Source organism: Miniopterus schreibersii, assembly GCF_964146895.1.
Source record: "Miniopterus schreibersii genome assembly, chromosome: 3".
NCBI classification, from domain to species: domain Eukaryota; kingdom Metazoa; phylum Chordata; class Mammalia; order Chiroptera; family Miniopteridae; genus Miniopterus; species Miniopterus schreibersii.
The window spans coordinates 70240740-70384918 of NC_138103.1; the positions used below are offsets into that span (position 1 = coordinate 70240740).

At 39.2% G+C, this 144179-nt stretch overlaps 6 protein-coding genes across 12 annotated transcripts in view; 1 reads left to right on the forward strand and 5 right to left on the reverse strand.

Moving 5' to 3' along the window:
* Positions 1-22209, forward strand: part of CCDC125 (coiled-coil domain containing 125) — a 23240-nt gene extending 1031 nt beyond the window's left edge. Inside the window, exons 2-12 of one of the 3 annotated variants that reach the window (XM_081131196.1) lie at positions 5565-5890; positions 8673-8731; positions 9911-9997; positions 10784-10861; positions 11559-11644; positions 13781-13863; positions 15077-15192; positions 15958-16065; positions 17162-17336; positions 19670-19800; positions 20489-22209. In XM_081131196.1, coding sequence (XP_080987322.1) covers positions 5605-5890; positions 8673-8731; positions 9911-9997; positions 10784-10861; positions 11559-11644; positions 13781-13863; positions 15077-15192; positions 15958-16065; positions 17162-17336; positions 19670-19800; positions 20489-20797 — 1518 coding nt within the window. In that variant the 5' untranslated portion in view covers positions 5565-5604 and the 3' untranslated portion in view covers positions 20798-22209. Of the gene's footprint in view, positions 1-5564; positions 5891-8672; positions 8732-9910; positions 9998-10783; positions 10862-11558; positions 11645-13780; positions 13864-15076; positions 15193-15957; positions 16066-17161; positions 17337-18696; positions 18790-19669; positions 19801-20488 lie in introns of those variants that run through there. The other 2 variants (XM_081131197.1, XM_081131198.1) reach the window with 2 other exon arrangements.
* A 2209-nt stretch (positions 22210-24418) lies between these two features.
* On the reverse strand, positions 24419-43141 carry CDK7 (cyclin dependent kinase 7). 2 transcript variants are annotated; one of them, XM_081131202.1, is made up of 12 exons: positions 42947-43141; positions 42557-42616; positions 39345-39378; positions 37998-38065; positions 37184-37252; positions 35336-35446; positions 33622-33740; positions 31420-31519; positions 28988-29074; positions 27456-27605; positions 25196-25343; positions 24419-24871 (listed from the first exon to the last, which is right to left on the reverse strand). In XM_081131202.1, the coding sequence occupies exons 1-12, from the start codon at positions 43010-43012 to the stop codon at positions 24843-24845; spliced, it is 1041 nt and encodes a 346-aa protein (XP_080987328.1). In that variant the 5' UTR covers positions 43013-43141; the 3' UTR covers positions 24419-24842. The 2 variants fall into 2 exon arrangements, with proteins under 2 accessions (XP_080987328.1, XP_080987329.1); XM_081131203.1 differs by lacking the exon at positions 27456-27605.
* A 4848-nt stretch (positions 43142-47989) lies between these two features.
* KGD4 (alpha-ketoglutarate dehydrogenase subunit 4) lies at positions 47990-55117 on the reverse strand. The gene is made up of 4 exons (XM_081131485.1): positions 54986-55117; positions 50107-50170; positions 48764-48951; positions 47990-48256 (listed from the first exon to the last, which is right to left on the reverse strand). Exons 1-4 carry the CDS (start codon positions 55025-55027, stop codon positions 48239-48241), a joined length of 312 nt encoding a protein of 103 aa, XP_080987611.1. The 5' UTR covers positions 55028-55117; the 3' UTR covers positions 47990-48238.
* A 2955-nt stretch (positions 55118-58072) lies between these two features.
* Positions 58073-72072, reverse strand: CENPH (centromere protein H). The gene is made up of 9 exons (XM_081133493.1): positions 71906-72072; positions 69768-69823; positions 68252-68300; positions 67783-67857; positions 66806-66862; positions 63843-63906; positions 63455-63506; positions 62108-62271; positions 58073-59353 (listed from the first exon to the last, which is right to left on the reverse strand). Exons 1-9 carry the CDS (start codon positions 71980-71982, stop codon positions 59261-59263), a joined length of 687 nt encoding a protein of 228 aa, XP_080989619.1. The 5' UTR covers positions 71983-72072; the 3' UTR covers positions 58073-59260.
* Positions 72073-76483: 4411 nt separating this feature from the next.
* Positions 76484-84272, reverse strand: CCNB1 (cyclin B1). 2 transcript variants are annotated; one of them, XM_081133491.1, is made up of 9 exons: positions 83996-84272; positions 83225-83395; positions 82959-83129; positions 81051-81233; positions 79527-79685; positions 79098-79334; positions 78672-78812; positions 77937-78047; positions 76484-77761 (listed from the first exon to the last, which is right to left on the reverse strand). In XM_081133491.1, the coding sequence occupies exons 1-9, from the start codon at positions 84014-84016 to the stop codon at positions 77654-77656; spliced, it is 1302 nt and encodes a 433-aa protein (XP_080989617.1). In that variant the 5' UTR covers positions 84017-84272; the 3' UTR covers positions 76484-77653. The 2 variants fall into 2 exon arrangements, with proteins under 2 accessions (XP_080989617.1, XP_080989618.1); XM_081133492.1 differs by lacking the exon at positions 78672-78812 and having other exon boundaries at positions 77526-77761; positions 83996-84106.
* Positions 84273-88158: 3886 nt separating this feature from the next.
* On the reverse strand, positions 88159-115736 carry SLC30A5 (solute carrier family 30 member 5). Of its 3 annotated transcripts, XM_081133244.1 has the most exons (16): positions 115359-115736; positions 109906-110028; positions 108476-108542; positions 106931-107016; positions 104135-104222; positions 101642-101729; positions 100479-100555; positions 100067-100237; positions 99264-99552; positions 98899-99107; positions 97979-98136; positions 97077-97206; positions 93914-94115; positions 93038-93264; positions 90556-90684; positions 88159-89855 (listed from the first exon to the last, which is right to left on the reverse strand). In XM_081133244.1, exons 1-16 carry the CDS (start codon positions 115439-115441, stop codon positions 89685-89687), a joined length of 2298 nt encoding a protein of 765 aa, XP_080989370.1. In that variant the 5' UTR covers positions 115442-115736; the 3' UTR covers positions 88159-89684. The 3 variants fall into 3 exon arrangements, with proteins under 3 accessions (XP_080989370.1, XP_080989372.1, XP_080989371.1); XM_081133245.1 differs by lacking the exon at positions 97077-97206 and having other exon boundaries at positions 88160-89855; positions 93914-94062; positions 115359-115642; XM_081133246.1 differs by lacking the exons at positions 97077-97206; positions 97979-98136 and having other exon boundaries at positions 115359-115642.
* Between the last annotated feature and the right edge of the window lie 28443 nt (positions 115737-144179).

Genomic DNA, 144179 nt, shown 5'->3' on the forward strand with positions numbered 1-144179 from the left:
CATCTGTTATGCACAAGCAAATGAGGCAGGTATACTCCCTGCACTAGGGGTGTGTTCGGTAAAACCATTAGATAAGCCCTCACCAGTTTGGCTCAGTGGTTAGAGCCTTCGCACATGGACTGAAGGGTCCTGGGTTCAATTCCGGCCCAGGGCATGTACCTCAGCTGCCGGTTGGATCCCAGCCCTGGTCAGGGCATCTGCAGGAGGCAACCAATCTATGTGTCTCTCACATTGATGTTTCTCTCTCTCTCTCTCTCTCTTTCGCTCTGAAAAGCAATGGAAAAACTATCCTCACCCTTGGGTGACGATTAAAAAAGTAAGGCCTATTAAAAGGTAATATGGAACTAGGAGGACTCAGAGGTAGGAGAAGTCACATCTGGTTCAGAGTAGTCTGGAAGGCTCCTGGAGGAAGTGGCTGTCATGAACTGAGGGGGCCTGAGAGAAGAAAGCATCCCTGGGGTGGAGAATGGCCCCAGCCGAGGACTGAAGGTGACCAGGCTGAGGCCCCCTGGGAGCAGGTACAGTCCCTCTTACATGGAAGCACAGAGCATGCCCAGGGAGTACTGACAGTTGAAATAGGAAGTGAAAACAGGATTCTTCTTGTAGCAAACAGGGCGACACTTTTATTATATATGCCACCACGGGAGCCATGGGAGCGACAGGCATCATTGGATCTGTGCTCGGCAACAGTGTGAGGACAGCTTGGAGTAGATCAGTTAGGGAACTATTGGTTTAGGCCAGGAGAAGCAACAAGAAATGCAGTCAGGCTTGTGAAGTTCAGGTGCAAAGAAGGACATGGCTTTGGGAGAGCATGGATCTAGACGACTTGACAACTGAAGGTACCAAAGAGGAGAAAGAAGGAAAAAAATATCCAGTGTTTTGGGCCTGGGTATTTTAGAGCATGGTTGCCACATGTGCAGAGGACTCCGGAGGAGATGCAGCTGGAGTAGGGGAGAGGAATGAATTTGTTTTTGAAAAGGCTGTGTTTGAATTGCTGGCAGGATACCCTGCTGCAGATGTTTCTTTAAGAATGGAAACCAAACTTATAGGGAAGGGACAGGAAGAGGAAAGGAGCCTGATCCAGCAGATAAGAGAGAGTCAGGGATTATTGAAGGGTTGAGGAGCCACGGTGGATGGACAGGGGCCCGCGCTCAGTGAGTCAGTAGGCACAGCTGCGGAAGTGGAGGTGGCTGAGGAAGGAAAGGTCTTGGATTTAGCGACCAGGAAGTCACTGGTCACTTTTCAGAGAGTCGTTTTAGTATAGAAGTGGGATGATTGTCCGCCCAGTCTGCGGTACGTTCATTCTGCCACCTTTCCTAAGTGGCCGTGCTATAGAACAAGGAGCCAGAGAGATGGTTTCTAGTGCTGGCTCTGCCACCACCTGTATAATTCGGGGCTGATCATATATACCTGGACAGGCATTGAAAATATGTCTCTTAATAACACTAGAAGGGCCCTTTCATTCCTAGCAACACCTCATAGTTCACAGAACTAGGGTTCCATGGGGCACACTTTGGCGAATGCTGGTATAGAACCAGGACTTTAAAAATAAAAAATAAAAATCTTACCCAGTCCCTTCATCTGACAAGTGAAGAAGCTAAGGCTTCAATTCTAACTCACTGCACACTGATTCCAAATATGTCAGCCGTGCCCAGACACAGAGTTTCTGTAACTCTGTGAAGTACTTTTGCTTAAACCCATTTCGGAGACTTGAAAACAGGCTCCAAGGAGTGAAATTTGAACCCGCACCTCCTGAAGCCAGGCCTTCTCTGCGCACATCCCACTGCCACCTGTTCGTCAACACTGAATGCATTTGAAATTAGTTGAATGTAATGCTAGTAATGTGCTTTAAAAGTCAAGTTTAATTTCTCTGCATTCCATACTAATACTACTATTAGTATGTAAAATGTGGGAAGGTGCACAGCCAGCAGTTCCTGAAGTTACATTTTAAAAAACAGTAGAGCATTGGATCCTGTGAAAGGTTATCATGTTCAACTCTCAGTAGCTGGGAAGACGTTTCCATGACGCCTGAATATATGTGCTGCATTAAAAAATAGTCTTAGCTAATCCTGCAATTGCATGTTCTTTCCTCTTACTGCGTTTTTCCTTTGTGTTGACCAATTCCATTTTCTTCACTACTGGCTGCCTAACTGTGACACACCTTCCTTAACAGAGATGTGAGGTTGCATTTATACGCAGGGATCTGCTGCACTAGAGGTAAAGCACAGCCTCTTATATAATAATTTCCTACCCTGACAGATAAAAATAGAACAAGCTTACTAATTTAGGAAGTCAACTTGTAAAGGAACCAAGATGATTTTACAAACATTTTTTTGGGAAAAATGAGTCCAATAGACTGTGTTGAGTGTTGCTAAAACTAGCTGTTTTAGACTTTTACTTTCAGTTCTATTAGATGTCATAAGTAATAGAAACTTGGTTTATCCTGATGTTAATTTCATTGAAATTCTCCAAATGGTAGAAAGCAGTGGCTAAGAGTGTAACAGTGTCTCTGACATCAGGGGTCTGGATTCAGAATCTGGCTCTGGCTCTTGATCACTGTGTTACTTAACTGTTTTGTGCTTCTATTTAACTGTCTATATTAAAATAATAATAGTATTGTCTTAGAGAGTGTTTATAAAGATTAAATAGAATAATCCAAGTAAAGCATTTCGAATAGTGCCTAGAACACAAAGCAAGCAATAAGTGCTAACTAGATACTATTATGTCACTAAAAATTATGGCTGAATTAAAGCATCCAGTTTAAGAATTTTCTTATATAGGAGGGCACAAGTGAATAACACACTTCTCATCTTGTCCCCTAATTCAGTTAAAAGTCCCTTTTTGTGTGTGTTTTTTAAAAAATTTAATGTCATATTATTGAGGTAACTATTACATATAATAAAATGCACCATTGTAAGTATACAGTTGGATTCATTTTTACAAACTATCATTCTAGTCAAGATATATGACTTTTCCATCATCCAAAAAAGTTCTCTCGTGCCCTTTGAAGTTCACCTTCCCACCCCAGGCAACCACTGATCTATTGTGTTACGAACATTAATTTTGCCAGGATTTCATACAGTATGTGGTTCTTTGGTTAGCATAACATCTATAAGATTCACCCATGTTGTTGCATATGTCAGAAATTCGTTATTTATTGCTGAATATATTCTATTGTATGGATGTACTATAATTTGTCTATTTTCCTATTGATGGACAGTTAGGTTGTTCCCAGGTTGGGGCTAATTTGAATAATGCTATGAGCATTCATGCGTACATCTCTGTATGAGCATGTTTTTGTTTCTCTTGGGTAAATAGAAACTGTCAAACTTTTCACGGTGTTTGTGCCATTTTATAATCCTACCAACAGTATGAGTATGTGGATGTCCACATCCTCAGCAACACTTGAAATTGGCAGTAGTAGGTGATGGACTGTCATTGTAGTTTAAATTGACAGTTCCTGGATGACTAATGATGTTTTTTTTCCATCTCTGTATCTGTATCTTCTTTTATGATGTATTACCTCAAATCTTTTAAGCGCCTTTGATTTTATTGTTTTATTTTTTTAGTTTAGAAAGAGAGGCAGAGAGAGAGAGAGAGAAACTTCGATCATTTGCCTCCTGTATGCACCGTGTCAGGGGATCGAGCCCGAAACCTAGGTATGTGCCCTGACTGGGAATTGACCCCATCACCTTTTGGTGTATGGGATGACTTTCCAACCAACGGAGCCATACTGGCCAGGGCTTAAGGACCTTTGTTTTCATGCATTGAAAATATATGGCACTTTGACCCTAAAAACAACAGAAAGCCCTTCCTACATGATCAGATTTGCTTGGTGTCTATGTGTGGTTTTAATAGTGGAAGAATAAAAGAGACATCTTAGCGAAAAATGAGATTAAATTACTTTTGAAAGCCTGAGATTTATTTTGAAAGTCCTAGTAAGCATCTACTTAAACAGCAGGATATTTAGAAAAATATGTAAGATGAGTTTCGTTTCTTCTTTTTTAATGAGCCTTGTGAAAAGGAGGGAATATTTCTAAATAACTACAGAGGCAGCTGTTTTGAAACATCTGGTGGTGAAAGTCCCTCTTAACTGCACTCTGTACTAGGCTGAGCATTTCAGGTGCTCTCCAGCCGCCAGGTAGGTGCCTAACTGGTCTTCAGACCCAGAAGGCTCAGTGCTGGTTCCCCTGTAGGGCCTGTCTACCTGGAGACTCTTTCTCCCAGGAAGGGCAGGCCCGTGGCGCCCAGTGTGCAGCCTTGCTGAGGCGACTTTTGTTTTCCTGCCCTAGAGGCAAGTGGATTCCAGTCTGTAGATTCCTTCTTGGCTTTATTCTTTCTGTTGTTGGGGTTTTGTTTTTTCCTGTTTGTTTGTTTTTTAATCCTTACCTGAGGACATGCTTAGAGAGAGGAAAGGGGAGACAGAGGTAAAGAGAGAAACATTGTCTTCTGTATGTGCCCCAACCAGGGATCGAATTTGCAACCCGGGCATGTGCCCTGACTGGGAACCGAACTCGCAGCCTTTTGGTGCACAGGACGATGCTCAACCAACTGAGCCACCCGACCGGGCTGTTCTTTTATTAAACAAGTCTTTATTGAGCACCAATTATGTCTCAATTTTAGGCACTAGGAATGCAGTGGTGATCCAAACAGATGAAAACGCCTGCCCTTGTGGAGCTCACATTCCTCTTAGGGCCTTCTAGAGCGGGTTTGGACTCTGGCGGGGGACATTTTCAGGATGCCCTACTTCTTGAGAGGCACCCTAGGTAGGCTGGAGCCACTCTTTTGCACTGGGCTCCCTCTTTTGCATTACCTTTCCCCTTTTAGTGGTGTGATTTGAAAAATGAGTAAAATATGAAGGAGTATGTTAGGTCATGAAACTCTGGGGGAAGAGCATAACACAGAGCTCTGGGCAGGAATGTCCTGGAGACCAGGGCAGTCAGCCTAGGCTGAGGGGACAGGCAGAGATGAGCATCTGGTTGCATTGCAGTTTGGTTTTTGAACCCAGGGGCAATCTGACTTGAGAGAGGTGGGGCACCCGCGCCCCTCCCACCTATCTCTGTCCCATATTCAAAACCCTCGCTAATAGTGTCTGCACAGAAACAGCAAGTGAACCAAGTGGGACTGTAGGAGAAACCGCAAGAGCCCTGAGCATCCTAGCTGAGTAAAGGGCTGTGGAAGGACAGAGGCGGGATGACCTTAGTCACTGGAAGGCTCGTTTTTCAGAGACTTGCCTGAATTTTATATAGCTCTTACTTAGGCTTGTGAAAATGGAACTCTTTCCTTTATAAGCTTGTGTATCCAGAGTGTTCTGTTTCCTTGGCAGAGACCCATGTGCTTTATCCTGGTCAGTAAATTACTCAGTAACAGCCTTTCCTGCTTCCTTACCATTCGCTGCATCTTTGAGCTAAGAAGTGGGAATTTTTCTCACCTAAAAAGTCCTGAAATGTTGAATTGGATGGCGTTTGTGTGCCGGTGCTTACACAAAAAGGAACTTTTCTCCCCTGGGAAACCCAACTTTCTTCTACTGACGGTGTTTTAACTACCGCTGTTCTTAACTGCAGATGACCCGTCGCTCCTTATGGTGAGGACGGCACCTGGCTGATGAGCGGGGCGGCCAGGCCCCCGAGCGAGGCGGGCGCGCGGGCCCGGGAGGCGGCCGAGGACATGGCCGACGGCGACCTAGGCTACGGCCTGGGGAGGAGGCCCGGCGGCCTTTACGGAGTGCCGGGTTCACAGCTGCCTACGTCCAGAAGATCAGAGGAAAGGAACTCCAGCCCTCCCGCTAAAGGGGGAGGGAGGGGCGGTGCCGCTTCCCGGGGTTCGGGGCCCGGAGACGCGCCCCCCGCTGGGCCCGCGGTTCCTTGCCGCCCACGACTCGGCAGCGCAGGTGAGGACGCCTGCCCCCGCCCCCCTCCTCCCCCCCTCCCCCCCCGCCCCTCCTCCCCGCGCCCCCTCCTCCTCGCACCCCCTCCTCCCCGCGCCCCCCGCTGGGCCCGCGTTTCCCTGCCGCCCACTACTCGGCAGCGCAGGTGAGGACGCCTGCCCCCTGCCCCCGCCCCGCCCTGCCCCCGCCCCGCCCTGCCCCCGCCCCGCCCTCGGGCCCCCCCCCCCCCCCCCCCCCCCCCCCCCCGCTTCCGCCTTCCTAGAGGGACAGCGGTCGCCAGGGAGCATTTGGAAACTACCGCTGTTCCCCTCTGCAGACTGGAGATGGTTCAGATGCGATTGATGTTTCTATTTCCAAGCATTGTTCAGCCCTGCAGTACACTAGTTATTCTGCATTGATACACATATGTTAGTGATACTGGTAAATAATTACCTACCTTGCTTTTTTGGGGGGTGTAGTGGTATTCTTCATTTATTCTTTTTGCTTTATTTTTAAAAAAATACATTTTTACTGATTTCAGAGAGAGGAAAGGAGAGGGAAAGAGAAACATCAATGATGAGAGTCACTGATCGGCTGCCTCCCGCACGCCCCCTGCTGGGGATCGAGCCCGCAACCTGGGCATGTGCCCTGACCGGGAATCGGGCCTCTGGACCTCCAGGTTCACAGGTTGACGCTCAACCGCTGAGCCACCCCGGCCGGGCATTTTTTTTCCTTTTTCAACAGATATTTATTGGGTGCCTGTTAGGTGCCTGGGACGGTTCTGAACTCTGGGAAACATTGAATAAAATAGTCAAACGCCCTAATGCCTTGGAGTTTACATTCTAGTCCAGGAGACAGACTAACCCTACAATCAGCAGCTGTAGAACAGCGTGAGTGAGGGGATAGTGAGCCACTGGAGAGGCCAGCACACTGCTGTTTTAGGCAGGGGTCAGGGGAGGCCTCTCTAAGGAGGTGACATTGAGCACCGCAAGCCTGGTGTTTATCTGGGGGAGGAGTGTTACCCGCAGAACATGAATGCTTCACATTATTTTAGGGATACCATGAAATTCTCAAAAATTATCAAAACAAAATTAATCTTAATTTATTTTAACTATTAATAAATTATGCCATACATTAATGAAAGAATGAAGTTCAGGATCATACTGTGATAGAGTGATACAACTCCACAGTGGTTGGGAACCCGAGGAAGGGTCCATGCCTACGCCGTGGCACAGCTCTTATGGCTGAATCTTTTGTAACCCACATTGTAAAACTTCCCCGCCAAAGTGGAACAAACACAAATTAGAACAACACAAAAATAATCTAAGAAACCTGGTTTCAGATTTACAAGCAGCATGTTGCAGCTGGGGATCTATCCCCATCTCTCAGACTCCTCCTTGAAATTAGGATGGGATTATTTATACACTTTTCCTCCAACTCTGTGCCACGCATAGGAATGCACACTGTTTTGCAAGCAAGATGTTGAAAACTGAACACGATGCTAAGATGCCTTTGTAAAAACCTGGGGAAACCACTGGGATAGAAATGAGATGCAGCAGTAATAGTATGAGCTCCTGTTTTGTTGTTATGGACTTCTTTTTATCAAAGTTGACCTGATTCTGGGTAAGATTATTGTGTTTCCTAAAAGGTAATTTCCAAGTTACCAGAAATTTAATGGTTTAAAACCACACAAAGTTATTATCTTACAGTTTTGTAGGTCAGAAGTCCAAAACAGGTCTCACTGGGCTGAAATCAAGCTGTCGGCAGGGCTGCCTTCCTTCTGGAGGATCCAGGAGGGGATCCGTTCCCTTGCCTTTTCCAGCTTCTAGCAGCCACCTGCATTCCTTGTCCCCTGGTCCCCTTGCTCCCTCTTTGAGGCCAGCAGTGGCTGGTCGAGTCTTTCTGATGCTGCCTCAATCTGACCCTGACTCCTCTGCCTTCCTCCTTCATTTATAAGGACCTGTGAGTCCACCGGACCCAGCTGGGTAACCCAGGATAGTCTTCTGTCTCCAAGTACATCGCACCTGCAAAGTCCTTTTTGCTGTGTATTTGCAGGTTATGAGGATTAAGACTGGACATTGTTTGGGGCCATTATTCTGCCATCACAACTATTCATGAGACAGAACTTGTCACTGTCAATCCAGTGTCACTTCTGCCCCTCCTTGGAACCTTATATCATCAGAGTAAAAATATGATTTAAGTTTTACCTTGGATACTGATGAAAATCCAGAACAGCAAAGGAAAAAATTGTTTTGAGAAAAGTTTAGTATCCCTCAAAATATTCTTGCTATTTTTTTTCTCCCTTTACTTCTTTTCCTCTTGCTTATAACTTACCATGTTCATGTTTTCTGTCACCTGGGAGACCACGAAGAAACGAAGCTCCTGGAAAGCTCAGTGTAACGCCTCAGTTGGTCATATAAGGAGAGAATAGTTGAAATTACAGGAGACCTCTATTCCTTCTCTTTGGACAGAAATGACACTCAGGTTCTTTCTTAGCTGTCACATCACTACATCCGTCAAACTTAAGCCAAACACCAAAACTTATTTCACTCACCAACATCCATGGTTTTTTGTATTATGTTTGTATGTAGTAACAACTTCTTTACAAGTTGTATTTTAGGTCCTTTTTAAAGTCTTTTTATTCAAAGTATGTGGTTCTTTGTGAAATATTTTAAGGTACTTATTTTTGTCATTCTTTGGTTTATTACAATTTTTTTCTCTTTGCAATTTAGGGGAAATCTATATATGATAATCTATAAACAAATGTCCTTATTTAATTAAAGAAAACGTGTGTTTTTTCTAATAGAGTCTAATTCAGAATTGTCAAATGCAGAATTAAAGCAACGTCTTGATGAAGCATTAGAGGTAGGTCTGGCTAATGTAAAAATTCTCATGTGAATAAAGGTCCACTGGTGGATATTTTGTTTAAGTGATCCTAAAATTGCATGGAAGGCAGATGTTGGCTTTGCAGGTGTTCTGGGTGAGCCACAGGGTAAACCTGAGCTGGCCTCCTCGCTTCTTGTCCTCCCCTCTCAGAAAGGCTGTGTCAGCAGGCCCTCCAGCGCTCCTTCACCCCAGCCTACTCCTTCGCAGCCTTCTCCTGGAGAAAGTAGTTATCACTTCCTTCCGTCTGCCTTCCCTGTGTATGTGGCTTGAAATGACTTGACTTAATTTAACCTACTTGAACTCAGAGGACCAGGAGGTATCCCAGGGGGTCCCAGGAGGTTGTCGAGCCTGCTGGGAGAAGGCATTTCTGTGTGGGGGCAGGTGCCTATCTTGTGGGAAACAGGAAGCCCATCTTAGTGTATGTTCCACACGCTGCAGGCTTAACACATATTTATTCTCTTAGCTCCGACGGCTAGAATTCCAAAATCAAGGTGTCGGGCCACATTACCTCCTCAAGGTCTCGAGAAGAATCCTTTCTCTCTTCCTAGCTTCTGGTAGCTGCCCCCGACAGTCCTTGTCCCTGGCATTCCTTGCCTTGTAGCTGTATCATTCCAGTCTCTGTCTCTGTTATCATATGGCCTTCTCCCTGTATGTCTATGACCAAATTTTTCTCATTTTATAAGGACACCAGTCATTGGGGCTTATCCTAATCCAGTCTGACCTCATTTTAACTTGAGTATATCTGCAAAGACCCTATTTCCAAATAAGGTCACATTCACAGCACCAACAGTTAGAACTTGAATGTTTCTTTTGGGGGGGGCACGACTCAACCCGTAATAACTACTGTAGCTGTGTGAATGGTCATGTGCTTATTTTATGTGGCCTAAGGATTTCCCCCCCCAAATTCTTAGCTGAGTCGCCTAGATGGATAAAAGCAAAAGATTTGGGCTTTGAGTTATAAATGGCACCTGATAGTGAGGCTCTCAATTTTGGCCTTTCTGGTCCCCTTATAGAGCCTGTAGGAATTTCCAACCTCATTTATAAGGGCAGAGTGCTTTGAGTCACACGGTATGTTGAGCTTAAATGTAGACCATCCTCTTGGTCATTTGGGGTTGCACATCTTGCAGATAAGAAAACTAATTTCATCTCTCCCCTCAGGAGGTAGAAATTTTAAAAACTGAACTTGAGGCATCTCAAAGACAGCGTGAAGGTAAAGAGGAAGCACTGAAAGTTCTGCAGAGCATGGTAAGTTTCTAAACTCCCATCACTTTGGCATCCCAACCAAGTGGTGTGGTGTTAGCTCTAAAACAAAAGCTGCAGTGCTCGATGTAGCTGAGCTGCCTTTTGAGTCTAGGTTTGCCAACAGCTTTGTTGAGGTATAATTTACATGCTATGAAAGTCACTCGTTTTAAGCATGCAGTTCATTTTTACTAAACTTAGAGTTGTGCAACCATCACCACAACTTACTTTTAGAACATTTTCAACACCCCTAAAAGGAACCTCATACACATTAGCAGCCACTCCCCATTCCCATTCCCAACCTTCTGTCTTATAGATTTGCGTTTTCTATTTTGTATAAACAGAATCATACAATATGTATGGATTCTTTTGCATCTGGATTCTTTTAGGGAGCATGTTTTTGAGGTTCAAGCATGGTGTAGCATGTATCAGTACTTTCTTCCTTTTTATTGCCAAACAATATTCCATTGTACAGGTATAGCACATTTTGTTTACTTTGTTTTTCCATTCACCAATGGACGGGCATTTGGGTTTCCACTTTTTGGCCATTATGAATGTTGTGTACAAGTCTTTGTGTGGAAAATCCTTCCATGAATTCTCACATTCATTGAGAAAGACCCAAACCAAGATCTGACTTTTGAACTATCAAACGCTCCACAAAAGGTGGTCTCTGTAGAAATTCTCATCTCAAATTAATTTTCTATTGTCTTAAAATAAAAATGTGAACTTCATTGTGCATATAGGAGTGATTAGAAATTTAATTTGTACTGATATGATTTTTATTTTTCTTAGGCAATATTTGGCAAAGCCACAAGTCACACCCAGGCAGTATTTCAAAAAATTGTGGACGAAAAGAGATCCTTGGAGAAGGTATTTGCATTTTTAGCACAGACTCGTTTAATCCGATAAGCTCTCAAATAGAATTTCCGTAAGGGTCACCTGACTCATGGGTGCACACCCTCTGCTAGGTGTGCTTCACTTCATATGGTTCCTTCCCTTTTCTAGAGTTTATAATCCAGACACACTGTCAAATGGACAAAGAGTCCAGGTTTTCTGTATTTCCTCACTTTAAGGTAGTGGGAGGCTTTCCAAGTTGACACTTTCTATTTTTCTTCTTTTCTTTCTCTGCTTCCTGGGCCTGCCTTTGTCTGACCAACTCATCCTCAATAAAAGGGTAGGTAGGAGTCACCTTCGAAGGTCATGTTCCTGTGGGATGGCCCTGGGCTCAGACCCGCAGGAGTGTACATGGCTCGTGGAGCCTGCGTGGGTTGCGGGGGTAGGGGGTGGGGGATGTTGAGAAATCTAGGTTTGGATCAGCAAATTTGTAAGCTAAACAATTTGAAATTTCTCCTATAGTAAGCAAGCTTTGGCAAAGCTATTTTGAGTGCTAAAGAGCTATGCTATATTGGTTTACAAATGTCATAGACTCTTTTTTGAGCAATAATTCGTTTTTTCTCTTTAACCTATTTATATCTGTGAAATGATTAGATAATTTATTTCAGCTATTCACAATGCCCTGAAGTGATTTTGTGAAATTTTCCATGAAAGTGCTGCTTTCTTTCTATAGGAAATAAATGCCTTGCAATGGAAAATAGAATTTGATCAGAATAGATTTAAAAATTTAGAAGAATCTTGGATCCAAAAATATGACAGGTTTGTATATTATTATTCCATAGTTTTTCTTTGGGAATCTTTGAAATGTGTGTAATTCAAATGTAGCTCAGGCTTTCTTTTTTCTTGAGGTAAGTGTAAATATTATAAAATTTTTACTGCTTATCCGCTTGCCAGCTCCATGTTTTTCTGTTAGTTTTAGTGTTCTTGTTACGTGTCGTTCCATCGTAGACTATGCGGAAATAGCCCTAATGTTGCTGTGCAGAGCACTGTGAAAGAAAACCCACTAGCCGGAGTTTCAGTGTTCGGTTATGGTTTTCTCTGTAGCCTGAGGGTATGTAGTCAAAATCCTGTGTTCAAAAGTTACTCGGTTAGTTTCTTCTCTTTAGCATGGTTATGCTGTTTATGTAAGATCATGTTTCTATTTGTATTGTTTTAGGTTTTTTTCACTGTGAGTGTTGACTTATTTTATTTTTGACTTTGTAAAACATTGACATGCTTCCAAAAGTCAGAACTAGTCAGAAAGGTATATTCAGAGAAGCGTGATTCTACTCACCACACCCTCTGCCCCATCCCACCTCCTGTCAGGCTTCCTCCCCTCAGCACCTGCAGATAACCAATCTTAGTGTTTTCTGATTTATCTTTGCTGTGTTTCTGTTTGCCCACATGGGCAGATATATACATGTTTTATTATTTTCCCTTCTTTCTTACACAACAGATAGTTTACAGTAGATATTAGTTTGTACTTTGATTTTTTCCATTAATAATATATTGTGGAAATCACTCTAGTGTGGATGTGCCATACATAGTGAACTCAACCATTCTCCTGTGTACAGGCACTTAGCTTGTTTCCAATATTTGTGTTTATAAACATAGGTGCCGTAAATAACCTTGACGCATGTGCTTTGCGTTGTTGGAGATGTATTTTCAGGGTAGTTTCTTAGAAGTGGAATTGCTGGGTCAGAAGGTAAATGCATATGTGGATTTATTAGATGTTGCCAAATTCCTCTCTGAACTCATACCAGCAACTCGTGACAGTGCCTGTTTCCCACAGCCTCATCAAGAGAATATATTTTAGGTTTTATTTTTTTTGATAGTGTTGTTTACCTAATTTTGTTTTTGGATTTTTTTTGGGGGGAGGGTAGTATTTTGTTTTGGCTGCACAGAGCCCAGGAAATTCTCATTCACGTACACAGATTTACACTTGGTTGATAGAGTGCCGTTTCAGACCCTCATCAATTAAGCAGACCTGGCAGAAGATGCTTCATTATAAGGTCCGCACAAAAATAGTTAACCAGATAGCAAAGCTAATGCATTTGACTGAGTTGTTTTTTTAAATTACAGTTTATAAAGTAATTTATAAAGTGATTTAAGTGGATCTAATACAATGAGCAGCTGAAGAATTTCCTCATAACCTCAGCGTTAATGAGAACTCTCTGGGAAACTCATCTAGAGTATTAGGAAGAGGGTTACTAACAAAGGTGCTTGATTCCTCAAGGGCCACACACCTTGCGTGAGAACCTGGCTTCATTTTGCATTAATTTGTTAAGTAATTCATAGAACCAGATGCCTAGGTTTGCATTTCGTTTAAATTGGGAGACTTTAACTCCATGACCACTGTTTTAATGATCTGAGGCCAATCCTGAGCACAGCATATAACATTTCGCACAAACATCGCTTACAAAATGTCTTAACAGGTATTTTATTAAAGTCAGAAATTGACCAGACAATTTGGCTACTGGTTTTAATTACCAAAAAAAATGTTTAAGCCTTTGATGTTGGGCACTTCAGGAACTCTTGTAAGTAATTCCAGTTTGTAGTCGACAGACAAAGCTTCCGGTGTATCTTTTTATGCAGGTTTTTGAAAGTGGCCTAAGCCTTACATATGTTGGTAGTCAAATGTTATTAAGCTGAATTGAAACTTTAGTAAAGAGGTTGAGTTTCAAGATGGATGCCTCAGAGATACTTCTGGTTCCGATTCTTTCTCAGCTATACAGAGGGTTTAGAGTATGTTCAAAACCTTGCCACACTCCTTTAAACTGTCTATTTTGTGACATATAAATCCCAGACTGTTTTGAAGTAGGAAAAATTATATTGAGGTTTTTGTGCTCTCATTATGGGATGAAAACATTATTTAAGTACTAATGTTTTAGTTATTTGGAGGATACTTTTTTCCAGGCTAAACTGTGAAAACGCAGTCTTCAAAGAAAATTTGAAACTGAAAACAGAAGAAATTAAAATGCTGAAGTCTGCAAATGCACGTAAGACTGGTATTTTGATGATTCTTTTAAATATTATGTTAAAGGATTCATTTTATATAGTGTCCTGTGTTAAGAACACACGTATCAATAGAGACAAAGTGCTAGTATTTTGAAGTAATATATTTCAAGAATAATAGAAGAAATGCATCATTTGGTTATTTTTTAATTTAAAAATATTTTAGGTGAAATTCACATAACAAAATTACCATTTAAAAGTGAACAGTCCTGGGGGGGAGTGGGGGAGGTGGAAGAGGGTACACAGGGGATGAATGGTGATTGAGAAAATAAAGTAGAAGTGAGCAGTTCAGTCGGCAGTTCCCAGCGACTCGCAGGGGAGTGAGTGCAGCACAGGGAACAGCCAGCAGCACGTGGGACTGTGGCGCCAGGTGGTGCTGGAAAGGTTGGGGAGACACTCTGTAAAGTATACGGCGGTCTAACCGCTGAGCTGCACACCCCACTCTTTAGTTCTCCATGCTGGGCAGAAACTATTTTAAAGTGGTGGCTTGAAGGGGACAAACACATTCTGAATCCGGTCATGGCCTGAGAGGCCCTGCACGTAGCGTAGCTGAGCGAGCTGGGCCGAGCCCGGGGTGAGAAGAGCACATACCCGTGCTTCCCGGTACCAGGGATTGGAGCAGGGGGAGACTTCTGGGTTAGGTTAGAGCTCCCGACGGAACTGCTCACGACCGCGCCCCTCCCCTCCCTTACTCCCACCCCGCCCTGCAGCAAGAGGGAAGTTACGGTTTTCTGCTCTCCAGTAGATAGCAGGGCCCTTGTTCTAAATGGTTTGAGATCCTCTTGTGAAAACTCTTAATAAAAAAATCTGGTAGAGTTAGGATCGCTGGTATGTTTGACATAAAACAAGTATGAGATCCCATCATCTGGTTGTCTCATGGTCTACAAAGACTGAATAATTTGCCTTTGTCCGTTTTCTCTTTGAAAATGCTTCAAATTTTCCACAAGTAAATGACCAGATTTCAGTTACAGAGTTAAGATACTTCCACATTTGAAATAACATTTAATCTAGTGTTACACATGTATTATCTCACTCGATACCCACTATCAGATTTTCTGGGTGGAGCCAAATTTTGTGGACAATGCCTGTTGTATATGCATTGCTTGTAATGAATGAGCATAGGTGTTAATGTAATAAGATTAGGCGAGGCCAGAGTTAGCCCTCGTAACTAACATGTTCTTATACGGCCCTTCCTAGGCTTGAATCAACAGCACTTGGAAGCCCTTGCTATGCTTGATATCAAACAGCAGAAGATGGTTCAGGAAAACATGTGCGGTGATAAAAGTGACTTTACAGAGGTTTCGGGCCTTGAGGTGAGTAAGCAGGTATGAAAGCTTAGCAGGGTAGAAATTCTCTCCTTTCCTTTCTGCCATCGCCATCTGTCCCATGTTCTAGGTTAGCACCATACTTAGCAACTTGAGGCTGAGAGGCCCATGGGTTTGCCCAGGTCGGTTCTTGTCTTGCTGGTACCATACCCTGCATGCATGGCATTGCTGGAGATTAAGGGATGTGCCAGCCACTTCCTTTTATTCCTCATTTTTACAGTTTTAGCAGAAGCTATTTTAGTAGGGTCTCACAGGACATAATTATAGACTGGTTTTTAGGAGTGGACAGCTTTTCTCATTAACATTAAAATTCATTCATTTCTGAGTATGCAACTCTCCCTGGCAGGAGCTTGCAGTAATGACTGCTGGGCAGCAGGGCCAAGTCCAGTACAGAAAGTCCACATTGTGGATGCTAATATTTGCTTCATTAGGCCAAGTTCCTGCCAACGATTCAGAACTATAGGAAACTGGTGCCCGGTTAAAGGTGAAGGTGGAGAGGGAAAAGAAGGAAGGTAGAATTCCATTATGTTTTTGTTTCAAGTAACAACCTTCTTTCCTCATATGCATGTAACCAGCCTTCACCTGGATCCTGAAATATTGGTCTCAGCTTTCTTCTATTTGTGTTTTCCTTTCCAGTTTCTTTGGATCAGATGCTTGACTAGAAATGTGCATGGGTATGTGTGGGTGTGCCCCTGCATTTGTGTCTGCTAAGCACTGGACACTTAGTAATGGGATGTACTTTTGGATTTAAAGCTTGCGGTGCTGGGAGCCTGCCATTGTCATGGTCCTGGAGGGAGCCCCTGTTCTTGTGCCAAAACAGCAGCGTCAGCTCAGAAAATGCTTCTTCAGCTCAAACAGGAGGTAGCGTGCTATCAAAACAGTAAAAGCTTTGGTTTTGTTTCTGTCAGTAGAACAAATGGAAATATCTGCAATTACCAGCTTCATTTTGGTAGTTATTGGCGATGGAAAACATGCTTAATTTTAAACAAGAGCATTAACTTATTTTACAAGTTTACATGGCTCCAGAATACAAATAATACTTGGCATGATACTTAGCCACATAAAGTTGTTTGACTAAGATTGTTATTTCCTAAATTCTATTTCTTTTGTTTATAAGTGGCCCTAAAATTACTATGTATTAGAGGGAAAGGTGCACTTATACCTAAAATTACTAGGATCTGCAACACTGATCAGTGGGGAGATAAACATGAAGCTTATTAGAAAAGCAGCAAGGTATGGTGGTAGCCAGACCTAGGTTTGAATCTTAGGTTCATCATTTTCTAGCTCTGTGGCTCTGGACTCATGTTAAATGAAGGATAATAACTAGTTTGGAGGGTTGTTGTAGGAAATAGAGGAAGTAGACATATGTTTAGCACATGCCCGGCATTTAATCAAATGGTAGCTGCCATTATAATTAGGTTTTAATAACAAATACAGTGCAAGGGACATAATTAAAATTTTTTTTTTACCTTTACTGAAGGTATGGAATTTAAAGTCTAACAGCTAAACATAAGCAGTTCATTAGGAGAAGCATAAAATTACACAGATCAGAGTCAGGGTCAACTATAGGAGGTATCTGAAAGGCAATATTCAAGATTATTTTCAGTGGTATTGTCTGGAATGGCCCAAGGCAGTACTGAAATGCAGCCTTTGGCATCCTTCCTTTTTCCTAGTTGGCAGAACACACACAGTACCAGTCTAGGATAGTGAAATCCAAGAATTGGATTAACAGAATCGCCAGACCCCACAACAGGAATTTCTGGTCATCTAGTTCAGAGTGGGCAGCTACTGCCAAAGAGGACTGGCAAGTACTAATTAAAGCAGATAAAACAGACCAAAGACAGACAGTAGGCCCACGCTAGGCAGGGAGGCTGCTCTTGCTAACCTGACTTGGCATTCAGGTGAGTATTATTCTGGTTTTGCCTCTGAAACCTTTCAAACTTTCTTTCAAAACCAGCTGCAGCTTTTGCAGAAGAGCAAAGAAGAAGCTTACATAATGGCAGATGCATTCAGAATTGCATTTGAGCAACAACTAATGAGGAAAAATGACCAGGCACTGAGATTGACACAAATGGAAAAAATGTGTAAAAAAGAAACAAAATGGATAAATTGGAAGCACCTTAAAGAAGATGGTAAATATGAACTGTAATGGCAGCAATCAGGTGTAATTTCACTTGTTTTAGGTTATAACCAAAGTTGATTAAGCACGTTTAATACAATGGACAATTGAAATTTTATATATAGCTGTGACTTATTTAAAAATTTATTATCTACGGGAAGATAGAGGTTACTGGATGTTGCATATGCAGATGAGCTATTGAGATCAACAAAACCATAAAATAACAGAAGAATCTTCTTTAGTACTCTGCTACTTCATTTAAAGAACATATTTAGTGGCAGAAAGAATTAGAGTACTAGATGATTAAAGGGGAACTGCCAAAAAGGAAGTAAAATGACAGTGAAATCCTACATTAAATGTATCTATAAATTAAACTTGATTGACGTGTGGTTCTGGAAGAGACATTTTGGGGTAGAGGAAATATCTTAAGTTAGACAAATTAATAAAATATTCTTATAATAAATAAAACAGAAATTAAGGCTTAGGTTCACAAACCTATCAAAAAAAGTTCATGGTTGTTTTTAAGTATTACTGTAAACAAAATATATAAAAATGGCATGAGAGAATAAAATTACAATTGAAGCACATCGTCCAATATAAACAAAGTAGCTGTCTTAAAAGAAATTTTAGTTTCTCTAAAAGGTATCAGTTTTCATTTATCAGTATTATTCAGAATTCATACAGGTTCAATTTAAAATTTCAATGTGAAACCATTTATCAGTCAAGAAAGAGTTAAGTTTATAAGAAGTTAAAATGTTTCAGTACTAAAATTCTGAGATGACTAAATTTCTAAATATTGTCTAAAATTAAAAGAAATAATCCTAACTCCAATATATCTCACTTTCAGATGAACTTTAGGACTAGTAAGAATCCTGTAATATTAAAAATGAGATTTTTCTTTTCAAATAGTATGTTATAGTACATGGGCCCAGTGTTGTGGATTTTAGCTTCATTAGCTAACCTTCACTTATTCCTTTGCTGAAATGGAAGGAGCTTACAAGGGACACTAAGAATAGAAGTAGGAAGTAAGAACTGTGAACACAGGTAAAGAAAGGTTAAGAAAGCATATTTAGAGTGTTCATCATGTGGAGGTTAGGGCAAAACGGGACAATTTGTTTCTCAACTCTCCTTAAAGAGGCACTCCATCCACACTGTCCTAAAATTAGCTTCTAAAATCTTTTGGAACATGAGACTTGGAGGCCATTAAGCAAATATACTGGCTAAGTCCCCAACAGTAATTTATAGTAAATACAAAGTCCATGTCTATATGGTGGTTTTCTATAATTTCTTGATAGAAACTGAAGATATAACTTCAATGTCCAAGTCATAGTAGGATTTTTGCCAGGGAAATAAAACACAGTCCATGTATTTAGCCTTTTAGGAATCAGTGGAAAACATTAAGAATATCCAGTTCTACCACGGACGACAAATGTGTAGATGATCTTCCTCAGGCACCTCTTCTCTCAGCTATGCCCTTGATAGAAGCCAGACTGCAAATAGTCACAGGTATATTCTGAGGGCAGCCTTGGTATTCTGTGGTATTTTTTTTGTTTCTTGGTGCTAAAACAGTTACCACTTTAACCATTTTTAAGTAACATTAAGCATATTCACATTGTTGTGTAACTATCACCACCGTCCATCTCCAGAACTTTTTCATTTTCCCAAACAGAAACTCTGTACCCATTAAATGCCAACTGCCCACTCTCCTCCCACAGCAGATGCTCTATTTGACGGCACAGCAACCTTGAGGCATAGGTACTAATATTCCTATTCTAGACGTGAAGAAATGAAACTCAGAGAATGTGTCCAAGGTCATGCAGTTAGTAAGCAGCTAAGTGAAGATTAAGTCCAGGTCTTTCTGGTTCTAAGGCAGAGTTTGCATGGTTCAGAGGCCACTGGCCTTAGATGTTTAGTTGGGTCTGCATAACGTTCTTAAATAATGTGGGTAAGTGACTGGCATTAAAATTGGGAGATGCCACATACAAATCTGGACTGCTGGCTCCTCCGAAGACAGATGACCTGGTAGCATGGGCTGCATTCTCTCCCACGGGGCAGCCATTGTTGCGAGCTGAAGAGCGGTGATGCGACAGAATGGCAGGGCGTTGCTCTGGATTCTCACTGTGGCCCTCTCCTTGCATTTACCATCCTGGCTCTGAAGCTTGTGCTCGTCCCACTCTACTGTGCTCCCTGACTCACTTGTGCTAGATAGAGGTCTCCCGAGGAGGACGACCTCCTGACTGACTGAGGAGTGAGTTAGCCTTGGTTCACACTGACCTCTTTCCCTGGAAGTACTACATCAATGAGCGTCTTTTCATGTCTCAGCTGGATTTTCATGTTTAATTTTAGGATTACTATCACAAAGGACTAAGAAGACCTTAGGGCAGAAACTGTTGGGTATGCTCCCTTCAGAAAACAGTTCTAAGAGGACTGAAGACCAAGATAATCCACAGGAAGTCTTCAAGATGCTAATAGATTTGGTTAGTATCTTTGCTTTCTTTTTGCTTTTTATTAATTCAACTCGTCCACTATACCTTCCCCCATCCATGTTCTTGTGCAAGTTTAAAGCGTCACCTCTGAAAAAAGGGGGCTCCCTGTAATTAACTCCCGGCATCTCTGTCATCTGCACTGAAATACGATGTTCATGACAAGACTTCCATTTATTCAGGAATTTTTAAAGTGTCCATCCACTTCCTCACACATTACATTCTTTAATCACAACCACAGGCTTGAAATCAGTCCTGTTATCCCCATTTCACAGATGACCAAATTAGGAGACTCACATTTCATGAACATACTTATCTAATCTAGAGGAGAGTGTTAAAGTTATTTATTTGCATATAAATAAAAACAATTTTATGTATAACTTCAACATTCTTTTACAGAGAGAAGTACATATTGATTATATATACATACTCATATATGTATTTCCTCCCCCCTTCAGATGACTTACAGTTTTCAGCAGAAGGAATAGTTTTCTCTTCTTACTTTAAAAAACATCCTCAATAACTTGTAGTATAATGCTTGGGAATGAGTAGACATCTAATTAGTTTGTTCATGTTGATTTAACAGATTGAAGATTGAACATTTTGATAAAATACTTTTGACTGTAGTTCTGTATTGTTACTTATTGACTAACTGGCACATTTTAAATTTCTGTGCATGCAGTTGAATGATAAAGAAGAAGCTTTGGCTCATCAAAGAAAAGTTAGTTACATGCTTGCTCGGGCACTGGAAGACAAAGACTCAGGCTCAAAAGAGAATAAAGAAAAAAATCCCAAGGAAGACAATTTTCCATTAAAAAGCTCCAGGCAGAAAACTTCAGAATTCTGTGTCCTGCATGATCCTGTACATTCACGTGTTCACATTTTTAATTCTGTGGGCTGTGTTTGTTCAATCCAGCGTCTTCATACAGATCAAAACTATACAAGAACTCTGAAAAGATCTCATTCTTTGCCATCAAATATCATGTTTTGAGGACAAACCAGTTGAAATTAGAACCGAGAGCTGTTTATATCAAGAGACTTTGAAAAAGGATTGTATAAACATTGCTACATCTTCACAAGTTGTATGTTTTCTGGGTATTTCTAAATTTTAGGAGGAAGCTTAAATACTTAAATGTTTTCTACAAGAAATTTATTAGTATTCTGTGGTGATGTATTTTATTTATAAATTATATTACTATATTTTATAAAATCTTCATTATTTGCCAACATCTTAAAACCAAAAATATTTTGAGAAAACAAAAAATTATGTAACTATTTAGATTGACTAGGGGGATCTTTGACTGGCTCAAGCAACAATATAATGTAAATTAATGCTGTAAGAAATAACAATGCCTAGGAGTGATGGAATGTTAATTTTTGAAATACATCTATCTTTTGTTTCTCCAGGACTTTTCATTTGCCATTTCATTATCATGTATTTTAAAGTTTCCTTAAGTTAACTTCAATTAAAAGTTATTACAATGGGACTTGAGCAGAAGTATATTCAGTCACAGCTAGTAACCTTCAGTTTTTCTTCGCTGAAGTGCTAACATTTTGTAGCCAGATCTACACCGAATTCTCATACTCAGACCAGTCTGAATTGACTTACTGTGGTTTTTTTAATATGTTTTTATTGATTTTAGAGAGAGGAGAGGAGAGAGGGAGAGAAACATTGATAGAGAGAAACATCTATTGGCTGCCTCCTGTATGCCTTCTACTGGGGATGGAGCCTGCATCCTGGGCATGTGCCCTGATCTGGAATCGAACCTGAGACCTCTCAGCGCACAGAATGATGCTCAACCGAGCCACACCAGCCAGGGCGAAGTTCTTGGTTTTGATCCTGACTTTTAGGCCATTTAATTTTCTATTTCTATAAATATTACATAGTAATAATCTTTAATACTTTTTGGGAATATTGCTATATTAGTAGCATCACAATTATGTCAAAGGAGATGCATTATACTGTCAGCAATTATAATAAAACTTATCTAATTATCTCTAGTGAAAAGGTATATGGCTACACTGAATACTACTTAAATAGGTAACAATAGAGTATAAGGTAACAATATAAACCATTTATAGTTGTGTTAAAGGGAGAGCATTTAGTTGGCACTAGTAAATAATAAAAGCTGAAAACTTGGCAAATAAATTTTGAAAAGAGGAATGATGAACTGTTATTAGATATTAAAATACATTATCTTGATGATAATATAAAGCTACATTATTTAAAGCAGTGAGGTACCAGCAGGGCAATGGAATAGGATAAAGAACATATACAGATCTAATTTATGTAAGAATTTCATATAAAAGGTAAGGAAAGGAATGATCTGGGATTATCTAACAATACCAAAATTGGAAGTGTAAAAAGAAATCAAATTACAAAAACTATAAAGGTTCTTTTTAAAATGTATGTCTGTGTGTGTGTGTGTATATATTTATATGAATTACTGTATGATCCAGCAATATATTTGTTTATATACATAAAAATTCATATAAACTGATAAAATTTGAAACACTCTATTTGATAGGTTGACAAAGAACTTGAATCAACAGTTCACAGGAGATGGACTGTACCCCTAGCCAGTTTTGTTCAGTGGTCAGAGCGTCGACCCGTGGGCTGAAGGGTCCCGGGGTTCGATTCTGGCCAAGGGTACGTACCTCGGGTGCAGTCTTGTGCCCAGCTAGAGATGATGAGGTAACCATGTACTTTAACACAGTGCTGATGAATGTATAGTCGAGACCCTGTACTCAGTTTTTGGGGGTCTATACTCAGATGTGAACTTGCTGGATCATATGGTAATTCCATTTTTAAATTTTTGAGGAAACACCAGTTTTCCATAGCAGCTACACGGTTTTACATTCCCACCAATAATGCACAGGGTTCCAATTTCTCCACGTCCTCACGCTTGTTAATTTGCTTTGTTTTTCCTTTTGATAGTAGCCATCCTAATAGGTATGAGGTGATACCTCACTGTGGTTTGATTTGCATTTTCCCAGTGATTAGTGATGTTGAGCATCTTTTTCATATTTACTTGCCATTTCCATATCATCTTTGGTGAAATGTCAAATATGAGTTTTTTACTCATATTTTAGTCGGATTTTTAAAAATTGCCGAGCAATGAGAGTTCTTTATATATTCCAGATATTGTCCTTACCTGATATATTATTTACAACTACTCTCTCCCATACCATAGGTTGCCTTTTCACTCTGTTGATTGTATCCTTTGATGCATACAAATTTTTGATTATGATATAGTCCAATCTGTCTATTTTTTACTTTTGTTGCCTCTTCTTTTGGAGTCACATCCAGGAATTGCTCATCAAATCCAATGTCATGAAGCTTTTACCCTACATTTTCTTCAAAGAGTTTTTATAGTTTTAAGTCTTACATTTAGGTCTTTGTTTCATTTTGAGTTAAATTTTTTTATTTTTAAAGATAGGAAGGGGGGAAAGAGAGAAACGTTGATGTGAAAAAGAAAAATCAATCAGTTGCCTCCTGTATGTGTTCCCTAACCAGGGATCGAACCCACAACCTGGGTATATGCCCTGTCTGGGAATCAAACCCACCACCTTTGGGTGCACAGGACAAGGCTCCAACCAGCTGAGCCACCTGGCCAGGGCTTGAGTTAATTTTTGTATATAGTGTAAGATAAGGGGATTCTTCATTTTTAAGAACTACTGAACAGCTATTGGGAGTGTAAACTGATACAACTACTTTGGAGAAATACAGCAGTATCAACACTAATTAAAAATGCATATGTATATAAATATTCTATTTTTTAAATAACTGTGTAAAACTGAAAATAACAATATCCATGTGGCAGAATTCTAAAGACGACCATTCTCACGAGTCCCGTCCAGGGAAGGTGTAGGTAACTGCCATGAAGAGATTTTTAAGATGTCTTTAAAATCCAAGTGAGCTGACTTAAATATATGGGTAACCCAAGTCAGGTGAGCCCCTCCACTCCTTTTTTCAAAAAGCAGAGATTTCTCTCTTAGTAGCTGATGAGGAAGACAAACTGAAGCACTGTTGCTGGCTTGCAGATGGAAAGTGCCATGTGACAAGGCATGTGCACTGCCTTCAGAAGCTGAAGGCAGGTGGCAAGTGCATTAAAGTAGCATGAACTAAATGAGCTTGGAAGCAGATTCTTCCCTAGAGCCTCAGATAAGAGCCCAGTCCCACTGATACCTCGATTTTGACCTATGCAAAAAACAGTTAAGCCATGCCACATATCTGTCCTACAGAACTGTGAGCTAATAAATTTGTGTTAATTTAAGCTGCTGTATTTATGGTAATTTTTATGCAGCAAAAGAAAAATAAAGAGAGCATGTGAAAGTAATATTGTACACATTATATATATTATATGATAGTTAAAAACACACTAGATTTACATTATTAACATAGAATTTAAAAGTTTTGAGTACAAAAATTTGCGGTATGAGAGGTACAGTCACTCATATAAAAGTTTGAGACCCTAAATGATGCTGTGTGTTACTACATGCAATCTTATAAAATGGCAGTATAAAATCATGGGAAGACACACTCATCTCCGGGAGTCATTATCCTGTGGGTAGGGTGAAACAGAATGGAATGACACAGGAAAGGGACCTCAATTTTATCTGGAGTATTTTTTTTCTTTTTGTCCTATTTAGGATATTAACATCTGTTAAGTCTGGGTAGGTATTTGCTACCTTACTACTACTATTTTTCTGTTTTTAAATACTGCTTTATTACTACAAATTTGTGATGTTATATGGGCCAGATCATCAAAATAGCTGGTAATTACTTTTATTAAGATTTCCTAAATGCATTTCAGATAACTGAACTTATTTTACATTTGCACTCTGATCAGAAAAATCAAAATTAAGTTTGTTTTAAAATACGTTTAATAAAAATAATTCAGTTTTACATATTTTACATGTGTAAGGATATTTACAATTCCTTCTACAGCATTTACTTAATGTTTATTTTTTTTATTATTTGCCTTTTTTACTATTTCCTTCAGTAGTAAAATACTGTCCAGCGTTATTTGTAACTAAAAAATTAGCTTCTTGGGTAATCCTCCTAGGTGAAAAAAAAAAAGAGGTGGTTGACATTTAATTTTATGGCAATTTTAACCAGTCATTGCATTCCCATTACGTTTACTTTACTTGCTTTGATTTTCTCAACAGCATTTGTTAACCATTAAGCATACAGTGCACCAGCAGGAGTTTATGACGAGAACATAGTACACATGGGTAGTCTGGTAACTGAGGTATACTCAAAGTGTCCTGTCCTTTTAAAGAGCATGATATAAAAGTATTCTCAATGAGAGCAAATACAGCTGAAATTAAAACACCAAATTCTATCTGAATTCACTACATTTTTTTATAAAAATGAGAGTTTTACCTTGTTCCAAGGCCTCTGTTCTCTTCCGTTTTGTTGCCAGAGATGGGTTAGCTTGCTCCTTTAAAGTTTCCACTGGACAGTTTGGTCTTGGCAGCTGACATCCAGGTGTTGGCCCTGGCCGATTACTGAAATACTTAGTTTTCAATGCCTTTTAAAAGAACAGATATCAAAGAAAGCAAACTTTTAAATGAGTATCTGAACTGTGTTTAAGAAAATCTAACCTCCAAAATTGTTGGGAATATTAAAAATACTATGCGAAGACCCCTGCTTCCAAAATGAAATTAATTTCAAGTATTTGGACAAGCAAATTACCACCAATAAGCAAACATCTAGCAGCCTAAAACTGGCTGATAATTCTATTACTGTAAGAAAGACACTATCTTCTAATTTTTCCACAATAGTCTATACTAAATATGAAATATCCTTAGTAAGATATTGTGTAATTCAGCTCTCTACCCATTATGGGCTTTAGAATTCAAAACACAAAGAGAGAAACTTGCTTAAAAAGAAATTCCAAGTTTATTTATCACAACATCTATATGTACAGGGTGGAGCAAAAGCAGTTTTGGAAAATAATACATAAATAAATAATAATACAAGAATAAACTCTGTTTCATGTACTCAGACTGTAAACTTAATTTGCCCCACCCGGAAATTCCAAATCATGTAAATATAAATTCTTAAAAATAAAGCTTTTAAAAGGATGCAGTAGGTTGGAAACCCGGAACTGAAATTCAACAATCCACTGCAAACCGACAGAAATGATACTTGGGAGGACTTGCCCAAGTTATTTCTATGTACTACCAGTCTGATGGTCTGTCTTAAGATACTTTACTTCTGTCCAAAGTTCCATAAAAACACTACTTTTTTCTAAGTGACATATTTTTTAAGTTCATACTTTACTATTTAACAGCCACAATAATTCAAGATATTTCCTTTTGGATAATCCTCTTAAGGTCAAAAAGAGATCTATATAAACTCTTCAAGCATTCCACCCCCAACATTATATAACTTGAAGTAGTGATTAGAGAGTCCTTACTTCCAAATAGTTGCATTTCTAAAGTATTACTTCCAAATCATAGCAGTTCCCTAAGTAAATTATGCTAATTCTGAGCTACACAGGGATCTAAGAGAAAGAATACCTCATTCCAACTTTACGACAGAGCCAAAACACATTTTTAAAAATTCATTCTATCAAAATATAACCCAAATCAGTTATCACAACTACTATTTTTCTGTAAGTTTTGATTTTTACTATTAATGAAAACAACTTTCTAGATAATTTGACCTGGTCTAAAGTTTCTTATGATAGAGACAGTATGTATATATATATGGGTGAAAAGGTAGCAAGTTACTTGTTTGAAATTAGAAGAGTAATTCTAATGGTAAAATATCTAGCAGGTATTTATTAGTGTAGCATTTACAAAAAAAAGGGAAGGCTTATAGAAGCAAATGCATTAAACAATGATTTGGTAGTCTGTAATAAACAAGTGTGTGTGGGGGGAATCCACTTTGTATCCTTGATATTGTGCATTAACAAGTTTTGTTAGATTGACAGACTTGACACTTCATTTTAATCACTCTTCCTTTATGAAGCCAAAGCACTGCACTGTGTTTCACTTTTACATATCCCTGCCCCAATTTTAAGTGTTTGTGATTCCATCCTTGATTTTTGTGTGCTTGTTTTTTTAAAAAAAGAAAATGTGTTTGTGTTTTTTCCTGAAATCTATAGTTCTTATATTTTTGTGTTGAATAACATTTCTCTCTTTTTTCCTTTTATGAGAGCAGATATACTTGGTTTTTCAAATTTTTCTTGAGTTTGATTCTTATTTCCCTTAAATGACGGTCAGTTTCAGAGTCTGTTCTATTTGGACCATCTTCCAGTCTCATCAGCACACAGCTACACTGGACTACACCATTTTCTCTCCATCATCACTTTCTGTTATAATTACCAGTGTGCATATCTGGACAGTATTTCATGGGGAAAAACAAAACACTTTAGGCATTAGGCTTGGCATAAGATTTAAATTACACATAACATTTAATTGAAATATATCAGTGTCTTAACAAATATAAACCTTATTTTTTTCCTCTCTAGGTAGACTACTTAAAAGCCAATTAATTATAAAACAAACCACATCTTTCCAGTCCAGTATATTAAAGAATGTTAGAAAATCTTATGAAATTCTATTTTTATCTTATCAATGCTAGTTAAGATGATCCTCATATTTCCTAATATAAAAAAGATAAGCTAAAATACCTGTGTGGCTGTAATTCGAGTACATGGATTAAATAAGAATAAGCCTTGTATGAGAGCTAGCAAGTCGTCTCCTGCTGCAATGAAGATATGTTGTAATGGGATTCCAGGGAAACTCTTAAATGTCACGAAATCTGGAAGACTACACATGTCCTGTAAAAATATGTTTATAATTCAAACTTAAAGAATTAAAAGGCATATCGATCTCAAATGAAGAAATAAAATTGTCATATGGATGATACGATGATCTATGTAGAAAAATCCAAGAAATCTATTTTTTTGTTTGTTTGGGTTTTTTAAAAAAATATGACAGATGTCCCCTTTTCTCCCTAATGACCCATTCTACCCCATCCCACCCCCCCAAGAAATCTATTTAAAAACCCTTGCAATTAGTGAGTAGAGCAAAGCTTGCATGATATAAAATAAATACATAAAAAATCAACTGTAGTTCTATATACTAGCAATGAACATGTGGCCACTGAAATTTTAAAAATGTCACTTAGAATCGCTCAAAAAGAACAATGAAATACTTAGGTAAAAATCTAACAAAGCTACACACCACTGATGAAATAGAGGAAAGCTCTTAATAAATGGTGGGGCTTATCATGTTCATGGATTAGAAGATTCATCATCATAAAGATGTTAATTCTCCTCTAATTAATATATAGGTTTAACGCAATTCTCACCAAAATTCTGGCAAAATTATTATATAAGATTATTCTAAAATTTATACGGGAGTCAAAGGAGCTAAAATAACTTTGAAAAAATAAAAAGTGAGAGGAATCAGTCTACCTGATTTCAAGATTTAAAAACTGACCCTGACCAAAAAGTTTCATACCTCATACAAACACTAACTCAAAAAGGATCACAGCTATAAATAAATGATATCAATAAATGATAGCTATTAAGGTATATTTTACAATTCGAACATAGAGCAAACTTTCAATTAGAAAGTTGAGGAAGTAATAGCAGAAAAGAAACTCCTTAGACTTAAATTCAGCTTCAGATCATTTCATTGCAGAAGGTAATTTAATTAAAATTTCTCTTTTCCAATACTTATTTATTCCCTAGGAGATGGGGCTGTAATAGGAAGGAAAATAAAAAGGTATAAAGTTTTAAGAATAAATAAGTGAGCCCAGCCAGGCGTGGCTCAGTGGTTGAGCATTGACCTAGGATCCAGGAGATCGCAGTTCGATTCCCAGTCAGGGCACATGCCCGGGGTAGTGGGCTTGATCCCCAGTAGGGGGCGAGCAGGAGGCAGCCAATCAATGACTCTCTCTCATCATTGATGTTTTAACTCTCTCCTTCTCCCTTCCTCTCTCTGAAATCAAAAGATAAATTTTTTAAGAAAAAGAATAAACAAGTGAGGATATTTTACTGAACTGTATATATAAAATTTACCAACTTAAATTACTAGTAAGTTAATCACCAGTAAATTAAGACAATGAATACATTTCTTTAAGTACTAGTTACATGACAGCACTACAGTATATAGAATTCTAACTAAACTTCAAAGAAAATGTATGAAGGCTTACAGGCCACTGTTCCTCAGTTGGTGTGCCCAAAGTTTCAAATATTCTTGTTAGTTGATCAAGGTCTGAATCTCCTGGCAAAAAAGGAACCTAAAAGAAAGTGAGAGGCAGTTATTTATTTCAAGATGGTTTGTAATAGTTATTATGCAAATAAAACTATAAATTTAATGAGGAAAACTAAACTGTAACAAAAATTAAAATGTAGTCTGAGGCATACTGGATGTGACATTAGATCCTGCCATTACTAAACTAGCAAATAGCACCACGCTGCCCATTTTATTCATTCCACTAATCTTTTCTTGTTCCCCAGGGGAGCACAAATGCAGTCCCCCCATGCCACAAATTATGCAGTTGAGTAACCCACATTTGGGGAAACCACAGGGGTGCAATGGATAAGTCTTGCCCTACTAGGTAAGTACCACTCACGAATCTTTAATAAACTGTTATCACTGGTATAAATATTCCTATTATTTCTTTTCATTTAATAATAACAGAGGAGATTCAGAATGCAGACCAATTTTCTTCTAAAATGATTTGAACTACATTGATTACTTTGGTTGAATATAGGCTTACTTATTATTGCTCCTGTTTTCTAGTTTAAGTAGCTTTTAAAATCTTTTAGAAAATTTATATAAAAGAAAAACAACACTTTAAAAAGGGTTGAATGCTTATTATAATAGCAAAGCTTTCTATTAACTATTCTTTCAATATTATAGAACTATCAGTATTATGTAATATCATAACACAATACAACATTTATAAAATTTATAATTAACATATAACAATACTATGTAATTATTCTGCTTTCAATTATTATCTGTTTGGACTACAGTATCTCACCACAGACCTAGAACTGTACAGACAGCATTTCCATCAATCATATTTTCAAATGAGCAAAGGGGCAGTTTAAAATAGGAAAAGAAACATTTTGCCCTGGCCAGGTGAACGTTGTCCTGTACATAAATATATATATATATATATTTGTAGGTTCAATTCCCAGTCAGGGCACATACCTAGGTTTCGGGCCTGTTCCTGGTCAGGTGTGGTTGGGTGTGTACGGGAAGCAACCGATCAATGTTTCTCTCTCTTCCCTCACCTTCTCAAAACAATAAAAAAAAATATTGACTGAGGATTAAGAAAATTAAAGAAAGGAAACATTTTTCTTCAATTGTGCAAGACAAAAAATATGGCTAAATGGTACAATTCTTCACAAATTAGGGTTACCTGTCCATTTCTTCATAATTTTATAATTCCAGCAAGAATGCCAATGGATAATAAGACTCCAACTATGACATCAATCAGGTCCAATTTCTAAACCATTTATTCTCAACTGTTCTCTCCTTTTACTTTCTCCATGGACTGATTGATCAGTCATAACATTAGGGGCTAGGGAATTTTGGTTTTTTTCTTGGTCATGAATGAACTGTGCTTTGGCTGCTGAGAGACTGTCAAATGTGAACTTGTGGTAAACTCCGTGTTCTTGTAAGTAGCAGAGTCGTCATGCCAGCCGAGTCACAGGACCCAATACTAGCAACAGAGATTACCAAGCCATCTTCAAGTCTAAATGAGAGGGTTTCTTCTGCAAGCATCAGAGGGATGAGCTTCTCAAAATGATGCACAAAGCTTACAGTAAACTAGAAAAGATGTTTAAGAAGGTAACTTTTCGCTCTGGTATACAGAAGCTGCTTTCTATCTTTAAGGAAATAAATAGCTATATTTGTGTCTTTGGGTTTACGTTTCTTTAAACACATATGGCTTGGAAAGAGGGAGAGTAAGGACTGGAATCTGGAATGTAGAGAGAAAAAACTCAGCTTCAGAAGGATTCCCCCAAATTCCTTACTCTTCATCGTTCAGAAGGGCTAACCTAAACTTTATGAAAAAAAAGTTTCCGAGTCAGCATCTCTAATGAGGGCTGGGAGAGGATGTTTTACTGTACAATGGTCTCAGTCAGAGAAATGGTCTAGGACCACAGTGTCTGCTCTGCTTCAAGAGAACTAGAATGATCCCCTCACACAAGGTTTAAAGTTAGTTACACAGAGTTGCAGCTGCAGTGGTTGGTGTTACATAGCTCTTAAAGTGTACATCTAAACAGCCCCAAACGAAGTCCCAGGGGTACAAAAGTTCATCCTAACACATTCAATTACTGTAACGATATTACCAAATACAACCCAATGGGGGTTTTACTATAGTTACATTTCAGAACATAGAAATGATCGATAATAAAATCTTTATTGTCCTAAATGGGAGGTATTCTCATCTCACATTAGCAATAATAAAAAGGTTGCATTAGGGGTAGGGATTTTGTTTTAATTGGCTTGTTTGTTGGCTTTTTGTTGTAAGGATGGTGGTCCTCTCTGGGAAGATAATTTCTCCACAGATTATAAAAACAAATACCTATAACAATATTGAAGTGTGTACAGTAACTCAAGACTTACCCTTAGAAGCAACTCTGCTAATATACAGCCAACAGCCCACATGTCCACACCTACACCATACATTCTAGCACCAAATAGTAACTCAGGGGCCCGATACCATCTGAAGAACAAAAAGAAATAGTCACTTTAGAATGAAATTATTACAATATTTCTTAGAGAAAACTCCTCAGCAAAACATTATCCCACTGATGAAATTCACTTTTTTCTACAGACTCACTTACAGTCACTTGTACTCTCACAATCTGCCTTCCCATCTGTAACTATTCTTGACTGTTTTTTAAAAAAATAGATTTCAGAGAGAGGAAAGGGGAGAGGGGGAGAGGGAGAGGGGAAGAGAGAAAGAGAGAGAGAGAGAGAGAGAGAGAGGGAGGGAGGGGAGGGAGAGGGAGAGAGTGGGAGGAGAGGAGAGGGAGGAAGGGATAGATATGGATGTGAGAGAACCACACTGGCCAGAGCTATCCTTGATTGCTTTTAAAGCCAATCTATCAACTTAGGCACTAGATACCATGCTCTCTTGCCTATTTTCTTGCTTTTTCTTCTTAATATGTTTTTATTGATTCTAGAAAGAGAGGAAGGGAGAGGGAGAGCTAGAAACTGATGAGATCATTGATGTTTCTATCTCTCGCTCCCTCTCTGAAATCAATAAAAATATATTTAAAAAAAGAAAAAAAGAAACATTGATGAGAGAGAAACTGCCTCCCCCCACCCCACTGGGAATGGAGTATGCAACGCGGAATGTGACCTGACCGGAAATCAAACCAGTGACCTCTTGTTTCATGGGTCGATGCTCAACCGGTAAGCCATACCAGATGGGCTCTCTGGCTTATTTTCAAAGGTATTGCTCCTCTAATTCTCTTTCTCCTACATCAACTTTTTGTTCTTTATTAAACTATTACCACCAATGCACAAACATACCATTATATTTTGGCTTTAAAAAATAAATTAAAAACCAAAGAAACAAACAACAAAAACTTCTTCAGACCTTACTTCCCCTAACAGCTACCTCCTCCTCCTTCTATGGTTAGCCTGAAGAGCTGTCTGTTCTTGTCTCCAATTCCTCTTCTCTCTCTCTCTCAAACTCTTCAATCTGGCTTTCATCCTATCATTCCATTGAAACAGCTCTTGTCAAGGTTAACGATGATATCCACATCACTAATCTGTCAATTCTCAGTGCTCATTTTAACCTATTAGTAGCATTTGATTTGCATGAAGAGGAAATATGAGAAATTGGTAGATGAAAAGCACTGTGTACAGCACTCTTGTATGTGGGACTCTGCTTGCCTAAGTTCCTGAATGATGGTCTTAATCTTTCCAGCAATTACATGAATAACTATTTATATCCCTTACATCTTACTCAGGGCTCAGGTAGTGACACTCAATGAGATCTATTTGGAAGAAGGTGACAAAGTAATTTAAAGGAATAGAGAAAATGAAGATCTGAGGTCCTTAAAATAGTCTTGGAAATTAACAAATGCCATCCTGATAAGAATTATAAAATTTACTGTCCCTATCTATTTAATGTGATTTTTAATTTTATACATAAAAAGTAAACATAAAATACAAGTATAACAACACGAAAAATCCAAATGTTAATGCACTACTTTGTTTAGAGAATTTTCATTCACACTGAATGATATAAAGTATGGAATCAGGACTGACCTACCAAGTAAACATAGCTACCCCCCACCTCCATGCAAAAACCATGTAATTATGTAAAATAGCCACTAAAGTTCCAAAACTACCTACCTAAAATGTAAAAGAAGTATAAATTAGTTTCAAAAGTTACTAGCCCTGGCCCAGTAGCTCAGTTGGTTAGAGCGTCGTCTCAATATACCACCGGTTCCAGTTTGATTCCCGGTCAGGGCACATACAAGAAGCAACCAATGAATGCATAAATAAGTGGAACAACAAATTAATGCCTGTCTCTCCTCCCCCTTCCTCTCTCTCTAAAATCAATAAATTAAAAATCAATTATATATATTTAAAAAGTTACTAGATAAATGTCTGAGGACTTAATTCAACTCTTGTTTGAAAGAAGGGCTGTATTTTTTTTCCACTGGGGTAAGATATACATAACAAAAACAGCTGTATTTTAAACAAAACACCAATGATTTCTGAACTCTGCCAAGAGAAGCCAAATGATACTCATTATGATTAATATCCTGCACAATATAAATTTTCAGTTATTTAAGGGATTCTTACCTGGTCACAACCTGATGTGTATAAGCTCTATTGGGGCTCCCAAATGATTTGGCTAGGCCAAAATCTGCCAGCTTTAGAACTCCATTTTCATCTAGCAACAAGTTGTTTGGTTTCAGATCCTATATTATGGAGGTTTTAAACAAACATGTAAGCAGGATGGGGGAGACTACAATGACAAAACATTTAGTTGGCTAAACTTTACACTTAGCAAAAACAGGGTAACACCCCAAGTTAAACAACAATCAATATTTTTTCATTGATGTAAAATCCTATCAAAGCAACATGAGACTGGTTATATTACCTAGTGAGACCTTGGGTCAAGGCACCTAATTTCACTGAACTTCAATTTACCTACTTTACAGGGTTGCTGTGAGTCTTATATTTAATATTTTCTGTAAAGAGCCTAGTGTAATGACTGGCTCACAGTAAGCACTCAATAAATAGTTTCTGCCTTTAATAACAGTAATATATATGAATTTCAGTATATAAAAACATTATATATTTAGAAAGAATGAGGAACATAGTCTCAAAATCTATGCTAAGAAGATATTAGCAATAACCTAAAAGGGATTCCAAGTTTAAGATATGAAAGTTACTGCCCGGCCAGAGAGGCTCAGCAGCTGAGCATCGACCTATGATCCAGGAGATCCCCCTTTGATTCCCGGTCAGGGCATGTGCCTGGGTTGCAGGCTTGATCCCCAGTGGGGAGCATGCAGGAGCAGCGGATCAATGACTCTCTCGTCATTGATGTTTCTCTCTCTCTCTCCCCACCTTCCTCTCTCTGAAGTCAATAAAGATATATTAAAAAAAAAAAAAAAAAGAGAGCGTTACCAACCATAAGTTATATATTCTTAGCTATTTACCTAAATAGGGTGCCTAAGAACATCTACCTACCTAAATTATTAGTCTTGTTCCAATAGCTGAATGTTTGGAACAATGACTCCGCAGTTTCAGAAATTTTATTTCATTACTTCATAGGACTTTATACTACTAGAAATATTTTTTTTCTACAGGTATTTTAGCATTGTATAATTTAATCCAGAATCTCACTGTATGTTTCCCCCCACTAACAATGGTATAACAAAGAACACTGGACTTAAAGCCAAAAGATCTTGGCTCTAATACTGTCAGTTATCAGCTTTGACCTTGAAAAAAATATGTAACCTTAGTCAGTTCACTCAGCAATTTAATTCTTCTATTTCTTTTTTTTTTTAATCATTTCTGAAAAATATTAAGGATTGAGTATCTTCCATTTTTAAATTTCACATAGTAATTTACAGTCCTCACAGCACCACCTGGTAGAACAACTGGAGGGAACACACTGAGGAAGAAGGTGGGATAAAATGGTCCAGCTACATCTTTATTTAACAATTTACATGTTCAGCCTGGCCGGGTGTGGCTCAGCGGTTGAGTGTCGGACCTAGGATCCAGGCAATCAGGGTTTGATTCCCGGTCAGGGCACATGCCCAGGTTTCGGGCTCGATCTCCAGTTGGGGGCATGCAGGAGACAGCCGATCAATGACTCTCTCATCATTGATGTTTCTATCTCACTCTCTCCCTCTCCTTTCCTCTCTCTGAAATCAATAAAGATATATTAAAAAACAACAACACACAAAAAACCCACAATTTACATGTTCAGACCGTTTATGTAATAAACTATTTACATAAAACTTAATAACATAAAGGAGTTATCACACTTGGTTAAAAACCTTACCCTATGTAAAATCCAGTGTTGGTGTAAATATTCTAACCCTTGAAGAGTCATCAACATGTAGGCTTTGATGTGTGATGGTGTCAGGACAAGACTATTATCCTTTATTATAACCTGTAAAATAAGTATACAATATATGGGTAACTTTATTATTACAAGTAAGTGCCGCCATATAAAATCATTTACAGACATAAATGGACTAGCCACCACCTGTGGCCTCTAGAATTAGGCTCATGACCCAAGCATATTCAATCACCACTGCAGCCTGCTGTCCAGGAGATTGGTTCAGGGGTGGACATGTGATCCAAGTCAAGCCAATCAACCAAACCAAGTATTTGTGCTAGAATCAAAAAGAACAAAGAACTTCCTTTCCTCAGAGATTATTAAACTCTAAGGATATAAGCCTGAAAGTATCTAAGCCACTATATTGAGAAATTATGCCCATAAATGAAGGCAACAGAGAAGAAAATAGAGTGAGGTAAAGTGCAAGACTGAGTTCTGATGGCATTATTTGTGAACTGTGTCTAAAACCAGTTCATTCCTAGACTTAACAGTTACATGATCTAAAAATGCTTCTTTCCCCCCCCCAGTCCTCATCTGAGGATATCTGTGCCACTGCTTTTCGGGGGGGGGGGGGACATCGATGTGAGAGACACATCAATTGCTTGCCTCTCCCATGCACTCTGACTGGGGCCGGGGATTGAGTCAGCAACCAAGGCAAGTGCCCCTGGCTGGAATCAAACCCAGGACCCTTCAGTCAGCGAGAAAGCTCTAACCACACTGAGCCAAACCGGCTAGGTAAAATCTACCATTTTTTTTTTTAAAAAACATCAAATATAGATAAAATGTGCCCTTTTAGAGCATAGTTCCATGAGTTTTAATGAACATACTGTTGTGTAACCACCAGCACAATCAAGATATAGTTCTATAATCCCTCCAAATTCCCTCAGACCCCTCTATACTCAATTCTTCATTGTACTTCCTACCCTAGCAACTACTGATCTCTGTTCTTTTAGTTTTGCCTTTCTCAGAATATCATATCAATGGAATCACACAACATAGTAGCCTTTAGAACCTGGCTTCTTTCATTTAGTATAATGTATTTGAGATTCGTCTATACTGTTGCACATATTAGTTCATTTCCATTTATTCTCGAATAGTATTCCATTGTATGGGTAAACCATAGTTTATGCATTCATTGAATGAAAGATATTCAGGTTTTTTCCATTTTGGACAATTATGAAAAGCTAAATATCTGTGTACCAATTGATTCCTGTGTAAATATGTTTTTGTTTCTCTTGGATAAATACCTAGCAGCAGTACTGCTAGAGAATACCTTAAATGTATATTTTTGCTGTATAACAAACTGCCCAAAATTTTCCAAAGTAACTGTACCGTTTTGCATTCTCACCAGCAATGCATGAGAATTCCAGTTGTTTCATACCCTTGGATTGTCAGTTTTTAAGATTCAATTAATATTAATGAAAAACGTAAGACCTTATTTTTCTCAAAAAGAAACTTGGCTTTCAAAAGGTTGATTGATATTCTGTGATAACATGGAAAAGCAGCTCTAAATTTTCACAGGCCTGACACTAATTTCTCTAAAAATAATGTCAATATTTTATTGGTATAGTATAACTTGGTAGGCCAATGCTAATGAAATCCAAATCTCTGTATTTACCACTGGGAATATAGCTAAATGATTCAGAAGACCCAAGATTTAAGAATATATCCAGATTTCAAAGTTAAGCATTCTTTTGACTACCACTATCTTCGTAAGTAGAAAATAAACATTTAGGTTCTCTTTTGATAAACAGAGAAAAGAAATTCCTCTAGAAATCTTAATCTTACCTCTAGATCAGTTTCCATAAAATCAAAGACAAGGCTAATATTAGACTTATGTCCAAAAGCATCAAGGAGCTGCAAAGCAAAATTTCAAATAAATCAAAATGTGATTCTCTATGAAATACTTCGCAGTATTATATCAACTAATTTTTAAAAATTTAAAGAAGCATTTGGACAGTTGATAATCCCCTGTAAAGTTTAAGTAATTGTAATAAATTTGATATTTATCTTTTTCTGTTTGCTAGGAATTTGTACTTTGAGGCAAAAAAATATTAAACTTAAAAAAAAAAATCACTACTCAACCTCTCCCCCCAAATTTTGGGAGTTATAATTAAAAAATGAATTGATGAAAACCTCACCTTAGTCTCCAATTCAGAAAAATTCTACCTAAGAAAATCTTATAAACCACAGTAGCAGATGTCATTTATTGAATGAGCACATTCTCTATGCCAGACATTATTCCAGGTACTTTACATGTATTTAATTAGCTAGTCTCACAACAACTGTCTAAGGTAGGGACTATGGCACAGACTTATGAGGGAACGTGCTCAAGATCTTACATATGCTAGAGCTTTCTAGGCTTCAAAATGATTTCTGACAAAATTAGCCTGTATGCCAATATTTAATTTATTTCATCAGTTGTATAGTTTTAAAAGACAGGGAATACAGGAACAATTAGGATAGAAAATACATTTTAGCCTGATAAACTTTGAAGCTTTTCTGCAAGGCTTGCTTAGAACAATTCATTTTGCTGGACTTTCAGTCAACATAACAGAACATGCAGGGTTCAAACCTCAGAAACAACTTAGATCATACTTACACCAATTATATTTGGATGACTTAGCTCCTGTAATAATTTTATCTCTCTTAAGGCTGTTCTATTTATACCTATATAAAAAGGCAAAGCAAAAAGTGAAAAATAATTCTCCAATCTTTATATTGCATCATTTTATTTTTAAAATTTTAATTGATTTTTAGAGAGAGAGGGAGGGAGAGGGAGAGATGGAGGGAGAGGGGGAAAGAGAAACATGGATGTGAGAGCGGAACATTGATTGGCTGCATCCTGCACACCCCTACCGGGGATGGAGCCCACAATCCAGGCATGTACCCTGACTGGGAATCGAACTAGCAACATTTTGATGCAGGGGATGATGTTCAACCAACTAAGCCACACCGGCAAGGGCTTATATTGCTTTATTTTTAAAATAGCTTACACAGACCACGATAAATGGTGAAAGAAGTATTCATTTTATCTGTGGCATATCATATCTAAAGACTGCTGGAATAACAACATGTATAAGTGTGTAGCATATAGACACTAAGTTATAGCTTCCCTTCTCTTGCCCTATAAATATTAGCAGCAAGTTATTTATGCTAACAGCAGACTAGTGATAAGATAGTATTTTTCCCAAAGCAAAGGCTAGAATTAAAAATTAAAAATAAGATCTGGTACTAGTTGTTACATAGATGATGGAGCCCTGGTGGCTGCTCAGTGGTTAGAGTGTTGGCCGAAAAGGGTCGTGGGTTTGATTCTAGTCAAGGGCTTGGACCTGGGTTGCAGGTTCGATTCCTGCAACCAGTTGACAGGTCTCTCTCACACTGATTCTCTCTCACTCTCCCCTCCCCTCTTCCCCTCTCTCTAAAAATCAATAGAAAGAATATCCTCAGGTAAGGATTAACCAAAATAAACCCCAAGAAACATAGATGATGGGTCCTTCTTATAAGAACTATTTCGTCATGATTAAACAGGAGTTAGTGCTCAAACAAGGCTTTGGAAGAGGGATGAAGTTCCATAGACAGCTTTGTGTACTTCCATGAAAGTATAGCCTGAATTTTCAAATTAGAAACTCAGAAAAATGAAGAAACAATGGCTTGTAACAACACCTAAAACAGTAATGAAGACAGCTAGATAAGCCATTAATATCAGCTCGATAAACCACTAATAACCTTACTGCCTTCCATTTATTGAGTTGACTTGAATGTTACTCTCTACACCCAAATGATGGAAGTCACAAGTATCCTGTCTCTATCCTGAGTCTACCTTTATTCTCCTGGGACCCTGCAATAACTCTATCTAGAACCATCGTTAACTTCAATTAATACTTTGCTCATTTCCTCAGTGGGAATAAAACTTTCCTGTTCTGTGAAATTAAATGAAATAACTTACCATCTTTAGCTTCTGATCTATGTCCAAGTTTGATCTGGTAGAGGAAAAAAAAGAAAACAAACATTAAAAATATGTTATTTAGACTTAATGAACATGAGATACACCGCATACTTCGAAAACTTAGCTACAGCAAAAACATGTAACAACTCATATGTAGTTAGTACTAATCAGTAGACAAGAAAGGAGTGGGTAGCCTGGCTGGGCGTGGTGTCAGCGGTTGAGCATTGACCTAGGATCCAAGAGATTGCGGTTCGATTCATGGTCAGGGCACGTGCCTAAGTTGTGGGCTCCATCCCTAGTCGGGGTGTGCAGGAGGCAGCCCATCAGTGACGATTGTCTCATCATTGATATTTCAACTCTCTCTCCCTCTCCCTTCCTCTCTCTGAAATCAATAAAGATATGTTAAAAAAAAAAATACTTAAAAAGGAGTGGGTAATAATGAATCAGACAGGCAAAAGTAGTATAATAAAGGATCAAGTACCTACTATTCTTTGTCTCTTAAGTTTTTGAATTACATATTCAAAGCCACTCAAGCCCTGGATGGTGTGGCTCGGCTGGTTGAGTATTGTCCCATGCACTGAAAGGTCGCTGGTTTGATTCCTGGTCAGGGCACATGCCCAGGTTTTGAGCTTGAGAACCCTGGTAGGGGAGCGTTTGGGAGGCAGCCAACAGATGTTTTTCTCTCTCTAAAATCAATGAGAACATTTTTTTTTTTTTTTAAAGAACTAGAGTAGAGAAAGATTGACTATTTTATTACGAATGGCACCACCCAGGAGAGCGGGAGTTAATGCTCAAAAGCCCGAACTCCCCGATGGCGTGTAGGTTACAGAATATACAGAACAAAATGACAAGACACCGTGGGTTAGGAGGTCAAGGGTTGTGTTGGGAGCTGACTGGTCAGAGGTGAGATAAGGGTTAAGAAATCATTTCTTCAGGTCTTGAGGACAGCTCTGAGGTCTTTTCTGGCATTCCTCTGTTTGGTTTCCCGGAAAAGGAGCCAGAGGGTTGTTCCACCTTAGGGCTCAGGAGCTGAAACAACTTAGGTCAAGATATTATCTTTAACTTAACAGAAACACATACCTTGTAACCCATAGACCATTGTTTCTGGCTGCCTCAGGCGGTTAATGACTAGTAAGGGAAAGGGCTAAGGCTCACAGGGCATGCTGTAAAAAAACTGAACAGAATGCTGGCGCTACATATTAAATCAAAACCATACATTAAATTAGGACTTTTGGCTTCTCTGAGTCACCCTGAAGGGGGTAAAAGTATATCATAGAGAAACAGGATGGATTCTACCCTAATTTATATTAAAAGCAAGCAAACAAAAAAATCCACTTGGGCCCAGCTGGGCGTGGCTCAGCGGTAGAGCGCTGACCTAGGATCCAGGCGATCGGGATTCAATTCCGGGTCAGGGCACATGCCCGGGTTGCGGGCTCCATCCCCAGTTGGGGGAAGCTGATCAATGACTCTCTCATCAGTGATGTTTCTACCTCTCTCTCTCCCTCTCTTTTCCTCTCTCTGAAATCAATAAAGAAATATTAAAAAAAAAAAAAAAAATCCACTTGGACTTTCAAACAACTATACAACTCAATATGCCAACAGTTTGAAGAGAGTCAGTTAAGTGAATACATTTTTAATGTGTCTACAAATGTACTAGCCATAGTTCTAAGTCAGATTCCAGTGGAAGTAAATAGACAATAAAGTCACAGATAAAAGGATTTCAGATTTTGATAAATGCTATGAAGATAATAGAGAAATATGTTAAAGAACACTAGGGAAGGAGGGAGGCACGCCTATTTTAGCTAGAGTGACCAGCAAAGCCCTCTAGCTGAAGAGACATTTGAGTGTGATCTAAATGATAAATAATCAGCCATGCCAAGTTTTAGAAGAAAAATATGTTAGCCAGAAGGCAGAGCAAATGCAACAATCCTGGGACTGGAATGAATTTAAAGTGTTCAAGGAACAGAAAGGTTAGTGTGGCTAGAATATATAAAACCAGGAGTAGAATTGAAAAGATAACTTTAGAAAGGGTCAGGAGAGTTAAGGGTGTTTAAAGGAGTAGCTAGAGTGCTGGATTATAGAACACACGCTGGAAAACAAGAGAAGTCAGAAAAGGTAAAAAAGATAACAATGGCAGGAATTACTATACAAAGGAAGAGAGGGAGCCAAGAGTTAAGCGAATGAGGGAGATATACTTCAAAGGAGTGAGGGATTTTGAAGGAGAAACAAATTCAAAGAAGCAACAGGAACAATAGGGAGGGAAGTCACTTATCCCATCAATAGGTCTTGAAGTGCGAGAAAAACCACCTCTTGTTGAGAGGGTTATTGATTTCAGTAGTATGTGGCAATCAACCTGGCAGCAGGACACCTGGATGTAAATCCTCGCTTTAGCAACTACTATCTATATCATCTTGACAAGTCACCTAAAGTCTCTTAGCCTCAGGGACCTCGAGTGTAAAACAGAGACACTTTACCTATTTCACAAGGCTGTTTTGAGAGTTAAATGAAAAAATGTAGGTGAAGGTGCCTGGCATATAGAAAGTTAGCTAAATAGAACATTTCTTGAATGAATGCAAATAAAGATACTTAAATCATTTTTTAAAATGCATGCACATCAATGTTGTTAATGTTGGTGAAAGCCTTTTATGGTAAATCTGTACACAGAAAATAGATATGATACAGGTGAGTCAGAAATAGTGACCCGGGAAGATAATGATTAAACAGTTGGCTCTGAGGACCCAACAGATTGGCACTTATTATCCCCTTTGCCAACTTGAGTTTATAAAGCCAACGTACAGCTTACTCTTCATTTCAACCTCAATTAATGGAACAGAAAACTAGTTCAGCCCCGACCCGGGCAGCTCAGTTGGCTGGGCTTGCTCCCGTGTGCACGGGAAGATTGCGGGTTGGATTCCTGGTCAGGGCACATGACCCGGTTGCGGGCTCCACCCCCGGTAGGGGACGCGCAGGAGGCAGCCCACCCATGTTTCTCTCATTAATGTTTCTCTCTCCCTCTCCCTAAAAACCAATAAAAACTAGTTCAACCCGAGCTCTATCTTGGAACACAAGGCACTAACAAATTCTTTCTTTGAAAATGACATAAGTAACTCCTCATTACCAGAGCAAGGTCAAGATTAGTAAAATGCCACCCACTAACTCACACACACCTACATCCCCCAAGAGACTCAGGAAAAAAACTAACTGTAACTCACTTTCTTAATGGCGACGATTTGGTTGGTGTTCTTGTCTCTGGCCTTGTAAACCGTGGCAAACTAGAGAGAAAAACAAAAATCACATGAGTTTGTGGAAAGTTATTTTGTTTGTGTTGGTCTTTTTACTTCAGACTCTGGGACGCAAAGCTCAAGGGTTCTTGGGGCGGACTCGCGGGGGCGCCTGAAACGTGGGGCGGCAGCCACGTCCCGTTCCCGTCCGTAACTCAGAAAGGAGAGGGCCGCCAGGGCGGACAGAGGCGCAGCAGCTGCGTCCCGGGAGCCTCGGCCAGCAGCCGGTCTGGTCCTGCGGCTGCCCCGAGAAAGCCTGTGAAGATGGGAGGCGACTCGGCGCTCTCCCCTCAGGATGCCCCGAGTCCCCGAGAGCCTCACCTGTCCCTCCCCGAGGAAGTCCAGCTTTTCATAGCGCTTTGCTCGCGACTTCACGTCCACAGCCATCCGTCACGCGAGGCCCGGATCCAGCAGAAAAGGGCCGGCTCCCACTGCAGAGGGAATTTAAAGCTACCTTAAAGCCTCCAACAGCCACTTCCGTTCACAAGGCGCCGACGCTTTCTTAGCCCCGCCCCCACTTCCGGGATGGGCGGGGACAAGGTTAAATCAGCCCGGACCGGCGGAAGCTGCGCGTGGCGGGTCTCCTAGGCTTTTCTCTCACGTGATCGCCTGGAGGTGCGGGAAGCCGGGTGTCTTTCCGCGATACCCGTCTGAATCTCCTTGATACCGTTTTAACTTAGATTATTTTCTTAACTACCGGCAACGGGTCCGCGTTCTGCTGCGGTTCTGAGTTCGGGATTTGATAGGTGTGTATGCGTGTGGAAGGCGCGGCCTTCTCCCTGCTCTCGCTTCCTGGTCCTAGGTCCTGGCGTTGGTTCGGTCGCGGCGCTTACTGTGGACGCCAGCCCCGCGCTCTGCGGTTACTTAGGCGCCCGCCCGCTGCCTCAGCGCTGGTTCTAGAGCCGTTCTTACTGATTAGTCCAGTGCTGTTATGAAGAAGCACGCCCAGGGAAACAAAGCCCAAGTCAAGTGAATTTCGTGCTGTGCAACAGACATGATCATCAGTTTTCTACTCTGTAAAGCGGAAATAATAGACTACATCATAGGTGGTTGTGAAGATTAAATGAGACATGCAGAAAGGTTAGACATAGCAAATGCTCAATTAGGTGTTAACTGTGATCAGTACCCAACTTTCTCATAAATTTTCATCCGGATCAACAAATGACCATATTACTCATTTACTCAATGAATATTTATTGAGGGCTTACTGTGTGCCAGGTTCTGTTGAAGGCTGAGAAATTGGCGGGGGGGAAAAAGACAAAGGCCCTTGCCTTCAAATGGGAGTCGATAGGCCTAGCCGTTTTGGCTCAGTGTTGAGAACGTCCGCCTGGGGACTGGAGGATCCCGGGTTCAGTTCCGGCCAAGGGTGCACACCTGGGTTGTAGGCTGAGTCCCCTGCCCTGGTTGGGACGACTGCGGGACCGACCAATGGATGGGTCTCTCATGCGTCCCTCTCACATCCATGTTTCTCTCTCCCCCCCACCCCCTTCACTGTCTAAAAAGCAATGGAAAAGATATCCTTGGGTGAGGATTAAAAAGAAAAAAAAGGGCGTATATAAGTAAAATGTTATGATAAAAAAATTATGATACACAGTGGTAAGTGCTATAAAAATAATAGAGCAGGGAAAGGGGATAGAGATATTAGGGTTTTCAGTTTTAAATAGGGTGGGAAAAGAAAGACATCACTGAGAAGCCACTGCACTTTTGAGCAGACAGATACGACCTGACCATGTTTTATTTATTATTTTTTAAAATATATCTTTATTGATTTCAGAGACAGGAAGGGCCTCAGAGGGAGAGAGAGAGAGAGAGAGAAACATCAATGATGAGAGAGTCATTGATCGGCTGCCTCCTGCACACCCCCAACTGGGGATCGAGCCCACAACCCGGGCATGTGCCCTGACCGGGAATCGAGCCCTCATCGCCTGGATCCTAGGACCTGACCATGTTTTACAAAAGCTCACTCTGGCTGTTGTGAGAGACCAAGCTATAGACTTGGGGGGGGGGGGGGCAAGGAGAAGCAAGAAGGCGGGATAAAGAATTATTGCAGTAATCCAGATGGCTGTGTTAGGTGGCTTCTAGCCAATAGGATATGCTGAGACTGTGTATGTGTTGGGGGCCGAGTAAGGAAAGCATAATTCTATAGTTTTGAACCTGGGTCATTTGATGTTTCTAAGAGTTGAGAATCCTGATTTTCAGAGGCATGTTGAAGAAGGCAGAATACCAAGGCTCAAAGTTTAGTAAAGATAATACAGTGTACAGGGTTGAGTCCTTGCTCTGGTTCTAGACTGCCGGCATTGACTACTGACCCAAGTATTCAATCACTGAATTTATGACTTGGGCAAATTATTTAACTTTTTTGTCCCTAGTTTCCTCCTCTGTAATAGAAGCTACTCATTGGGTTGCTGCAAGGCTTAAATAATTTCATACTTCAAAAACCCTTAGAAAAGTGTCTGACAGTGCTCAATTTATGTTAGCCATTACCATAACTACTATTGGTCACCTCTCAGCTCTTTTCACTACTTGGGTCTTTACTGAGCTCTGATACGTTCATAGGCAAAATTCTCATACATTGCAAAAAACACACCTTCTTAACCACTTAGTTCTTTTTTTTATGTATGTCTTTATTGATTTCAGAGGGAGGGAGGGAGAGGGAGAGAGAGAAACATCAAACCAGCTGTCATCTGCTCGCCCCCTGCTGGGGATCAAGCCGGCAACCTGGGCATGTGCGCTGACCCGAAATCCAATGATGACTGAGCTCCTCCGCAGGGCACCACTTAATTCTTAAATCTTACTTGTGGCACGTCATACCTAATGATCCATGGTGTCACATGACTTAGGCCAAAGTTCCTTCTGAGACATCACTGTAACACTCTAACCTCACTTATAGTAAAAATAAGCTAAGTAGTGAGCTAAATTTGATGGTATACCTGTGAGGCTTGAGGTTCCCAAGTGTCCTATGGTATATGAATTGATAATCACTACGTTATGCCATGCTGCTGACAAGTAAATTCCTATATGTGGATATTTTAAATAGGTTAACAAAGGTGTTTAGGTGATATTCTGGGTTCATTAGGTCACTGTATATATAAAATACCATTCAGCATCTGTATAGCATTTTACAGCTTACAAGGCTCTTTCACACATTGGTAGCAGCCATCTTCCAAGATGGCCTAATGATTCTTGCCTTCTGGTATTAATGGAGTGTGTAGTTTCCTCCCACAATGAAACAAGCTGTTATGTTTACAATAGAATATGGCAGAAGTGTGTCTAAGATCTGAGTCTAGATGGTAGAAGGCATTACTGTTTCCATCTTGTACGCTTAGATGACTCACTCTGGAGGAAGTCAGCCATCATGTCATGAATTTACTCAGGCAGCCTTGTGGAGAGGAACTGAGTCCTGTCAACGGCCAGCATCAACTTGCCAGCTATGTTAGTGAGCCACCTTGGAGATAGATCGTCCAGCCCCAGTCAAGCCTTCAGGTTAAGTGCAGCCCCAGGCAGCAGCTGATTGTAACCTCACGAGAAACTCTGACTGAGCAGAATTGCTCAGCCAACTTGCTCAGGAATTCCTGACCCAGAGAAAACAAGCTATTAAGTGATCATTATTGCTTTTAGCCACTAAGTTTTGGGGTGACTTGTTACAAATAGACAGTACTGGAGAGGAAAACCTAAAATTCGACAAATTAAGCAATTTGTTGATGCTTACATATATTTAAGCACCTGTAAATTAAAACAGGCTATTTACTCTGAGCCAACCCAGAATTCTTTTTGTTGTTGTTAATCCTCACCCAAGGATATTTTTTTCTGTTGATTTTTAGAGTGGGAGGGAGGGAGGAGGTGGGGGAAACAACACATTGATGTGAGAGAAGCACATGGATTGGTTGCCTTCTGAATGTGCCCCAACTGGGGCTGGCAATTGAACCTGCAACCCAGGTATGCCCTTGACCAGGAATCGAACCTGTGACACTTTGGGTGCACAAGCTGACATTACCACTGAGCACACCGGTTAGGGCCAACCCAGAATTCTTTTTATGACACCATCCTCCTTGGGAGTTCATCCTATGACAGCAATTTCCACTGACATGCCTTTTTGCCCTACCTGTACTTACAAATTCTGTAAAAGTGATATATTTTTTCATTCTGACTTTTATGGTAGCAGCTGTAGTACAGGTGACCCCCAGACATATCCAGTATTAGTGTTTCTAACTGCTGGCCCACAGTCTTACTTATGCTACTCTTTATTACCTGAACCCACTGTTACTAAAAGGAGGAAAAAACAAAAAAAAACAAAAAAAAGCCCTGGGCTTCCTTTTACTGAAATGCAAAAGCTAAGGAAAAAAAAGAATAGTGCTAGTTTTTAAGAAAATTTTCCAAATAAAATTTAAAAACCATACCAAAAAAACATGAATCATGTATTTTCTGAGTCACCAGGACAGCTTATTGCTAGCACTAGACTTCTACCTCAAATCCAAGTTGGGCAACATTTATACTAGGCCACAACACAGAATTTACAAGAGAAGCAGATCAACTTTGGAATAGTAAAAAAACCCCAAAAAACTAAAGATTAACCCATAAACAACTGGGCAATACTCAACAACTCTACTCATCTATTGCTTATAGGCTACCTTTCCTATTAGGGATGACTTCTTTAAAGCATATTCTAGAAATCATTAAAGTTATGGAAGAGAATTTATTTAGCTTTGTGAGGCTTCACTTTCACAATAATAATATACCCTTGGCACAGGAAGACCCTTTTAAAGTTTCATAAGTTTCCTTAACAAGGTAAATACTTAGGTTGATTTTATGAAGCTTTCAGACATTAAGTTTGAGAAAGTTAATGGTTACCACGATTTGGATACATTATTACAATCAAAACAGTAAAGTAAACCAAAGACTTTCTTAACACCCCTGAAAACATAATAAATTGCAATTTCTAACCAAACATTTATACCTATGCTATATTCATTTTGATCTGATTTTATACTGATATTTTTTTCTGAAAATAGGTTACAAATAATCAAATAGTGTTAACTCCCCAGTCTTAATACCACAAAGTCACTGGATTTCCCTTGCCTATATTTTTATTTAGAGTAGGATGTGCTTGTTAAGCCAGTCATACTCCAGTAACTTTGTGAATGAAAAAAATGTTAAGAGAATTAAGACCAACTAATGGAGTCATTATTTCATTTATCCTCATTCAATTTCAGGAAATCACTTCCAAAAAGCAATTCTGCCTGATAAGCTCATGTCTAAACAGAAACAAAAGTGAAATGATGGGAAACCTATGGTGGTTTACTAGACATTGTGTGCTTTTAATAGTTCAACACTGGTAATACTTGATAATCAAAAGTAAATTAATAGTAACATTTTTAAATGTGTACTTTAATAAGTATAAAGTATATAAACAATTAGGTAAGCTTGTGGAGCTGACCAAGATACATAAATTAAGAGATACAAGTGTCTATCTAAATTTTCTCTTTTTCTTTTTTTTTTCACAGAATATTTATTAAAGTTGTTGAATGTATAATTTCTCATCTGTCATTTTGGAAGTCCTTTATTGTAAAGACTATTCTTTTGTTTGATAACAAACAGCAGCCACAGTGTCAGTGATTATTCTGGACCTCCACGCTGAAAAGGAAAAAATAAAACAAGATTAGGTGTCAAGTTTACAGAAAAAATGTTTTCATGGCTACTATACAAATTTACACTATTTTAAGCAAATGATCTTTAGCTTTTGAAAACAATTTTGGGTTTTCTCATTGCTTTTGGGCACTCATAGAAATGTTATAAATAATTTCAGATCTGGAAGGGACTCAGGTTGATCTAGATCAGTGGTCCTCAAATATCATAGTCTCAGAAGCCCTTTACACTCTGAAAAATTGAGAACCCTAAAGAGCTTTTTTTTCATGTGGTTATACTGATGGTTTCTACACATATATTCCTTCATGCACATTAACTGAGGGCTTGGACATGGTTTATTTCTCATAGTCCTGGCCTATCAGACCATCTGTCTCTTAGCTATGGACACACCATGACAAGACAATGGGAAAGGCATGTAAATCAGCATATGAAATTCTAAAAGCCAAAAATGTTAAGGTGTTTTACATAATATATTGATAAAGACCAACAACATACTTGGATATATTCAGCTTCTTCCTGAGACATAAGTTTCCTTCTATATTTCTGAGGTAAAGTTTTTATTATTTCTGCAGTGTCTGGTGGACCCTGGTACATCAGCCAATCTGGTGATTTACTTCCCTTAGAATGTTGTGAAATTGAAGAAGAGTGAGATGGTAGTCCTGCTGATCTCGAAACTTCTGATACTGAAATTTAAAAAAATGTAATTAGAGAAACTGTGCAGGTGTCTTAAAATACTATTTTGCATTCTCTATTATTGAATAATCTAGTCATTCTTGAAATAAGTATTGTAATTCTGAGAGGTAAGTATTGGAGAGTAACAGTTGGGTAGAGCTATATATAATTTCATAAAGTTTTAAAACAAGGAGCTAGTTAAGTGAGTTACTAAATTGAACAAGTTTGTAAAATAATGAAATTTCTAGGTAGTGGAGTTCAAGCCATATAATATAGATAACCTACATTACTTAAGTTTTGTCATATGGTGGATAGGTAATATCTTACAATGGGGAATAAGAACTTTGGTAACTATAGATGAAATTCATTTTCTCAATACCTTTATACTTGTTTATCACCCATATCTTAATTCTTCAAGAATTATAATAACTTAAAAATATCTGTATAAAATGTGTTAAAACTCTCCCTGAATTAAGAATCAAATATCTTATAATAAAGACAGGGACAGAGGCTCTGGTAAAATGGAGAGGTCAGAGAAAAACAGGACTTGTTCAGAATCTTCAGTTAGTTTATGATTGCTAAGGTCTACAGCAATCAAGGAAATATTTACTGATTGAATGAACAGATAAATAAGTGAGTGAAAGAAAAGGTTAGCTGGGAGAGTAATGCAGAAATGGTTATTCCTCACAATATCTGCAAATGTAAGTGTGGGAGATTATTCTAAAGGATAGAAGGAAAGAAATGTAGAACAAAAATTCCCCTTCATAATAAACTTGAAGTCATTAAAAATTCAGAGACATCTGTTGAGACATTACTTTTTTAAATGGAGGTAATAAGTTAATTTCTACTTGCATGCATCTAAGCTACAGAATCTACCTGATTTTAAAATAATAAATATGGCCTATAATAGGATATTCATGTATAACTATACATGTACACCTTTTTAAAAAAAATCTATGTCTTGGCCGGGTAACTCAGTTGGTTAGAGCACTGTCCCGATACGCCGAGGGTTCAATCCCAGTCAGGGCACATAAAAGAATCAACCTATGAATGTATAAATAAGTGGAACAACAAATTGATATTTTTCTCTCTATCTCCCTCCCCCTTCCTTCTCTAAAAATCAATAAATGAAAATTAAACAAAAAATAATCTAAAGTGCAACTTACCATTGGGTTTGGGATTGTCTCTCCTGTCAGGGAATCTTATTAATGGAGTATGTGGCTTGACTACCTAAAGGAAAAATAAAATGCATAAAAAAAGATGAAACACTAAAATCAACTCATTATATAAAGATATATAAGAAAATCTGAGCCACACAGATACCCCTTCATTACAATAAAATTACTTAGTATTTGACAGCGATTTTAAATTTTACTATTTTATTCTTCTCCAACCAAGGCTGGTCTATGAATTATTTTTTACTTTTAGTTTTTAAAGTCTTTATTGATTTCAGAGAGAGGCAGGAAGAGAAGAGACAGAAACATCAATGATGAGAGTCATTGATCGGCTGCCTCCTGCACACCCCCTGCTGGGGATCGATCCTGCAACCTGGCCATGTGCCCTGACCGGGAATCAAACCGCGATCTCCTGGATCCTAGGTCGATGCTCAACCGCTGAGCCACGCCCGGCCAGGCTGGTCTATGAATTATTAACTTGTTTATCTTATCTGCTATTCATAACTTTGTACTTTATACATCATAAGACATTTTACTGTAATGCCAACTGACCTCAAAGTCGACCCTATGAAAAAGATGACACGACTTTATGTTGCATGACATATATCACCCTGCTGATTGATAAGAATTGGAAGCTTCCTGACTTGTATTGAGTGTTGTTTTCCTACTCTGTTAATATCTAGTAGTTTAGAATAGGTCAAAAAACATATTGAAAATTAGGTAATTAAAAAAATAGTTTTTCTAACTACAAAAGTAACCTGTGCTCTGCGTAAAAAATTTGGAAAAAATGCAGAAAAGCACAAAGAGGAAAACACTATCTACAATCTACAATCCCAAAACCTACATAAAATAGGTTTAAACATTTGATAGCCCTTTTAGTCTTTTTCCTGTACCCACAGAAATATGTACTTCTTATTGACCTAATTCATCATGCCATTTTCATCCCCATTCAACCTAGAGCTTATGTCCTCTGCCAGGAAATCTCTCTCTAATCCCACCCATCTCCATGCCTCCACTTTCAACTGACTGCTTATCTTTTTTTTTAAATATATCGTTACTGATTTCAGAGAGAGAGAGAGATAGAAACATCAATGATGAGAGAGTTATCATTGATTGGCCTCCTGCATGCCCCCCACTGGGGATAAAGCCCCCAACCCGGGCATGTGCCCTGATGGTGATCAGGGGGATCCAAGGTCGATGCTCAACCACTGAGCCATGCCCGGCCAGGCTGACTGCTTATCTTTTAAAACAGCTCAAATATCACTCCTCTCAAAGCAACTTCCCGATTCCAAAATCTAATACTTCTCCTCTGAGTTTCCACGGTATCCTGAACATCTTAAGAATGTTGTGCAGCTGACTGATAAATGAGCCAATGCTTTACAGGAGAGCTAAGCTCCTGGAAAGGCAGAGTCAGAGAATCAAGCACTTTTGCAGCAGTGCCTGGTACATAACATAGTAAATGCTCAAGAAACATCTGCCAAATGAGTGATTAGACTATTTGTAAGGTAGGACTAAGTATATACACATGTGAGTATGTATACACACACTTAACAATACAGGGAATGTGCAAAAGTAGGTTTACAGTTGAAATACAAATAAATAATACAATAATTAAATAATAATACAAGAATAAAGGATACATACATACATACACCAGAGAGAAAGAATCCATTTCAACATTGCTTTTGTACACTTAAAACTATAATGCAATATGCTCTTACAGATTAAATTCTCACACTAATTGGGATTCCCCTTTTTTAACAGAAAATTTAAAAAATACAAAAAAGTAGAGAGAGTAGGATAATAAGCCCTGATAAACACATTACACAACTTCAACAGTAATAGTCAATCTTATTTTATCACCCTTTTCCCTATAAGGGGAAGAAGTTGATAATTTGGACTACACTAAAAAGAAAAAGACCTTTTACTCAAAAAAAATATATAGCATATCCAAACTTAAAAAAACCAACTAGTTAAAAAAATTTTATAACAGGCCAAAGGTTAAAAGCCATACTATATACAGCACTTGTATGTCCTCCCAGCTAATAAATGAAAGTGGCTCTTAACCGTATGAAAGGACGGCCAGCCTCACACATAGGAAGAGAAATGAGAGGTTCAAACTACACAGCAATATTTTCATCAATTAGGTTTTACTAGATTGTAATGAACAAGTTGGGTAACGCAAGACTCGGGAAAGCTGCAGGGAAGCAGGTGCTCATTCGTTGCTATAGGAATGCAAAACGGTATAACCTCTATGAGGGAGAAATAAGCCTAAAACACAGTTCATTCAGCCTTCTCTTACCAGCACTCTCAACTCCCCCTGCTGGAGGCTTATTTTCACCTGCAAATCTCAACCCCTGAATTAACCCATCCATCCATCTTCCCCTGTCTCATGCAGCCAAAAGATTTCCTAAATGTCTCATCTGTCTCATGCAGCCAAAAGATTTCCTAAATGACAAACTCAGCTTCCTGCTCTTACTTCAGCCCAAACATATCAAATATATACTGCTTGGCATTCAGTGGGCATTTAATTAATACCTGTAACTTACTCTTTTAAAATTACCTCTGAATACCCTGCAGTCCAGCCAAATCTCTCTGCTTAATGTTGACACCATGCTTTGTGAATTTCCATGAATTTATGCCAGTGAGTCTGTTGAAATACTACCGTTTCTTCAAGTTATGGATCAACAGCCAAATTCCAAGCTCTATGGAGGCACCACGTCTGTCTTGCTGGCACTGCAGTCCCCAGCGCTGAGTGTAGGCGTGGAACAGTGGTCCTTGATAAATTTTGCTAATAAGTAATTACTACATGCTAGCACAGACTGCTTTGTATTATGAATATGAACCAGTCTTTGCAGCTGTTAGGAGACAGACCATTCCTTATTGTATACCTCACAGTATCTTTTTTTTGCATATATCAGTAGTTTATTAGTACTGTGTACTATTCCATTTTAACAAATTACCACAATTTTTTTTATCCTGCTAATGGACATTTGGATTGTTTTTGGTTTGGGAGTTAATATGGATAACATGGCTATGAACACTTTTATGAGTTTTTTATATAGGTATATGCACTCATTTCTCTTGTGTATAAACCTAGGAGTAGAATTACTGGGTCAAAGGGTAGGTATGTTTAACTATTAGAGACGGACAAAACAGTTTCCCAAAGTGGCTGTACCATTTTATACCCCTACCAGCAATGTATAAGCATTTTGGTGCTTCACATTCTCATCAATTGGTATTGTCCGTCTTTTTCATTTTAATCATTAGGTGGGTGTAGTTGTACTTCCTGGTTTTCATTTGTATTTTCCTGGCAAGTAATGATATTAACCAACTTTTCACAGGCTTATCGCTCATTTGGATGTCTTCTGTTGTGCAGTATCTTTTTTTTTTAACCCATTTATTTTTATTTTTTTAAAAATATATCTTTATTGATTTGAGAGAGAGGAAAGGAGAAGGAAAAAGAGAGATAGAAACATCAATGATGAGAGTCATTGATCCGCAGCCTCCTGCACGCCCCCGACTGGGGATCGAGCCTGCAGCCCGGGCATGTGCCCTAAATGGGAATCGAACCCGATCGCCTGGATCCTAGGTCAACGCTCAGCCGCTGAGCCACGCCCAGCCCAGCTGGGCTAACCCATTTTTAAATTGGGCTATATACTATGAACAACAGTTCTTTGTCAGATGTTCGCCTTATCCTCACAGAATCTTAAGTTAATGCTCAATAACTAGTGAAGATCATTTGTTGCAGTGGGACCAAAGACTGGGATCTAGGATTATCTTTCAGAGTGACACAATTTTTAAAAAATCCTCACCCGAGGACATGCTTATTGATTTCAGAGAGAAGGGAAAAGAGAGAGAGAAACATGGATGTGAGAAACATCGAGATCGGTTGTTCCTCCCAGACGGCGGGCTGGAGATGATCCAGCAACCCAGGTATGTGACCTGACGGAATCGAACAATCGAACGGGAAACCTTTGATGCAACTGGGCCACACCGGCTAGGGTAGGCTGACACAATTTTAAGAAAAGGTCGTTTAAGAAATATACTTGTGCAAACGGAAATGCAGTTCTCATATCAAAGTTAATCATAATACACTTGAAGAGTTTAAAAAAATCGTGTAAACCAACCACAAAGGTGGAGGCTGTGTTCCTTCATATCCAGTTCTGCCTCTCCTATTTAAGCTCGAGACCACAGCTGGAGAAGCAAACACAAAAGCTACCGGGAGTTAGTAACTAACGTGTGGATAAACTCAGGACAAAGGCTTGGGAAACCAACACTCAAACATACATACAGTTAAACTTAATCTTTTTTCTCTCTCTTTTAATTCCCTCCCATCGGGCCTGTAACCAGACAGCTGAATTGGTGGGGGAGACCCGAACCCCAGCGAGGGCGCAGCCAATTTAGCGCCGTTCCCAAGACCTTGAAGGGACACCGGGTCAGCGCAGGGCCCGCTGCCTTTCACTCGCCTCCGCCGCCTCCCTCTGATTGGCTGATCCGGGAAATCCGGACTATCCCAGACGCCGATTGGCCAGGCTACAGCCGGGCAGCCTCGCCCGGCCTCCCAGGAGGCTAAGGAGGTCCTCGCGGACGACAGTCCAGGGACCCCAAAGCGGCTCTGTGCCTACCTGCCGAGATGCGACATTCCCGCGGCCTGGCTCGAACCCTCAGCTCCGGTCACCGGCTTACTACCCGACCCAAGGGGCTCAAGGTCTAATTCTCACACACACCCCCGGGCGGCGCCGCTGGCCCTGCTGAGGGCCGCGGGCGCCGCGCAGTCTCCGCCACCGCCTTTTCTCCCCAGCGCGTTAGCCGTGGTCTGCACCATCCCTACCGCCCTCTGTGCGGAAAGGCTGCCAAAGCTCTTTACCTGAACGACCCTGCTAGCAGACGCCATCTTGCTGCCCATCATGACCCCTGAGAAGGGGCAGCTTCCGGGGCGCTAGAGAGGCGCAGCAATAATAGGAGTTGCGGGCAGCGGGGGGCGGGCCTTTCCTGTGACGTCAGGGGGCGGGGCGAGCGGGGATCCTCCTCCGCCATGGCACTAGCTCTTTGCCTGACCCGCCCCCTCTTCCCGCCTAGAAGCCACGTGTTTCCCGTTGTTTGGTTTTGCAGACGAAGGTTAGGTTAATTTTGCTCCTTAGGGCCATTTCCTCTTCAGAAAGCCAGTTTCTAATTTTAGTATAGTCCAAGTTTAAACTGAAAATTTTAATAAGTAATACAAGTAATACAACAGTTTTGTTTAAACTTGGGAGTTAATGGCAAGCTAAGGGAGAGTGGTCGATACTGGTCTGTACAAAACCCCCGCATGCCCTTATTGGCATGGCTTGATTTGGAATTGTTTTTTCCACTATTTGTCTTGACATTAAACTGCTGCCTACTTCAGATTTGGGAGAACTCAAAAGTTCAAGTTTTTCTTTTTGAAACATAAGCCATCTATATCATCCTCCAAAGTGATAGTAAATTCTATGATAAGTATTGTTTACATTGTTGTAATTTTTAATACACAGTATGTTGTGGCTATTCTACATAACTTTGTGGGTAATGTAGCCTTAAGCTATTATACTTAGAGTGACAAATTTGTTTTGATGATCTAGGTCAGTTATTTCTAGCTTTTTAGAAATGTAAGTAACTGAGCCCAAATGTGTGCTCTTCTAATTCAGTATGTCTGTGGAGACCAGAAACCTATTTTTAAAAAAGCTTTCAGCTCTAGCTGTTTTGGCTCAGTGGTGAGAGGGTCCAGCCAGGGACGGAAAGGTTCTGGTGTTCGATTCTGGCCAAGGGCACGTACCTCATCAGTTGCAGGCTCCAGCAGGAGGCAACCACGTGATGTCTCTCTCTCTCATGGATGTTTCTCTCTCTCTTTCCCTTCCTCTCTCTCTGAAAAAGCTTATTTCTAAATGTTGGCATTCATACTCCTTCACAGAGTTTTTATCCAGGCCTCTCTCGGATTAGTTCTCGGATAATGATAAAAGTAGCTGAAGCTGAGGCCCTAAATCCTGCCTTCTCTTCTTGTTGCTCAATTTCAGTTAGCCTTCTGTCGTCAGATCATTTGCTCACTCACCCCACTCAGGGCCCCCAATTTTTGTCTATATTCTCAATACTATTATTTGGCTATTTTCATGGACCTGGAACATGCCATCTGATTCTACTTCTTGTATTGTGTCTTCTTAAAGTCCCTATCTTACCTGGCCTTTGACTCCTATCTTGTTCCATGTACCCTGTTGCTGACACTCGCTGTAGATTTGTCAGGTGGAACTCAGCATGCATGACAGCCTCCTGATGTGATTAATACAATATAAAGTACCCAGTACAACTTTTAACTTTTCTTGATAAAAGAATATGAAACTACGTTTTATAAAATAGATCTGTCAACTGTAACAGAAACTTTAAAAAAAAGCAGTTGACCAGCCAGCATGGCTCAGTGGTAGAGCATCACTCTATGAACCAGGAGGTCCATGTTTGATTCCTGGTAGGGGCACATGCCTGGGTTGCATGCAGGCTTGATCCCCAGTAGGGGGCCTGCAGGAGGCACCTAATCAATGACTCTCATGATTGATGTTTCCCTCTCCCTTCCTCTCTCTAAAGTCAATAAAAACATATTAAAAAAATAAAGCAGTTAAAAATGAGAAAAACAAAAAAACAAACAGAAACAATGAAAAATAAAAAATAAAGTGGTTATATCTAATTTCTAGTTTACAGGAATATAGAGATGAAAGGTAGATAGGAACAGAAAGTTGTAGACAGATCAGAATAGAGAGCTTCCTACAGGGCAAGTGTTTCTCAAGTCAGTGACTAAGAAAAATGGGGTGGAGAGCTTCATCATCTCTGTTGGAGCTACTCAGTTCAATTCAACTCTATGCTATTGTGGAGGGAAAGCAGCCATAGATAGTATGTAATTGTATGGGCGTGGTTTTGTTTCAATAAAACTTTATTTATAGAAATAGGCAGCTGGTAAGCCATAGTTTATTGGCTCTGATATTGATGAAACCACCAACCAAAACCACCATTACCACCATCAACGTTTGTGTGAAAAATATTTTAACAAAAGCACCACTAGCCTGGATTTTAAAAGACGGATATAAAAATATCTTTCAGCTCCCAGATGAGAAAGCTGCTCAGAAAGGCATACTCTCTAATGCCCTCTTTAGATATGGCCAAGGTAATGGTAAGGGAGAAGCTCCCAACAGGCAGAATGAAAAACCATGGATGAAGAACTGCTTCCACAGAGCACTAGAGCCTAATCTGAAGATGTTCCCTATCCCTAGGAAGGAGCACCTTCTATCAATTGCCAAGCTATATTTCAGAATTGCTCCAGACATTGTCCACTATTGTTTGCAGCAATAGAACTTTTCAGTTCATAGGTCTACATATCAAGAGCCACATCTGAACCTGATGTGGACTATCAGGAGATCCTGAACTTTGAAAATGTGATTGGATGACATTGTTAGCTTATCTTCCCTGCAAACGGATGTGTCTTTTACTCACAGAAGGGAAGTTAATATTTGAGACCAAAATAGCAGACTGGGAGACTGTAGTCTTTTCAACAAATATCCATTTTCTGTCCCCACTCTGAAATCCAGCATGCCCCCTGCCAGGGGAGAATCACTTTCCAGCCCCATTGATGTTGGGCTGGTCAGTGGAACCTGGGTAGATAGAACATACACCTCTTCCAAATAGAAACTTTAAATGTGCTTGTGTAATGTGACTTGGCCTCCTCATAGCCATGAGAGTTTCAAATAGTGGCTGCTCCTTCAAGCCTGGCTCCTAGAACGATCCGCCAAAACATGAATCTAGGATAGAAATAACTTTTTTATAATGGTTTGGGGTTTTTATCCAGCAGGATTTCAGAAAAAGCTAACACAATATCTCTCTCATTTTTGGACTGTAAGAGGGAACACACAGGATAATAGAATCCCAGGAAAACGCAAAAAGTTTTTCAGATACTGATAATCCATTGAGGTGGGAGTCACTAATATAGTGTGCATCTGATTTATTTAGTGCTGTACCTTTGGAGCAGTAAAACATTTTACAGAATGTTTTTCTAGAAGAAAAATATGACTTGTTTTACAGCAATTTATGTAGATAATTTCCAAGAATAATCTGGCAAAAAGAATTACAAATAAATTATAATTTATCAAAAATGAAGTAAAACTATAAATATTCCCAAGAAGTGTTTAGCATACAAATTTAGGCAAATCTCTGTATTCTTAATATTGATCTAAAGAACAAATGTCAAATGTTAGTACCAACTGCAGTGCATCAAGATGGAATAAAAGTAAAAAAGTGGCAAGTTCTATTTTTTAACTTATAAAAGTAATGCATAATAAATGCAGACATACAAAAGAAAAAAGTCACAATTCCTCTAAATAACCAAAACTGCAAACCTTCTGGATATCTTTTTCTTAAAGGCTGAGCTGCTTTATTTGGGTCTCTGTTTAAAGACGTAGATGGGGGTGGGGTGGGGAAACTGAGATGTTGGACAAATGGTACAAATTTACAGGTAGAATCTGAGTTTTGGATATCTAATGCACAGCACTGTGATTATAGTTAACAATACTGTATTATATACTTCAAAGTTGCTAAGATACTAGATCCTAAATGTTTTCACCAAAAAAAATAATTATGTGACGATGGAGATGTTAGCAAAAGCCACGGTGGTCAATTTAACACGCTATAAACCTTAAACTTACACAACGTTATGTATCATTTATATCTCAAAAAAAATCTATAGTGAGATAAATCTAAAATAAGATTTGAGTAAAATACAGCTGACAGTTAAAAAAAATAGATGTGGATATGCTTTTCTAATTTTTTCTAGTATTTTGGTTGACAAAGAAATGCAGGGAGGTATTCCAAATGAGAGTTGGGACTTCTAGGAATGTAGAAAAATGTCCACATTGAGTGGACTATATGATGTCTTTCCAGATCCTTGCAAGGCTAAGATCTTCACATTTTTATTTTAGAGTATGCCAGTCACTTTAATATCATATTTAAAACAACAGAGTCCATGTGATAGTGTTAAGCTTTAAAAAAAAAATTGCAGTATAAGTTCCAAAACCACCAAAACCACATTTCACCTGAAATTTGCTATTTAAATGACACATCAAAGACAGAAACAAATAATGCCAAAATAGAATTCTCATTAGATCATAGTGAGATTCTTCTCAAGTTGCAGAACAGTTTCCTTCAAGGCAGAATCCTCTGCCCAATTGACTTTACTTCCCAAGATGAGGTTCTATAATACAAAAAAAATTTTTTTCAAATTAAAGTTTTCAGTATTTTTTAACTTTATTTTTATTGTTGACACTGTTATAAATGTCCCCATTTCTCTCCGCTTTGCCCACCTCCACCTAGCCCCTGCCCCCACTTCCCTCTGGCCATCACCACACTGTTGTCTGTGTCTTAGGTTATGCATATATGTTCTTTGTACTTTTAAAAACTTAACAAGCTCTTAAAAAACCCCCTTTAGCCTGACCAGGCGTGGCTCAGTGGTTGAGCATCAACCTAGGATCCCGGAGATCGAGGTTCAATTCCTGGTCAGGGCACATGCCCAGGTTGTGGACTCGATCCCCGGTCGGGGGGGAGGGGGTGCAGAGGCAGCTGATCAATGACGACTCTCTCATCATTGATGTTTCTATCTATCTCTCTCCCTTTCCCTTCCTCTCTCGGAAATCAATAAAGATATATTAAAAAAAAGCAAAACCCTTTCACGAATCTTATTAAATAATTATTTAACTAGGTGTGAAGATTAATCTGTGATCATGAGAAAAATAGTAATACATTACTATTATTTTTTACTTGAGAGGGAGAGGGAGAGAGAGAAACATAGATGTGCAAGTGGAACACAGATCAGCTAGCTACCTTCTGCAGGCCCCTTACCAGGGATCGAGCCTACAATCCAGGCATGGGCCCTGATGGGGAATCAAACCAGCAACCTTTCTGGCCAGGGAAAGTAATACATTCTTGTATCATCATTTCCATTTCCAGCAAAGCCTCAGCCTTGATCCCCATAATGCTAGGGAGTATTTACAATGCTGACAAGTTTTTATGCTTTATCAGTTTTTGTGGGTAGTTTTACCTACTTAGGATACTTGCAGTGGTGACCAAGATTAAAGGAAAAAGATTGCAGCTGTCGTTCAGAGTTCACTTGTACTTCTATGATGAACAAAAATTTAAGCCTAAATAATATGTCCTATTTTTAAAATGAGGTAAAAGAAGAGCTTAGTTCTCAGCCCTTGCAAAGTTTTCAAGACCCTGAAAAAGGTGAACATTTTTTGTGGTAGACAATGGAGGAATGATTAGGGTCATAATTAAGGAAAATTCTGGACATTATTCTTTGAAAAACTATATGATACTGAGTAACTGAAATATTGTTAAAACCAATTTTAGAATATTAGTGGTATATTATTACATATAAAACTTTGGCCTATATAAGACACGTTCTTGCTACAAGTGAATAAAAGGGCTAGGGTATATAAATTCAGTCAAATTTACAAAGGAAGATGGACGTAAGCTTTCAAACATGACAACCCTGGAAGGCTGATCTTCCATTAGGAACAAAGAGAGCTCCCAAGTTGGTCAAATCTATGCTCTGTTTAACAATGCAATGAGTTCATTAAATCAAAATTAACACCAATTTAGAGAATATAAATAAAAATTAAGAAATGTAGAATAACTGAAGTTTCAAAGCAGTAGGACGAAATGTGTGCCAAAAAAAATTAAAATGATTCTTAGGATGAAATCCTCCACTTGAGGTTAGCCTAGGGGATCTGATTACTCCTAATTGAATCACCCACTGCTACTAGAGCAGGTGTAAGACCTGGGGAAGAATTTATGGTGAGACATAAGACCTCATTTTCTACAAGGATGTACTTTACAAATAATAGGCATTTACTTTACATATAATAGTTTTAACTGTGCATCTTCATAATTGGAAACTGGTAATTTAAGTATTACAACAGTTCCAGAGACATTTTATAATTCAAAACTTAAAAAAACACCCTTCAGAATAAAGGAATGGGACACTTAAGATTTAAAACCTGACATGATAATAACTACCTACATTTACTGAGAATTTACTTGGAGCAGACACTATGCTAAATAGATTAACATGAATTATCTTCTTTAGTTTTTGAAAGCACTCTTTCTAAACAAGGATACTGACACTTAGATAAGTTAATAATTTGCCTTAACCGGTTTGGCTAAGTGGTTAGAGTGTCGGCCTGTGAACTGAAGCGTCCCGTGTTTGATTCTGGCCAAGGACACCTACCTCCGTTGCAGACTCGATCCCCAACCCTTGTCAGGGCACATGCGGAAGGCAACGAATTGATGTGTCTCTCTTACACTGATGTTCCCCCCACCTCCCTCTCTCCCTTCCACTCTCGCTGAAAAGCAATGGAAAAAATATCGAGTGAGGATTTTAAAAAAAAAGTTAATTATTTGCTCACGGTCAGCAACTATTAGGTAGCAGTCAGGATCTTAACTTTAGATTCCCATCACCCCATCCATGTTTTCCCTCAACTGCCAACTCGGGGTCTAATGCTCTCCACCATTATACCATTCTACCACAGAGCTGCTAAAAATCATTCCATTTAAATTGCCATAATGAAAAATCAAAGCCCTAAACATTAAATACACATGAATTCCAGATATATGTAAACAGACCAGTTTTCAGTACATAATTAATTTTTTTTTGTTAAACCTCACCCAAGGATATTTTTTCCATTGATTTTTTTTTTTAAAGAGGAAGGGAGAGAGCAGGGGAGGGAGAGAGCGGGCAACATAGATGTGAGAGAGATACATCAATTGGTTGCTTCCAGCATGCAACCCAGGTATGTACCCTTGACAGGCAATCGAACCCTCAACCCTTTGGTTCTTGGGCCAATGCTCTATCCACTGAGCCACTAACTGGAAGTAAGTCTAAAAGTAATAGTATCAATCATTTTTAAAACAGTTCTTTACCTCCCTTCTTAGTTTATATACATGTTACCTGGAACACATGTTGAATAACTGTAGTAATTTGTATCTCCGTCTGTAGCTTTTGTTGTAAGGTCTTTATCTTGTCTGAATTTTCCATACTGTCCAAATCATCTTTCTGTTTGTTCTTTTCAGTCTGTATTTCTAAAAACTTACTTTCTGAAGCTCGTTTTAATTCTGAGGTTAAAAATAAAACAATATACTATATATGACAACTCCTACAAACAAGAATCTTTAAAAATTATAGTTACTTCAGTGAAAATTTTTAACGAAGAAGAGCATTTTAGGTTGCAGTTCTATTCTGATCTGAATATGACTTCCCTGGTGCAAAATACCAGTATCTTAATTTTATACTTAGCAATGCAAATGTTCAAGGTTTTTATGTTGACAATAATAGCTGTCAACAAGTGTTTGAAGTGGCATTGTGTCAAAGAGGACCTACTCTGGGTACGAAAACAGGAAGGAGGAATATGTAAACAAACAGTTTTCCCTCCTTTATTTATAAAATGACATATCACCAAGTTAAATTTTCAGTGAAAAGTAAGGTTCCCTTTGCTAGGGATAAACACCAACCAATTTTTATAATTCCTGAAATGTTCAAAGAATGAAACTACTTGAAAACATAAATGGGCATGGCTCAGGAGCTTGGCTCCTTGACACCAATGTATCAAAAGTAGGTTGGAAAGCAATGGAAAAATATTAGGCATCCAAAGGGTAATTAGATCAGATGACCAAGACTACTTCTGACCCTGACATTACTTAAAACCAGACAAAACTGTATATTTAAATATATAAATCATGACTACACTGTTAAATGAAAAAAGCATTATACAACAGAATAAAGTGATGCCAATTTTATAAAAAATAAGCACTGAAGATCTCTTAGTTGGTAAAATATTTAACTTTTCCTACATATGCTTTTCTGTTTCCAAATTTTCTAGAGAATGTGTACTACTTTTGAAATAAATATTTCAATAATTTCAATGCAAAAAGCCATCTCATGTTCAAGTTAAGAAGCTGTAGAACTATATGTATCAACCGACCATTTAAAAATTAATATATAAATATGTCTAACTGTGGTCACACAGGAAGGAGGCATGACTTTCACATTAGACTTTTCTGTATCACTTGATTTTCTGCCACTGAGAATTGGTTACTTTTGTGATTTAATGTTCTAAACCAACAAAAATATATCAAGCAAAATGCATTTTATATACTACTTTTAAAATTGCCACATCTAAAATTTTAAGGAAATTTGAAAATTAAGAAATTTCTCAGTAGTTGAGAGATGTGGCCTCAACAATCTCAATAGTAAGTAAAAATGTATTATACAAAAAAAACTAAACACTGTTCTACATACCAAATCTCTTCTTTTTAACATCAAGCAGTTTGTTCTCCAAATTCCAAGATTCCTGTTATTAGAAATAAAAAGATTAAGGCATATTACCTAAGAACAAACCTGTAATATTTAAATCACTGAATTTTATCTTAGTTTGTTTTCAAAAACTCCAGTTTTTAATTCCTTCACTTCCACACAACAAAAGAGGAGACAGCAGCTTAAATTATAAGGAGACACTTAGCAACATAAGTGAAAAATAACAGAGTTATGAAAAAGACAGCGAAAACTTAAGGACAGTGAATTCCAACCATACCAGTCCCTTTGGACAATCCTATTTAATCATATATAACAGCAAGAAAGTGTCACTGAAATCATGAGAGTGCATAAGCAGCCTAATGTGCAAAGTTACCTGCTGTGATTTCATTATTATCCTATTTAACTCTAATATGTGTTTCATGTTGTCCATGAGCTCACTGAAATGGAATAAAAAAAATGTTAACCTTAGTTAAAAGTAATCAACCTCATTAATGAAGGAATCAATTAGAACATATTCACTTTCAGTAATACACTTCAATAAAAAGCCATCATTTAATAAATTACATCTGGAAAAGTTTGATGTAAATTAAATTTCTGTTTAAAAATACAGATGGCCTGCCAGCGTGGCTTCGTGGTTGAGCATTGACCCATGAATTAGGACATCGCTATTCGCTGTTCGATTCACCATCAGGGCACATGCCTGGGTTGGGGGCTCGATCCTCAGTAGGGGGAGTGCAGGAGGGAGCCAATCAATGACTCTCATTGATGTTTCTCTCTCTCCCTCTCCCTTCTTCTCTCTGAAATCAATAAAACATATTTTTTTAAAAAAGATGCATTTGCCTGGAAAAATTTTTGGTCACAGGCAATAAAAAATATCAAATTTAAGCATGTAAGAACATTTCTAAAAATCTCATATTTAGGGAGAAAATAAAACTCTTAAAAACTTGCTAATAAGTTGCTTTTTAAAAAAAACCAACAACTTTATTTTTAAAGCAATTTTAGGTTCACAGCAAAACTGAATAGAAAGTAAGTCCATGTACCCTCTGCTCCTACACACACACAGCCTCTCCCACTATCAACGCCCCCCTGCCAAAGAGGTCCATATGCTACAAATGATATTTATTTGACACATCATAATCACACTAAGTCCATAGTTTACATTAGGGTTCCCTCTTGTTGTACATTCTATGGATTTAACAAACATATAATGACATGATTCCACCACTCCAGTATCATACAGAATAGTTTCACTGAATTAGCTGCTTTTTAACCCCTTTTCTTCAACAAAGATTTGCCAGTGCCTACTACATACCAAGAACTGTGCCAGGCAGTAGGAATGTAAAACAGAATAAAGCACAGTACCTGTTTTCAAAGGGAAAAGAGCCTGGTTGGGGAGAAAAATAAATCCACAACTATAGTATGGTTCCATTACAATCAGTAATGGATATGAACCATTGTTAAGAGTTGTGCAGAGTGGAGCAAGGGACACCCTCAAATCTTGAAGGACATGAAGTAATTACCTAAGTCAAGTAGTTTGGGATGGCTAGAGCCAAAGGGTGTGAAAAACAGTTCTACTTCAAACTGCCACAATCCCTTGAGAGGTTTGTTAAATGTAGACTGCCAGCTGCCCTCCCCACCAAGCCCCACCGCCAACCCTGTACCTTGGTTTTTAGATTCAGAGTCAGTAGGTTTGGGATGGGACCAGCAATGTGATCATTGTGAAATTATGAATTACTGTGATATTGTAGGAGTGTATTTTGGAGGCTGAAAATGGGGAATGTTTACATAAATGTGAAAGAGCTGAACTCATTTTCTGCTGGTTACAGCTGTACTTGGTTGTAAAGTTTATGAAGAACCTGTCCTGTATCCCTTTAACTCAAGAATGTTTTAAGCTCTCATTTATGGGGGAGCAGTAGTTAGTGAGCTCAAGTTCATATTTCAGAATTTATGTAACCCTGGATTTTTTTTTAACCTATGTTTTTATTGATTTCAGAGAGAGGAAGGGAGAGGGAGAGATAGAAACATTAATGATGAGAGAGAGAGTCACTGATCAGCCACCTCTTCCTGCATGCCCCCTACTGGGGATCCAGCCAGCAACCTAGGCATGTGCCCTGACCGGGAATGGAACCACAATCTCCTGATCATAGGTCGACGCTCAACCACTGAGACACATTACCTGTGCTGTAACCCTGGATTTAAACAGAACACTGGGAGAATGTGTATAAGTCTGAACTAAGACACCAAACTAAGACGTCAAGATAGGGGAAATGCCCAGATCCATCTTAGTATTTTTCTACTGCTCATGGGAGGGGATTTTTATATTACATGATTTTTAGAGCTTTGGGAGACAAGATCACAGATAAGGCTCCTAAGGCCATATATTTAGAACCAGATTATAGAGGACCTTGACTGCCAGTCTCTATTTTATATTCCTTGGCAAGCTGTTTAACGTATACAAGCTCATTTTTACCAATGAAAAATAAAGGGTATACTTTCTATCTATCATTGGGTTGTTGTTAGATTAAATGAGATAGCATTGTTCCTGGTTTTCAGTAAATAATGCATAAAATAAAATTTCAAACCTTCCTTCAAAATTATCAGACTATATGGTTAAAACCTAAATTGCTTCTTAGCACTGCAGTATGAACAAGATGTCAGACGGACTATAAAAATTGTTGTAACTGCCCTAGCTTGTTTGGCTCAGTAGTTAGAGTGTCATCCCGAGGACTAAAGGGTCTCAGGTTCGATTCTGGTCAAGGGCACATACCTCAGTTGCAGGTTCCATCCCCGAACCGGTGGGCACGTGTGCAGGAAGCAACCAATTGATGTGTCTCTCTCATATTGATGTTTCTCTCTCTTTCTCCCTTCTACTCTCTCTGAAAAGCAATGGGGAAAAAAATCAGGTGAGGATTATAAATAAATAAATAAGTAAATAAATAAATGAAGTAGTAATGCTGAGAAAGGTCCACAAAAATTCCCATCACTTTTCTTATTCCCCAGATAAAGCTGGTTGGCAGTGACAGTTAAAAAACAAAACAAAAACCATGAGCCCTGGATGGTGTGGCTCAGTTGGTTAGAGCATCACCCTGTACACCAAAAGGTCACAGGTTTGATTTCCAGTCAGGGCACATACCCAGGTTGCAGGTTCAATCCTGGGTTGGGGCCCATATAGGAGGCAATCGATCAATGTTTCTCTATCACATTGATGCTTTCCTTTCTCTTCCTTTCCCTTCCCCCTCCCTTAAATGAATAATAATAAAAAATCACGAAACTAAAGTCATTATGCAGATCCCCTTTCTTATTACCATCCTTACCAAATGCAGAAAAAAATAGTACCTAGTCTGAACGTTACTTTTCTCCAGTTTTTTTCTAAGTGCTGTGGAAAGTTGCATCCTATGAGAGAGAAAAAGTTTGTGTTAGAAAACATGGATAACATTTACAGTACATTGAAAAGAAAATTAAAAGAATGAAAAAGATCAACAAGGGCCTGAAATGGAGAGTTAGGAAATACAAAGCCACGCTTAACTGTAAACTTTAAAATATGCCTACATATAAACAAGCTCCATAAATCACTTTTAAATTCAAATAGCTAATAAATACGTAATAATAAAAAAGCAATCAACTCAGCAATATTAGAGCTCTTCCCTTTTGTCACACACAAGAAAATTCAATTCATTAAAAGGTGGTATCTTAATACCTCTAAAGTCACCTTAGTTAAAAAATATAACCTATATAACAGGCCAGCATATGAGATGAGGGGAAAAGCTCACTGCTGAAGCAATTAAAAGTGCTTTAACCACTTTTCAGTTAAATGTATGAAGAAATTAATCTAGGAAGGCCAGAAATACAAGAAAGTAGTTTTAGAAGTCATTTACTTAATTGAGATTAATTCAGATCACAAAATCTGTAAGAGGCCGAGCACAAAGCAAGCACTCAAATATTTGTTGCATAAATTTTTAAACACAGACAAAAAACTTATAATTAAAAAATATTTACTTTAAACTCAATGACAATTCTTTTACTCAATTAAGTTACTGGAATAAATAAATCCATGTAATCCTTTCAACACTGAAAGGGATTTAACCTCACCTTTCTGTGGTCTTGATTTGACATTTCCTTACTAACGCTGTATTATACAGCTTCTTCAAATGGAGATATGAATGGTGTGACTTCTCTCAGGGTTCAAAATTTGTGTGACCATTATCTAATCATCATTTTGCTTAATTCATTTAGACTAAAATATTTTCTCCACCTCAAACCATACCCATTTTGCATTCAGTTCACAATACTTATATCTGAAATGTAATAATTACCTGTCTAATGCAAGCTTTTTCATTTCAAAAGCTATTTTCACCTCTTCAATTTCATTTTCCAGGTCTTCAATTTTACTATCAAAGAAGCATAAACAAAAGAATTTCAGCACTATCAGAAAAAGTCACTATTGGAATAAATGTTAAAGTAAGCCTTTGAAAAAAGTAACATGGCTCTATCTAAATTTAAGTATTCTATAGGCTCACAGCATCAATGCACTTACAGATTTGCTAAACTGATGCCTCCTAAAATACTTTGATAAATATCTTGTTTATGGGGGAATGCCAAAAGTGCTAAAAAGATCATCCATGTACATGTAAGTCTACATCCCATACCAGCAAGTTTTCAATACATGCATGACAAATTACTTGGGAAATAAAAGGGGGGGAGGGAGGGAGGAAGGCAATATTATAAGATGGATATTATTAACTTTTAGTGAAAACCACAAATAAAGTTTAAAATATGACATACGTTTCAATTTGCTTTTCTGGAATGATTTCTTCTGGAGTTTTTTCTTCATCTACAAAGAAATAATTTTTTGAAGTTAGCAACATTTCAGAACAGTGTTGTCCAGAAATATAATGTAAGCCACAAATAGAAACCATATATATAATTTTTAATTTCTAGTTTCCGCGTTACAAAAGAAACAAGTAAAAATTTTAATACAGCTTATTTAACCCAATAGATTCAAAATAGTATCATTTCAACATGTAATCAACTTAAAATTACTAATGAAATATTTCTTTCTTTCTTTTTTTAATCCTTACTCAAGGATATTTTTTCCATCGTTTTTCAGAGAGAGAGAGAGAGTGGAAGAGAGGGGGAGGGGAGAGGAGAGAGAGAAAAACATAGATGTGAGAGAGACACATCTATGGCTGCCTCCCAAACTCGCCCTGACCGGGGCTACGGATCAAGCCTGCAACTGAGGTAGGTGCCCTTGACAGGAATAAAACCTCAAACCCTCAGGCCAAGGGCCGATGCTCTAACCACTGAGCCAAACCTGCTAGAGCGCTAATGCAATCTTTCACAATCTTTACTTCTGTGTGCATTTTACATTTACAGCCCTTCTCAATGAAGACGAACCACATTACAAGTGTTCAAACAGTCACAGAGCTAGCGGCTACCACATTGTACAGAACAGTTTTAGAATTGTAGAAAATAAAAGGGAGTAATAAATGAACAAGAGCAATATAAAAAATTAACTATGTCTATATAAATTGGAAATTAAAAATACCATATACAACTGTATTAAAAAACATGAAATACTTAAGAATCAATTTAACAAAATATGTGTATGACCTCTACACTGAACACTACCAAGTATTTTACTGGAAAGATATACTATGTACATGTATTGGGAGAATCAGTATTGCTAATATAGCAATTTCCCCCATATTGATCTAAAGATCCTAATCAAATCCCAGTCAATACAGGTGCCCTGTTCATTCCAGGTCAGGGCACAAGCCCAGGTTGCTGCTCAATCCCCAGTAGGGAGCGTGCAGCCGGCAGCCGATTAATGTTTCTCTCATAGATGTTTCACTCTCTCTCTCCCTTCCTCTTTCTAAAATCAGTAAAAGCATATTTAAAAAAAAAAAAAAAGATCCCCATTATCCAGTGCTTTTCAAGATATAGGTCTCAGACCACTAGCTTCATAATTATCTGATGTGCTAATTCAATCTTCAAGTTAGTTGTTGATGGTACAGCCAAGTTCTAGGATTCCTAAGCCCACTGGGATTTTTCAGTTCTCTGACCAATAGAACTTAATTGTCTTGTATTGTTATTTGTTTTATATCTATTTCCTGAATCCCTAACTAGTTCCGGATGGCCAGGGCAAGCTGTTTTTGCCTTCCCACATGGTATAGTATAGCATTATGCCGTCACTCCTATTCCCAAAATAAATAATTTTTTGTACAGTTGATTTTCTTTTCGCCAGAGTGCTGCTCATCATCACACACACAAAACCTTATTTGAAAATGCAAAAACTTACTTGCATCAACCAATGATTTATATTCCAAGAGTTGTTGTTGTGTCTGTGCCCTCAGCCTGAAAACAAAGAAAAAGAGAAAGATGTATTTATTGAGGTTTTACTCATCACTGTATGATAAAGCAACTCATTTTTTGGAAGCTAATGCAACAAAATGAATATAAATAAACTCAGCATTAATGTGTCCTAGTTTGGGCCTAGCCTGTTTGGTTCAGTGGTTAGAGATTTGGCGTGTGGACTGAAGGGTCCTGGGTTCGATTCCGACCAAGGGCACCTACCTCAGTTGCAGGCTTGATCCCCGGCCCTGGTTGGGGTGCATGTGGGAGGCAACCAATCAATGTGTCTCTGTCACATCAATGTGTCTTTCTCTCTCTCTGAAAAGCAATGAAAAATATATCCTCAGGTGAGGATTAAAAAAACAAAAATTATTCTAGTTTGGCCTCATTTTCTTTAAAATGGAATATGGCAGAATACAGCATCTGTGACGAAAAGTTAAAAATTTGATTTTTAAATTTATTTATTTTATTTTTTACTTTTTTATTGAATTTATTCAGGTGATATTGGTTAATAAAATTATATAGGTTTCAGGTGTATGATTCTAGAATACATCGTCTGCATATTTAAATTTATCCTTAATAGGTCATGGTTAATGAGAACTGCTACACAAAGAACTAGATCAAAATGGGGAAGTCACAAACACTAATGAGTTACAACCAGATTGTAACACATTCAGGAGATCGAGAAACATAACAAAGATACGAATTCTTGGATAGATAAGTCATAGTTTGTTCTTAGTCTACTTAATTAAAAATCTTACATGAAATAAGTAGAAAAGCTATGGGTAAATGGTAATTAGTTACTAAGTTATACTTATAAGATGTTTCACACTTACATGGTAGTTTCATAAATCTGAAACTGTTGCTTTGTGACAAAGTCACAAACAAGCTAAGAAACATTAGACAAATTTCTAAAGCTCCACGCACAGTTCCTTGTTTCAAAATTCCAAATGAAAATAGCAATTTGTTAGATGTTAATTAGGCTAGCATTTTATAAGACAGCCTGAAAGATTAGTTCCTTTTTAGGTGAGATGGGAAAGCTCTTATATCTTTAATGTTTTAGGATTTTATATTACAAGTAGGAGGGAATTTTTAAGTGAGGGTGAGCTTTATTAGCCAAAGTCCTTTAAAGCAGTGGTGAACCTGAGAAAGTTACAGTGCTTATTTTAAAAATAGCCTTGTTATGATTTAGAACAGTCTGCAAACTTATTTTGTAAAGGACTAAGTAGCAAATATTTCAAGTTTTGAGTCATATGGTCTCTGTTCGATGTACTCAACTCAGCCCTTGCAGCAGGAAAGCTGTGTTTCAGTAAGAATTTCTTAAGGGCAATAAAATTTAAATTTTATATAATTTTCAGGGGTTATTAAATATTCTTCTTGTAATTTCCTCCCCAGCCCTAAAGACATAAAAACTATTCTTAGTTTGAGGGTGGTCACAGAAAAACAGGCAGTAAGGGGGACTTGGTTGTGGTTTGCCCACTGGTCTAGAAGACCCATGCCCCTTCTCATCAAACCTTCCCTTAGCAACTGCTTAGTGGAAAGGTATAAAAATCACTCCGTTGGCCCTGGCCTGGGTGGCTCGATTGGTTGAGGTTCGGGTTTGATCCCGGTGGGGGTGCGTGGGCGGGCTTGCTGCGGGAGGCAACGGCCCACGTACAACGTACGAAGCTTCTGGATTGAAAAGGGCCGTAGGTGTCCGCTATACAATAAAGGGGAGGGCAGCCTACCTCCAGTAGCTCGAGGGTTTGGATGCACCCCGCAGACCCACTTGAAAACCGCGGCACCAGGGAGTGAGGGGTAAGAAAGCGGGGAAACCACAGCTCCGAAGGCTCAAAGGGCCCTGGGCACTACGCGGAACGCTCGCCCCAAACCTCACTGAACCCCTCTAGCAACTGTGACAGGAGGGTGTCCTTTTCCTCTCTCCTTTTCGGAGACGAAGAACGGGGTTTAACGAGCTTAATTAAGTGATGTCAGCCACTCGGGGACCTAGTCTGAATTCAAAACATTCCGGCCATTCAGAGGGAGAGGCGGGGCTCCGGGCCACCCCGCGCTCTTGGTTCGGCCCAGCGGGCCAGAGGGAACCACCTGAGCAGCAGGGTCATGGGGTCCTCTCCGGAGTCCGCGGGCTCGGCGGCGGCTGGCTCCTCGGGCGGCGGCTCCATCCCGGCTCCTGTGGACGGCGAACAATTACAGCGGGCGACCGATGGACGCTCTCGGAAGAGACCGCTTTTCCCGCCGCCGAAGTGACGCCCGGAAAGGGCGGGTGAGCGCGCGCCCCGCCCTTTCCGCCCTAAGACCCGCCCCTTCCGTCTCGCTCTTCGATTGCCGCGGTTACCGCCGGCCCTTTTGTGCCGGCTGCACTGCTTTAAAACGTGTACAAACTACTAGTACAAGAGGTTCGAAGAACTTGAAGAGTCAGCTCTTTCGGGGCTGGGCTAGAGGCGGGCCCGAGCTGTCCGCGACGCGCTCGGCGCTGTCGGCTGCCGCCGCCTGCACGGTAAAACCCCGACTCCAATGCCCGCTCGGCCTTGGCTCTGCGGAACAGCCGCGTTTTGACCCGTGTTGGCACTCTTTCCAGGCGAGGCCTCGGGAAACGGGTGTGCCGGGTAGGCTGGGGAAGAGAAATAGAAGAGGCTTACGAAGACTTTGACCTGAGCTTATAAGGTTCAGACCCCTCGTCTGGCGGAGGAACGAGTGGCCCAAGTTCAAAGACACCCCCGGGAGGCCACCTGCGAGGCAGTGCAGATGCCCGAACCTCAGACTTGCAGCGTGTTCCTCCGCTATTAGTAAAATTTGCAGTCCTAGCAGAGTTGGGTGCCCCCAAGTGGCAGCCTGTTGATTCGGCAGGTTACGTTTGAGCTTTCTTAGGCAGTGAGCTGGAAATGGAGAAAATGCAGGGCTTATAAATGCCTGGTTGAGCTACTTTTTCATTATGGACCGTGGTGTAAGAGACCATGTCCTTGCAGCGGCACAAGCCCAGCAGCTCGAGTCTCTTAACGAGATGAGCATTCCCTTCTATAGCTAGTTTCCCGAGTTATACTTGATCGCACAGCTCCCCACTCTTCCTCTCCATTATCAAACACAGTTCCTGGTAAAAGATTCAAAAGGCACCGTTGGATATAAATGTAAGGTTCGCCACTCCAACCCCCAAACTCCTGTAAGAACACTTTCTCCCCCCTCCCCAAAAGTGATCCTATTGGTTTTTTCCACTTTACCCAGATGTCTTCCAAAGTCAGCCTCACACTTTTAAGCAGTTGCCTATCAGGTGTCCACTGGCCAAATTTGGGACAAAGACAATGCAAGTAGTTCTCCAAACTGAGCATTCATCAGAATCATGGGAAGGGCTGGTTAAAACAGATTGTTAGGCACCTAAAAACTGAGTTGCATTTCTAACAAGTTCCAGGTGATAAGGATATTGCTGGTTGGGGATAACACTTTGAGAACCACTGCAGTAATGGATTTTTTAACTAATTTAAAAAAAAATCCAGAGTAAAAAAAAGTGAAGGTGTGGCTGGGGAGGTGTTCTTTAGAGAATATCCAAAATATATAGAAGGGATAATAGAATTACATAACTATCATTACGCCACTCGCAGTGAGATGATTCAAAGCAAGGAACATTTATGGATACTAAAACTAGAAAGAGAACACCTTTACAGCAAAGCCGTACCTGATGGTTACCACCTTAACCAGCTGATCAAACTTAGTGTCACCAGTAGTTTAACAATCTGATACATGATTCCAGTATGAGCATAAGTTGTACAGATCCCCTATATTTTTGTCAAAGTGCATAACCTGAAATTGACTATACAATCAATCAGACAATCTAGAATGAGGGACATTTTACAAGACAAAGGTCAAGACAATGCATGCCCATGCCTTGAAAAACAAAAAGTAGGGCAATTGGTCTAAAAGGAAAAAAATGAATCTAGAGACCCTGGACTGGAAAAAAGTTCAAGATGTTTTGCAACAATTGAGGAAATTTGAATATGTACTGCATATTATATATGGATTTGTTCATTTTTCTTAAAGATTGTAGTTATGTAGGAAAATGACCTTAATTCTTAGATGTTGATGAAGTATTTTAAGGTGACATATTTACACCTGAAATTTGCTTTCAAATAGCTCTGAAAAAAAGGAATGTATTGCTGTACACCCACACATTTATCACACATTTATAATCCTTCCCCCACTTTTCTCTCTCTTCAGCTGCAGTTTAATATTTGCCTACATAAATCACTAGAACTATGTATAGAAGCCAATCAAGTACTTATCCACAGAGAAAACATTAACTGTTTTAAAAAGGCTATTTACAGAACTAATCTCCAATGCAATTAAAAATCACCAACATAAAGATATCTTACAAAAATTTTTAAAAATAAATTAATTAGGAAATGAGCACTTAACCTCTTGATCAAAAAGGACCACAAAAGATATAACCTGAAACTGCTGAAAAGTAGTACTTTCAGAAGCAAGCTATCTCAGAGAAAAATGTATAAAGGCTTTTATTATTAAAATACATTAAGTATTTAAATTAGAAAATAACCAATAGAAAAATAGATGGTAAGTTAACATAAAAGCTAAAACTATAAAAACAAAGGTGGTAGAAATGATGACGCCAAAAATTGATTCTCCCTAGCTGGTTTGCTCAGTGGTTACAGCATCGGCCCGTGGACTGAAGGGTCCTGGCTTCAGTTCCGGCCAAGGGCACGTACCTCGGTTGCAGGATCCATCTCTGGCCTAGTCGGGGCAGGTGGGAGGCAACCAATCTGTGTGTCTCTCTCACATTGATGTCTCTCTTTCTCCCTTGCACTCTCTGAAAAGCAATGGAAAAAATATCCTTGGGTGAGGATTAAAAAAAGAAAAGAAAAAAAACATCGATTCTTTCAAAACATGATAAAGAACAGCCCTGGCCAACCATGTCTGATATAAAAATCCAGAATGGATAATAGAAGTAGAAAAAAAAAATCCCTAATTGACCAAAAGACCATGGAAAACTACCATTTAAGCAGCTCCATACCAAATGACTTTATAGTTAATTCAGTTTTCAATGAACAAACAAGGATTTCAAATGATAAAGACTTGAAGATGAAAATCTCTTTAACCTACCTTTAAGGTGGTAAAATAGACAAAAACCAAAAAAGGTAGCAACAAAAACAGCCATTTTCCCAAATGAGATGCAAAATTTTAAAGATGAAATATTAACAGATTAAATATCACGAGCAAGAATTCATTACACTTTAGGAAACCTCTAACATGGAATATTGTATCAAAAGAAAAAACCCTAAAGATATCATAAGCTGAAAATGTAAATGAAGTTCCACAGCTTGCCTATAACAACTCTAAATGAATAGAAAAATACTTAAAGACTAACAGCAAAAATATTAAATGGTAAAAATACTTGTGATGTCCCCTCTTACTATGGCGAATAAATGATTTAAGAATACATATTAGGCCGGACCAGCATAGCTCAGTAGTTGAGTGTTGACCTATGATCCAGGAGATAGAGGTTCGATTCCTGGTTGGCACATGGTTGGGTTGCCGGCTTGGTCTAGTTGTGGGGCGTGCAGGAGGCAGCTGATCAATGACTTTCATCATTGATGTTTCTGTCTCCCTCTCCCTTCCTCTCTGAAATCAATAAAATTAAAAAAAAAAACCAACCTATTAGTTTACTTTCAACATTATTACCCTTGCTTTAAAAAATAATGATGAAAAAAGAAAAAAAACTTGGGATGTCCAATCCAGGAACAAGACATGGATCTACCTATTACCAATGATTATTTTGGAGGTTCTAATATAACAAATACCATAAACATTAAAAAATAAAATTTTTGGATTTAAGGCCTAGAAAACTCCACTAAAAACAAATCAAGAAAGAAAATTGATGTCAGCTGGGTAAGAAAAATTCAACTAGCAATAAAAATAAAGTGAAAATTAGATTCTATTTATAATAATGACAAAAAAACCTTAAACCCAGTAATAAACTTGACAACCCATCACTCAACACTCATTTGTGGAGAAACTGATGCTAAACCATTGGTAGACAAAAAAAATAAACTTGGCAAGAAAAGTGCAGCAATTATATAAATTCTGACATTGTATTTAAGGGTATGCAACGAGACTTGATGTAGAAAAGTGCTTCCGGGTAGGAGGACAATGTCAGTCCATTTGAAACCAGTGCATAATGTACATAATATACATAATGTACAGCAAAATCTCAAAAGCTTCTTGGTAACAACCTAATATTAAAGTTCATATGTTTGAAAATTGCCCCCACATATTTGAAAATAGTGGTAGCCTTATCTTACCAGGTCATATAGTTTTACATTAAGTTTATCACAGGAAAAATAAGATCAGGGAGCAGCAGATGGGCATTGATGTTTCAGTTCAGTTGGAGGTGATTTTAATAACATGGTTCTGGCATGAATAGGCATCCATCTGGAAGAATCCTACCTCATACCACAGTGATTAGAGATCTAAATGGGAAATTTTTTTAGTTTTAGATGGTATTTATGGTTTTCAGATGGAGTTGACCTTAACACTGAAAATCCAAAAGCAACTACAGAAAAAAGTAGACTTAATCATATAAAAACTTTAAGTGTCTGCATGGCAAATGACAGCAAAAATAGTCAAAGGGCAAGTGACAAACTGGCAAAGCCTTACATATTGATGTTAGTAGACAACAATTTATTCAAGTAGCCATTAGAAGCATAAAATAAAACAGCAAACAAGGTAGAATTTTTTTTTGCCAAATTCACAGAAATTGAAGAGAATGATTACTTTAGTTCTGGCATGACTGGAGAGAAAACAAGCACTTTTGCACATTGATGACATTGAGAAAGTCATCTGGCAGCATCCGCTAGAAATGAGAACACACTCTTTGCAGAACACAAGTGTACATAAAAAAAGACATGGTATTTAACGATAAACAGCATTGTCTATAGTGGCACAGAAAAAACCTGAATGTCAACAGGAGACTGAATACATTATAGCATACTATGGAATATAGGTAAGGCCTATACATGTTAGAAAGAATTGCTGAGTATGTAGAATGATTCCATTTTTAAACACCTCCACAATTTACACCCATGTCTATGTTTATAGAAGTCATGATAGGATACATCCCAACTGTTAACATCCTCCAGGTAGAGAAATTGAGAAGTTGGGGGGGGGGGGGCACAGGTAAAATAAACTTTTAAAGATATAGTACTTTTGTATATTTAAGGAGCCCCTTTTACTTTCTCAACCAATAAAAAGTCAAGTAGGTTAGGTTTAGAATTAAAGTTCTTATTTTTCAAAGTTAAAAAATTGATACTAAATTTGGTAATTTAAGAAATAGTGGTAAAAGTAGATTATTAGAATTACTGGCAGCAACCACCACAAGAAACAGAAGACAGGGGGACTGGGGATGAGGTGGCAGACTTTTACTTGAGTAGAACCAAGCAGGCAGCAGATTCTCTAAGATCACTGGACTTACATGCAGTATGCCCTATGGAACTAAGAGTTTTGAATGCCTTCATGACCTCAGTTATTTATATTAAAGTAAAAGCCAGGTACATAAAACAAAAACCATATAAGCAACAATTATATATATTAGTTGGGTCCCCCAGGTTAATTGAAAGCACTTTTTATATTCTATATTCCCCACCATGTCTTTAACACACCTTTTAAGGTATCCTAGAGTAGGAAGTAGCCACATTCAAATGAATTAAGGTATAGGTAAAAAGGACCACAGCTTTATTAAAAGTAAGTCAATGTAACATATAATATATACAGATAGCACATGGTGCCAATTGCATTTGCAGGTATTACAGTACTCCAACTCAAGTTTACAAGTTACACCTTCGCCACAGCCTTGGCTAAATCTTGAACTAGTGCTGAATTCAGCTGTGCTAGAGTGCTGATTTTAGCATGCTTAGACGTGGCATACTTGTTCTTGATAGTCTGGAAGAGAAAAGAATACTAATTAATGAAAGAAAAGAGGAAAACATAAGATCCAGTGGTACAGGTATTCACATAAAACACCAAGTCCTTAAAAATAAGCTATGCATTTGCAGGGATGAAGTCTTATTTATTTTATTTTCACTTCCCCACAACATCCTGTCACTGATTGACTTACCATGTGCTTTGTAAGCCCACGATTCACCATGACTATGTTCTTAGCGAGGTGTTGCATGACAACAAGAAGGGAATCTTCAGTGTATGACAGGTAATGCTGTAGAACTGGTGTCTGACAATAAGAGTTACTGTTAATAATGCTTATCAACAATGGTTTTCATAACATTTTTAGATGTTATTCAAGAGTACGGTATGGAGATGGATACTGTATATGCTTAGAATTGAAATTTAAGACAAGCTTAAGACCCCCTCTTCCCTGGGCACTCCTTTCATGCTTCTCTAGGATCCCGTGCTTATACACTAATGTGCTCAAACCGATACACTTGTAATTGCTAACTTGTCCATCCCAAACCTAGACTCCAAATTCCTTGAGGCCCACTTTCTTATAGTTCTATTCCTAGGCCTAGAGTAGCACATGGCATAGAAATACTTGTTCAATCAACGAATGAATAAATTTTTAGTATATCATTTGACCGGCTCATACTTCTCCACCTGTAACGAGTAGCAGCTGCTCTGTCTTTCTCAAAGGGATATAGAAAGATAAAACTAGGCAATGAAATGAAAACATTATATGAAGACATCACAAACGGGATATCATTTTTAATCATTCCCTCTGTAGATGCCATATTTGGGAACCATTTGAATTGTCCTTTAATGAAAACAGTTCTGTATTCAGGCAAATACTATTTACAATTTAAAAGCTTAGGGCAACCTAAGTCTGTGGGACAGAGCTTACCCATTCACCATTATCGAGAATTTTCAGCGCTAAACAAAAAGCTCCTGCTGCAATCTGAGAAGGAGGAAAGTGCACCATATCATAGTCTAACATAGTTAGTTCCATCAGGTATTTGGCCAAAGTATGTTGCTCCACATCAACCTGGAACAGAATCCACACACAAGTCACTGAGCTTCTGTCAGAAAACTTTGCCTTGGCAATAACCAGTATGCCCATAACTGTAGCTACAAATGGTTTCCTATAAACTCTCAAGTGCAATTACCCATAGAAGGCCTTAATAATATTAAACATACAGCCTAAATGGAAATAAAGAATATGCTTGTGTCCCTTTCCCATCTAGTTAGGTATAAGACAGTTGAATTACATCTGCTTGGTCAGCAGGATTCTCTAATGTACCACACCAAACGTTCCTCAAGAGATCTATACCTCTCCAATCTTAGATGCTCTCCGAAGGAAATGCAGGGGTAGAGGGCGACCCAGACAAAAATTTAAAGCTCTCAGAATCTTCATTTCCATCTGTCTGATTTGGAGCTTAGTGTAAGTGTTGTCAGTCACAAAGGCAAAGTCACCGATTTCTGGAGGGTACATTTCTTCATATTTGCTGGCAACAAACATGGCAGTGACACCAACCAGCTGCAGCATCTTCTTGGGCACAGAATTATTCTGCAATGGGAATTTCAACTGGATGAGTAAGTAATATGTATTTGAGGAGACACAGAGCTATGAAAGAGGTGGGAAAACATACTGCCAGAGCAAAATCTCTATGATACTCGATACAGATTTTAGCTGAAAAGGTGTTTTTTTATGACTCAGGCCCCTGGAAGGAAGAACCCTCAATTATGGAATTAAGCTCACCTGCATGAACCGGTCAATAATGGAAACAGTCATGTACATGGTCTCCTGCAGTAACCTAAATTTCATTTGAACCTGCACCAGCCAATCAATTAGGATGGCTCTCATGTTTCCAGTGACTTCACGACCCAGAAGGTATTTTGGTCTGACTGCTTGCTCTTCCTGCAGAAGAAATGCTGATTTTTATTAGAAGCAAGACTCCAGGTGACATTTCTGAGCAGAAATATTAGTCACCACAGAATAGCTCTGGAGCATTTAGAATCTAGCAGTAATTAACTCAATTATTCATATGGTCACTACAAACAGCTCTATCACTGAAGGAAAAAGTACAAAGACATTAAATAGCACAGTGTGACAGGTTTTTCATATTGGCCGATCTACATTCACTTTTCCATCGCCGCTACTGGCCCACGCCCTGTACCCACTTCTTCCCCAATAGAGATCCCCTACTATCATCTCCAATCTCTTCTCCTAACTCTAAACCCAGACTTGAGCTTTATGAAGTAGAGAATAGCAGCAGCTCTCAGGTCAGCTGGAACCCATGTGCTACCCTTCTCCTGCCCCATGGTTTAATCCCCCAAAACACCATAGATAAGGAGAATGAACCATCAAGGAGCAGCACATACATCTGCTAAATCCACTTCTCTAAAGTTAGAACAAACTTTCAGAAGGGAGAAGAAAACCAAAGCAGAAAGCTGGTCCTGACGAGGAGGAAGTCATCTTGCAGGACAATCGTGTAGAAAATGGAGATGCCCCAAAGAAACAGGCCAGAGACTGATGATGTTAATGATGCCAAAGGAAGAGCACTCATTACAAAAAATTGGGTACATCTGGTAACTGTATAGCTTATATTAGCATACAGAATGCCTCTTTTTTTGGGGTGGGTTGGGGGGGGGGAGGACAAATGCCACTAATGGAAAGTTTCAAAAACTTTAGTTTTTGAGTGTACTCTTGGACACAAAGAATAGTTTCCCTGATATTGCATGCACATCAGCCACACTGACCCCCAAATGCCTTGTATTGAGGTGATCAGCTACAATGACCCCAAATGCCCTGTGTTGGGGTGATCAGCCACACTGACCCCCAATGCCTGTGTTGGGGTGATCAGCCACACTGACCCCCCAACGCCTATGTTGGGGTGGCTACAGTTTTTCCATCCTTTCCTCCTTTACCATCTACCTCCTGGCTGTTATCCTCCTTAAACCCAGAGTCTGGGACTTGCCAGCTCCTAACTGTGATGGATATAAATATATCATTCAATCTGCGGACTTCCCCTTAGAAACAGCCATGGTAGTATCTACTTTCACTATCAACTTTCCTTGTTCAAAATGGCAAATAAAGACTTCATTGGTTTGTTTAGTGACTTTCCCCCCCTCATATTCCATGAAGGAGAATTTGAAAGTGGAATATACTGTTAAATGTTTTTCTCACATCCTGCTTGAGTTATTGTAAACTGTTAATGGAAAATATCTTTAATAATCCTAGATGGAGTTTAGAAAAAACAAAGATCCTAATCATAATACTGACCTCAAGTTGTCTCAGATAAGTATAGATGTCTTTCACATATTCACTACAAAGGTTTGGATCAGCTCCATCTTCTGCATCCACATCATTCACTGCAAGAATTACATCAGAGAAAGCCTGACACAGATATTCTTCGGCAGGGGCACAGCCAGACGTTTCCATTGGGCTTGGAGAGGGATTATCAACCTTGAAACAGAGAGACCTTTTGAATCAATAGTAAAGAGGAGCATACAATCTGGGAATAAAAATCAGATTATTGGTTCTAACTAAAGAGATCATTTGCTGAATAGTCATGTAATTCATTTCCTTAAAGAAAAGTATCTTTTTACATTTATTAGATTTCTCTTCAGAAAATAATTTATATGAAGTGAAATGCCAAGTTGAGTGAGCCAATTTGAAGTCAGCACAATCTAAATGTGAACAGGTGAAACAGAGAAGCAAATAATTTCACATTCTGGACGTTCCTCCAAAGGAAGTTGATAAGTAACAAATCTCTTTATTAGTGTCCTGTAAGTTACTCCAAATGAATTACACATCAGTCTTTCACCTTTATTTCAAAACATGGGCTGCGTGTCACTGCTCAAGAGAACACAAATTCTGTCCTGACTACTAATTAACTGACTTCATTAACCATTTCCTTCAAACTCCAGTTACTCCACTGTTCATTCATTGAACACTTTCTTCAAGCCAAGCTCTGTGCTAGGCACTGACTTCATGATGTCCTCAAGGGGCTTTGCATTTAGAAGAAGCAAATGAAATAAGGACAGTTATTCTAGGAACAGTAATTGGGGTGGGGGAAGTATGGTAAAGCTTCAGGAGTTGATATCGGATATATTTTGAAGGCTTAAAAGATTATTAGCTAAAAGAAAGAGAGTGGGAAAGGCATTTTCAACTAGTGTGAAAGCAAAGGCAAGAGTCAGTATAGTATGGGACTTTCAAGGAAACCGCAGGTAGTGTGGCATGACCAATTAAAGACTGTGCATGCTACAGGTTTCATGTGCTATGTCCAGAAGGTCAATATTAAAGCAATAGCCTTCAATCTTATACCCTTAGATATAAGCCAGGCTGAATGACATTTACAGAGTTTCCCAACCGGTTTTACTAAGCTTTTAAAATTAGAGCTTCAGGATGCAGTTCATTGTAATTTCAGCAAAGCAGCCTCTCCCAAATGGCTTGTTCTTCCTTCACAGTAGATACATTTGCTTAATTCTTGGTTTTTGAGGCTGTTAACTAACTCATCTTCTCACCTATTCCCTGAAGAGTTATATTTTCTTTCTGCTTTACACCATTGTTACAGGCTTATTAATTATTAATTAGTGAGTAAAAAATATATTAAAGAGAACAATTTGTGTTTCAGTCAATAAATTCTAGTCAGAGATGATTTGTACCAAAGACAGCTCAATCTTTGGTCCAGGAAGCTACCACTTAATACCGTGAACAAAGTGATTAAAAGCATAGGTTGTGCCCAGGCCAGTGTACTCAGTGGGTAGAGCTCAGCCCGTGGGCAGAAGGGTCGTGTGCGGGAGGCAACCAATCGATGTCTCTCTTTTACATGGACGCTTCTCTCTCTCTCTCCCCCTCTCCCTTCCACTCTCTCTAAAAAAATCAATGGAAAAAATATCCTCGGGTGAGGATTTAACAACAAAAAAGCACAGATTGTGAAGCTGCAGGAGCCGGGGCTTGAATCCACCATGTGCCACTGATTAGACATGACTCTAGAACATATTTACCTACAAAGTAGAATACTAGCTAAGAGAGTATAAGATTATGTGAATTAATGCATTTAGTGTTTCACAGAGTACTCTATAAATGCTACTATTATCACTATTCAGATGCTATTCCGTGCATTACAGTAAAATGAGGTTCGGAAAGAAACAATCAACAGACTCGAAAATAGTAAAATAAGTTTACCAAAATAGGCTCAGGAGAAAGTTTTTCTTCTTTCACAGGCTCAGGTTCTGGCTCCGGTGCCGGGTCGGGCACAGGCACAGGCACAGGCACAGGTATGGGCTCCAGTGCCTTTTCCAGAGGTTTTGGTAGCTTTTTAGCAATAACTTTTCCAGCAGCTAAAGTTTTTGCCTCCTGTGGATGAATGGGAGAGAATGGAATGTTTCTCCGTCAGGGTCACAGTTGGAAGGTGGGCTTTTACAGATAAGTTGGATCAGGCAGGTAGTTACCTTTTTCAGAGGCAATTTGGCCTGTGGCTGTTCACTGACATTGTTAGCGATGTCTCCAAGCGCTGTTCTTGGCCGCAGTCCGGCCTTGGAGGCTGCAGCAGTGGCCACAGGCACGCGCTTTGCGCCTGCTATACTGATCTTAGCCTTATTTTCAGCATTAATTTTCGTGTTCTGAAAAAAGCAAGACCACGTAGAGAGTTGGCCCAGACAGGTTAGGGTGAGTCGGGGGTTAAGACGAGCCAAAAGGGAGGCTCTTAATGAGGGAAGTTGGCTGTGAACCAGGAAACCCGGGTTGCAGGGTCTAGGCTAAGACTGTGACAAGTCAGTTTCCTCCCAGAACCTCTACACCCGCGAATAGGGGGACTGCTCGTTGAGTCCCGGCCGGCCCAGAAATACCACGAATTTACATTTGAAAGGAAATAAAAAAGGTCTCCAATTGCCCGCACCTTCGTTCTCTCCGGGAAGGGAGTTAAGGCAGTCGGTGGGAGCCACACAGGGAACCTCCGTCATCTTTTAGAAAAGGCTTCCCGTCGACCCTCCCCCCCTGCTCCCCCAATATTTATCCAAGGCCCCTCCAGACCTCTGTCTCCTCCTCTCTCCGTCGGTCATACCTCCAAACCGCCCCACCATGCCAGGGGCCCACCGACACCCCTATCCTCCTCCCCAAATCCCGGCCTGGGTGTGCTCCCGCCCGGGGGGCTCCGGCTGGCGAGACCGGGAGAGAACGCGCGGCGAGAAAGGCCGCGTCTGTCGAGCGTCGCAGCAGCTCACCCTGGTGACCCGCAGCGCCATGGCTTCCTTTGCACCAGGCAGCAGCTCAGTCGGGAGAAGCAGGACACGGGACGGCCCGGAGGAGCCTGACCTGAACCCAACACAGACCGACAACCGTTCTCCGCAGCACGCCCGGCGATGCGGGCCAGGCCTCGGATTTAAACTCCGCACCGCTCCCTCCTCATTGGCCTGTTCGTGGCACTCGCTCCCTTCCCATTGGCGGCTGCCGGTTCCCCGAGAATGCGTTTCCACGGCGATCCCGCGACGGAGTTCGAGAGGGGGCGGGGCCAGAGCGAGGCTGGGGCGGCCCCGGGTCTGGCTCGGCGCCTGCGCCCTCGGGCCGGGCGAGGCGAGCCTGCGCGCCGCCTGCTGGAGCCCAGGGCACGGCCGCGAGGCCTGGGAAGGGGGCCAGTGGCGCGGCCGCGGGTTGAGAAGCCGGAGGGGCAGCATGTCTCTAGGCCTGTTTATTGCTCACACTTTAAGTATAATGTATACACGCTCCCCCCTCTCCCCACATATACATGTGGATGGAACCAGAAAGGCTGTGATACGCATTTTTTCATTCGCTCTTTCCAGCTGCACTCCGGAGGAACTGAAGCCCAGAGAAGCTTTAGGTGACTTTCCCAGGATCACAAGTTAGTACCGTGGGGACAAAAATGTAGGTGTTTTGGGGGGTGGGGTGGGGGTGGAATCCGTGATATTTCCACAATGCTAATTGTATCATAAGGATATTGCCAATTTCTTAAGCTGCCAGATTACTTCAAATTGTTTTCCAAAGCCAAACCTTTTGTTTTAGCTTTTTGAAATAATTTCAAATAGAAAAACTGTAAACAAAAATATTATAAACATACGTATACCCTTTACCCAGATTCAGCTATCTTTAACGTCTTAACCCATTTACTCCATCACTTCCTTCCTCTCTCTATGGATAAACTGTATATAATTTTTTCCCCCCAGAAACATTGCAGAGTTATATATTACGACCTTTTATCCTTTAATTATGCAGTGTGTGTATCCTAAGAAAAAGAGATTTTCTGTTTCATATCCATATACAGTTAATAACTTCAAAATTTTACTTTATTATATTTTATTCAACCTAGTTGATAACCCATTTTTGTCAGTTGACCTAGTAATATCCTCTATAGCATTTTCCCTCCTCCAGTACATGATCCAGTCTATGATCCAGTCTAAGGTCAGATGTTATGTCTCTGTAGCCTCCTGGAATAGTTCTCACAGCTTTTCTTTGTCTTTTACAACATTTGTTTTTAAAGGATACAGTACCTTCTGCTACTTTTTAAAAATAAAACTTTATTTTGTGTATGGTGGTTTCTTCTGATTTAAATCAAGGTTGTCATTCTTAGCTGTTATACCATGACACAGGTGATAGACATGTTCTTAGGGGATCAACACTGCAGACACATGATGTTCATCTGTCCATCATAAGTGAGATTAAATTTGGCCACTTGGTTAAGATTTTGCCTGATTTCTTCACTGTACATTTACTAGTTTTTTTAAATTGCAACTAATTGTTTGCTAATAAATTTAAGACCATGCTCATCAAATTTCTCCATAGATTTCACATTCCCTCACCATAGCACTTGCTTAGGAACTGTTGAAACTGGTGTTTCATTGCCATAGGCTTCAACTAGCTTGAAGGTGATAAAAAAAAACTTTACCCTGGCTGGTGTGGCTCAGGCATCAAGTGCATGTATCTGGGTTGCAGGTTCGATCTTCGCCCTGGTCTGGGCAAATGCGGGAGGCAACCAATTGATGCTTCTCTCTCTCCCCCCTCCCTCCCTTCCACTCTCTCCAAAAAAATCAATGGAAAAAAATATCCTCAGGTGAGGATTAACCAAAAACAAACAAATTTTGACCCTAGGATGCCAGGCCTTTTTACCAGATTTAATTGAAGACCCCTCCCTGACCATTGCACAGTGCAAATTCTTTTAATCCAGTAGTTCTCAACCCAGGGACATTTTATCCCACAGGGGACATTTGACAATGTCTGGAGGCATTTTTGATTGTTACAACTGGGAAGATGCTAATGGAATCTAGTGGGCAAAGACCAGAGATGCTGCTAAACATCCTACAATGCACAAGACAGCCCCCACCCCCCAAGAATTCTCCAGCCCAAAATGTCAGTGGTTAGAGTGTGAAGCTTAAGATATCATGCTAACTTCATACAACTATGTATATAGACTCATTTCTATACAGAATGCTAGTTATGCTTAATTAGTATAAGTACCATGGATTACCTCCTTTCTTTATAACACTTAAAAACTTGACTTTTCTCCTCAGTGAACTACTCAGTGTTCTCTCCCTTAGCCAAGTTGATAGTGTCGACAGTACATACCAGGCATTTTTGTAGGTGCTAATAATACAGCTCTGAACAAAATAGACAAGATTCCTGCTCTCATAAAGCTTGTATTTCGGTAGGAGAAGGAGAGACTAAACAAGTAATCAAGTAAAGTGAAAAAAATCAGCTAGTACTAAGTGGTAGGCAGAGAATGAAAAAAAGTGACACAAACAGAGTGACTTGGTAGCTACTTTAGACAGTGTTCAGGGACAGTCTCAGAAGGTGACATTTAAGCTGAGGCCTAAATGACAAGAACATTCCAGACAGAGAAAATAGCCGGTGAAGACCCAATGACAAGAATGAGCTTGTCACGTTCAGAAAAGCCAGTGTGGCTCGAGTTTGGGGAAGGGGGCAGTGCAGATGAGATGAAATTGGAAAGGGCAAAATTATACAAGTCCTTGTAAACCAAGGTGTGGCATAATTTATTCTTCAGAAAGATAGCCTTAATCACTGTGGAGATTATGTAAGCTAGGAGGAGGAGGGAGGGAAGCAGAGGAAAAAAGTGAAGCCAGGGGAGCCTTGAAGAGGCTGTTATAGGAGGCCAGGCAAAAGGTGATGGCTTGGGTGGTTCTGGCAGTGCTAGGCGGAAAGGCACGGGCTCTAGAAATGGGTCCTGGTGACTTGCATGTTTAGAGAGAAAGGAATAAAGGATGACTCAGGTTTTGTGAGTCATTGAAACACAGAAGACTAAAAGATAAGCAGCTTTTAAGGGGTAGCAGGTTTGGGGTAGGAGATCAAGGTAACTAATGAAATTGAGCAGTAACCAAAACACTAATTCAAAAAGGCATCATTGCAGCATGATTTACAATATCCAAGCTATGGAAGCAACCTAAGTGTCCATCTTCCATCGATAGACAAATGGATATAGTATATGCATTTGTGGATATACCATGTGGTATATATGTACACAAACACAATGGGATATTACTCAGCCATAAAAAAAGAATGAAGTTTTGCGACTTGCAACAGCAAGGATGGACCTAGAGGGTATTATGCTACATGAAATAAGACAAAGACAAATACCATGTGATTCCACATATCTAATAATATATAGCTTCATTATTCTGCTGTGATTACAAAAGTTTAAAGTTTGATCAATTATCATGTAATAGAAATAATAAATCTATATCATAACAAACATAAAGTTTATTCTAAGTGGAAATCATGAGAGCCTAAAATGGTAATGAGTGAAAAAAATACTTGGAAAGAAAGGGAAGGGAGAGAAATGGGAAGGGAGAGAAATGAGTAAGTTTGTTAAGGAGCCACCACCACCTTTCTTGGGGCAAACGAACTATAAACAGGCTTCTGTTTTGGATACTATCTTAAGCTTGTTTGTTCACTTAATATCTAATCCTTAGAAGCCAATTTCAATAGAAAAAAAGAGACAAATTAATAAAAGCTACCTCTGAAGTCAAGTTTAAAATATTAACAATTCTTTAACTTTATTCAGCCCTTTTCAACTTTCATTTTCACATACAGTATTTCTTTTGCTCCTCATAACCCTGTGAATTTGAGATTTTATTCTGATTTTATGTATGAGAGGAAAAAAAAAAAGATACCCAGAGAGGCTGATTTGTCTAAAGTCACATGGTTTGTATGGGCTAGAACCAGTACCCAGGTGCTTTTCAATACTGGAGTTTCCCTACTTTCCATCTGCACCCTCTTAACCTTCAGCCCCTGCCTTCTCTCTGTCACATTAATTTTATTTTCCTGTTGTTTATATGCCCTCTAAGGGAAATAATAATTTTAATAGTGGTGCATTATTCATTGTACCTATCTACTTAAAAATTTTTAATGTACAAAAATTGCATTGAAACACCAATATGCATTTATTTTCCCACTCAAAAAATTTTAATATGTATTGAAGATTCTGGACCAGATAATGTGTAAAGAGAAGACAAGGAATATCCAAATAAGTTATAACAAATTTCTAAACCTCTCACACATTAAAATTAGTAAGACAAAAATATGATTTACAAGTACACATTTGCCATTAGGTTATAGATAAGAAAATAGTACCCATACTAAAATTAATTCATCCTACTTATCAAAATTCCTAGCATAAGAATTAAAATATTCAGGTTCTTATAAATAGGTATTCAAAGTTTCTTTTGGACAACATTCTTTGGTGTTTATAAAACTGCATATATTATTATATATCTATCATACAGTCTTTCCAGACTGTATATTCAGTTTAAATCAGAAATTAAAAAAATATAAATTAGATATATTTATAGAAAATAGTTATAGGGTATTTTGATTTCATGGTGCCAAGTGTTTATAAACAAAATTTCCTTATTAAACTTTAACTACCTATGCTTTTGTATAGGTATTTCTTATGTATCTACCTATTTCTTATGTATCTACATGTACCAAAAATTTTAGAAAATGTACATTTATAGGCAGAAAATTCAACTCTGAGCTGACAATTATTTATGACTCTCTCAACTGGCTATTCCACAACATATGGAGCTAAATGAAAAGATGAAAAGCCTAGCACTGCTTGGGTACCAGCTTGATAAGCAACTAGGAACACCAGATGCATAAGAAGAAATGAAATATTCTACTTCAGAGGCAGAAGGTAAGTGAATGAGTAACATGGACACAACTTAGTATAAATTCTTTACCCTAATAAAGTAATATTCATTTGCAAATATTACCAAAAGTAAAAAAAATTTATTTTACAGAGTGGTTGGTTTTTGTAATACATCAAAAACTGTAGTTATACTTCCCTATTCTCACTGCTTGTCTTTGTATCAGTGGTTGAAGTTTATCCTAAATAATTTACTTTACATTTAAAGTGGCAATACAGAGTATACTTAATGGATTCAAGTTATAATTAGAAACTAGTTTTATATACAGAAAATTCATAAATATAGAACTTTTATTTTTTTATCCTAGGGCTATGCAAAAAAATTGACTAAAATTTTTCTTTTGGATCTTTGTAATAAACATGTAAATACATTATTTACAATGGAGATGCTTTCAGACAGAAAGTAAACACAGAAGTAATTTTGGTCTTCACTTGATTCCATCATTACATGTTCATTTTCAAAGATGATGTGATACATCATGTTCACTCAAATTTCAAGATTCTTGTTATACATGTAATTCAAATAATGATTTTACTTGAACAATGAATGCTTCATTCTGTATTTATATTTCCTTTAAGAAAGATTCCTTGATCTAATAGTAGGGAACTTTACACTTTTTCTCAAATATGGCAAAATGTTTATGTACAATTGTGTGCAATTTTCTTCCTTCTGGCAATATTATGACTACTTAGTCATTTAATCTTCATTGTTCACACCCCAGGGATAATTCCTGGTTCTCTCACATGATGTAAGTACCATCTTTGTAGTATTTCATGGACTCCATTTGTTTTGTCATAGCCAGGACATCAAGAAATCCAGTACTTAGGCCAGACATATGTTGAAAGTACGCCTCTTTTTCCACTTGAATTGTTAAATTGTTTACTCCAGCATCTTTAAGTATTCCTGTAACCTGTTATAAAAAATCCATACATTTTAAAGCACTTAGATTAATGCATTTAATTCACATGTCTTAAATAATTGATATCCCAATTTTTATAGCTACAGATAGTCAAAGATAAATCCTCAAAATAATGTTAGATATTTTGTTTTGTTTTTATATGGAACACTAGGAATTTGCATGTCATTCTTGCGCAAGGGCCATGCTAATCTTCTCTGTATCATTCCAATTTTAGTATATGTGATGCCGAAGTGAGCAGTTAGGATTTTAGACAACCAGTAAATTCTGATCTCACTTTCAAAGTAGTAAAGCAAAACTGCTACTGTTTCCAATTCAGTATGTCTAGAATAGGGATACAGGGAACTGTTCGGATCCCTATCTCCAACCACAGCATATACCTACCAATGTTAATATTATTAATTTAGGGCTACATTTATAGTAACTTATTTCTTGATAATCTATTAGGAATCAAGTGGATCATAAATAAATTTTATTTCATATTAACTTAAGCTGATCCTCTAAATACTAAAACTTGATTTTATTTTAACCAGTTTTGGCTATAAAGAAAACCTAGAAGTAAAAAATGTTATGTTATCCTTAGCTGAAAGTCTGGTAATTTCAAACAGTTAAATTACCATTGAACTGTGTAAATTATAATGTATGCAATTTTATACATGAATTACCTCAACTAAAATGAAAAACAAAAGATTACCTGCTGTACTATTCTTTGTTCCAGCGCATCAGATGTCACCTGTATATGAATTGTTCCTGCCACAATACTGGCAGAATGACGCCAAAAATGAGGGTCTCGGTATGATATTAATCCTTCAATTTTCTGTATCTGTTAAATAAAAGCTGAGGTGATATAAATGGACTAAAAGGTTATAATTTACTTAACACAAAGCAATCTTTTTGGTCCAGGAACCACTATTTAATTATTTTTAAAAAAAGATAATAAGAAGAGCCCAGAGTGAAAAAGGAATAGGAGAGTGCCAACTAGCTTCAAGTAAAGGTGCCAAAAATATTTTGACCGAGGAGTGATGTCATGGAAGGTAGCTCTGAATAGGAAGTGAAAGGGGTAAAGGTGTCTCTATACCCCACAATTTCACACCAATTTTCACTTTACATGTAAGATGTACTCTGCCTATTCTAAACAGTGGATACATTCAATAAACTTCATGGTTTCCTTTAAACTGATACACACATTTGCATACTGTTTGTTATTACACATTTATTTATTTATTTTAATCCTCACCAGAGGATATTTTTTCCATTGTTTTTCAGAGAGAGTGGGGGAGAGAGAGAAAAACACCTATGTGCGATTGGTTGCCTCCTGCACACGCCTTGACTAGTGTGGGGTGGAGCCTGCAACTGAAGTACATGCCCTTGGCCGGAATCAAACCCGGGACCCTTCAGTCCAAGGGCCGACGTTCTAACCACTGAGCAAAACCAGCTAGGGGTGTTATTACACATTTAAAAGACATCTTCCATATTCAACAATTGAGGGCTGGTTAAATAAATTAGACTATCCATATGTAACACTACATTGTCATTAAAAATGTATTTATCAACATGACATAATTAAATGAGGAAACATTTAAAAAGCGGTACAGAAGTTTGTGTTTTTTTTTGCACTTTTATTTTTTAAATATTTCTATATAGGAAAACAACCTTTAAGTGTTTCTTTTCAGGTAGTGGAATTATATGTGATTTCTCCCCCTTTTTTGTACTTTTCTGTATTTTGATATTTTCTGTAATAGACATGTATTATTTTGAGATACCCCCGCCCCCCCCTTTTTAAGAAGGATGTAGTATTCACTAATTATGAGAAGATGAGAAAACTAGACTAATTTTATTTATGGAAATAGTGGGTTAAGATGCTACTCCTTAAATATTCAAGATGCTAACTTTTCATTAGCAGATCCTAATTACTTTAATATGGCAAGCCACAAGCTGAAAGACATTCTATTTTTCTAATTTATAGAAAAAACTATGAACTGTTTATATTCTCAAAGACTGTCCTTTTCTTGATTTAAAGAATTATAAATAGTAAGCCTTTGCCTGTTTATATGTGCTGCAAGTATTTTCTCCTGATCTGACTTTCATATTTCATATTTGTTATGGATCTTTTGCCAATGGACAATTTCCAATTGGTCCAATATGCAGATTTCCCCCCCTCCCTTTTTGGCTTCTGGTTTTACTTCCATCGTATTAAGAAGGTTTTCCCTATGTCTGTGCTATATTCTTCTACTTTACTTTAGTAGTTTTATAATTTTGTCATAATATTTAGTCCACTGGAAATATATTTTTATATGCTATGGTATAGTTACATACAGCTTTTCTTTTCCACCAAGTGGAAATGTTAATTAGGTTAACCCTTTCTTTCCTGACATGTCATCTTTGGTATACAGTGAAGTTCTTAAGTTCCTGGGTCTGTTTGTGATTTTTAAAATCAGAATTAATTTGCCCTAGCCAGTTTTGCTCAGTGGTTAGAGCATCAGCCTGGGGACTGAAGGTCCCAGGTTCAGTTCCAGCCAAGGGCATGTACCTCGGTTGCAGGCTCGATCCCGGGCCCCAGTAGGGGTGGGAGGCAACCAATCCGTGTATCTTTCTCAAATTGATGTTTCTGTCTCTCTCCCCATTTCACTCTCTGAAAAACAATGGAAAAATATCCTCGGGATTAAAAAACCCCCCACAATAAAAACATAGCCTCAGGTGAGGATTGAAAAATCAATCAATCAATTAAAATAAAATCAGAATTTGTGTGTTTATTCTTGTGCAAGAACAAAACAGTTGTTAATTCTGTAACTTTATAATCACCGAATGAATCCTTTTAATCAATTAGTTAATTCTGTAAATTTTATGTATTTTTTGTTTATTCTTAAGTATTAACTCTTCCAAATAAGCTTCCAAGTAATATTGGATTATCTATGATCTCCCAAAACACAATCAAACAAAAAAATCCAAAAGAGAGGAAACTACATTGGGATTTAAATGAAAGAAAATGAGCATCTTCATAATACAGTTTCCTAGCCAAGAAAATATCTCTTTCCATTTATTCAGTCCCTATTTTATGTCCTTTAAATAAAACTGTATTTTGTTCATTCATATCTTGCACATTTCTTGTTAGGTCAACTTAATTTCAAATGCTATTTTAAGAGGAAAAAAGACAGTGAAGGAATTACACACAGTACCTTTTCTAAAGCAAGATGTAATTCTTTTTCATATTCTGGTGGCAGTCTCAGAAGTAGAACCTGACAGGCATCTTTAATCAGTGGAACAACACTGAGAAATATTAATACAGCAATAAAAAGAGAACAGAGGGGATCAGCAATGAACCACCCAAACTGTTCTATAAGAATTGTGGATACAATCACACCAACACTGCCAAGTGTGTCTGCCAAAACATGTAGAAATACACCTATAAGTAAAACATAAACACATTAAAAATTAAATCACATCTAATTTAGTTCTTTTATCCATTCTATAAATATTACTAGGTACTTACTACACACCTGTCACTCTGTTAGGGGCTGGTACTTCAACTTGACTAAAACATGGTCACTACCCTCAAGGAATTCACAACCTAGTAGTAAGAAGGCAAGGATTTGGGCCACTATACCACAGTGTGGTGAGCTTTATGATGGTGTGGTTTATCTGGGAAGGCTTCCTAGAAACTGCACATGAGCCAAGTCTTAACATTACTCAAATAACTTATATTAAACATTCACAATAAGTAATTCAATATAGAGATAAAATACACTTTCTTTTTTTTTACAGTGCAATGAAAATTTGGTTCTTTTGTAGTAGGAATTCATAATGGCATACTCAGTGTTTCCCCTACAAATAATATTTATGTAACTGTTACTATGAAAAGGACTCTATAATTACAATAATTGACATTTATGAATAAATGTGAGCATTATCTATAGCAGATGATTTCAAAAATCTTTTTTTAGCCACAGATTGTTTTTCAAAAATAAAATAGTACCAGAAGCCCAATATCTAATACAAATAGTGTCAACTCAAAACATGGTTGAAAAGTAGGTCAATATTTGGCAAGGACTCACCCCTCATGTTAGCATTCATGCCTCCGCCTGCAAATCCGTGGCTGTGACCGTGCCCATGGTCACTGTGTCCATGCATATGGTGTGAATGGCTGTGATCAGATGAGTGACAGCCTCCTTGAGAAGCTCCATGAGTATGGTTATGGGCATGGCTAAAGGCACAGATACCAATAAGGTTTACTATCAGTCCTCCAACTGAGACTGGCTAGCAAGAGGGAGAAAAGAAAACCTTAAATTTGTAATTTGAAAAATAAACTTGTTGCTTAAAAGTTAGTATATAGCTATATATGTTTTCTGTTTACAGTTTTGAAAGTATTCATAGTAAAAACTTACTATATTCATTAAGTAAATCCAAACTTTAAAAAAAGGAAATTTTAGAATATTTTTAAAATTACCAAAGTGTTGATAAGTAGAGGGATTTGGAATTGCTTTAATTAAGTGATTAAGAATATGTACTTGGTTCATGACTTATGAATAAATAAATGATGCAAACATTTTCTTTTATTTAAATAAACAGTTTGAAAATACTGCTTATTAGAACAAGTATACACTATACCTGAAATCTTGTTTACACTATTAGGCAAATTTCAATAGTTTGTAAAGTAATGATTATAATTTACTAATTAGTGGATTCCAAATAAATATAGTCTACTCTGTCTTACAGAAAAATTTCCCAAGTAAAAAAGGTACAATGGAAAAGCAAATATATATAGTAATCTCTCTTTATTTTTTTAAACAAAGTAAATGGAATTATCTTGATTTAATGGTGCCACAATAACACCCCAAAGGATAAACAGTTACTTATCCTAGATTATCCCTTTACCAAATTATTTTGAATAGTAGCTCAGGGTGTTATTTAATTTACACGTCTACAATTTCTCCTTTAGAGAAATCCACTTGTTTTATAAAAACACATAAAAGTAAGGGGGAGAGATAATTTTAATTAATTTTCAAATGTAGTAAGAGAAGGGATTTACTTTAGTAAAGACGTATGGAGCTTATTTACTTCTTCCTGCGACTCAGACCATTTGTCTGTCAGATTAAAAAATTTCAGTTAGCCCTAGCCAGTTTTTCTCAGTAGTTACAGAGTCAACACAGTAGAGAGACTCTGTGGTCTCTGAGCCTTCCCTATCTATTAGTTTCTTCTTTGCTCTGGCCGGCTTGGCTCAGTGGTTAGAGTGCCAGCCTGTGGAATGAAGGGTCCCATGTTCAATTCCTGCCAAGGGCACATACCTTGGTTGCAGGCTAGATCCCCAGGCTCGGTTGGGGCGTATGCGGGAGTCAACCAATTCATGTGCCTCTCTCACATCAATGCCCCCACCTTCTCTCTCCCCCTTCCACTCTCTCTGAAAAGCAATAGAAAAAAATATCCTTGGGTGAGGATTAAAAAATAAATAATAAATAAATAAATAAATAAATAAATAAATAAATATTTCAGTTAATTTTATGAACTTGAAGAGGGTTAATGAATTTTGAGTGAAACCAAATACTGCTTATACAGATCCCATCACCTCATAAATACTTCCCTACTGAGAAATACTTCATCTTTATATTTTCATCATAAAAATAATGTATAAAATGGAAGTCCCCTATAATCATACCCCCAAGTTAGTCACTCCTGAGAATGGTGTATTTTCTACGCACATACTAATAATATACATACATATACACCATTTTATTTGTTTATTTATTTATGTATTTAATTTATCCTCACCTGAGGATATTTTTTCCATTGCTTTTCAGAGAGAGTAGGGGGGCAGAGAGGGAGAGAGACATCGATGTGAGAGAGACACATCAACTGGCTGCCTCCTGCCCGCGCCCCTACTGGGGCTGGGGATCGAGCCTGCAACTGAGGTATGGGCCCTTGGCTGGAATAGAACCCAGGACCCTTCAGTCTGAGGATCAACTCTCTAACCACTGAGCAAACCAGCTAGGGCCAACTCAATTCTTTTTAGTAGCTGCATAGTATTCTATAGGTGACAAATTTATTTAACTAGTCCTTTATTGGTGGCCATTGTTTCCCCCCCCACCACTATAAATAGTGGTATAATGGATCATACACCTCTGCACACTTGTGTGAATATTTATTAAATATTAAAGATCAAAGGATGTAAGCATTTAAAATTCAAAATGTATCTCCAAACTGTAATCCAAAAACATTTTACTAATATATACTTCCATCAACAAGACTCATAATTGCTTTTAGTCATTTATCAATCAATTGCTGAGTTCCTACAAGCCAGGTGCTAGAATTTAAGAGTTAATGATACACAATTCAGGTCCTGAAGATACTTCACTTACATCTTAATTGTGGAAGAATGACAAATTAACCAAGTTGTAACTCAATGTTGCTATAGGAATACTGAGAAAGGGAAATCTAACAAACTTTGAGGAGAAAAGAGAGGGATGAAGGGAAAGTATGACAGCAGAGGAGACATATAAGCAAAGTCATGAGGAAGGCTGAATGTCAAAAGTCAGGGAAGGGCAGGCCAACCACAAGAAACAGGTAGGTCTGTACGTATAGATAGAACATTAACAGCTACTACAGCAGTATTATATGGCGTAAAGCCTTAAAAATAATATTTTTCTGATTCTTTAACAAATTTCTTCAGGTATTTAAAAACACATCTTCAAACAAAAACATTTAATAAGTCAGAAAAAAATCTGTATGTTTTAGAATGTCATCTAATATTTTGACTTACTAAAATACTAGAGAAAAGGATTAATTCTAAGAATCAGAAAAAAAGAAATTACATTAAAAAAATTTTGCCCAAACACCAGTGAGGCCTGGGCACTGGAGGGTGGAAGGAGGAGGAGGAGAAGGGGGGAAGGCTCATTCCAAAAAAGACACGCCTAGAAGTGTATCTCAGCAGCTCAGGGGCAGGGCCAAAAGACAAGGATCTTCCACAGGGCAGTGGAGGGAGGGGTGTTGATCAGGGAATGTGTACATACTAAGCAGCATCCAGGCTCCAGAGCCCCAGCACAGCCTGAGAGGGAAAAGAATTCCTAAGAGTGAGCACTATAAATAACGAGAGAAAGTTATGCTAATTTAAATAAAAAATGAAGTAAAACCTTCTTAGATCAGTAACTACAAATAGTTATACTTTATGTGTGAAAAAAAACTGTATGAGTATGAGCAGAAATTAAAATAGAAAAATAGACTTACTGTTAACATGTGTGTGTCTAGTTCCGGAGGGTCAATTAATCTAGCCACTGACTCCATAAACACAAAGAAAGCTATTACCATTAGAAAAAGTCCATTAATAAATCCAGAGAGGATTTCTATTCGGCCATACCTAAAAATGTACAGTATATTTTTAGAAAAGGAAAATGACAAATATTTTAAAAGTATAACATTATTACTTTCCAAATGAGGGAACAAGTTCAAATTTTCAACTACATAAATAGTAAGATTAGAAAATTACCAAGATTTTAAACATCATACTAATATGTTCCAAGGTACTTTCTGGACATACATGTATTTGTTGAAATTTTATATATTTATCACTATATAAATGTTCCCTCTTTTACACAAAGCCTTTCCTAATTTCTTAGCAAGAAGTTATTTCTCCTTTAAGCCCTTAATGTGCTCTGTATCTCTGTCACAGCACATAGATTCTGCTTTATCCCAAAATCATTTGTATTTTTTGCTCATTGATCTTTCAAAATATAAACAGTTGACAATAAGGGCTGAATTTATTAATCCAGGTCTTATCAAAATACCTATACAAATAGGCAATTCTAATACTTGTTGGACTGAATTATTCACTTAATGAAAGGATATTTCATGTATAGCCCCTTCATTTTTAATCTTCTAACAGCAAAGATGTGACTCCATGTACATTCCATAGCCTCAAAGAAACACGATGAGCAATATTTAACAGATTTGCTTACTGCCAATCAGTATTTATTACATGTTTGGTTCATTTTATCTAGTTCAAATTAAAGAAAAATAAAACTCTGAAAAATTATTTGTATTAAGAATAATAAAATTTCATTCCCTAAGATGGAATTTGCATTTAAGACTTTTTCACTGTACTATATCACCTTGACAGTCAGTATACCTACCCATAGGAGAAAATCCGAGTTGCTTTCCATCTACTCATTAGGGCAGCAAAAAGTCCCATAACCAAAGCGGAGCAGTCAAAGAGCATGTGAAATCCATCTGAGATCAGACCCAGACTATTGGTCAACACGCCATAAAATAATTCCACAAAGGTAAAAAGCTAAAATATGTTAAAAAACAAAAAAAGGGGGAGTGTGTTGGGAAATACTGTTTCAAGAGAGATGAGAATTTAGCCCTGAGGATTTTAACCCAATTAACCCAAATTATAACCTTAATTATACTCAATCCTTACTTGAAGATATAAATGCCTCCTTAGTTATTTAACTGGCACTTCTACTAAAATTGCACTTCATATAAATTGTAAGAAACTAGACTAATCAGATATGTCCATCTCATAAATTATTTAAAAGGAGATAGAGCAGATAACATCTTTAGAAGCTACCATATATAATATGTATACATGTACATATATATGTGTATGTATATATATGTATTTTTTATATGCCTTTATTGATTTCAGAGAGAGGAAGGGAGGGAGAAAGAAACATCAATGATGAGAAAGTCATTGATTGCTGCCTCCTGCATGCCCCCTACTGAGGATCAAGCCTGAAACCCTCACATTGAACTGTGATCTCCTGGATCACAGGTCCATTCTCAACCGCTGAGCCACGCCAGCCGGGAAGAAGCTACTATATTTACTGATTTGAAACACTACACTAAACCAACATTTCTAAAATACCTCAAAAACTGTTTGCTTAAGTAGTCTGAATATGATCCTGTAATCATTCTACTACTTAGAGAAAATGTAATTTTAGCCCATTTATAATTACCAGAAATTTGGGAATTACTAAAATTATACTAGAATTGTCAGAATTAAAAGATTAAACTTTTAAGATGTGTCACTAATATTTAAAAATCTTACCAGATTCAAACACAAGAAGTAAAAGATCTGCCTAGAGTCATTCTCCTCAAGAATTTGTTTCAGTGATTCCTTAATAAACCTAGGGATCGACTGGGAGCTATGCTGAAAAGCATCACCCATGAAGTTATAAAGAGGTGTTCCTTCAGGAGAATATCCAATTAGGGTACCTTTCTGTCCTCTCTTAGAGGGAGATGATAAGATGTTAGCAGCTAAAAAGAGAGAGAAAAAAATAACATTATAGAAGTTTAAAAGTTTAAGCTACCAAAACCCAACACAGTATCTGTCAGAACTAAATGCAAGGACTGAACAAATTCCCAAACTGAATGAATGATGCTAAGAAATCTGCTAAGGAGAAAAATGCTTACACAAAATGAAGAACACAGCGCTCACTACTACTCCTCCAGACAGGACATGTTCCGTGCTCTCCTGATGTGCTGCTCTGTTCATAGCCCGAAGCTGGTCTGTTATTGGATGTGTCCAAAAGTTTCCAAAAAGTAAAGCACTAATAAAAATGGTGAAGGATCCATAGCGGGCACATTTGTTAACTTCTATTTTGACTGAACAAATGGAATCGACATAGAAATCCAAGATCATGACAAAAAAGATAACCGTTGTGAAAGGCATAATGAGAGAAAACCAAGACTCGACTTTACTCTAGAAATTAAAAAAAAAATTTTTTTTGGTCAATATTATACAGGCATAAAGATCACATCTTTTAAGATGTTTAAGTTAATCCTTTATGTATAAACCAATATTCTAATGATTCAATATGATTTGTAAAATGACCAAATATAAGAGCTATAAGATACTGACACATTTCTCCAGTATTCCCCAAAATATTACAAACAAAAGCATTATGGTTTAATAATTTTATAAATAATAGGTGACCCATAATCTTGGTGCCTAACACATGGTGGGTATTAAACTGTTTCAACTGATTCCTTGGAGGCATAGGCATGGGAGGGATGTATAAATGTAATGGTACTTGCTCTGATTTTTCTATAAATAATAAAGTTAACTCTAAAAAAATTTCAAAAACTACAAAGAAAAAGCAAAGATAATTTAAGTCACTTGCAACCTCAAATTGAAGTAAAATACAATGTACCAAACTAAAATTTGTAAGTAACAGCAATTCATTTTCTTATTACCAATAAATTCCTGATCTTACCTCAGTTGTCACAGAAAGAACAATGACCCACGGGCACAACAGAAGCACAGAAACAAGATGGGATAAAGCTTGAAGACGTTTGGCTCCTCCAACATCTATAGAGAGCTTTCTGGAAGCTGTATGAAAACCAACTTTACAACACAAAGCCAGTACAAGCAACAATACTCCACCCTATGAGCAAAATTAGATAAGTCTCATTAGAAATACACACAGTCCAATATTCAATGCTTAAATACATAATATTTGAAGAGATGAACTAGTATGTTTTTCCATATCCCAAATTCCTGAACTACTTAAATAGCAGGCAGTATTGTAAGTTACTGGTAACTTATTTTAAACACACTTTTAAAGTTACAGTTGCTGTAACTTTTCAGAATCTTTGATCACATTCGCAACAAAGAAAAGAACATACCTTGTGATCTGCCACACCTAAGAAGGCAATGGCTGTGTAAAGCATGTGAGTTAGAGCACTGTCATGATGTCCTTCAGCTAAGTGAGTTGGAGTAAAGGAAAAAATTGCAAATATTAGCTCACTACCCTGAAGTCCTCCTGGAATTTTTGGTACATTATTTTAGGTTAACTACAGACTAGTCTGGAGGCCCCAAACCTGACTACCCTCAATAGTTTCCTTTAAAAACAAAACAAAAATAATTTAATTTCAGGATATGACTAATAAGTTGGATGGTCTGTATTCCTTTTGTTGTCTCCGAAACAGTTATAATAGTACTTAGGATATAGCTGTTAAATTTTAGTACTTAACCTCCAAAAGACACATACATACATACATACTTTAAGTAGAACAAAGGGACAAGAGCAAGGGCCCTCCCTGGAGCACTCCCATCCAATGGAAATAAGGCTGCTCTTTTAGACTGACTTTTAAAATCAGTCCTAAATCCATTTTTAAGTCATTGACCACATCAAAGCAAGCAAAAAACAGATGAGGGTAGGGTGGGGGTGGGAAAAGCTGTCTCAACAAGCAACTTGGAGTTTTTCAAAGCCATGGCACCCTCTTTCATTGTAACAAAGTAAATCAGTATTAGATAACTAAGAAGTTTTTGGGCAATGAGTATCTGTAACCAGAAGAATAAAAAATGGTGTTCTGAGTTCTGCTAAATGGACAAAGAAATATGTATGGATAAGAAAGATCAAGTTATGTCTGTAGAGGAAAATGAATAGACATATTTGACTCAGAAGTTGTTTTTACATAAGAAAAGAGTGGGGGCTGAGTTAGAAATAATAATGTAGAGCAAGACAGTGAATATCAAATTAAAGAATTTGAACTTTTTTTTCTGGCAAGAAGATGCCAAATGTTTTTCATTTAATCTCAAAAAGCTTGTATTTAATAGTTGCCAGTGACTTTTAAAACAGCCATTTAAACTGTTAAATTACAAGGAAGCAAAAAGATTGATTTTGTTGAGTGGCAAATCATTTTTTTTTTTTTAGCATGCGGACAATCTAAAATACTTTTACTGTCCCTAAATTTCTGACAGTTTAATTCAGTCACTCCATTCCCATTCTGCCAGTCTTTTATTTTTCCACAACAATAAATAACTCTGATCGATTGAAAAAGGATACGGTGTTCAGCCATTTTAGCCATGAGATCATCATTGTCGAAAAGCAGTAGGCAGATCACAGCAATAATGAAAAAAGCAGCCCCCCTTGTCTGAAAACAAAGAGAATAATCTAAAAATGGCTTTTTCAATAATTAATTTTTAAGACCATGATTATACAAATGCTAAAAAAGTTTTTTTTGCAAATAAACATTTAAAGTAAAATAACACCTGACATTAGAGCCCTTATACTATACAATATAAATTTACAGTATTAACAATAAGGTAAAAGTAAAGAGCTCTAACAAATTTTGCAGGATATTTTAAGGGTATTTAAGACACATAATAATGATAACTTAAACTGTCTGCTTACTAATATGGCTAGCCATGTTACCATGCCCAAACTGTTATTGTTTACAGAATTAACCTTTGCAAATGTTACTTTGCTTCTGGTTGAAAAGCCTAAGTAGGTAAAGAATAATTAGTAAGGATTTATTTTATTCTACAACCTATAAGTAATAGAGAAGACAGTAAATTTACAATAATATCAATATTCTAGTTACCACTCTACTAGGGAAAAGAACTGAGGGGGCATGTTAAGAAAACTAGCAAAGTTATTTCTAGTATCTAGTAAAGGTGTAAGCCACTTAAAAGCTGATAAACTTTTTAGGCTCTCATTCCAGGGAAAGGATTTTGACAAAAGAAAATTATAGAAAGGACATACTATCTTAGTTTATACAAATACTTCAGTTTATACAAAAGCAATTTAAACAGCATTATTCATTATACATTCTATATTTACAAATTTACAGGTATTAATTCCAAATACTTCCATTAAATAAAAATTTAAAATGAAAAGTGAGGACCCTATTCTACTCATTACGCGATTACCACTATACTTCCCCCTTCCGCATCCATTGACCCCCCTCTCCCCTTCTCCTGCCCCTCCCCAGGCTGTTGCCATACTATCGTCTGTGTCCATGGGTTACGCACATAAGTTCTTTGGTTAATCTCTTAGGCACTCCTGCTCGCCCCTTCCCATCTGCTATACATCAGTCTGTTGCATGCTACCACTATACTTAATAAATTATTGTGGTAGATATTTTGACAAAAGTCAGTATACATAAACCACACAATTTAAATTTCATAATTTTCATTGAATCAGCATATGGCAACATCAACAACACTCATATATGGAGAATGTAATCTAATCTTTTATTAACAAAGAGGGTAACTGAGAATTTTGTAGTGTTTAGTCAAAACTAAGGGAAAAAACACTGAGTCCTGGATAAATGCCGAGACTCATTACTGACACTAATGAGAAGATATGCAAGATCTACACTTTCATTTCTGATTATTGGTGCAGCAAAATTTGTTTTTTAAATGTTTTGAGTCCTCTGTATTTCTTTTGTGAGTTGTTTTTCCCGGTATGCTCATTTTTGTTGAGGACGTTAAGCACTTTTCTCTCTCTTTTTTTAAAGCATTTTTCTTAACTGATATATATTTTAAAGAAATGTAAAGCTTTTATTTGTGGCAGTTTGTTGCCGTTAGTTTGTTATCTGCACAATGATTTTTTTTATACAGAAGCCTGTAATTGTTATGAAAGTAAATGTACTGAATTTTCCCTTTGTGATCTTTAAAATTATTTAAGTTTTCAAATTTATTTTTCAGTTACAGTTGACAAAATACATTAGTTTCAGGTGTACAACATAGTGATTAGACATTAATACACCTTACGAAGTGACTTTGTGATTTTTTTCCACTGCTTTTATGCTTAGAAAGTTCTTCTCTGCCCAGAGTAATTATCCACCTATATTTTATTTTATGTTTTTACAAACATCTCCCACCAAACTTTTCAACCCACTTGCCATTTACTTTGGCGTACACTGTGAGTTAGGGAAAAGCTGGAACAGAGACATAGGCTTCAATACTAGTGATCCGACACGGCCTCTATGGCCTTGTTGCTCTACTTGGCACATTACTTTGCTCCCTTTGTTTTATTCACCCATCTCCGTTACTCAGCCTGAAAGCCTAAGGGACTATCACACGCACAGGAAACATTTAATTGGTAAATAAAAATGTAGTTGTGAGAACTGGAATTATAGATTGAAGACTCATTTACCAAAAATGGATAATATTTAAATTATTTAAGACAAATAGGGATGCCTCGTTGGCAAAATGTTGTATAAATATTCATAAAAAAATGTTCATCAGACTTTAAGTCTATGGACTGTACCAATGTCATCTTCCTGGTTTGACAGTATAACTGAGTTGGGTGAGAAGTTACCACTGAAACTGAGGGAGGGGCACAAAGACCACTCTACTATTTATGCAACTTCCTAGGAACACATAACGATGACAAAAAGTAAAAAAACAGAGAGGTTGTAAGAAAAATTTAAAATTAGTAGAAAAAGCCCTTGCTTTCTTTTGAATGGTAAAAGATACTATTTTATTGCTTTGGATAAGATTTCACATGTATACTTTCAATTTTCAAGTAGCTAATAATGGAAAATTCTACCTTTGCTGGTCCTCCTCCAGAACTAGTGAACAAAACACTGAGTAGTGAGATGACAACAATATCACTGTGTTCGAATAGCAGCAAAGTCCTACAAAAATAAAACATTGTCATTCATGAAATGTGTCTGATCTTTATCAAAAAGCATTAATTCAACTAGAGTAAAAGAAAAGAAACATTTCCCCTTGATTTCATAAAACATTATGAGAAAAATAAATAGGTACAACTGTTCTGGAAAATATTTTGGCATTATCTACCTTAGAAAGGCTGAAGCCACAAATGCTCAACACTACTACTCATAGACTTATATCATACAGATCCCTTGTATCTATGTACCCAGGAACGGTTATAAGACATTAGCATTGTTTGCAGTAGCCTAAAACTGGAAACAACCTAAATGTCCACTGATTAGATAATATAAATCAGATTATCCAATTAGCAAACTATTATACAGTAGTAAGAATGGAGTTCCATGAATATACTAAGAAATACAGAATTGTACACTTTAAAAGTGCTACAGAAAGAATGTTTGTGTGCTCTCCCCATCCCATTCATACAATGAACTCAATCCCTAATGTATCTGGAAGTAGGGCCTTTGGGAGGTGCTTAGGTCATAAAGGTAGAGCCCTCATGAACGGGACTAGTGCCTTTATAAAAGAGACCCAGAGAGCTCCCTTGCTCCTTCTACCATGTGAGGCTACAGCAAAAAGACAGCTGCCTATGAATCAGGAAGCAGTCCCTCACCAGACACTGAATCTATCTCACCTTGATCTTAAACTTTTTAGCCTCCAGAACTGTGAGAAATAAATGTGCTGTTTATAAGACACTCAATCTATGGTATTTTGTTATAGCAGCCCAAATGGACTAAGACAAAAAGAGTGAATTTCATGGTATGTGAATTATATTTCAAAAAATTGCCATAAAAATGATTGAACCACATATATATACACATACACATTACAGGCATCAAAAAGGGCAAATCTCAAGCATAATATTGAATGGAAAAACTATGCTACAGAAAAACACATGTAAGTAAAAAACTTGCAAAGTTAAACATTAAAAAGAGAAATATGAACATATGTGGTAAAACTATAAAGAAAACCAAGAGAATAAAAAAACAAAACTTAAGAGGCTGGTTACATCCAATGGTGGGGGAGAGGGGGATACAATCAGGAGGCTTCAAAGGTACTGATTGGTAAGGTTTTATTTTGAGGTCTAGGTGTTGGACGCATGAATGTTCATTTTATTATTTAAACATTTATTTATATTACTCCTTTATAAGTATAAATAGTTTTAAAAAATTTAAAAACATTATCACCAATCAAAGGGACCTTATAGAATCTAAATAGTGACAGATTTTTAGTTGCTCATTAAAATTTTTTTCATTTTTCCTCTTTACCCCAAAATCTCTAATGAGAACATAGCAGTGATAATTGTAGTCCTATTAATATTTGGGAGATTACAATTCAAGAAAATAAATATATCAGTAGAAGAATACTAACCTAAATTAAGACTGTCTATGAAATGCCAAAGGAATCTTTCTAATCAAGAAATTGTGTGATCATTTTAGTGAAAGAATGAGAGGGGCAGTGTTGGCAGAGGAGCTAGTGGTGTGAGAGGTTTTAAGGGCAGGCAAGTAAGAATTTAAGAATTTTCCCCCTTCCTTCCCTATTCTAACATAGGGACAGTGATTTAGTAACATATGGACCAATATATCATGGATAAGAAATTTAAGATATTAGAAAAGATAAGCAACACCACCACTCATACTCAAGCATAAACTGAAAAGGCGCTCCCCAAGTTGAGAAATTTCAGCCAGCATTCCCACCACTCCAGGATGCTGTGCTGTCATAGACAGGGATGTGACATTTGGAATTATGCATACTCTGCATCTGACAAAGTATAGGGTAAACAAGCCAAAGGCAACCAAACCCAGAGGTGGTTCTAGTGGCTGGGAGAGGGGAAAGCACTATTCACAAAGCATTTCCCACCTGTCACTTTCTACTCTGTCACGCCACTATTCTGAGTGAGATTCTTTAGAACATCCTTCATCTTACTCCTTACCTCTCATCCTCATAGTCCCCCCTCATCAATGGCAAGGTACTTTTTCTTATACTTTTACTCAATAAGTAAAACCCTTTAAGATGGAGAAATACTAAAAGAATGCTTATGCAGTTGCCCATGTTATAATTCTTATTAAGTGGCCCTTAAACATTTTTACCCCTGAACTGGCCTATTTACATAAAAAGCTTACTCTATATAGATCTAGGGGAATATGAAATAAGAGTTAATTCACCTAATTATTGACACACTGTTCCCAAGACATTTGTTTGCAATCATATCTTTCAAGAATTTTCTGTGGGCACTAAAGTACTTTCAGAGTTGTGTTGAAAAAAGTTTTTAAAGATTTTTGCTTTCTTCCTTACTGGTTGATTTTATTTACCACTTTAGACCTTTTAGTTTCTAAAATCTGCGGCTAAAAGGGAGCACCCATGAAATTAAAAAAATCCACTTATGCTAAATATTTTTCTGAAACTGTCTGAATTCTAATTAGTAAAATATCTATAACAGATTGTGAGTAATAATGTTAATAGTACTCACCAAAGAACTAGTCCACAAACTAAATAGGTACTCAATATATTTACATATATTTGTTGAGTTGTACCCAGTGCTATAGAAGTCACGGAAGCATTTGTACAGAATTTGATGCAAATATGTGACATAAAATCTAACTGAACAAAACAAACATTCAAAATGAAGAAATATAAATAAGCACTCAAAATATGGAATTTTATTTACCTTAGTGGTCCACAAAGAGTGAGGCCAAAAAACCACAGGAGTGAAATAATACACCCAGCAACTGCATGTTTAAATATTTTGATCCACTATAAATGGAAACAAAACATTAAAAATTTCAGTAATATATGTTTTGCTAAATATCTGAAAATCTTAAGTAATACACATAGGGAAATAATAATGGTAATACAAATATTTTAAAGGCTAAATAATTACATATTTTAAAATGAAATAGAAAATGTTAAGATCCCTCGACTAAATTTGAATTTGCAAGACAGTATTCTGTATTCCATTTTCTATATTCCTGTCTGTTAAATCATGACACTTTTTTCTTTACAGTACAATTTCCTGCCCTCCCCACCCTACCCCCATTAGTTTCTTGGTAGTTTGCAGGAACACTTAATGTTTTAGTCTTTAAATTCTTTTCTATCAGGAATATTCAGTGCTTCATTTATTTGAAAAGAGAAAAAAATGTTAAGATGGGGTTTAAAGTATTAATCCTATTTTTAAAAACAACCTTGGTCTCTAAAACAGAGGTACTTAAGTTTGTCATTCTAATAAAAAATCACGGCACAGGTTTCCAAGTTGTGGCATAAAGCAAACATGTAGCAGGGTATAACTGGGTAATGTGAGATGATTGTGCAGAATGACGGACATTTCTGGTATGCATCTTGAACCTCAGATGCCTTAAGGGAATAATGATAACAATGATGAGGGTGACAGCTAATATGTACTGCATAATCACTATATGCCAGGAACTATTTTATTTTAAGAACTTTACATGTTAACTCATTTATTCCTAAGGAAGGGAGGTATTATTATCTCCACTTAACAGATGAGAAAACTATGGTAGAGAAATTAAGTAACTTGCTGAAAATAAAATTTAGTAAATAGGACAGACAGAACATGAACTAACTCCAGAGGCCTCATTCTTAACCCCTATGCTTTATCTGCCTCCCAGTGACATTGTGATGGGCTCTAGGTCATGTCTCCATGTCTAATTTGTAAATCTTTCAGAATAAGGATCCCATACTACAGAAAATAATTATATGCATGCTTTAAAATTTATATATATATATATAAATATATATATAAAATTTATATATATATATATTGATATATACATATATATTGATTTATATATCTTTATTGATTTCAGAAAGAGGAAGGGAGAGGGAGAGAGGGATAGAAACATCAATGATGAGTCATTGATCGGCTGCCTCCGAACGCCTACTGGGGATTGAGCCCGAAACCCGGGCATGTGCCCTGACTAGGAATCGAACCTTGATCTCCTGGATCACATGTTGATGCTGAACCGCTGAGCCGTGCCAGCCAGGCCTTCCCTTCTGCATTTTTAAACATTCCATTATCTTAGCACTTCATAGTTTATTCTAGAAGCTCCAATTCTGAATAGACAAGCTAACTCTGGAAATGTTCTGCTTTGTACTTAAATTATTCATTAAGTAACCCTGATTAAGGAAAGAGCATTGTCATCAGGCCCACTGAATGGGAAGTAGCTAGGAAAAAAAAATTCTTCAAAAAACTCACCTGGTGTTTGGTAATACCTTTTCCAGAAGAAAATGGCTTTTGAAACAAAACCATAAGAAATGCAGTCCTGTGAATATTGAAATATTAATATATTAATCAATCTTAAATACAAGGTGTGATTTTAAGTAAAGATACTTATTTTAGACAAATACATATACTAGAACTTGAAAGGCACATAGCCTCTAAAGAAATTATACTGGAGAATACTTATTTTAATAAGGCTTCCACTACATCATTTTGGGAACTCTTTTTTTGTAATTGCCTTCTGAACCAGTTCACAAGTCACAAAAGAAAAGGATTCTCAATATTTTTTCATACTTTGAGATAACAAAGAAAATAATTCCAATCTTCTTCAAAATTCAGTAACAAATCTTGAAATAATATAAATGAAGAAAGTACTAATTATGTCCTTACCTTTCGCATTCCCAAAATAGTTATATAAAAATGCATACAAAGAGTGCTTAGAATTTCCTAGTCAAGTATCACTTTCCATAATTATTACTAAACTTACACTTCCAGGAGTGTTTAACAGATTTTTATTAACACAGAGAGTGATCACTATCAATCTCAAGGTCCAAAAATCTTTATTTAGAGTTCTTACTATATGCAGAATAATATAAAATTTACACTATATGAGGACCCTGTACTGTGAAGGAAACATGTGAACATAGCCCAGCATGGTTTAATTTAGAAAATAAGGAACATCTGTGCCAAGGCAAATCTCAGGTAACATTTTATACCTGCTGGAAAGTTGGACTGCACCAGTGGTATGGTCTGGGAATCCCTAGGGCCCCTGAGACCCTTTTAGAGAGTCTGTGAGGTCAGAACTATTTTTATACAAAAACTTTGTTTATTATACATTATTTGCTTGCTTCTTACTCCCTCCAGGGTGTACAGCGGAGCTTCTCAGAGCCTAGCTGACCTGAAAATACTGCAACACATTGTTGCTGAAGTCAAATGAGGATCTAGCTGTCTTAAATTAAGCCAGAAATTTGCAAAAACCTCATTAACACAAGCTAAGGTAAACTCTGTTTTGGAAAGCTATTAGAGTACAACAATCCAACAATCCTTTTTTTTCTTTAAATTCTGACCCAAGGATATGCTTACTGATTTTAGAGAGAGGGGAAGGGAGAGAAGGAGAGGGAGAGAGAGAAACATCAATGTGAGAACACTGATCTGTTGCCTTCCGTACGTGCCCTGACTGGGGATTGAACCCGAAACCTTTCAGTCCATGGGACAACACTCCTACCAACTGAGCCACACTAGCCAGGGCCTTTTTTTTTTTTTTCTAAATCAATCTCTTTGTACTGCTAACCTTAGGTATTCTATTTCAAAATATTCCATGTAAAATTTCCTAAAGATACTCAGTTCAAACAGGATTTTCAAAGAAATAAAAAAAAATTAATGAAAAAAGAACCATACACACTCACCCAAGTTTTAATATAAAAATGAACTGTATAATATGAACTGCTTTTAGGAGATCATATGATTCAAAAAGTCCCACTGCCTTCAAAAACTTTGTGAAACATAGCAACACAATGTATTTCGAGAATCTGAAAAATAAAGCAGAAAACAAGTTTCATTATTATTGAAATCACAAGGAAGTCTGCAATCTTTATTCTTTCTTATTATATAAGGGGTCATTATAAAAATTATAAACATACATAAACCAAAAATGAAACAAACAAAAATCCAAAGAAGCTGAAGCCCACGGAGTTAGCTAGGGTCAAGCCCATGTCTCTTAAGTATGCTCTTTTTAATATGTCACACAGAAAACCAAAGTTCATCCAAAGGCTTTGAAGGTTCCCATTTTGTAAACTGTTTTTAATTACACATTCACATTGGTCCACCTAACAGTAAAATCTTAAATATGAAATAAAAATGCATATTAAACCCTAAGATTAATTTAGATATTGACCCATTTAAGCTAGAGAAAAAAAGCCATAAAGATGTAAATAAATTAACTATATTAATGCTAATTAAATACTCTTGTCATGGTAGCAATTCATAATTAGTCAATAAAAATAATAGTTGAGCTAGAAATCTTTTGTTTATTCAGCTCCTAACACAGGGACTTGCATAATATGTGTTCAGCAAACATTTACCAAATGAAAGAGTGCTAACTTTACAATTATACTTATGAGATACAGTGATATCTAGTACAGTATTATATATAGTGCAGTATAGTATATAAGAGGTTTGAACTAACTGAGCTACCTGGCAGGGCAACCCATGGTTTCTCTGACCTAAGGATATGTCCCTATCTGTGTTTTTTTTTAAAAAAATATGTCTTTATTGATTTCAGAGAGAGGAAGGGAGAGGGAGAGAGATAGATAGAAACATCAATGATGAGAGGATCAGTGATTGGCTGCCTCCTGCACGCCCTTGAATGGGGATCCAGCCCGAAACCTGGGCATGTGCCCTGACAGGGAATCGAACCTCAGTCTCTTAGATCATAGGTCAATGCTCAACTGCTGAACCATGCCTGCTGGGCTGTCCCTATCTGTTTTAAGCTTTCTGAGTCTGGTTACATTTCTAGGTGCACTAAATACATAAAAGAGACCCTGTCCTCAGGGAGTTGAGGTCTTAGAAAGGTAAGCAGGAAAATAAGTATTTATGTGACCCAAGTAAGCAACAATTTAAAAGACTAGATGTAGAAGCAACTATGTAATTGTTAGCTAGGGAAGCAAAGATCACCTTCAGAGTCTGAGATGTGTAAGTGTGCATACAAGGATTAAGTAGGAATTCCAAATCAAGGAAAAGGAAAGGGTACGTCAAAGTACAGAGAGCAGCATATGGAAAATGCTAGTACTAGGAAGGAGCTGTTGAAGAAATGAGTGTATTTAAGCTCAGTTCACCAGATTATGCTCAAAATGACCAGAAGTCAGTAAGGAAAAGATAAATTGTATTTAATATACTTGTTTTATGAAGATGGGAACAATATGTAAAATTATTTCTAAATAATTTTTGTTTAAAGTATTAGCAAAACTTAAAAAATTTACACCTGTAAAAAAGAAGGTTCTCTTACCCTTTGGGACAGTAGGGATGGACCTGGAGAATATTATGCTAAGCAAAATAAGCCAGTCAGAGAAAGACAAATATCACATGATCTCACTTATATGTGGAATCTAAAGAACATAATAAACTGATGAACAAAATAGATTCAGTGACATAGAAGCATGGAACAGACTGATGAACCTCAGAGGAAAGGAGGGGGTGGGTGGATAGGTGGGGAGAGATTAACCAAAGAATTTACATGCATATATGCACAACCCATGGACACAGACAATAGTGCGGTGAAGGCCTGGGGTGGGGAGTGGGTATAGGGTAGAAGGGGTCAAGGGGAAAAAAGAGGACATCTGTAATATTTTCAACAATAAAGTAAAAAAATAAAATTGGGACTTTAATGGCAAGTTTTAGTCATACAGAATATTAAATATTTTTCTTGGTTATGATCTGACACTAATTTTCTTTATTCCCTTTTTAATTAACACACACACACACACACACACACACACACACACACACACACCCCAGAGATTACAAAAGCAATTCCAGAGTAGCTGGTTGTTACAAGTTTTAAATAAAGTCGTCTCCAACTTCCTCCCCATAGGTGACCTACTGGGTATGTACATCCTTCCAAACCTTTACCTTCGCATCTCCATGCATTGACACACGTTATTTATTTATTTATTTAAATACTCACCTGAGGGGACACACACACACACACACACACACACACACACACACACACACACACATAATTTTAAAGAGAGAAGAAGGGAGAGAGATAGAAACATGATGAGAGAGTGTCATTGATCAGCTGCCTCCTGCATGCCCCCTACTGGGGATTGAGCCCAAAACCCAGCAGGAATCGAACCATGACTTCCTGGTTCTTAGGTCAACACTCAACCACTGAGCCACGATGGCCGGGCTGAGGATATTTTTTCCATTGCTTTTCAGAGAGAGTGGAAAGGCAGGAGAGAAACTGAGAGAGAAACATCGATTGGTTGTCTCCCACATGTGACCCGACCTGGGCTGGGGATCGAGCCTGCACCCGAGGTACATGCCTTGGCTGGAATCAAACCTGGACTCTTCAGTCCAAGGGCTGATGCTCTAACCACTGAGCAAACTGGCTAGGGTGACGTATATCTTTCAAATACATTCACATATTCACAATTGTACACATTTTTTGATATTGCTATGTGACTTTTAACATAATATATATTGAAGACCTCTTGTTACCATATTAAATTAGAAATTTTATTTTCTAATTTCAAAAGTTGGATAATTTGATTTTAAAGTCTCAATAAAGTCTTCCTGTTGGGCTAAAGATGACACACTAGCTAAGGCCAAGTAACCATACATACACTGCTAAGTAGACATTCCTAGTTTATATTGCAGAGGGAAACAATATACAGCTTCATATACTAAAAGGGAAGATGAGCCCACATGGCGTGGCTCAGTGGTTGAGCATCGACCTATGATCCAGGAGATCTCCGCTGCTTCCCCATCAGGGCACATACCTGGGTGTGGGCTCTATCCCCAGCAGGGAGCGTCTAGGAGGCACCCGATCAATGACTCTCTCTCATCATTGATGTTTCTATCTCTCTCTCCCTTCCTCTCTCTGAAATCAGTAAAAATATATTTTTTTAAAAAAGGAAGAGATGGGGGGAGAGGAAAGGGAGACTCTTGAATAGGGGCAGTGACCCTTGAGCCACTCACTGACTCTCTCTCTGGGCTACTGAGGGGGAGTCAATCCACCTCCCCAACTTAAAAATAGTTATTTGCCTTTGTTATCACTGGTCTTTTCTGTGAAAGATTAGAAAAATCTCTGGTTCTGTAAACCTGGAATTACTAAAATTTGGGCTAGGGTTCAAACCTGTTCCTTGGGCTTTGATCACTGCAAATAACTCACAGTTCTCCAGTTTAAAAAACAAACAAACAAAAACCTGCGTAATTCAAATACAATTTGTTCAATAAATATTCAAGTGTCTACTATGTAGAAGCACTATGCATGGGGTTTGGGATAACTGACTCCCAGTTTAGTTATTAGGTGTGTGAACTTCTCATTTTCGTTTCCTGGTTTGCTACTTAGTCTGCAGCACTGTGGAAAGGGTTGAGATGCTGTACTCAAAGCATCTGCAACATAGGAGTAGCTCAACAAATGTTGGCTGTCACCCTCTGCCCATTTCTGCAGAGGGCTTATACACACCAAAATAGAAACATTTAAAACAATTCATATTTGTGAATTCATGCATAAAAAAATCCACAATTAAAGAATCTGTCAATTAGTTTTTGTTGCAGATTATAACCAGTATTTGATTTTTTAGTCTTTATAAAGGAAAACTCTTAAAACCTGGAATCTGTTCAAAATCCCACCAGTCCTGAGTTGAATTTGATTCTGCAATGACTATGATAGAAGGGCAGCTCTGGTAGGTAAATAATGCAACTAAGATACCAAAGGACTGTTTCCGGCATCGACCTAAGACGATAAGCTCTTGAGTAAATAACAATTTTAAACTGTTTACAGGAAAGTTGCAAGAATAGTACGCCCTTTACCTAGATTCTCTAACATATTGTCCCATTTCCCTTACAGCTCTCTCTAAATACATTATTTTTTCTGAACTATTTGTTACATACCTTATGCTCCTTTATGTATTTCCTAATACAAAAAGAGACGTTCTTATCAAATCAGCAGTTATCAGCTTCAGCAAATTTAACAATGATACTTTAATCTACTGTCCATAGTCCAATTTTGTCAATTGCCCTAGTCCTGTCCTTTATAGCATTTTCCTCCTCTAGTACCAAATCCAGACCAGAATCGCCTACTGCATTTAGCTGTCATGTCACAGCAAATATGCTATTTACAAAATGAGTTGCTCAAAACAGATGAGAAAATCAAACTTGTACTACAAAAATGCAGTTGACTTAAGTTCTGTTCCAGCATTTTGTGTTCTTTCCTTTTCACAAAAAATAGTTGTTAGTAAAGCTTTTCCTACGATTTCAAAGAATTTACCAGAAGTACTCAAGAACGAGAAAACCTTAACCTCATGGAAATGAAGGCAATCAACACGGTTCCACCCAACTGTTGGCCCACACTTCATGCATCTTTGACACTCCCTGGGAACTCAGGACAGGTCACACACACTCCGAAGTGGTGACTGTAATCACCTCTTGGGGGCCAGTGGGGGCACTGGCGGGAGGGTAAAGAGGAATAGTCGCTTTTTACTCTTAATTTGTCTGATTTTTTTACAATGAGCACACAGCTCTTATTTAACAATAAAATAAAGCAAGAAAGGAAAAGGAAAAGGGATGACGGGCTGCATTCTTGATGTGCAGTGTTAACCTGAACATCGAGGTTCACCTGTCTGTACTTTGGTTTCTTCCCCTGCAGACTGGGGGGTGACACCTTCCCTAATTTACGCAGGAGGGCGTCAGAAAGGTTCAGTAGTCACTAAGCTACTGTTTTAGGGAGAAACAGCCAACGGAAACACTTCTCTTTGATCAGAAACAGCGCTCGCCGCGCCGACCGGCGATTCTAAGGCTAGCGGTCTGCCCGGAGGACCACGGGTTCGAGCGGGACCTTTCTGATCTTAGACCATTCATTCCGCGGCGGCGAACCGGGGGGCCCCGGGAGCTGGACGCAGCCTGGGAGCCGAGAGGACGCAGGCTTTAGGGCACGCGCTCGGCTTGGCGGGCGTTCCGGGCTGTCGCGGGTGGAAGGGACGCCGGCCCCGCGCACCCGGGGCGTCCCGGCCGGCGGCCGGGGAAGGCGTGTCCCGCGCGGCCGAGCTGCCGTCCAGGTCGGCGAGCGAGCGCGCCCGCGAGCGCAGGCACGTGGAGAGACAGGCTCCGGAGGCGGGAGCCGTCGGGCCCTTACCGAGCGCTGGGCACGTCCACCGGCCCCAGGCCGCCGCCGCCGCCGGGGCCGGCGAGCACGTCCCCGCCGTACTTGTCCTCCATCCCGGGGCTCAGGAGCCGCCGCTGCCCCTGCCGCCGGGTCTCCTCATGTCTCGCCGCTGCCGCGGAACCGCGGGCGCAGGCGCGTCACTCTCCCATGGCAGTGGCCCAGCCGGTCCCCGCTGGCCCGGCCGCCGCCGCCCCGGAACCGCCTCACGAGCACGAGCGCGTCGGGACTAGGCCGCGGGCAGTTCCGGCGGCGCCGGGCTCCCGGGAGGCGCACGGGGCGGACGTTGCCAGGCCACGTCATCCGGCCCAGCAGCCTCCGCTCCCGCGGGAGCGCCCGCGCCGCGCCTGCGCGCGAGCCTCTCGCCGTCCGGGCTCTTAGGCTCCTCCCCCTGCGGTGACAACCCGGTTCCCAGGCCACCTTCCCCGCAGCCCGGGTCCGCGCGCTTCCCTGTCGCTGCAGCGTCACCTGTGGGCCTTCGGGGGTGCAGCGGGTTCTTGTAGCGCAGCGGCGGACGAGGCCTTATTAGGGTGGTTTTTCTGTTGCTAAAATGCTGGGAACGTGGCTTCCTGTGTCTGTCTTGGTTTGAATCCCAACCCCGTCATTTAATAATTGTGTCACTTGCACTTTCTGTACCTCAATTTTCTTATCTGTAAAATAGCAGTAGTAATATCTGTATCATAGGATAATTGGGAGGATTATATCTGCTAATATGTGAAAACTGCCTAGAGCAGTGAATGGTATATAGTAATCTATAAATTGTTATTACTCATAGGGAAATTGGAGAACTGAGATTTAGGAAAAAAAATGGGGTTTGGAGTAGTGTAAATTATGATTAGTTTACAGTACTCAATTTGAATATACATAATTGGTCTTAGTAACACATAAAAGAATGAGAATCTCAGTCTGTACCTGCTGGAGCTTCTTAATCTATTCGGGAACGTATTTAGCGATTTGAGAGCAAGGCCTGGTTGGCAACATTTCACGTGAAAGGTTTCCCAAGGGAGGTGTGGTGCGTGGAGCCAGAGAAGGCTCACCGGCGGGCGGAACCGACCTGGCGCTCCGCGACGCTTTGGACGTGGCGTGGTGGGAAGCCCAGTCCCGTGGGCAACGCAGAGGAAGGCCTGCCTTTTGAAAGCTAATGATGGGTATTTTTCTATTTGAGGCAAATGAGAGAGCAAATATGCAATACTCCCCAGCTATATTGAGGTTCTAAATTTAGAATGTTTCATAACATTATTAAATTTGTACAAAAATGTCCATATCTTTTGCCTGCATCAGACGATACGCATTGGCTCAGAGTGGGATGGGTCAAGTAAGGCCCACGGAAGAGTGACTGTCGGCTTCTTCTTCCCCTCCCCTCCCCTCTCCCCCTCCTTCTCCCCCTCCCCCTTCCTCCTCTCCCCTTCCCCCTCCCCTTCCTCCTCCCTCTCCTCCCTCTCCTCCCCCTGCTCCCTCTCCTCTCCCTCCTCCCTCTGCCCCTTCTCCCCCTCCTCCCCCTTCTCCCCTTCCTCCTCCTTCTTTAATTCAAAATGTTTATTGGGACTTCTCCTCACTCATCTTGATTTGGGGTGTTCTTAGGGCTGCTTCCTTCTGAAGGAGCATCCTCTGAAGCCTTGCTTTTCCTCCTGTCGGCTGACAGAGGACAGTGGAGCAGCCAACACACAAAAGTACGGTTTGTGCCCTGTCGGCCGGGCTTGTTTGTTTAATTTTTAGAAAATCCTTTCAAGGTTGGCATTATTTTCTGTTACAGTTTAACTCTCAAAAGGGTTGTGTGTGTGTATGTGTGTGTGTGTGTGTGTGTGTATGTGTATATATATGTATATGTATATACATATACATATATATACAATATAACTAATAAGGCAAGATCACCCTTGAGATGGGCAAAGTGCACTTCAGTGTCAGCTGTTTTGCGACTCTCCTCCTGACAGCATAAACAACTACTGATTCCAGTGATGTAAGAGAACCAGATGGGGAGGGCCTGTCTCTTAAGCCACCTCCAGGAATCTGGATCAGAGAGTGTGGTGGACATTGTCATGAGTGGCAACTTTGCACTGGCTTCCTTCCTTCCAATGAATATTTATCGCGTGCGTACCATATGTTAGTTCCCTTTCTAGGTACTTGTTGGGTTTCCCAGAAGCAAACTTTGAGAGAAGGATTTTTGCGAAAGTGGTTTATTAGTAAATGTTCCCAGGAAAAACCTGTAGGAGAGTGGGAAAATGGGATGGGAAGGAAGACAAGCAAGGGTGTGGCAGGGTGTCTTAGGCCATCTGAGCTGCTGTAAAAGAATACTGCAAACTGGTGACTTATAAACACATTTATTTCTCGCCGTTCTGGAAGCTGAAAAGTCTAAAATCAAGGTGAAGGCATATTTGGTGTCAGGTGAAGACCTACTTTCTGGTTCTCAGCACCTTTTTGCTGTGTCTTCACGTGGCAGCAGGGTCAAGCTAACTCCCTGGGGTCTTTTTTATAAGGGCACTAATCCCAGTCACGAGGGCTCTATCTGCAGGACCTAACAGTCTTCTTAAGGCCCACCACTCACCACTAATACTGTCACATTGGGGGATAGGATCTCAACATATGAATCTTGGGGGAGGGGCACAAACATTTAGACCGTTGCACAAGGGAATATGCGTATTTTGGGCGCAGTTCTCTCACAAAGAGGAGAAGGTGCTGCTGCTAGGAGTGCTCCTGGCAGGTGTAAAAATGGGAAAGGGATCCAGGGGGATATGAGCAAAGGACATACTGACAGTGTCCACTGCAAGGCTGCGTATATTTTGGTCATTTTCCACATTATGTTTTCTACCTTCCCAAGGCTGAAACCAGAAAATTCACATTCCCAGAATGTAGCTAGAGTCCTGACATGTGACCTGGGTTTGACGAATCAGACACATCCAGGTGTGACTTCCGCTAAGGTTGCAGGAAATGGGGACATGGACTTCCACTGTGAAGGAGGCGTGCAGTACTTTGCAAGTAGCAGTCACAGAGCTTCTGGTGCCCATTCCTGAGCACCAGTGGTGCCAAGCGGCAGTGGCAGCTGTATTTTGGGCAGAGGCCTCCATTGTGTGTTTGGGCCTTGCTCCTGATTGTGTAGCTTCAGAGCCTGGCTCTCTTGTCCTCCATGAGATTCTGTGAATTACCGAATATCCCTTAATAAATTTCTGCACGAACTAGTCAGAGTGGAGATTGTTTGTAATTAAGAACACTGAATGGTACTGGTGATATGGCTCCAAACCTTGAGTAACAATAAGTGGCTCATAGATTTTGTAAATGTATTTTATTTCAGACTAAGGAGCAGTACAATGTTCAAAAAAGTCATCTAATATGTTGCGTTTTTGTGGAGAAAGCTACTCTAAACTCATCATGTTATAGAACAGGGTTTGTCTACCAGTACTAGCAGAGCCAAATGCTAGACATCGAGAATTGCAGTGGAGATATATTGGCTATTTTATTGTGACTGGTACAATCCAGGAGGACAGGAAGCTAACTCTCAAAAGCCTGAACTTTCTGATGGCATGTAGGTTTCGAATTATATAGGGCAAAATCACAAGATACCGTAGGTAGAGGTTTGGGTTCATGCTGAGAGCTGATTGGTTGGAGGTGAAGTAAGGGTAATGAATCATTTCTTCAGGTCTTGAGGACAGCTCTGAGGTGTTTTCCAATGTCCCTCTGTCTGGTCCCATGGGAAAGTAGCCAGGAGGTCATTCTGCTTTAGGGCTTAGGCACTGAAGCATAACTTAGGTCAAGATGTTATCTTTAGCTGCAGAGGTCCAGACCGTGGGACCATTGGTCAGGCCTGGGCTACTGTCTTCTACTGCCTCAAGGGTTGCCGATTATCCAGGGGAAAGGCTAGGTCTCTCTCTCTAGAATGCCTCCCTCTAGAACAAAGGTTGGGCTGGTTTGCTAGCAGCTTCTTTAAAATACGGGAGTCTCCTAAATGCAATTGCCTGCTTATCATCTACTTGGGCTGCCATCACCATGGGATGCATGATTTGGGGGTGAGGGAAGCAAGGCAGAAGGGTGCAAACTGATGCTACTCATGAGTGACAAAATCCTTTATCTCTGACCCAGGAGTCTTGGACCGTCCGTCAGCTTCCAGGAAACGGTGGCAAGGTAATTGTGAGCTTGCAAGCAGGGAAAAATCTTTGTCCCTTCACAGTTCTTGACACATCTACCCACAAAAATAATATCACTTATTTTATTAGATGTATGATAAAATTCATGATAGATTATAGTCAAGTGTGTGGGAAAACAAGGATTCTTGCATTGCTGGCAGAATTATGAATTCATATTATCTCTTTCAAGGGCAACTTGGCAATATCAAAATTTAATATGTATGTGATCTAGGAATTTAACCTATAGATACATTGCACAAATATGCAAAGACATAAATATAGGGATATTAATTGTGGCAATAATTGTTAGCAAAAGACTATAATATGTGCTAATAAGAATAATAACATTTATTTAGCTTTTATAAGGTCTAAAGCATTCTTTTAAGCAACTTTTTACATAACAATTCAATCTTTACAACAACTCTATGAGATAGTACTATTATTATCCCTTCTTTACTGATGAGGAAACTGAGGCACGAAAAGTATAAGTAACTTGCCCAACATTACACAGCTAGTGAGATTCTTCCTAATAATTAATGAGATATTCACTCAATGGAACACTGCAATTAAATGAGGAGGTCTACTTGTAGTTAATGAAATGCTAGAGGCAAAAAACACATAAAACAATGTGTTGTTTTATGCTTCTTTTTGTGTGTAAAGAACATAAGGATTTATTGATTTGTGTGTATACAGAAAACATGTCTGAAAGGGTAAAAGGAAAGAAGTAGCAGTGAGAGAAAGTCAAAGATAAAAGAGTTTGGTTTTCACTATACATGTTTCTGTAGCATTTACACTTTTCTTTTTGCTACATTTAGGTATTATTTTAAAAAACTGTGTGTACTCTGGTTTCTTCTTACACAGTAAGCACTTTGAGAGTAAATGTATGCCTCATCCCTCTTCCCCGACCCTTCCCAAACTGCATATAGCAGAAGCAACAAACACTTGTTGAATGGATACATAGAAGAAAAAAACCCCAACATACAATATACTAAGCTAATACAAAGAAAGACCAAGGAACCATAAGCTTACATAGTTTCTTACTCAGTAATGAGGTGTTCGCATTTTGGAGATGACTGAGGTTGTGACTACACACAATACCCTGGAATAGAGAGCAGCTTTAAACACTTCAACTCACTGTATTTGTGCTTATCAGTAGGGAACTTGTAGCTATTTTTATTTTATTTTTTAAAAATGATTTTATTGATTTTACAGAGAGAGGAAGGGAGAGGGGGAGGGAGAGAGAGAAACATTGATGTGAGAGAGAAACATTGACCGGTTGCTTCCTGCATGCACCCCAACCAGGAATTGAACCTGGAATCTGGCCTTGTGCCCTGCTCAGGAATCGAACTGGCGACCTTTCGGTGCACAGGATGGTGCTCAACCAACTGAGCCACACCGGCCAGGGCTATAGTTACCATTTTTAGAACTTCTGTGCTCCCAGGTTATAGTACCCAAAAAAGTTACATTGGGTTTCCTGAAACTGTGCAAGAGGCAATGGCGAACTATATCGCATCATCTGCTTTTAAGGAAAGTCGATGATGGCCTGAGTAGCCCGAGCCTGCAATAACTACCCATCCTCCCGGGGAAGCGGCGCTAAGTCCTCCTGCCCAGTCACAGTCATCCCAGAGGACCTGTCATTCGTCCCAGTCCCCTTAACAGGCATTTGTTAAGCACCATGTGTTTGTGTGGCCCTCTGATAAAATACTGCCTTAAAAAAAGGAAGACAAGACATTTTTGAAACCACTAGAGGACGATATAATACAACACAATCCACGATGAATTTGGGCAGAGCGTGTGGCCAAAGCCAGAAAAGGGAAGGCAGAGGGCTGCTACCCGGGGCGACTCAGGAAGGAGCAGGTTTGTGGCCTTTTTCTTCTGCGGAAAAATTATGCACACTGTTCTTCCAAGAACCCACTTCACAGGCTGGTTCCGTATGAGTTTCCCTAAAGCCACCATATGCTTGGCTTTGTCCTGCCTCCAGCAGATCTGCTGAATACCTCCTCTTGTTCGGATAAGCTTACTTTACTCCTCTGCATGCAGCTGGATTTTCAGAGTGCAGAGCCGAGTGTGTTTCATCATAGTATTTTTTTGGTTTAACTCAGAGTTAGGCATTCTGAGTAGTTCATAACTAATTCTTTTATAGTAATTAATTTTTGAATGTGCTTCTCTTGCTTGCTCCTCTGTTTCCATCACAATATGATTGGAGTGGAGACTTTTTGAGAATTTCTGTAGTTTTTTTTTTTTACTGTGTCTTTATATTCAAAAGAGAACCAAAACATTTATCCTGATTTTCACAAATTATTAAAATCGCCTAGATAAGTCCTTGATTATTACCTGGTTTTGTATCTCCAGGGCTTAGTACATTGAAGGCTTGGCACATGGTAGGCACTCAGCGAATGCTGTTGAGCCTCACTTAGAAAAAGAGTGGACAGGGAAAATGTCAGAGTGTGGCTTGCCTGCCCATGGTCCACATGAAACATTTTATGCCCAGGTCCTCTTGCTGAGGAGAATGGCACTTGAAAGTTCCTTATTCATAGGTGGTCATATTCTAAATCATATAACTTATTATCTTAGCTAAGGACCATCAACCTAAAGTTACAGCAGTTATTTTCAATGTGTGATCTCAAAATCAAAAGCATCAGAATCACCTGGGGATTTGTTAGAAATACAAACTATTGGACCCTACTGGAGCTATACTGAATCAGCAACTGTGCGGTAGCTTGGAGGAATCTGTGTTTTAGTAAACCTTCCCTGTGATTTTGTGTCCAAGTTTGAGAACCACTGGGCTAGAGGCCAAATGAGGCCGCCTACGGTTACTAGCTAAATCAATCAGGTTTTCTCTCTGAAGAATTTATACTGGCAACAAAGAGAAAGAGACAGGCAGTTGGTCATGGAAGTAGATCTGGGTTCCCCAGACAGATGATGCTAAGAGGTACATAGATGCTAAGAGGACGACCATGAACTAGCAGAAGCTGTGAGTAGCATGAGTCATGAGGTAGAGAAATGATACTCAGAGTGAGCTGGCTGGCTGATAGCAGTGAGCTGGGAAAGAGAGAGAGAGAATTGTGGAATCACTATAGTGATGGAGAGTCAATGAGTACAGCTGCTGAGGAGCGAGCATGGTAACCTAGGGTCCCTTGTCCCTGCAGCTGCATTGGTGCCTTCCGGTCCTGGGAACTGCATCCCAGGCTCTGTGGCACCCGCTGTTCAGCTTGACTGTGCCCCATGATACCTGGCTATGTAGCTGAGATTCTGATTTTTTCTTAATCTCATATGTAGCCTACAGTAAATCCCCTAGTACTTGAGGTAACCTGACATTGCCTTGACATGAAAACACACACAGATATTCTTGTGCACTGTGCATTGTGTTTTAACAATACATCAGTTAACTCCTTCTCATGGTGGGTGTGAGCGGAGAGACGCTTGGTTAAGCTGAAGTAAGGCAAGCTGAATTTTAGCTTCTCAAAGAACAAAAGTAAAATAGGGAGGTGATATTTATCTGCTTTGGGGCTATTTTTTTTTTTTTTTTAAATGAGAGACCAAAAAACTATATTTGTACAGTATTAAGCTTTCCAACTTATTTATAAGTTGACCAAGCAGGTCAACATAGTAAAATTCTCTATAAGATTATATGATATAATCTCATAGAACCCCAGTCAAAGCCCTTATCTTTATAATCTTGGTCTTATTTTTACTATAAACATCAGGAGATGAGCACCGTTAGCAGTCACAAATTGGGTAAGCCTTCATAGGCCTCTTTGAATGTTTGGAGAGACCTAGCACCCTTGGTGCCCTAATGAGAAACCAACTCTGGAGCATCTGTTATACAGCTTTTGTTTGCTGTTTGTTTTAAATCTCACTGCAAATTTTCTTGAAGCAAGTTTGGGCTCAAGGTGTTCATTTATTTATTTTTACCCCTGAAACCAAACACCTTTATGCTTTCTCAAGCAGCAATTTCACCAGCTTTGGAAGCTTCTCTCTCATTCTGGTGTGACACAAGCTGCATCTATGTTTAAAATGCATGAATTAGAAACAGAGGTACTTACTTGTTTTATCTGGAGGGTCTCCCAGCACACAGTTTCGTCACAGCGTTAGTAAATTTGGCTTGAATAGGGGCCGGAATGCGAAATTTGAATCCACAAAGTTTAAATTTTTCCCTTTTCAGCAAATAAGCTCTGTAATTTGCCTGATAGCCATAGATTACAAGGATCACTAGAGTACCACTCCCTGCTTTTATAAGCTACTTAAGAAATTATGTGCTATGAATATAAGAAATTTAAAATAAACATTTCAGAATCTGTATGTCCAATCAATTGCATAGTATTCCTTTGAAGGTTTTCCACTCTGTGGTATGGGGTGGAAAGAGTGTTCACTTACACAAATGATGGAAGTGCTGAGAACATTTTTGAAACCATAGAAATGATTTTGTTGGAGGGCTAACTAGCCAGGTGCTACTCTTTCTTCTGTGAGATAAACAATTGAAAGATGTTTCCATAAGTGCTTACTAGTTACTTTAAATATAAAGTAAGTTATTTCTGTTTTCTTCAAAGGATGGAAAGATGAAGTCTAGAAAGTTGGTGTAAGAACTGGGACAGATGGGAAGTGTTGTGAGGCACCACCCCCTATTCTCAGTGCAGATCAAGTTAGGACAGAGGCTACTTTAGAAAAATCACACAAATAGACAAAATGACCAGAGTAAATCAGATATTGGGGGGGCCTGTGCCTTGCTGAAAAGAAACAGCAGACACAAAACAGGAGTCACTTATGCTAAGTCCCACCAAGACTCATTACCTAACCCAAGCAGAGTTTCAGCCTCTTTCCTGGAGTGAAATTTAAACCATTCAGTCTGGAATTTCCTGGTCAGCCCTAGTGAGGTAACCTGCCTGATAAGACACCCGCTTTCCCCTAAGGGGAGGTAATGTCTGAAATAATCTTCTTGTTCCAGTTTCTGCCTATAAAAAACCTTCCATTTTGTGCAGCTCCTAAGAGCACCTTTTTATTTACTAGATGGGATTCTGCCCCATTCATGAATTGTTTAATAAAGCCAATTAAGCCTTTAAATTTACTTGGTTGACTTTTGTTCTTTCTTTCTTTCTTTCTTTCTTTCTTTCTTTCTTTCTTTCTTTCTTTCTTTCTTTCTTTCTTTTTATTTCTTTATTTATTTAATTTTAATTTTAATTTTTTTGACTTTTGTTCTTTAACTGCATGTAATGGACCAAGGTAGGGCGTATACTTGGAATCAGGTGCATGCTATTCCTATTGAAAATCAAGTCACTGCAAGAATGAGTGTGGCTTTTCCCCCACTCAACTCACAATTTTTTGTCAGTTAGACTAGACCCAACATAAAAAAAGGAACCCAGGTTGTTGGGTGGAGTAATAGCATTAGAAAAAAACCCCACACAGTGTTTTGGAAGAGACAAGTTATGCCAAAAGTGAGTGGATGTGACAGGTGTATAAATTCCTAATGTTAGAAAGTTTTCCTGGAATTGAGACCTGAATGTAGAAGCAGAGTTATCCGAATCTATGGAGTTGGTGTAGGCATTCCTTGGTGAGGAACAAAAATTCCCTATGGACCTTGTAAATCTACAGCCAGTAAGAGAAATAAAGAAACCAAAACTTACAGCTTCGGTGAGTGGCAAAATTTGTCAGGAAGAGCTAGCTATAAAGTAATTAGCATTTAAGAAGCAAAATATGAATCTCCTTTAGCTGTGGGAAAGGGAGGAGAGCCAGAGACAATTGTATTTGAGATTCTGGCCTAAAATTGTGCAGGAAAAAAAAGTTGATTGGTTTTGTTCTTATTTATTACTATTTAAATCAAGGGAGATAAAGCTTAGGGAGAGCCCCCCCAAGCCCAGGAGTCCAGAGGCAAAGGGTATGCATAATGAGGCAGGACACTTGGGGTGCGAAGGAGCAGTTGCTTTGGCAAGTGGCTTATTTTGCCGCCCAAGAATGACAATGACAGAGAGACTGAAGACAAGTGTCACAGCTGAGATATGAATAAGGCAGAAGGCCAGAGCTGAGAAGGGTGACAAATTAATGCATACGAAGGCTCATGCGTCACAAGGACTACTGTACCTAGGTGTTGTGAATCTATTGGTCAGGTTTCTGATTTTAAAAATTCAGAGTCATGCTGGTTGTTACGCATTACCCCAGACACGATCTTGGCCCAGGGGAATCCGGGGAGAGCAGCCCTCTGCTGAGTCTCGGCTTGTCCCACAGCACCACCTATCGGACGCTCCGAGGCACTGCACGCAGAAGTTTACCGAAGCCTTTGGAGTCCGCAGTGATCCCAGGGTCCCAGGATTTCAGAGATGACGCATCTTTAAAAGTCATTCCAGCCAAGTTTCTACCCAATGCTTGAATCACTTAATTTTTTTTAAAAAAATATGTTTTTACTGATTTCAGAGAGAAGGAGGGAGAGGGAGAGAGGGAGAGAAACATCAATGATGAAAGTGAATCATTGATTGGCATGTCCCCTACTGGGGACGTGCCCTGACCCACAATCGAACCCTGATCTTCAGGTTCATGGGTCGACACTCAACCACTGAGCAACATCAGCTAGGCTTGACTCTCTTTTTTAACATATTTGATTAGCAGTTGTCTAACTTCTGTTGAACCTCCTCAATGAATGGAAACACACTCTCATTAAGCAGTTCATTCTATTAATATTTTCACAGATTTCTACTTTTCGCTCTGTGCGTCACCACTCCCTTCTGCAGAACTCAGGTCTCCTAACCTTAGTTCTTTCTCGGATTCTTCCAGGTGAATTGGTTTCATTCTCATTAGTATCCCTTTTTGTAGGCACTTTGGTGGTGGGTTCTGCCAAATCAGTTACTGTTTGCTTTCCATCTTTAAAATTATTGCTTCCATCTCCCATCTACTATTTCTTCTCTCTCATTCTCTTTGTTCTCATGGACTTATGCTTTTATTTAAAGAAAAACTTATCTACTGTCATTTTGGTAGATTTTGGAAGAGAGAAGTAATAAGTGTAGTGTTTTACGTTTATTCCAATTAAAATTTTTGTTGTTAAATCTGGCTTGTTCTTGTGGCCTTTGGAGCTTCACTCTGCCATTCAATACATTGGCTACCTCTCCTAGCCACTAAAGAAGTGGAAGAGCAAGCCAGCTGTACACTCAGCTATTCACTCAACAAACAGGACAAGCCTGAAGACAGAATCCCCCGGCGTTAGACACTCTGGGCTGACATTGATTCATAATAGCATCTATCTTTGTGATCAGCTGGGCCACATTCCTCCATCACGCTCGCAAGGTGAGAGTCTCTGTCGAAGGCTGAGCTCAGTTGTTGAAGCAGAGTGTTGACAGCTTCCTCCGATTTACCAGCCTGGCAGAGTGTGGATGAAAAGGTCAGTGCTGTTAATTCAGTAAATCAAGACCTGTCCTTCCTGACTCCTAGGCATGTTTAAGTGCTCCCTGTCATTCTCTCTGTGTTTAAAGGGATGTTTGATAACCTGCCTGAGAATTGCATTGCCCATTCCTGCCCCAGTTTCTAAGATTGTCTTTTGATAATAAATAACGTCTCATTTTATCACCACGTCCTTCCAGAAGTAGGCAGGGGTGGAGCTTGTTCAGACCAGGGGGTTTGCACTGATGTGGTGAAGCCAGGTGCTCTCTTACTACCCCTCCCCAAGTTTGGATTTTTAGGTCTCTCATCCGAATGTGTTCCATGAACTGTGTATGTGCCCCGTTATGAATCTGTCACCTCCGTGTTCTTATTACTCCTATACAATTTCAGAAAGTTACCCTGAACACTGAAGTAAAGAAAACAAGTAGAGGTCTTGGGTTTACAAGGAACTGTGAGTTATTTAACATTTCTGATCTTTATTAAGTGGCTTTTTATTGGGTTGCTATATTGTAGTCTGTGCTTTGTACAGGGTTCCAAGTGCATCTCTTGGCTTAGCAGCTCATGGTTTAAACTCATCTTCAGGAACGAAGGAAACTGTTCCAAAATCCCTCCTAGCTTCATTAGGATGTCTGCCTTTCACGCACGTGGGATACAATCTGAAGTGATTGACTGGGCAAGGGTGTTGAATTTCTTTGCTGGGCCCCTCTAGACCCATTCCCCACCTTTCTTCATACCATTCTTTGCCCTGCGAGGCTGTTCTGCGTGGATTACATCAAAAGCACCTGTGTTCTCTGGCTTTCTGCAGGAGACGGGAGGGAGGGAGCGGGGAACATGGGGTCCAGGTATTATTTCCCTGGTTCTTTCCTGTGAGGTTGCCACAGGCTGCTGTGCCTCTCAACAGAAGCTCACGCTCTTGTCTGGGCTGCCCACTCTCTGCTACTCTCTTTCCAGGTGCTGGCCAGCTCTCCTTCCCTATCCCTTTGGGGATGGTGACAGTCCACTGCTGCTATCTCTTATGGCTTCTGGTATCCACTCACCCTTTTGTAATTAGTCCCTCAGGTTTTTCTAGCTTGAGTGTACCATCTGTTTCTGATTTTTTTTTTTGACTGATACAGAAAGTTTAAAACAAGGCTGAAGGAAGTTTCTTCTTTTGTATCAGACTTTATTGGACCATATGATGAAATATTCTTGGATAGGCCAAGAACTGGCCCTTTGTAGAATTTTTGGTGCATCATAGTCAAAGATAGAAAAGTTTATAGCCCTAGCTGGTTTGGCTCAGTGGTCAGAGTGTCTGACTGTGGACTGAAGGGTCCCAGGGTTCCATTCCAGCCAAGGGCACACACCTTGGTTGCAGGCTTGATGTCTCTCTCTCTCTGTCTCTCCCTTCCACTCTCTAAAAAGCAATGGAAAAAATATCCTCAGGTGAGGATGAAAAATAAATAAATGAAATAAAATAGTTTATAAATTTTTAGATCAGAAAGTCAAGTGACATTATTTCCTCAGAAGAACACCTATTCATTGGATTTTATTCCACAGAACTGATTACTGATATTTTGGTTTCCAAACTGTTGGGTAAAAAAGTAAAAATAAAAAATCTGGCCTGGCCCGCGTGGCTCAGAGGTTGAGCGTCAACCTAGGATCCAGGAGATTGTGGTTTGATTCCCAGTCAGGGCACATGCCCCGGTTGCAGGCTTGATCCCCAGCAGGGGGCGTGCAGGAGGCAGCCGATCAATGACTGTCTCATCACTGATGTTTCTCTCTCTCTCCCTCTCCCTTCCTCTGTCTGAAATCAATAAACACATATTTTAAACAAATTTCAGATATATATGTTTCCAGAATATATGAGACTCCTACAAATGATTGTGAAACAGACCAAAACAAGTAGAAAAATGAGCAAAGTCACAGGCTGCAAATGTATGTAAAGACGCTCAGTTTCACTAGTAATCTGGAAATTGCAACTAAAGCAAGAAAGCACTTCATATACATTAGAATGGCAAAAATGGAAAAAAAAAAAGTCACGTAATATCCTGTGGGGAGTGGGTGTGGGGATAAATTGGTATAACCACTTTGGAAAATAATTTAGCGCTATTTGGTAAAGCTGAAGGTAAGCAGGCTGTAGGACCCGCCTCTCGATGAGAAAGTGCGACTCTGAGTAGCGTTTCAAACCCAGCCCCCCTTTTTCTCACACCACATTCCCTCTCCCCAGCCCCAGCCCACCGTTTTGGGGGGTGTATCCCCTACTGTGCCCTCTGTGTTTCTGGGGAGGGTCTGTGATTTGTTAAAACCTCTTAAATTTGACTGGCCGCCTCGGTTCTAAGATTGAAAGGGCAAAAATGGTTTACTCCAGAGTAAAACGCTCTTTAAAATCAGGGACATGAAAGGTCTCTGCGACACTCTTTTCGAGGCGTCTGGGTAGTTGCTCCCAAGTCCACGGAAATGAGGAAGGAAAAGAAAGGAAAGCGCCTTCCACAGGCCCACGGTGCCTAGAGCTCTGCCCCTTACCACCGCGCAGACGCCCACCCGGTTGGCCTTTTCTGAAAACGGATTTCACAGCACTTGCCACCTTATAACTCAACGTGCGTATGATTTCCTGTCAGTTTAACTTCTCTAAACTTTTGTTTAACAATAAGCAGAAATTCTCAGAAAGCGGAGGATAGTGCAACGCTGGTCTTCCCTGTCACCATCCTGCCATCTCCCTGGAGTTTCTGAAACAACACGACTGACGGCTCTTAGGAGAGGCCCCAAGTCCAAACGGGGCCCTCCCTGCATGGCCCCTGGACCTGGATTTCTTTGTCCTGCCAGCCCTCATGAGTCTGTTATTTGATACTATTAGTGTATCCTCTTGATGAGTGACATTTCCTAATTTTTTTCCCAACAGGGCCTATTCTATAGTCAGTGGCAGCTCAGAAAAAAAAAAAAAAGTTGCCTGCTGACAACTACAGGTGTGTTGACCGGGTCTAGGAAAGGTGGTGTCCCTTTCCCACCTCTAGGCAGGACTGGATTCCTAAGTACAAACATATATCTTATTTTCTTTTCAGACCTGGAAATCACTCTCTTGAGATAAACAAAAAGAGATCCTCACTGGCTTGCCAAGTTCGTGCCTCTGCCTGAAGTCTCGTAAATAAAAACTTTGTTTAGTAATGAAATTGTGCATTTGAGACTTGAAAGGTTTATGTTGTCCAACTTTGTGATTTTTCAGATGAGAAAAGAGGCCCAGAGACATTAAGAGATTTCCCCAATGACAGTAATATTATTTTATATAACAGTACTCAAAAGCACTGTTGACTCCATTTTACAGAAGAGGAAAGGGATGACCAGAGAGGTGAGGTGACTGGCCCAGGGTTGCACAGTGAGTCAGTAACAGAGGCTGGACTTGAAGCCAGGTCTCCTGATTCCCACTACAGTGCCTCTTGATGGGCACAACACAGCCTCTGGGCAGGGGAGAGACTTTGGAAATAGCTAGGTTGGCTGTCTGGAGCCCCATTTTGTCTGTGTATATTTGCTGATCCAATGCACTACTACTAAAAAATCATATGCATTTAAAAATTGAATGTTAATTTTTTGTTCTTCATTGGTAAAGCACATGGTATAAAATTCAAGGGGCACAAAAGGGCAAATAGTGAAAAAAAGTTCCCTTTATGCTCCCACTCCCCAGCCACCTAGTTCCCCTCCTTCAAATATGTGCTTTGCTTAGATAAATGAGTATGTACACATACATGTATACATTTTTAATAAAAATGGAAACATATTTTACCCTCTTCTCAACTTTGCATTAAAAAATTTTTAATATCTTTTGGATGTCAACCCTTCTCAGTGCACATAGAGCTGCTTCCTTCTTTTCAGTGGCTGCAAGTATCCCATTGAGTGGAGGTGTCACATTTTACTATCCTGTCTTCCCATGATGGACATCAGGTGGTGCCCATTCTTAGGCTACTGCTGTGAAGAATACAGTGGACAGTATATGTTTTTGTATATATGTGCCAGGATGCCTAGCCGGGGTTGGTGAACTGTAAGCCTGCGGGCCAAGTTCAACCTGCCATTTGTTTCTGTTGAGCACAGCTGTGCCCACTGTTTATACACATTTTCTGTGGCTGCTTTCATGCTACAACAGCAGAGTAGCTGCAACACTGATATATGTCCCGGAGACATAAACCTTTCACTACCCTGTCCTTTAAAGGAAAAGTTTGCTTGCCTCAGATCTATAGAGCATCGCTGGGTCGAGGGTTTTGCTTTTCACACTTGATAGTTGGTGGCCCAGTTCTCTGTGTAGAGATTGTACTGGTTTATTCTGCCACTGGCAGCATGTCCCCCCCCCCCCTCCCATGTTCTCACCAACATAGTTCATTGAACCTTTTCATCTTTGCCAGTCTGATAGATAGAAAACAATATTTTCCTTCATTTGTTATGCGTTTCTCTGGTTGGGGGAGAGTCTATGAGGAAAAGAGAAACGAATGCAAAGTAAATGATGGGTCTTAATTCTTAGATGTGAGCAGCAGAACTTCACCCCGCTAAACGAATTCAGCAGAGACCCCACTGCGCACGCAGCTTGGTGGGCCCAGGCCTCTCGGTCACTCTCTTCCTGCCTGGCTAGAAAAGGGACTCTGAGCAGCACCTGCTTCCTTGCCTTGCTCTACTCATGATTCGTCAGCGTGCACGCTGTGAGCAGCTGCTAGGCAGGAAAAGTGAGTTCTGGTTTCAGCCCTAGGGAAGTGGAGCTTACATTGTGGCAAATTCCCCCCACAGGAAGGCTCCTCAAAAGGCGCAGACCAGCCTCAAACCAATGCCCACAAGTGCTGCCCTGAGGGGGGAACCACCTTTCAACTGGGGGGAGGCCAAGATGAGCGGGCTTCTCTTCCCCTTGGGGTTTAGGCCCTGCTGCCTTTGGACCTGCATACGTGTTTGCCATTGGTCTTGGTGCATGAGAGAGCAGGAGCTCCAGCACTTTCCTATGAGAGTCAAGAGTCACATCTACTCCTTTCACCAGTAGGGAGGCAAGTGGTGAGGCCAGTGAACTGAGGGTCCACATTTAGCACTTGCAGGTCCTTGTTTTTTCTCCTGTTTAGAATGGAGGTTGGTCCTTGATCTGGAGCTAAGAGGCTTGGGCTGTGGGCCAGGAGGCAGCTGCATCTTGAGTGTGTCAAATTTAAAGATAAATTGCTCTGAGAATAAAGCTTTATTCCAAAAAGATAGCAAGGTACTGAAGTTTTGTAGCTAATGAGGTTGAAGAAAGGCTCCTCAGCAATGAACTAAAACATGGTAAGGCAGTAATAACAATTAAATGGGTAAAAATTAGATTTTTAAGTTCCCAGAGAGGAACTACTGGAAACGATTGTGCTCAATTGATGATGGTAAATCTATTTAATGGACAGTATAGGCTGTTAAAAGAATGCCACAGATCCATATGCCCAGATATGGAATGTTTTCCAAGAAATCAGTAAGTGGGGAAGTCAAGGTAAGGAATGGTGTCTTCTGTTAGTATTTCTGGAAGCAAAGACTGAGATGGGGATTCTTGAGCTTTTAGGAGGGATTGCTCCCAGGAGCAGGGGAGAGAGGAAACCCTGTAGGGCGGGGAAAAGCTAAGCACGGTGGTGATCTCAGTGGACATTTGCTTCAGCCTGATCCCATTGGGAGCTCTGGAGTGTGAATTGCACCACAGAGTTGACCAACCTTTATGCCCCTGTGTTGGCTGCAGGGTGCCACCTGGCTGGGAGGGCAATAAGGATCCTTTGTAGCCGGGGGCAGCTGTGAGCCATTACTGTCCAGCACGCCCAGCAGCCAGCCAGGGGATGGGTGCACTGGCTGTGCAGGGGATCTGGGCAGAGCTCCAGCAGCACCTGCTGCAGAGGCCATGCTGCCATTGTGGGAAAGGATACCTGTGTACATGTATGTGCTTGCACACGCGTGGAAACTGTAAGAGCAGAGGCTCTTATGCTGGAGTCCCTGGATCCCCAGAGGCTTCATGGATAGAGCTGTATTTCAATATAGTTGGCTTCCTTTGTATTTTATTTTACATATTTTCAAGCATTATTCTGAGAGGGGCATCCCTAGGCATCATTGGATAGCTTAGGGGTCCATGGTACACACACAAAAATAAAGAGATACAAGAAAGTGACAAGAGTGCTTGCCTGGGTGGGTGAGGGAGAGCTTGGTACTAGAGGGCTAGGTCATGAGTGGGAGAGAGATTTCCTAGTCTTTGTATATCCTTTTGTACCACTGGAATTTTCTCTATGTGCATGGATTAAATTTTAAAAAGATATTTAAAAAAAAGAAAATGTATTTTAAAAAGTTACCTACTGCTCCAAAGAACCAGGGAAGAAGAAAGGATGGATGGATATGGGAGAAAGCAGCCTGCAAATGAACCTGATTTTTTCTGTTTTTTCCTCTCTCATTTCCTGGGTCCTTTTTATACCATTTCTCTGATTACCTGCTCTCCCCTTAAAAAAGTCCCTTATCTCCTAACGCCTGCATTTGATTTGGAAGCTGTTTTTGCCCTCTTGAATGGAAGCCTGCACAATTATCTTTCATTAATTTTTTCCCAACTTGTAATCAAAAGATGACTAAAGTGTAAAGTCATTTCTTAGCATATACACATATACTTGCAAAATACATTACTTTAGTCTGCACGATAATTTTGTGGGTCAAAAGCATGCCTTTAAATGAAGAAAATATTTCTATAATGAGAATAAATGTTGGGGGTCGTTTCATGCTCAAGGTTCTTTGAGGTTTTTAACCAGAACAGGTTTGAGGACATTTGATGTCTCTTTATACATAATACATTTCTAAAAAGTCAAGGTTTACTAAATTCTCCCTCTTGGGATTTTAAAATGAATGTGCACTCTCCACCACTTTTGTTGCCAAGGGAGCTCACATCTGCCCTGGAAAACCTTCCCGTGGAGCGATGTCAGCTGAGATAAATGAATGGGAGGACATGCGGTTCAGGAATAATAGTGCAATTTGGCTAAAGGGTGACATCATCTTTTTGCTCTCGTATCTGCCATCCTAAATAGCAATAACTCCAGCCTAGCAAGAGAATGAATTATAAGGAGAGGACACTGACAAGGTGGGATAAAACATAACAAATGGAGAATAACATTTAAAAAGGGTGCAGCTTTGGATCTATACAGTCCATAATATATTTTTTCTTATGGAAGGTTTGGATTTAGTCACCACATCATAATGTGCCACTGTTTGGATTATGTGGAATAATGCAAAGCTTCCTTCCTAATGGCTGGTTTGCTACATACACATGTGTGCCACCAGAGTGTAAGTAGGGAAGTTGGAATTGATTTTAGTCTTTAAAGGGCACATTTAAATGCTGGCAGATAAAATGCCTTTATCAGTTCAGTCCACTCACCGTGATTCCACACGCCTCACTGGTGACACTTGCAGGAGGGTTTGCTGGGTTTTATTTGGATACCAGAGAAGAATGTCACCGTCCTTCATGCTGATGAACCCTGGATACAGTTTATTTCTTGGGAGGTTAGTATGCGACTCTGTGTTAATTCTTCAGGGGCTGGGTTAGGATTAAGTCATTGTTCTTGTTTGTTTTCTTTTTAAGTAACAGTGTTATCAAGATAGAATTCACACATCCAAATACTGCTTCTGTTAGCTAATTTTTTAGACTGCAGCCAAACCTCTAGCATCTCCTTGTCTTCTAATGTTCACAGGCATCAGATGAGTTTCTGCAAAGGCACTGACAGTGACTGCGAGGGATAAATATTGCAGATGGGTCAAATCAAAGCAAGATTAGAGAGTCATGTAAAGGAGGGAGAAGCAGAAGGGAAGGAACCAGAGAATTACAGAAGTAAAGGGAGCTGTTGGTTATTGAAAAGAAATCTGCTGTTTGAATAAAGAACGAAGAGCTTTCACTGTTGGCTCCCCACAAGGCTGTGTCTTTTTTGAGCAGCAAGTCCCAGGATCAAGAAACCAGAAAGAACTAAGACTTTAATGCACATCAACAAAAAATTTACAAGGCAATTTCATTTCCAAAGCATGTTTGCAGGTTATTACAGGTAAAATGATGTTTTCACAAACACCATTTTTAATATAGGAATTTATTTGCAGAAGCTATTTTCCTGGCCTAGGGAACAAATGGTTCACTGAAACAGAACTTTGCTGATCTGGTTTCAAAGAATTCTATGATTTAAAAAATTCTGTGGAGCCGATGGGATCAGAAGTCCCTGAACACAGAACAGGCATAACTGGTAATGAAAATGTTCTTTTGGTACAGTATTATGTTTTTAAAAGTATTAGTATGCAAGGAACTCAGGCAAAAGCAGAAAAGAGGAAGTAGAAATAATACTTTATGTTTGAATAGGCTTTATACTTTCCAAAATCCTCAGATGCCACCTATGATTGTTCGCAACTTAGATCCTCATTTTACTGATGAAAAACTTGCTTCTAAGATGTGTTAAAAGTGACAGAAAATTCATCTCAAACTGACTTAAGCAGCACAAGGCCTGTCCCTGTCTCTGTCTCTCTCTGTCTGTCTCTCTTTCTTTCCCTGTCTCCCTGTCTTCCCCCTCTCTCCTCACAGAACTGAAAAGTCCAGGAGGAGAAGTAGCTTTGTGTGCCTTGAAAGAGATGTTCAGATTGATACCAGAGGGCCCAATTTCTTTTGACAGCTCCCAGCTCTGTTTTCTTAATATGTAGTTTACTTCTAAGACAGGATTTCCCTGTAAAGTGGCAGGATGGTTGTTAATAGCTCTAAGCTTATACCCTCCACTCTAAATCCAGGCGGAAAAAAGAGAGCACCTCTTTCCTACAGTCCTAGTAAAAGTCTTGATTGGGTCTCATTGCCTCAGATTGAGTCACGTGCTCAACTCTGAACCGATCACTGTGCCCAGGCTGGAGACAGTGACTCCTGGTCTGAATGCCTGGGGAAGGGGCAGGGGTGGCCTTCTACAGATAAGGGGGCATGTCCCTGTCCTACTTTTATTGAGATATAATTGAAGTATAACTTTGTATAAGTTAACAGTACCTAGTTTCGTATCTCCAGTGCAGTCTATGACACAGCTCCGGGGCGGCATCATTCCCATTATTTTCTATGCGAATGGTGCCCCTTAGAGCTGTGCAACCTCGAGGGCAGGCTGGTAGGATACTAATTTCATATTCACATGATTTTTTTGGTACCCATATTCTAAACTTTTTCAGGGTAGGGGTTATATTATCATAGTTTTTGTGTCCTTATGCACAGTGTTTATCATGCTGATTTTCCAGTAATCAAAAATCAGAAGACATATTTGAGTTATTGAAAAAGCTTTCCTAGTAAGATTATTAAATTAACTTTTACACTCTGTGGGAGCAGCTGTATACAGATTTTTTATCCTTCATGGTGAAGGAGCGAAGGGGTAGATGGAGAATCCATTTTTATAAAGTTCTCCAGGTGATTCTCTGCAGAACATTTAAAAGTGCTGCCTCAATGTTTCAGCATGTAAATAACAGGAAGCAGTGCTGATGGACCTAAAACTCTTCAATGCACCACAAACAGCCAAAGAAGTGATGTTAAAGTCAAGGCTCATTAGGAATCTCAGTAGAATAGAATACAACTATAAAAACTCAAAAAGAACTTAATAAATAAGAATTAAAATGGAAGAGACAGACTTTGGTTAAATCATGATGTTTCAGTTATCTATAGCCGAATAATAAATCTCTTCCAAACTGGGTGGCCTAAAATGACAACCATTTATTATTTCTCATGATTACATAGGTTGCTTAGGCTAAGCTGTGAGGGTTCTCAGCTCCATGTGCTGCGACTTCAATCACTCACGCAGCTGCACTCAGCCGGGAGCTCTGCTGGGGCTGGAAGACGGCCTCGTTTTTGAAAGCCCCTCTCCTTATAATGTCTTGTTATCCTGTAGTGTAGCTCTCCCTTCTTTACAGCAAGATGGTTGGCTCCCAAGGGGAGGAAGCAGAAGCTGCCAGTTCTCTTAGCTGGGCTTGGAAGTCTCAGGACATCACTGCTGCTACATTCATTGGACAAGATAAGTGACAGGGCCAGCTCAGCTTTAGGGGGAGGAGGAAGGGAGCTAGGCTCCACCTCTCAGTGTAAGGGGAGTGTACAGGGAGTGGAGGAGTTGTTGGTGACATGTTTGGGTACTGTCTATCACAGATATTCATAGTTACGTCTGCTACACACACTATGGAGTGGCCAAACCTTTGGACCATCTAAACTTAAGCCCCAAAACAACAGGATCCATAGAATGAAATGTTATTCAGCAACAAGAGGAATAAAATACGTACACATTCTAAAACATGGTGCTCCTCAAGAACATCATGCTAAGTGAAAGAAGCCACACGAAGGGCCACACATTGTATGAGTCCATTCGGATGAAATGTCCAGAAAAGGCAACTCTAAGGAGACAAAAAGTAGGTTAGTGGTTGTCTGGGGCTGGTGGCAGGAATGGGAAGTAATTGTAAATAGGCATGAGAAATCCTATTGGGGTGATAAAAATGCTCCAAAATTAGGTTACAGTGATGGTGACACAGTTCAGTAAATTTACTAAAAATCATTGAATTGTACACTTAGGAGGAGTGAAACTCATGATATAGAAATTATATTTCAATAAAATTGTGAAGGAAGTACAGGATGGTGGATTTAATTCAAGACATGTTCCCAAAGGCATTGCATAATTCAGCATTTCACAGTTTTAGGCTAAGTTTTCCATAGGGATAATTGTAAAGCAGAGGGGATGTATTCTCAAAGTGTAAAATCCCACACCTACTATGGCCCATTTTGCTTTAACTGTTTTTTGTTTTCTTAGCCTTATATCTCTCACACTGTATTCTCTCCTAATTTAACAATAGGGTATATTGAGGTTGGTATCTGGACTTTGTTCTTTGCTTTTTATCACATCTAACTTCCAGTTCAAAGCTACTGATTTTCCAGTGTGTTTTTCAGTAGTAGAGTCATCACTTAAATGACACCTGGATGATACTGTTATAGACTATTCAAACAATTTTAGTTCTTAATAACTGTCAAATTTAAAATGAGTATGCTGGCTACTAAAATCACAGGTGGAAGTCTGGATGTATGTGAGTAATGTTACCTGATGATCAAAGAGTGCCGGTATGTCTGTTAACCAGTTAGGTGACACTTTGCTATGGCATTAACAAAAAAAGTTTGTAAGACATTCAGCTTGCCCATCTTGAAATTTTGCAAGTTTTGACAAATTTTTACATTTAAGGAGATTCATATTGCTTTTAACTTTGTTCAAGAGTGAGACTTTATTATTATATGTGTATTGTACTACTTGAAGTAATTCACATTCACATGAGATGCAAATATTATAAAGTTGGTGATGGTGAGACCTTGCCAACCTGTCCTTTCCCTCTCTCTCCCCACATTACTGAGATGGGAAAACCTCAACATTCATCATGTGCATTCCAGATGGCTCATGAGCCCTTACCATTTGCTTACATTCAAGTTGTAGGGAGTTTGTATTCCATGAATTTGCACTAAGTTTAGAGTTAGACTCAATAATCCTAAATAACAAGTGAAATTCTGATACATTCAGCCTCTGGAGTTTGTCAGAAATTCCAAAATTGGCTTGGGTTATCTTCAAGGATTTATGAATCTGTTTGAATTTGAGGTTCATAAAAGGGCCCAACCAGAGTTGCATTAGTCTGGGATTTCAAAAGAAGTGTTTTGTACATTACTTTGTATACACATTGAGCAAGTTGCCATTGTCTGCTGGCTTTATGTCCTGCTTTCCCTAAATGAGTGGACTACCTATTTTGAGTCTTCATTTTTTCATTGATATTATGGGTGAAATTGTGTCCCCCCCCAAATTTATATGTTGAAGCCCTGACTTCCAGTATGTCAGAATGTAACCTCATTTGGAGACTGGGTTTTACAGAGGCAATCAAGTAAAAATGAAGTCATTAGGGTGGGACCTAATACAGTATGACAAGAGTCCTTTTAAAAAGGAGAACCTTGGACATAGAGATATGCACATTGGGAGAACACTATGTCAACATCAAGGCAGAGATCAGGGTGATGTGTCTACAAGTCGAGGAATGCCAAAGATTGCCTGCAAACTATCAGAAGCCAGGGGACAGACCTGGAACAGATTCTTCCTCAGCTAACAGAGGGAACAACCCCAGATTCTTCCTCAGCTAACAGAGGGAACCAACCCTGTTGACACCTCAGGCTTGGACTTCTAACCTTTGGAACTGTGAGAAAATAAACTTGTCTTGTTCAAGCCACTCAGTTTGTGGTACTTTGTTATAGCAGTCCTGGCAAACAAATACAATTTGTAAAATAAGAAGATAGACAAATGGCATTTGTTTGGGATTTTGAAATTCTTTTTAATGCATTACATCAGTTGATTTTCATAAGAACTCAGAAAACTAGGCATACATTTTATTGTACATATAAGTTAATGGAGACTGAGAGACTTGAACAATAGTACACAGCCCCTTTGCTTAGTAGACACCGAGGCAAAGAAGTCTAGTCCTCTTGTGTTTATTGCTGGCAGGGTTTGGGAATCAAAGGCAGGATTAACAGAGATGATCTAATCTACATTAGGAGCTGAGTTAGATAACAACAAGAGCTAACGTGTGTTAATCTCTATCATGAGGCATGTGTCAGTCTTTACCAAATTAAATCATTCATTTATTTTTTATAAGAACTCTTTGAAGTAAATACTATTCTTATTCCTATTTCATAGGACAGAAAAGTGAGACACAGAGGCATTATGTACCTAAGGAAGTACTTGCAGCTATGAGTGAGTTCTTAGGAGGGAGGTGGAGGTTTGCCCAATTTTTTTCTGTGACAATTTTATTTTAACTTATTTTTATCTATACTATAGATATCACAAGTCAATTGTGAGGAAAACATTAATGAGATTTTACCACAATACCAGATCAATTATTTTAACGTTTCTGCACTGCCTTCCAGACTTTTTTCATTTGCATAAATAATCTCTACCTAAGGTAATAATAACATGTATTAAAATTGATATTCCATTTTCTTTCCACTTAATATCATACCAGAAGACTTTTCCTTGTCATAATGTAGTATCTGCTGTGATCATTTTAATGAATATATATTAGAAACTCTGTTAAGATTTAGAGGATCTTCTTTTTGGGAAAATTTAAGAGTAACTTGGCTAAACTTGAGAAAAAGGTTAATATGACTCTCCAGGTTACCTACAATATTATATTTCTGTACTTTGGTGCTTAATTAGCAAACACCAATGATGTTTGAAGAAAGCTGTTCCAGTTTCTATTGCTACATAACATATCACTCCAAACTTGCTGTAAAACAGCGACCAGTTTATGGTTAATACATACTATGGTAATGGATACTAGGGGTCAGGAATTCAGAAAGGATTTTGTCAACAGAGTGGGCCCAACTTATTTCTGCTCCATGATGTCTGGGGCCTCAGCTGGGAATATTTGGAGAGTAGAGGTCAGCTTGATGAAGGTCTGAAATCACCCAAAGGCTAGTCTATGGGTTGATGCTCACTGCTGGCTGAGATCTCAGCTGGAACCTCAGCTGGAACATGTAGAGCTGGCTTCTTTGTACTTGGACTTCTCCTTAGTCTGGTGGCTGAGTTCCAAGAGCAAGCATCCAAACAGAACCAGGCAGAAGCTGTGAACCTTTTGTGAACTTGTCTTGGAAGCACATAATGTTAGTTTCACCATTAGTCATAAGTTCTAATAGGGACCGAAGGAGGGAACCAAGACCTCTACATCTTGATGTGAGGAGAGTTAAAATCACATCGAGCGCATGTAGGCGGGGAGTTATCATTACGGTTAGTTTTGAAAAATAAAACCTGCCACAAAATCCTTGAAGGAAAGCTCTGCATTTTTTTTTTTTTAAATTTATCTTTATTGTTGAGAGTATTACACGTATCCCATTCCCCCCCTAGTTGATCCCCTCCACTTCACTCCCACCCCTTCCCAGGCCTTCACCCCATTATTGGCTGTGTCCATGGGTTATGCATATATGCATATAACTTCTTTGGTTAATCTCTTCTCACCCTCCACCCCCCTTCCCTCTTTCCTCTGAACTATGATCATCTGTTGCATGTGTCAATGTCTCTGGATCTATTTAGTTCATCAGATTCTTTTGTTCATTAGCTTCTTCTTAAAGAAGACCCTTCAACTTTTCCTGTAGTGCTGGTCTGGTGGTGATGAACTCCTTTAGCTTTTTCTTATCTGTGAAGCTCTTTATTTGACCTTCAATTCTAAATGATAGCTTTGCTGGGTAGAGCAATCTTGGTTGAAGTTCCATGTTTTTCATCACTTTGAATATTTCTTGCCATTCCCTTCTGGCTTGCAAAGTTTCTGTTGAGAAACCAGCTGACAGTCGTATGGGTGCTCCCTTGTAGGTAACTAACTGCTTTTCTCTTGCTGCTTTTAAGACTCTCTCTCTGTCTTTAACCTTTGGCATTTTAATTATGATGTGTGTTGCTGTGGGCCTCTTTGGGTTCCTCTTGTTTGGGACCCTCTGTGCTTCCTGGACTTGTAAGTTGATTTCTTTCCCCAGGTAGAGGAAGTTTTCTGTAATTATTTTTTCAAATAGGTTTTCAATTCCTTGGTCTCTTTCTGCCTCTTCTGGCACCCCAATAATACAAATGTTGGGCCTCTTGAAGTTGTCCCAGAGGCTCCTTATATTATTTTCATATTTCTGGATTCTTTTTTCTTTTTGCTCTTCTGGTTGGGTGTTTTTTGTTTCCTCATGTTCCAAATTGCTGATTTGATTCTCAGCATCCTCTACTCTACTGTTGATTACCTGCAAATTATTTTTCATTTCAATTCCTTTAGCCTTCATTTCAAATTGGTACTTTATTATGTTATCGATTTTCTCAGTTATTTCCCTAATAGTCTGCTTAAACATGCTTATAACCAAAATTCTGAACTCTGTATCTGTTAGCTTGCTTGGATCTATTTCATTTAGTTCCTCTTCTAGAGATTTCTTCTGTTCTTTCCTTTGTGACATGTTTCTTTGTCTCCACATTTTGGCTGCTTCCAGGTGTTTGTTTCTATGTATTAGGTAGAGCGGCTATGTCTCCTGGAATTTGTAGAGTGGCTTTGTGTAGTAGGTGTCCTGTAGGGTCCAGTGGCTCAGCCTCCCCAGTCACCTGAGCTGGGCCTTCTAGGTGCTCCCCTGTGTGGGCTGTGTGCACTGTCCTGTTGTGGTTGAGCCTTGGTTGCTATTGGCGTCCCTGGGAGGAATTGACCCCCAGGCCAATCGGCTGTGAGGACCAGCTGAAACTACAGCCAGAGAGCTGCTGTGCTGGGGACACCCTTATGGAGCAGGATTTACCTCAGTGGAGCTTTGGTGTTCACCAAGTGCGCCCCTTGAGTGTGTCACTCGTGGATGTGGTAGGGCTGTAATCCAGCGTGGTCGAGTCCAACCACCAGGTGCACTGTCTCTGGGGCCTCCCGGGAGGTGCAGAGTCAGCCTGTGCCAGTGCCTTGCCCAGGGCCACCCAGCATGAGCTACACAGCAAACCGTAGTTGGCTGCTACTTGTGCTGGGCTTGGAGGTGTCAGGAGGGGCCAAGCTATGAGCCAATGCAGCTGCCGCTAGTGTCAGGCCTGGGGCCACTTACCAAGCCGTATGGGGCCCGCTGCTGCTTGTTTGAGAGATTTTCGGAAAGTCCTAAGCATGAGGCTCTAGAGGCCACTTGCACAGAAAAGCCCCTGGAAATGGCCTGGATGAGCTGCAGGTGGGGAGGGGCGGGGCCTCCGGGAATCCCGGGGCGGGGCCAAAGGTGTGAGTCAGGTGCTGGGGATTCAAACATGGTGCCTGCCTGCCCGCTGTGTGCGGGGAGGACTCGCTACAGGAGCCATGGCCTCCGCCAGCCCTTTTGCCTGGGAGGAAGCCGCCCTCCGCCTCTCGCCCGGATCTCAGGCAGGTTAGTTCCTCCCCGAGTGTCCCGGGTCCTTTCCGGCTGCTGCCCGGCGCTGGGCTCAGAGGGAGCGTCCGAGTGAGTCCGTGCCGGGCCCTTTAGAGGAGCTGCTGGGGCTCCCGCAGCCTCCGCGACCCTCAGGGACAGTCCCCGCTGGTTTCACAGCCCGGAGTTGGGGACGTCTCTTCCCGGCCCTGGAGCCCTGGGCTGGGGGCCTGCTGTGGGGCTGGGACCCCTCACTCCTCCGGGAAACCCCTACCGCCTAGATTCCCTCCCAGGTTTAAACCGCGGCACCGGGTGTGGCCCGAGTCACGTCTCGGATTCAGCCCCAATCCGCCCGCGTCTCCGCCCCTCCTACTGGTCTCGGTGCTTCCTCAGCTCCCTGGTTGTGGGGCTTCTGTGCAGCCAGATCTCAGGAGGCTCTGAGTGACGGTGGTTCTGTATTTTAGTTGTAATTTTGATGTGGTTGCGGGAGGCGGCGGGTGCAGCTGCTATCTACGCCACCATCTTGTTTCTCTTATCTTTTTTTTCTGCATTTGTTTATGACTGCTCTCAGTTTGCTTTCATAACTCTTGTGAATAAATACAGAGTGGGGCAAAAGTAGGTTTACAGTTGTGAGTATGTGAAACACAGAATTTTTTTGGTATTGTTATTTATTAATTATTGTATTATTTTCCATATGGACCACTGTAAACCATATGCCACATCTTGTATACTTGAAAATAGAACTGTACCTCTCTTTTATCCAGATTAAAACATTGTGGCCTTTTTTGGGGATCCATTTTGCTCCTACTACACGGTTGCTGAGAAAATAAACTAATCCTGGTTTTATCACCAACTTTATGATGTTGGACAACCGACTTCTCACAACTTTAGTGTCTTCATCTGTAATAACAGAGCCTACTTCATAACACTGTTGTAAGGGTTAAATACATTAATGCAAGTAAAGCAATTGGTAAGATGCCTGGTACATAGTGAGCATTCCATAAATAATAGCTGCTGTTGTCATCACTGTGGTCAAGGCATGGATGGCCTATATCATTTTTTCCCCACAGCAGATATAGGGGTCCCTTGAACTAGTGCTTTGATTAAAAAAAATCTCAATAATTCATTGTTTTAAAATTTCAAATAACCTTAATGGAAGATATGGGGTAATAAAATTCTGATTTAAAAGGGTGGCAGAATGAATTTAACTGGGACTTGAAGAATAATATGTTGAGTTGGTGTCATGAGGTTCTTGCAAAACCCAAATGGAAAAGAAGTCCAGTGAATGTTACATTGAGAAAATGGGGCCTTTGAAGAATTGATTTTATATTGAAATCCTCAGTGGCGTCGCCTGGGACCCAGGCTCTCATTTCTTCACCTCCCACCTCTTGGCTCAGGCATGCCCAGCACTCTCCCTATCACACTTCGTGCATCTTTGTTCTTATGAGGCTGGGCTTCCAAGTC

Excerpts from the sequence above, each read along its gene's own strand:
- CDK7 (XM_081131202.1), bottom strand. The coding sequence starts at position 43,012 with ATGGCTGTGGACGTGAAGTCGCGAGCAAAGCGCTATGAAAAGCTGGAC. Across the intron at positions 35,447-37,183 it reads TTATGGAAACTGATCTAGAG|GTTATAATAAAGGATAATAG; the intron begins GTAAGATTAAGA and ends CTTATTTTACAG. Across the intron at positions 27,606-28,987 it reads CAACTGAGGAACAGTGGCCT|GACATGTGTAGTCTTCCAGA; the intron begins GTAAGCCTTCAT and ends ATATTTTTACAG.
- KGD4 (XM_081131485.1), bottom strand. The coding sequence starts at position 55,027 with ATGATGGGCAGCAAGATGGCGTCTGCTAGCAGGGTCGTTCAG. Across the intron at positions 50,171-54,985 it reads CTGCTAGCAGGGTCGTTCAG|GTAGTCAAGCCACATACTCC; the intron begins GTAAAGAGCTTT and ends TTTTTCCTTTAG. Across the intron at positions 48,952-50,106 it reads AGACAATCCCAAACCCAATG|TATCAGAAGTTTCGAGATCA; the intron begins GTAAGTTGCACT and ends TTTAAATTTCAG.
- CENPH (XM_081133493.1), bottom strand. The coding sequence starts at position 71,982 with ATGGAGCCGCCGCCCGAGGAGCCAGCCGCCGCCGAGCCCGCGGACTCC. Across the intron at positions 62,272-63,454 it reads TGTTAAAAAGAAGAGATTTG|AATTAAAACGAGCTTCAGAA; the intron begins GTATGTAGAACA and ends TTTTAACCTCAG. Across the intron at positions 59,354-62,107 it reads TTATTCAACATGTGTTCCAG|AACCTCATCTTGGGAAGTAA; the intron begins GTAACATGTATA and ends TTTGTATTATAG.
- CCNB1 (XM_081133491.1), bottom strand. The coding sequence starts at position 84,016 with ATGGCGCTGCGGGTCACCAGG. Across the intron at positions 83,130-83,224 it reads CCAAATTGCCTCTGAAAAAG|GAGGCAAAAACTTTAGCTGC; the intron begins GTAACTACCTGC and ends ATTCATCCACAG. Across the intron at positions 78,813-79,097 it reads GAGCATCTAAGATTGGAGAG|GTTGATGTGGAGCAACATAC; the intron begins GTATAGATCTCT and ends ATTCTGTTCCAG.
- SLC30A5 (XM_081133244.1), bottom strand. The coding sequence starts at position 115,441 with ATGGAGGACAAGTACGGCGGGGACGTGCTCGCCGGCCCCGGCGGCGGC. Across the intron at positions 101,730-104,134 it reads CTGGAGGAGGACCAGCAAAG|ACAAGGGGGGCTGCTTTTTT; the intron begins GTAGAATTTTCC and ends CTTTGTTTTCAG. Across the intron at positions 100,238-100,478 it reads TAGGTGTGGCAGATCACAAG|GGTGGAGTATTGTTGCTTGT; the intron begins GTATGTTCTTTT and ends TTTTGCTCATAG.